Source organism: Pipra filicauda, unplaced genomic scaffold (assembly GCF_003945595.2).
Source record: "Pipra filicauda isolate LSUMZ 115617 unplaced genomic scaffold, ASM394559v2 scaffold121_size3267253_pilon, whole genome shotgun sequence".
Lineage (NCBI taxonomy): Eukaryota > Metazoa > Chordata > Aves > Passeriformes > Pipridae > Pipra > Pipra filicauda.
In genome coordinates, this window is record NW_024103674.1 from 2,564,141 (window position 1) to 2,685,242 (window position 121,102).

At 47.0% G+C, this 121,102-nt stretch overlaps 1 protein-coding gene across 8 annotated transcripts; it reads right to left on the reverse strand.

Moving 5' to 3' along the window:
- Positions 1 to 689: 689 nt before the first annotated feature.
- RAPGEF1 (Rap guanine nucleotide exchange factor 1) lies at positions 690 to 85,825 on the reverse strand. 8 transcript variants are annotated; one of them, XM_027739309.2, is made up of 26 exons: positions 85,652 to 85,825; positions 53,690 to 53,829; positions 49,270 to 49,448; positions 45,963 to 46,119; positions 41,254 to 41,342; positions 40,713 to 40,865; positions 39,178 to 39,301; positions 37,760 to 37,943; positions 36,666 to 37,181; positions 30,052 to 30,254; positions 27,445 to 27,600; positions 17,981 to 18,262; positions 16,551 to 16,643; positions 14,863 to 14,945; positions 13,513 to 13,624; positions 11,837 to 11,912; positions 8,680 to 8,764; positions 7,112 to 7,204; positions 6,521 to 6,706; positions 6,281 to 6,365; positions 5,957 to 6,051; positions 5,427 to 5,505; positions 5,181 to 5,282; positions 4,662 to 4,759; positions 4,028 to 4,156; positions 690 to 3,453 (listed from the first exon to the last, which is right to left on the reverse strand). In XM_027739309.2, exons 1-26 carry the CDS (start codon positions 85,674 to 85,676, stop codon positions 3,303 to 3,305), a joined length of 3,675 nt encoding a protein of 1,224 aa, XP_027595110.1. In that variant the 5' UTR covers positions 85,677 to 85,825; the 3' UTR covers positions 690 to 3,302. The 8 variants fall into 8 exon arrangements, with proteins under 8 accessions (XP_027595110.1, XP_027595109.1, XP_027595112.1 ...); XM_027739308.2 differs by having other exon boundaries at positions 27,445 to 27,603; XM_027739311.2 differs by lacking the exon at positions 16,551 to 16,643.
- Between the last annotated feature and the right edge of the window lie 35,277 nt (positions 85,826 to 121,102).

Here is a 121,102-nt window from a genome sequence, read left to right on the forward strand (position 1 = left end):
CTGGAGAGGTGGGAGGTCTCTGCTCAGCAAACCTCAAGCTGCTCCAGGCAAGGGGACCCTCCTTTAGGGTCCCTCTAGCCCTGCGAGCCTGGAGTTGGGACACTCTGCTCAGCTGGGGATGACAGCAGAGCAAAGGGGAGAAGAGAGGAGGAAAGCTGGGGAAGGAAAGCTGGTGGGGAGGAAAGCTGAGGGGCTCAGCCCCATCACACTGGACGAGGTGCTGTGGCCACTCAGACCGGGTCCCATCCCCACTAGTGTCACTGGTCACGAGAGTGAAATCAGTGTCTGCCCCTCTGCTGCCCCTCATGAGGATGTTGAAGACCACAATGAGGCCTCCCCTCAGTCTCCTCCAGGCTGAACAGACCAAGTGCCCTCAGCTGCTCCTCATAACACTTACCCTCCAGACCCTTCACCATCCTCATAGCCTCCTCTGGACACTCTCTAATAGCTTAATGTCTTTTTTTACATTGTGATGCCCAAAACTGCACACAATATCCAAGGTGAGGTCGCCCCAGGGCAGAGTAGAGTGGGACAATCCCCTCCCTAGCCCAGCTGGCGATGCTGGGCCTGATGCCCCCAGGACACAGCTGGCCCTCCTGGCTGCCAGGGCACTGCTGACTCATATTCAACTTGCCATCGACCAGGACCCCAGGTCCCTTCCCACAGCTGCTTTCCAGCATCTCATTCCCCAGTCTATACACACAGCCAGGGTTGCCCCATCCCAGGTGCAGAACGGGACAGTTGCCCTTTGTTGAACTTCCTATGGTTGGTGGTTGCCCATCTCTCTGATTTGTCGAGGTCTCTCTGCAGGGCCTCCCTGCCCTGGAGGGAGTCGACAGCTCCTGGTGTAAGTTTGTAAGGATTCCTTCCAGTCCTGTGTCCAGCTCATTAATGAAGATGTTGAGGAGAACTGTCACCCCAGTCACTATAACTCTGTGCCCAACCTGTGAGCCAATTGCTCCCCTATCACATAACACAGTTAGTCAGCTGGATGGAGACAAGCTTCACCCTCCTGTCCCTCTGTGGCATCAAGCCCCAGCCATGACCTCTGCACCCCCAGATGGGGTGGTTCCAGTGCTACCAGCACACACAACACTCCCAGAACAGCCCAGACACAGCCCCCACTGAAGGGGTGCTCGCAGTCGCTGGGGCAAAGCCCACACCATCAGCCTTTTCACCACCTCAACATGTTGGGCTTTTAAAAACCCTATTTACAAAGGAAAACACAGGCATTACTTCCTGTTGTGGAAGGCTGGGGAGCCTTTGGAGATTGCAAAGCCTTGGCTGGACACAACATGCCCTTAGTGCCATGAAAATAACCCACTTTTGAAGTGACCAGATACCGTGTTTCAGCACAAAAGATTCCTGCTCTTCCTGCTCTGGGGCTGCACAGCACAAACTGTGTTGGACCCCACACTATCCTCTCCCAGAAGATGTCCTCATGGATGGGGGAGGTCTCTCTGTGCTTCAGCACTTGGTCACTGTGTGAGTCCCGTGCCTGAAATCTTCAGGAAAATAACCAAGTGGGGTAAAACCCTACGAGTGGGGCAGCGTGGCTGTCACTCCCTCCTGGGAGTCAGGCAGAGCTGGCCAAGGCTTTGCAATCTGTTTGGAGAAGGAAGTAAGTGCAGCTCTGATTCAGCCAGAATAAACAGAGGCTTGAGCAGGCACAGAGCTGCTATTGAGAAATCAGTTAAGGATGCTCTGTGAAACTCCATGTCTGTATTCCTGGAGCTGCTGCCCTAAACCTGCAGGATTTTGTTAGAACCCTGTAAAAACCACAGAGAGCTGAGAAGGGTCTCACAAGGCTGCTGAAACCTGCAGGGCACAGTCAAACCCACAATCCAGCTGTAAACCATCGAAGGAGGACAGAGAGGAGGGATGTGAAATGGCCTGGCTGGGGCTGTGCTGGGGAGAACACCCTGGGTGGGACACAGAGAGGGGACAGAGGGGCTGAATAAGGCACACTGAACAGATTGGGGTTAACACTGCATGTGTGGGAAATGACACTGCCCTTTGCTCTTCCACGCTGGGCTGCCACTGCCCTGCTGGCTCTGGCATGGCAGGACTGGGGACGGGGACCTGCTGGGGCTCCTGCCAAAGCACAGGTCACAAAGCACAGCACCGAGGGCCAGCCCGACAGGGACCCCCGGGAACAAACATTTGGCAACAGTGAGAGGAGAGAGGAGCAGAGTGATAGGATGGGGTGGCTCTGCTGGGAATAGGGCTCCTTCCTGGTTCCCATTTCCAACCCAGAAATGGACCCACTGCCTCCTTCACCCAGCTCCTGCACCTGCTCCACAGCCCCGAGCCTCCTTTCTTCCAGCACTTGGAACAACGTTGTCACCGGTTGTGAATTTTATACACACTGGTTTGCACTTTTTCTTTTTTTTTTTTTCCTATAAATTCATCGGTATTCAGACATGCATCAAAAATCCCCAACGGATTCTAAACACTAGTATGTACAGTCCATATACTACAGCATTTCCTGTGCAAAAGCTAAGTACCATCGCTAAGAGACACGGGGCCACGGACAGTGACCCGCAGTACCTGGGTAGTCCGTGTTTCCAGGTTCAGAGGGATTTACCGTTGCTTAAATAACGAGATCTGAGAGGAGGAGGGGGATGTGGTGACTGGAGATGGCGGGTCCCTGCCCACGTTTTCAGTGCCTCTTCCGTATCTACGACCGGTGCCTTCCTCCCACGAAGAAGGCGCCAGAGATCTGGGGCGAACCAAGACCCCTGTAAACACAAGCAGCTCTCTGAAAGCAGAGCTCCTCTGGCAGGCAGCAGGAACACTTCCACCCTCATCTCCTATGGATGAACACGTTTGGAGGTGGCATTGCAGGGGAGACTCAAACCCTTGGCTTCCACGGCTGCTCCTGCCCGACGTCGCTCCAGAGACAAGTCTGTGGGTGCTGAGCTCTTGCTGACCTTCCTTCGTGGATGAAAACAGAAGCCGGGCTATTCCCGGATGGAATGGGCCAGCAAACCAACACGCTGGCGCAGGACTCTCCTTCCACACAGCTCTCTCCCCAGGTTTAAAGCTGGTTCATGGCACAGAGGGACGGGAGGAGAAGGAGGGCGAGTGCAGCGAGCACCGGCCGATCTCTGCCCTCGGTGGCGGCCGCGCTGTCACCTCTGGCCGGCTGCGAGCGCCCGGCATTCCCGCCCCCAGGGATGGCTGCCAGCTGGGAGGGAGGGTGTGTCATCCAGTGACAGGTACAAACATTGAACTCCAGTCTCATAGCTGCCCTCGGCGCCTCTGTGGAGCAATTCTCCTCGCTCGCACCACCCCTCCTCCTAGGTCTTCTCTTCTCGATCTGTTTTCCGCCTCGTGATGTTCCGAGGTTTGATTTTGAGGGACAGTTCCCACAGGGCCTCCTCAGCCAGGTGGTCGCTGAAGTCGTTGAAGAATGACACTATGTCGTCGTTTCTTTTGATGTCGTAATGTCTGGAAAACCACAGAGGAGGGTTAAACAAGGGGCTACCTGAGGACCTCTCTCAATTTTGGCCACCCCTGCCCTGCTCTAACACATCCAGCACTGTGGTCTGTGCCCAGTACTCATGACAAGGTGTGACACCAGAAAGAGGAAAACCCATCATGCCTGTTGCTGAATTGGGAGGGGAAAAAAGGACCCTATCACACAGAAATCAGCAGTTAGGTGTGCTGCCTCTGCTGCAAGACAGCATTGAAGAAAACCCTCCATGTCCTAGAGAACAGAGGAACCAGCAATGGCAAAACCTGGAGGAAAAACTCATCTTAAAGAGAGGAGTGTGAAAACTTTGCACTGGATGTCAAAACTAACATCAGGAAAATGTCTTCACAACTTTTATCTAACCTAGAGAGGGAAGGAGAACTGCAACCAGAGCCCTGTCATTCCCAGCTCTCCTTACATCTCCATCATGATGCTTTGACTTTAGACTCCCTTCCCCTCGCATAGGGGCTCCCAGTCATCATCCCCACACACCCCAATCCCCGCCTGGTGCCCCACAGACAGCTCTGACCCCCCTGTTGCTGCACTTACACTTGCTGGAAGCACCTCATGCTGTCCAGGATGTTGAACTGCTGCCAGCGCTTGGAAAAATTCACTTTGCTGTCAATGTAATCAGGGTTTCCCAGATGAACAAAGGTCAGATCCTGCAGAATCAAGCCTCTGAAAGAGAGAAAGGGACAGCAGGCCAGGGAGTAGGTAAACAGGTACAGAGGTTAGTCACACAGGGGCAGGGTGGCCAGCAAAAAGGCAGCCCAATGCAATCCAACAGCCTCCCACTGCCACCATCATGGCAACCTTATCCAGAGGGAATTGTTTCCCCAGCAGCAGATCCAATGGTGTTCAGGTGCAAGCACCCACCATGCACAGCTGAGGGGCCTCTGAGGGGAGGCACTCATGGCACACTAAGGGTGCTGAGGTTGCTCTTTCACCCTTCATGGAAAAAAGGACCAGGCTGGAAGAAGCTTCTTTACAAACTGGTATTTGCCACCCTGCCTTCCTGTGCTCCCAGACAAATTGCTCCAGAGAGGGCCCATGGGCTGATGTGGCAAAGTGCTGTCTTACCCCAGATGTCTGGCAAAAGGCAAGTGCTGAGCTCAGCAGAAGCTGCTGAGAAATCCTTGAAGGAACCATTTAAATGTGCAGAGGAAAGGAACTGCCCACTCACAGGTAGGGGATGCAGGGGGGCTCCACATCGGCCAGAGCCGCTCGGTAGGCGCGGAAGGACGAGGAGCTGTCGATCAGGGTGCAGTACTCAGCCAGGCCCTGCCAGGACACAAATCCCACGGTGACACGGCTGCTGCAAACCCATTTTCTTTGTCATCTCTCCCCAGAGAGCTATGCAGGCCAGAGAGTTAATGCTGTCCTGGAAACACCTCTAAGTGATTTACTCAGCCTGACCCCGACTGTGCATACGCAGAGCCTCACTGCCTTCAGCCTCAGCAAGCCTTGGTTTGCAGAGAGGAGGAGGCTGTTCTCCCCTGTGACTGTGCTGGCACTTCTGCAGCTGTCAGGATGCCCAGCCATGCTGCAGGCTTCCAGCACTGTGGCATTACACCCACTGGAGAGCAGTTACCCACCATCCCTCCACCCTGGGACATTGCTGAGCTATTGAAACCACCCAGCTGTTTCACACATATCCACAGTTATCCTTCCCCCAAAGATGACAGCCCTGACTGCTCCTCACCTCTGAGGTTTGCTTCTGCCACTCCAGCCTTCTGATGGGGGCAGAATCCAGTGCAGAAAGAATGGCCAGATAGGAATTAAAATTATTCAGCTTTCGTAAGTGCTGTGAAAAGGGAGAATATTCCAGTAACTCAAGAGATCTCAAAAGCCTTCTAAGCATCAAACAGCTCTAATAACCAGAAAGTCCCACCACCCTGCTCCCTTAAGGAGCGGTGTTTGTGATTCACAGGGAAGTTGAAGCTGGTACCTTCATAATCTTTATAAATTTAAGGAGCAGCCTCTCTCGGTCCTGGGCTTTCTCTTGTAGCATAATTATTGACCGGACCCTGGAAGAACAGACAGAAAAAAAAAAAGATAAACCCACTTAAGCAGATCTCAGATTCCTTCTTGTTTCATTAAAAAAAATCTGATCACTGATAAGGATGGGCCAAAAATACTAAAACCCTCCAACTTAAATGGAGCACTCTAATCCACAACAGAGACAGGATAATTTTACACAGTGTATTTATTTTCAAGGGGAATATTTGTTTGAAGGGCTCAGTGATACTGACAATTAATTCCTTCAGGTTACAGGAGGAAACCTCCACAACATTCCTGATTTTCTTTCTCATGTACTCTGAGGTTTTTGATGAGTGTTCTGCATCTATTTCCTGGCCAAAAATATGTGTTATTCCACTTGTAACAAAGGAACTCAAGTCAGCAAGGAATATTTGGAATATTTGCAAGGCATTGGATGTTAAGCACAGTTCAGTGGCATGGTTGTTTTAAGCTCCTTACCAGTAGGACATGTTATTAAAGTGCTCTGTGAACTGTGTCAGGTTGGGGCTCTTCTCTTCATTTTGTTCCTTTGCCCAAAGCAAAACTTCTGGGATCTGCCAAGGAAGAAGAGGAGAGGGGTGGTAAAATACCACACATTAAAATGGGATTTCTGCCTCAACATTCCTAGTCGCAGTGTGTGTTCGCAGCCACTTGCTGACACGAGGTCAGCTGTGTCCTACAACCCAACAGGTGTCCTGGAGAGCTGGCAGGGAACACCAGAGATTGTAGGGGCTGCACTTTCCAATCTCTCCCACCACCCTTTCCCCATCCTCATGTCTGTACCTCGATTTTATAGAAGAGTTCAGCATCCAGGAGGGTCAGCTGCTCGGCTATTTCATGACTGTGGAAATCATGCAGTGTCCCTGGCCTGTGGAAAACAAGGATGAAGTAAAAAGGCTCCGAAAATGTGACCCGTTTTCTTCTCTTTCTTATATTTTGGGCTGAGAAAACTTTTGTGTCCACAGGAAAGGGATTCCCTGGCTCTCAAAGGACCAAGATATGGTTACATGCATCTTCCCTCACCTGGCTGCCACCCCTCGGGCTGCAAGAGGTTTGATGGAATTGGCATAGCTCAGCATTTTCTTCTGATCCACTTTATCAAGGATATTCTTGCGTAACACCCTGGCAAGGCTCAGCTCCCCATTGCAGACCAGCCGGAAGACCAGGTCCATCAGCAGCTTGAGAATTTCCTCTGTCAACTCCACTAAGCTGAGAGAAAGATGGAAAACCCAGGGAAGGCATCAGAGCTACGAGACTGAGCTACAGTTTGTACCTCTACCGAATCTCGTCACTCTTTTCTACAAGCAGAATTGGGTGACTGAAATTCCTCATCTTCCCAGCTCTTCCCTTCCCAGAGATTCCCTTTTAACTGGTTATTTTAAATCACTGACCCAGTTAGGACACACCAAGAACCTGCTCTTCCAACTGGAGGGTTCAGCAGTGCAAGTATCTCACTGCTCAGGTCAGGGATTTCAGCTGTCAGACTTAACAGGGTTTAAAAACCCCACCTTCCAAAAAAACCACATCTTCCTAAAAACCACATCTTTCCACCTACCAGACTTCTGTATGTTACCGACCCCACATCTCCCATCCAAAACAAAGAAAGCAACTCACCACAGCTCATCCACCACTCGCACCAGCACGAAGAAGGTGTTCTTACTGACTCGCTTCTTAAACGTGTCCGGGAAGTGGCAAAACTTCTCATACGTTGGTTGTAAATTAAAGAATCAACTCAGCGTGGTCAGACCAGCATCAGTGCAATCACCAGCTGCCCCAAGGAATCACAGAATCATTGAATGGTTTGGGATGGAAGGGACCTTAAAGATCACCCAGTTCCACCCCCCTGCCACGGGCAGGGACACCTTCCACTCGACCAGGTTGCTCAGAGCTCCATTCAGCTTGGCCTTGAACACTTCCAGGGATGAGGCACCTACATTAGAACAGCACACTATTCTGTCTTGATGGAAACTGGTGTTCCATTTCCAGGAGATGAGGGACACTGATATGGATCTAATTAAGATGGCATTAAGCTGACACCAGCTGCAGGGGCATGAGGAGCCACTTACACCTCATAGAATTGATGCTGGAAGAGCAGGTGTACCTTGAAATTGTTCTCTCTAAGGTGGAATTTAATGAGCAGCACTCCTCTGCAGGGATCTCCCCCACCGGTCTGTGACATCTGGTTTCAACAGATCTCAGATGTCACCTCTACCTTCCTCGTTGGCCAATTTGCTGCGAGGAGAACGGTGACAGGGGAGACAGCACAGGTTGAAAAAGCTTCTGCCAGGTGAAGAAAGGGAAAAGGAAGAAGGTTATCAGTAAGTCAGGGGCCTGCAGCACTGCCCCAGACAGTGCTGTCACTGACTGGGAGCTGTGCTGTGTCCTTGGTGAGCCGATCCCAGCTGGAGCTCAGGGAGCAGTGGCTCTGCTGCAGATGGCAGTGATGAGCCACAAAGCAGGACACAGTGACGTCAGGCTCCCTCTGACGTGGGTGCACAGCACCAAGGCCCACGAGGCTTTCACACTGCCCAGACCCAGACACTGACCCGCTCAGCTGGCAGGGAATAGAGCCATGGGAATGGAGCCAAGGGGAAGGAATGGCAGGCAGGGTGCTCAAGAAGCCTTCTCCATCTTCTGCCAGAAATGCTAATGCTCACCCTGCACATCAGGGCCCTGCTTTGTTATCAGTTACAAGCTCAGTTCAGAACTGGGGGGCCAAGAGCCCAGCATTTCCAATGCTGAGTTTATTGTAGTAAAATAGAGAAAAGGCCTTGATGGTTTAGTCATCTCCAGTATTAAACTACACCTGCCCATAATCCCCACAGCCCCTCTGGAAGGCAGAAGGTGCCCTGATGCCCACTCTAGAAAACAAGATGTCCGAAACAAACGATAATTACCCAGTGATGTACAGAAAACCTCAACTGCTCCTCTCCCCTGACAGGACCCTCAGCTGACAACTCTCTGGTCCGTTATCCACCCTGCCTGGACCTGCCCTGCTGCAATTCCCATTGCAGAATGTGGAGGTGAAGGAATTCCTGCCTGGGACACCTCCAGGGCCAGCACATCACTGATCACACTGTCAGCAGGTTTCTGACCAAACAGCTTGCCATCAGCTCCTTCCATAATGACTGCCCAGCTCTGATTCCTGGTGGGAGTGAACTGCCACTCATGCAAAAGGATATCTGTACTGCAGCTTCTTGATGAGCTCTTCAGGGGTAATAAATGTCCTGTATGTAGTCAGAAAGGCTTCACAGTACAGCACCAGATCTAGGGAGAAAGACATGGACACATTTTGGTATGAATGGACTTTCCAGAACTGCTGTGCTGTTGGTCCTTACCAGCAGATGGACCCTGTAACACAAGAGCAGCAGCGACACTGCCCTGTCCCCACTGCCCCGGCCCTGGCTCCCATTTGCAGCATTTGAGCTCAGGGCTTTGTTTATTCCACCACCAAAGGGGTCAGTGAAAAACACCTGCTTGTGGGACAGGAACTATCAGTAGTGGGTCAAGAAAAACCATGGTTTAGACCTTGGGCATACTTTACAGAGAAGATCTGATGGTGAGAGGTGGCTGCCTGTTGTGTCTCAGCCTCTCTCAGGCAGCACAGAGCCCTGTCACGGTCACTCTGCCCCCTGATGAGGAACACACGTGTTTCAACATGATGCTCTGGTGCTGCAGATCTTCTGTCCTTACTGCATTCCAGGAAATCTGTCCCAGAACAGTGTAAATATAAGATTATTTTCAGCCAAAAGAAGAGTAAATTGCACTGCAAAAACTGACACTACCTTGGCCACGACCCTGCCACAACACAGATGGTGACGTGGGGTGAGTTAGTTTGTGTTAATTCATCAGCAGGATGGGGGTGCTGCAGGGCCCAGAATCACAAAAGGCTTTGGGCTTTGCCATGGGCACAAAGGATGGAACTTGAAAAAGCAGGGATTGCAAATGGGAAAGCAGATTTCAGGTCAGGACTGTAGAACTGTCCTGGGCAATGCCTGGTCACTGTGGACAGCAGTGTCCAATGGGAGCATTAACCCCAGTACAAACCAGCAGCAGGATGTGCAGTGGGATGGCACCCTGCCCCTGCCAGGAGCACCGTGGGTAGATGGGGAGAAAAAGCTCCTGCTGGGCCTGCCCAGGCTCGGCTGTGCATGCAGAGCTTGTTCCAGCCAGGACAGGGATCACCCCACACCCACGTGCTGTAACATCCATCCATTGCCATGGAGGGTGGGAAGGGGCAGGGCACAGTGGGGTAGCTGTGCCTCTCTACCTGCAATGTTTTTCTTGGCAGGAACCCTGTGGCAATGCTGCTTCCTCCTGCTCTTAAATCAGAGACTGCTGCTGCCTTTTGGTTACAGACAATCAGACATAAGCTCTAAAGCCAGAAGCTGGGTGGTCATGTCAGGGGTGAGCCCCAGGCCTCGTCCAGCTGTAATCCTGCACTCACAGCAAGTGTGTGTGGCTGTGAGCACTTAACTGACCACGGCTTTTATTCCTAAAGACCAAAAGTCTCTCGTTATCCCTTATTCCATTTAGCTCTTTTAGAAAACTCAAACGGACAAGAAGCATCATGCAACAGGGCGTGGAGTTACATTTATTCTGGGTTCCCATCTGCCCAAAAGGCAACGTGAGGTAATACAGCTGGTCTGCTCTGGCACTTGAAGCTGCCAAGAAATTCATCTTTAAAGGAAAGCCTCTTAACTCTACCCCTCTGTGCCGTTTGGCTGATTGATTTACAAGCCCTGAATTCTTCTCATTGTAAGCTTAATTCATTAACCCTCTCAGTCACCCAAACAGTGGGTTAGCATAGCACAAATTCCTCTCTGCTCCATTCAGCTCCATGGCTTGGCAGTGCCTGTGAGGCCAAGCACAGGGACTGAGAACCTGAGCTCCCTCCACCCAGCAATCCCCAGCTGCACCACTGGGCAGTAAAAATCCTGCTCCAGTTTTCCCCAGTCCTGAAAGGTTCTCCACAGCTTTCACCCCACTGCTTGCAGCACCCTCAGAGCCCCCTGTTCATGAACTGGAGGTCTAAGCACACATCCCCTTACCAAGCAGCTCTCTTTCAGCAGGAACAGTAGGGAAGTTCTTCCACTGTGATGTTCCAGAGAACAGCAGGAGTAAATCAGAGTTTCTCTATTCCACTTTCAGCATTTTTTATAAGGGATATTTCCACCATCTCATTTAGACTATTTCCTTTAATATACATATCTACCCTTGGCACAATCAATTGCCTCCTCCTCTCTAGCATGTTCCTATCTTTGATCCTTTCTTCCTGGATTTGGTGCCCAATGCAAACTGAGAAACAGCTGTCAGGGAAAGGATTTTCTTGGTAGCTGAATAGTGCTGGTAAGTAATTGCAAACATCTTATGCTACAGTAAAACCCCTGTCATTTAAAAATGTACATGAAAGATATTTCCCCTTTGACTATCAGACCTCTAAAATACAAGTGCTGAGTGATTCAGTGGGTTAGTGTTTTGCTTTGCATCCCAGGAGATAAGGAGATCAATCCTGGTTAAGGCCATCAGCACAAATGTGTTTGGCAGGTTCAAATCACTCTCTGGAAACACTGCAAAGGCTGTCTTTGCCACAGGTCTTGAATAGGAGAGCTTCGTGTGGGTGGTGACTGGGTTTGGAGAGATAAAGTGGGGTTTTAACAAATCCAGAGCCAAGGGTTGATGACATCCCCTTTCCTCCTCTGCATCTCCTTTCCTGTACTGTGGATTCCCTCTCTGAACTGGCCCGGGTGGCTACCACGATGCAAGTAGTAAAAAGTGGGACTAGGAAGTGACAGGGTAAGTTGAAAATGAGGGGTGTCAGCAGACCAGCACCTGAACAGCCTGCCCAATGCCCATGGGTACTGCATCAGACCCAAACCAACATCCCTTTTTTCCTACTTCCATGCAACACTCACTCCAGCAACTCCTGCATCCCCACTGCCCTGACATCCAAAGGTCAAGGAGCACCACTGAACACAGGATCCATGCACAACAGGCTGGTCACTCCTGCATTCCCAGAAGGCAGTGGCCCAGCTCAGCAGGTGCAGGGACACCAACAGAGCACTGTCACTGGCGTGCCTCGCCTTCCAGATCTGGGCAAGGGCTGTGAGGAGTTAATACCATCCCTGCTGCTAAATGGAACCACCAGGGGCTTATCCAGCTTACCTCCATTTACCACAGATAAGCACAACCCCCCAGGCTGTGCAGGGGATCCCTGCAGACCCTCCCCCAGGCCCAGCTGCCTCCACAGCAGAAGGCAGAGGCAGAAGACCAGAAGATCAGCAGCCAAAGGCCGTGCCAGGCTGTGCCCCTCAGCTCTGCCCTGCTGCATCCACGTACCTTTCCTGTCAGTCTCCGTTGCGTGCACTAACAGGATGTCTCCAGATCCACCACGAACATCTGGCCCATCATCCCCCTGCAACGGGAACACAACCACGTCAGGCACGGCCCAAGGTTCCCTTCGCCCTGGTTTAACAGCGCCGGGGTTCAAGCTCAGCAGCAACTGGCAGTGTACACAATGTTCCTGGCACTGCTCACGGCACAAGCTGGGACATGGTCTTCAGTGCTGGGCTAATCCTGGAATTGGAATAAAGCATTTGGTGTCCCAGATGAGGAGCTGGGCTGATCCTTACCCGGGATCTCTGACTCCTTAAGGCCAGGCTGTGAAGCTTAGTGAAAGCTGAACCTTCTGTCCACAGAAGAATGAACACAAATGCCCCAAACGCTCCCAGAAGACCATTAACGGAGCAGCAACACTGTGTGAACTGTCTCAAAGTTCACACAGCCACGTACCACAGTGGCTGTGGGGTGGGAGGTCACGCATTCAACTCGCATGTTGCTGGAACATCAAAACCTAGCAAGTTAATTCCCTAATCTGGAACTATTTGGCCAGAGGTCACCTGAAGCGATCCAATAACCAGGAGCAGAAAACAGCCCTGCTAATTGCTTGACCCCTGCCTTACCACTCTCTAAAACACTCTTCTAGCTACTGCATTTCACAACTCAAAATATGCAAAACTGATCCATCACTCAGCCAGCGGTTCCCACACTGCAGGAAGCAGCTCACAGTGACAGTTCTACACTGTTTCAAAAATGCAGATCATAAAGAAAAGAAAGAAAGAAGACATTAAGACACACATCTACTAGTCCCAAATGCTCAGAAATCACTGATTTTTAAATGTTTTTTAAAGGAAAGAATCCAGCAGAGGAGGAGGATTGTCATTTCAATATGCAAACCAGTGAAAAAAACATGGATTACAGCCATGGACCAGCTATGTCTAAGATGTGAATATTTCAGGTGACCCTCTGGCAAGACTAATACGAAACACTACTTAAAGAATGAGTAATAGCTTTTCACTCTCTCCTGCACATCTCAGCTGACCAAAGAACACTCCTTAAGTGCCAGTAAATGATACATTCTCTCTGTTTTTCAGACCAGCCCCCTGACAGTCTGAAAGCTTCAAAAGCCTGCGTGTTCCCTCAAGCTGCATGTCAAAGACAGCGTGGTTCAAGAGCACAGCGAGCAAAGCTGGCTGGGAGTGCACCCGAGGCCAGACACGAAGCTGTTTCTCAAATACAAAACAGTTCCTTCGGCTGCTTTTCCACCTCAGCAACACAATGTCCTGCTCATTCACCTGCTGAACCTGCCATCAGACCGAAAGGCCAACACCATCAAGCCACACCTGGATTTCTTGTGCTCAGGCTCTCAGGTGATTCATTCCAAGACTGTCGCAGGATGAAGAGGTGGGAAGGGGCAGACTGGGAAAAGGGCACAAGATGTGCTGTTTTTTAGGGAGACATTTCACCTTCTGTTAAAACCTCATTCGTTGCTGATGCTCCCTGCCTGTACCAGCATCTCATACTTTATAACAACAGCCTGCACCCACATCCCAATTCTGCTGCAAGCTACTTTTTAATATCAAATAAGAGGTGATGCCTTGCTTGTGCACACAGAGAATCAGATTTCGACACAGTGTAAACCAAAGAGTACAAAAGCAAACCCTGAATGCACTTACCTCTTGCTTCAGTGTTAATCTAGCCATGATTTCGCTGTGGTCAATAAGGGACAGCTCATCTACCTCTTCCTCCAGCTGTGACGATTCCAAATTATCTGGTGACTGTGGCTGCCTGTGAAAAAAAGAGGGAAATAACCTTCATTAAATGACAGTAAGTACACAGACACTCTGGAGGTAAACCTTCTGCAAACAAACCCAAATGTCTGGCTCTAATTCTGTTGCTTTGTGCATCTCTTGAAACAGAGGAAGATGAACATTTAGGGCCTGAACACTTGTCTGTCTGCATTTCTGGCAGGATTTTACTATGCCCTGCCTAAGTACACACTTCTATGTCTCCTTAATCCACCAAATTTTTAGTGCACACAAATCTAAGCCCTTCCTCAAATGTATAGAGACTGAACCTACTCTACACATACGTATCTTAGTCAGTTCACGACCCATTGTGCTGAGACAAGGGGAGATGACAGGCTCTCATTTTGCAGGAAGGCAGAGCAGAAAGCTCTGACCATTTTTCTGGTGTACATCCCTAACTCTATTCCTACTTTCTTGTGCCTGGACATGTGCTCTCTGTGGCTATGTTCCTAAAAAAAAAAAAAATATACTTATGTTCTTCATAGCTTTCCCTAGGCACAGGCCAAAATCTCACGCACCAGTCAGTACTTTGAGCTGATAGTGAGCTTTGCAGAGCACTCTTGTGTTGTCTCCTTCACTGCAGGGATTAAAACCCTCAAACCAACTGCAGGGAAATGGGGGAGGGAAGTTGACTGTCACACACAAATCATCGCTGTTCTCTATTTTTGCTTTAGAAATGCAATTGCAGAGCAATCTCGAGCAGCAGGGAAGCACTCACTCCACTCCTCCTGAAGCCCATCTGTTACAGCTTGCACCTCTTCATTTACATAGGCAAATGATAGCTAAGAGCATTAGAAGGGATATAAAGCCTCCTGCTTCAGGGCCTCAGCCAGCCTCTAACTAGCAGGGTTAGGAAGAAATTCCCCTCTGGAAGACTATTCCAAACAGCAGTACTGACTCTTTTCACACATTTTCCTGGGAGCAGGAGGGAGCAGCCAGTGTCAGTGACAGCACTGCCGATGAGATGGACTGAGGATGGCTAACATGGGCTGCACTAACCCCCAGGGGCTCCCTGAGTCCAGCAGGGCAATCTTGCCAGGATCCTCCTTGTCCAGCAGGATCCCACCGCTCACTGTCTGTCCAAAAATGTGGGCTTAAAAGTTTAGAGAACACAGAGGAGGTTGAGGGCAGAACAGGCAGGATGGTTTGGCAGAGGGAGTTGGGAGGGCTCTGTACCCTTCAGGCTGGAAGCAGAAGCACCAAGGGAGCCAGGCTCACCTGTCAGCACCATCTTTGCCCTCCTTCCCCATGGCACTGCTGTTCACAGCGGAGTCTTTGGAGTCTTTGACAGAGGGAGATTCCTGCCAAGAGAAAGAAGTTTTTCATTATTACATGGGGTCCTTGAGCCCAGCCAGCCTTGCACTTACAGTCTGCCTGCCTCTAAATGGCCCTTTACTGTAAATTCCTACAGAGCGGTTAAAGACTGATGCAAGTTAATGCCAAATGCCAGGAAAACACAGAAGTTAATCAGACAGGAAATTTGGGACCATCTCTGGAGACTAGTGTAATTAGTACTGTTTGCTTTTAACATTGTGAAATGATGCTGAAAGTTACAACACAAGTCAGCTGTTGTCTTGGATTTTAACCCTCTCGTGACCTTTTATTTTTCCTCCAGCCCTTACTGTCGAAGTACACTTGCCTCCTGCTTTAATCCAAACGGACAGAGCCAGCTCTAAGCTCTCCAGTTTCAGTTCCCCTGCTGATTACAGCCCCCCTGCCTTGGGGGTGGATGCTCACTGGTTCCTACCTCCCTTCTCTCCCATCGGAAGAGGTTTTGTAGTGATGCAACGTTTCCACTCCACAGCTCAGGGCTGTGGAAATGAGGCTAATGCAAAAAAGCAGAACCAGCTGAACCTGTGGCTCGGAACAGCAGGTAGAGAGCTCAGAGCAAAGATAGAGCATTTTAAGTGGGCCGTTTATTAAGGAGACAAATAGCCATGAACGGCAAATGGGAATATTAATGGGAGTTCAGAATTATTTAACATCATGCAGAGCAAACCTTGGAAATTCAACCTGGTGAACAGACAGGACTGAAACCACCTACACACTATTCACTCAGCATGGAAAACCCTCTGGTGAGCTTAGGTTTCGTGGTGTCTGAAGGATTTTTCCAGACTATATCTGTAAAGCCCTTTGCTTCAAAGTTGAGAACCCGCTTGCAGCTGCCCAAGAGGATGGGCCTGGCCAGATGTGTCTCCTGAAGGGAAGTGATGGGAGCACTATCTCTTGGCATATTTGACACCAGCATGGATAAATGTCTCGGAGACATCCTGTGGAGGAGATGTGCCTTCCAAGATGAGGGCAGGCAAAAGGATCACCACGGACCTCTGCTGCTGTTTCCTATGACCCAACAGGAAGACGGGACCTCCCTGGAATGGAAAACGCCCTGGCTCCTTTAGGAAATATCTAAGATATGAGGCTTGAAGAAGGGAAGAAAAAGCATGTGAGTACAATGCTAAATCAACAGCTTACTTTTGTATCCAAACAGCAAAGGAAGAAAAATTTTTAGAGCACAAGGCTTTCTGTATTAAAATAGGGAAGGCAAAGCAGTTCCAAGAAGAGACACGGCCCCAGGATGGCACTGGTGAGGGTGCAGCTTTCTGGAAGGGAACCTCAGGCAAGCAGCTCCAAACAGACAGCGAAGCACAAAGGAAAGAGCGCGGCAAGAAGAGCCATCCCTGCCTCCTGCCAGGGCTCGCTGGAAGCATCGCCTGCTCTCCACCCAAGCCTGCAGCCAGGAGTGGGCAAGCAGAGGGATGGCCAGCGAGGGAGTTGGGGCAGCAGGACGGACACAGGAGCTCCAGGGTGTGCAGAAGAGGCCGGTGCCAAGCGCGTCAGCCCCGGTGTGAACTCAGCATGCACCAGGCAGCCCCTTCCCGGTGTCCGGCCCTCTCCGGGTTACTTACTCCTTCAGAGCGAGGGAGTTCCCCGTTGCTCTGGCCAGAGGAATACAGATTGACGTATTCACCCTCACCAGCCTCCTCACTGGCGTTTTCACTCTGAGGGAGACAGGATGAAAGGAAATACGTGATGGTGTCGCCCACCAGCACTGAATGTTAGTGAGAGAACGTGCCCACGGGCCGGGAGCAGAACTGCCCTCGGCAGCTGCTCTCACATAATGGGGAGCTGTTCTCTGTCTCCAACACTGGCCATTGAGGCTGTACCATCCCAGGGGTCATTATTTTCTGGTTCTGAAGGACTGTCCCAAGGGCCCTGAGCTGCAGGAGGACAGCAGCAGGCACTGCTTTGGAAGAGCTGTGGACTCCGTGTGAGACTGCCAAGGTGCAACGGGCACGTGTGGATTGCAGGGTGCCGGAAGCGGAGCGTTCAGAGCTGGACACACGAGTGCCCGTCCTACCCTCACTGCAGTCCTGTCACTGAATGCAGAACAGCCCTGCAGCCCTGAGGGCATCAAAGGCATCCCCCAAACTACTCTACGAGACCCATCACACCAGGATAAACCAAACCCGAGCGCTTCTGGGGGATAACAAGGACCCAACGCAAGGAAGATGCAAAGCAAGGTCACGTCCAAGGCGTGCAAACCTGCACATTTACTCTGTAATCAGTGACCCTCTTCCAATCCTGGTGAAGAGGCAGCACTAGAAGGCCCTGTGCTGACAGCTCTAATCCCATCAACTCTCTGCTTCACAGGAGAGGAAAGAGGAACTGTCTTGAAAATGAGGTGTTTAAAAAAGTAGCTGTAATGGACAAACCTGCTCAGTGATCTGCAAACTGACCTGGGACCTCAAACTAGCAGTGTGGGAACAGCATTAGCCTAACTTCACCAACATGTGATACCTGCCACCAAGGGCACAGCTGGAGCTGCTGGGAAGTGGGAAAAGCAGGAATCTGGAGAGAACAATGGGTTTATGCACAGGAGAGACAGAGCTGGACTGCACCCATTGCTCCTGGGGCTCACCAGAGACTTAGGAGGGAGCAGGGCAGCAACTGCAGGATGGAAACTGTTGTAAGGAACCTGTGTTTAGAAACTATCAACCTCACAAAACACTTCTTTACCTCCCTCAGCTTTGTATTACAATTGCAGGAAGCTACAGCAACTTCTCCTCTCCCCTTCACCAGCATTTGACATTTTGTGTTTCCTACTCATGTGTTAATGTTTTCTCAAACCTGCTGAGGTTGTTCATTTTTTCTAGCTACCATTTTTATAAGAAATATCTACTCTGCAATTCACACATGCACTTGGAAACCAGACTAGACCACACTTAGCATGTATTAATACAAGAGACATTTTCTTTAAAAAAAAAACACAACAAAACCAAACAAATAAAGGCAGCCTTGTGTTAAGGTGCATCATTATCTCTTTGGATGGTCTCACCGAAGGCGTCTGGAGAGAATCAGTGAAAGAGGTTTCAGAAGGAAGGCAGACAGGAGCATTCCCGTTAAAGCTGCTCTCCTGAGAAGAGGAGTTTGGCACATCCACAGTGCTGGGTGACTGGCTGGCTGCGGCGGGCACCGCCAGGTCGGGGCTCGGAGATGGGTGGACGGGCGGAAAAGGCGGGGTGGAGCAGGAGGAGGAGGTAGAAGACAGGAAAGGAGGTATGGAGACTTGGTTGTGAGGCACAAAGTCCTGGGAGTAGGACCTAAACACGGATTTGTACTGCGGGATGCAGGGACGTACAACACAAAAACAAGGAAGAAGGGGAAAGGAAAGAGAGACAGACAAGAGAAAAAGTAATTAGATCGGCAGCAGCGTAGCAGTGACAGCACAAGGCATTTCTAACACAGGCAGCACTATTTTACCATCCACATGCTAGAGCAGGAATTGCTGCCTGGGATACATCAGCCAGTTTTTTCAGGAGAGGCATGTTCTGGCACAAACAGCAGCTCAGCTGCTCAACTCACAGAGGGAAAGTGGGCAGCGAGGTGTGACCTGCAGGTATCCAGCCTTTGCTATGCAGGGAAAAGCCTGGGTATCTCAGTACTAATGCAGTGACCCTGAAAATCACTCGAGTGGAGGAAAGGATGTAAAAGCATACAGAAACCAGGACTCTGAGCATGCTGGAAGTATCTAGACAGAGAAAAGTACTCCAAGTGCTTCTTGCTTTTCTGGGATTTTCCGCAGGATCCAAATTTAAGATGCTGTTTGCTCCAGCCCTGTAATTTAGCAGCTACTGTGTCAAGTCTGTTCCAGAACACACAGCTCCCAGGGAGGAGCAGCTGGATACTCCCTTCAAAGTTACACTGAAGGATACAGGGAGATTATGCTGCTACTCCTTCCCATTCGAGAAAAACAGGGAGCAAAAATGATAATTGCCCTCAGGAGCGATGAATTCCTTATCAAACTGATCCTTTAATGCAGTGCCTCGAAGACTCAGCTGAAGAGATGAAAAGAGATCATCTGCGTAAAGCTTTATTTCACTATCTCTCCTAATCATCAGATTACTGTTCAGATAATATTAAACAGGGTGCAGTGGGAATATATTGTGCCAAGAAAAACAAGAGCAACCCTCTGTCTTTTAACATCTGGTGCTAGTAAGATTTGCCATCAGGGTAAGTCCAAAACAAAGCTGACAACCATTAAAAAAAAAAAAAAAAGACAGACAATAATGCTAAATCTGCTGGAGAGGAGTTTATTTTAAAACCTGCAGAGCTCAACCACCAGTGAGATCTGTGTCAAAGTCAAGTGGACTGAAGGAAGAGCCACATCATCCAAAAAAACCCACACTGAAACAAAGCTGTGGCGCTGCTCGGTTGAGTGATCTGCTGCAGAAGGATGGTGCAGTACAGAGCTCTCAAGAAGCACAGACACAACTTGCTCAAACCAGGCTGAAAAGTGACACTGCTGTGATGTAAAAAGAAGGGGAAACAAGGCAGGAATCAGAGAATTCAGGCTACATTTTCTCAGGAGAGCTGAGCTGGTTAAGCAAAGCTTAGTCCATCACCTGAGCCACAGCAGCATCCAGCTCAGCAGTGGCGTTTTTGTTTCTACCTAGGAAAGATGTGAGCATAAAAAACTAAACTGAGAACAGCCTCGGGCCAGAAGCCTGGTTGGAAAAAGCTTTTTCACTACAAAGGAAAGGAAATGTAAAGGTCAATGGTTAGACTTTACCTTCAACCACCTTAATCCTTGAGTGGCTGCCCTCCGCTGTGCCTGGAGTCCAGCAGTGCTCTGGGTGTATTCTCAGGGCCCAAAACAAATTGCAGGCCATAATACAGAGGAGGGGAGTGGGATGCTTTGGAAAGAGAGCTTAAAAGACTACTGAAAAATAATTAAAATGCAAATCCCCACCACATGCCTGTGGCTAAAAGGAGACTGGCTTTAGGACAGGCTCCTCTCTCTTCCTGCCCATTTCTTTCCGGATGAGCAGCGCTGGCTCCAGGGACACTGTCAGCTTTTGGAGCTGCCTCAGTAACAATGACAAGTCTAATCTCTGTATTTACTTTCTGCCTGGATAAATGCTCTACATTTATTCATTTTCACTTGCATGGCACAAACCACTAAATCCCTCGTAAGACGCCAGGCTCATGACATCACCTTGGCTCAGCAGATTCATTTATGCCTGCCTGGTATTCCATGATCTCACTGGTGCTGATAGGCCAACTATCACCCCAAGTCCCAGCCTAGACCCCAAACCACCGCTGCCATGGCTCAGGAAGGCACTCAAAAAACTGCAGTCCTGGTAACAAGACCCTCTGCTCCTGTAAAGGAAATAATTAGCTCCAACAGAAGCTGTGTGCCAGCTCCCCTGGAGCTGGGCTTCCTGCACCCACACGGGACGGGCGGCACACGCTGTCCCTCACTTTGTAGTTGATGGACATCTACCACAGAGGAGTTCCAAGAGGTTTTGTCCCTGACCTGCCGAACCCAAAGGAAAAGCCAGGCTTTTTCAAAGCAGCAGTGGAGCTCACGCAGGGCAAGAGTGAAAGGAAATGAGCGTCCTCAGCCAAGTCACTCTGGGACAGGCAGAGCCCTGCGTGAGGTGCTGGCAGGGTTAGCTCAGGGCAGACTCTGGTGCCCTGCAGCCTGGGCCAGCAGCTCAGAGAGATGAGTTATTGCTTAACATTTGCACAGCTTCTGCCTTGAGGAGTTTCAGAGAAATTAATCCCAATTCAAAGGCAATTTAAACCTAAATATAACATAACATTGCATAAATTTTACAAGTTTAAATGCAGATATGTTAGTATCGACAATGACTATATAATTCATCTCTCCTCGGCCTCATCAATACACCTTTCAGAACAACATCTTGGCATGAGATATGTTGAAAATCCCGGTTTAAGGCTCAGGTACCCAGGAAAATGCATTAATCTTCATTATGTGATCCGTGAACAATCATTTAAGGATGCAGACAGGCTCTCAGCATGCTGTTAACAAAGGGAACAGCGCAGAGAAGCCTTTGGAGCACTGGCATTAATTAGTCAGACTGCTCTCCACTTCCAATTTTGTAGTAAAGTTGCATCTTGTAGAAAGGGAACCAGGGAGCCCCCTCCTTCCTCCGGAGCCTGCAAGCAGCTCTGGAATTCCAGTTATGCAGCCGTGCTGGGACAAGAGCCAAGATTGCAGCATACTTTTAAAGAGGGGGAAAAAAAACACCCTGCAGTGAAGATGATGTCCATATGGCACCTATTCCTCTGCTCCCCAGTCTGACCCAGCCCAGCCAGCAGCTGCAGCAGGAATTGCAGCAATGGCTTCCATGGGATTTGGGTGTTGCACATCTCTTGGAAGCCCTGCTATCCTCTGAGAGACATACTCTTTTGGGGAGGGGACAGTCCATTCAGCACAACTGTCACAAGGAAACAAGTAATCCTCTAGTCCTCCCCATAAGAGGCAACAGTTTATCTTGGAAACAAATCAGTGCTTCTTTTAATCTGCTTCTTAGAGGTTTCCTGCAGGGTCAGTCAGGCCTTGGTTATGGCTGTACAGACACAACCTCCTACTCCATGGCTTTGCTTTAAGTGAAGTATTTCAAAATAATCTCTGGGAAAGCTAGAAAAAAGGGTGCAACAGGAATCTTTGGGAAAGGATGCTTTCCTCTATCCAAACTCCAGCCACGCTGCCAGCTCCCATCACAGGACCAGAAGATGATCCCGACCTATGACAGCAAACAGCCAAGACAGGGAGAAGAGAGAGAGATCTCTCTGCTCTCACCAGTAAAGTGGCTTTTAAAAGGACCTATCTGCCACCTGGGAAGTACTTCCACAAAGCGTGCTTTGAGCTGGGAGCACTCTTGTCTCCTGGGAACAGCAGGAAGCAAACGTGCCCGGCCCTGAACATTTACCACACACTGTGACACACAAAGGTCTCCCAGAGACGGCATCTTTCAACCTTTTCAGTTTGCTGCCTTTGATTTTTTTTGCAACAGTGAATATTTTAGGACAGCTTTCCATCATTAGCAGTCGTGTTACAGGATGTCCCAAAGGTCAACGACATTCTGGCTGTTTATTTGGATTAGATGGCAGGAGATAAGCACTCTAATAGGAAACTTATTTCAAGAGTGATGCTTCTCCACGCTCACTAGGCATGGCTGACCACAGCTAACAGGGAGACAGGGATATATATGCAGGGAGTCACTGGCTGCAAGTTACAACAGTCTCAATCCTAAATCCGAAGCTGAATTCAATTATATGGCTGACAGAGCATCTGCAGTATCAGCAGACACAGTCTTTACCTTTTAAGCATAGCCTTCTCAGTTACCCTATGGATTTCTGCCAAATTAATCTGCCATCCTGCCAGACACTCCCAGATCAGGTAGAGCTTCAGACTTCCAAAACATGAAGCTATCAGAGGAAAAGATCAATCTTTTAGATATCCTCTGCTAATGCTATTAAGAGAATGACATGGCAACATGCCAGAACTGGATGCCCAAATTCTAACAGTACAGAACTATGTTCACAAAATACTGGGTGTTGCACAAAGTCGTTACACCCTAAGAATATAATTGCACAGACAACTATTGGAAAAGACTTCCTATCTCATGACACAATGCTGGGCTTCCAGGTACTTTTGCTAATGAGGAAGGAAATGCTCCTGCAATGAATGGCTGGAAACACAAGCTGCCAACAGAATGGTTTCAAGCACTGCCACAGGAAAGGCAGCAACTCCTCGGGTTGGAATGTTTCTCAGCAAAGCCTCTGACCCAGCTGCACAACTGACCTCCCTGGTTTAAAGCAATGGTTTGCCCAGCAGAGGGATGGATGGGGTTTGCTGTGTCTCCCGGCTTCTGCACAAGAAAACACAACATCCAAACTTCTCCTTGAGAGGGAGGGATTCCTGTACATCTTTGCAACAAAATAAATAAGGGGGCAGTGGAGGAAGAAAACATTTGTAAGATTTATTAACCATGCTGTCACGCATCTCTCCTTTGAAACTATCAGAAAAATTCAACCTGATTGCACCAGCAGTGTCAACTCTTCTTTACCTTGTAGACAATACCACCATGTTTAGGAAGCAGACCTTGGAAAGGCAGAGCCTGGAGACAGAGACAAGACTCCTAAAAAGCCAGTCACACAAAAACCATGGTGTGTGTGTGGTCTATGAAGTCAACATGGGACTGTTTAGATAGACCTACACAGAGACCTGTAGTGCTCCAAATACAAGGAAAATGCACAAACCATCAGAGGAAGTGGTTTTCAGAAGCAGGATTCAGTGATGCCAGCAGGCACTATTAATACCAGCACTATTAATACCAGTGTCCAGGCCTGCCGTGGGCAGTGGAAATGAACACAAACACAGAAGGAATGCTAAACAGGAAAGGCAAAACAATACCTAAGACTCAGCAGCTGGTTAAATGGATGCAAATCTTTCCTTTCCCCCTTTCCTCTGCTCCAAGTTAAGGAGCCAAAACCTAAGGACAGAAATGAACAAACACACTACGATTTCCCAGTCCCTGATTTGATTGAGGCTTCCACCATATGAATGAAAACAGCTCAGTCTCTGCTGAGGGCCAGAGCCTGGCGTGTGCTGCAGACTGGAATTGTGCTACAGGAACAGGAGCAAGGCAGGGAAAACATGGGAAGCACATGTCTGCATTGTGCACGCCTTTAACCACTTATCTGACCCCCCCCTTTTCCTGAACATACGTTAGCACACACACAAGAAAGAGAAACAGTTGCTGTGAATTTTCTGTGAGCTTGCTCAATTTGTTCAAGAATGGTGGGAACAAGTGAGAACAGAAGTGCTGAACTGGAGCTTTCATAAGGAAATCACTTGCGCCTTCTGCTGGAATCTGACAGCCCATTGGTTTCTGGAAAATTACTGGAAATGTTTCTTAATTAAAAAGAAAACATAAGAAAAAACATTTTGAGAAAGAAAAGTTATTTCTCCCCAGTGGAGGATGCAGCCAAATTTCCACTAATGGCACGTACACGTCTCTGAGATACAACTGTTCCTTGTTTCAGTGAGGAAAAGCTTCCACAAGACTTTCTGCAGCCTTTGGAGGAAAATGTGTGGATAGGCAGCAATAGAGCTTGTCGCCGGATGATTTCCTCTATCAGTGCAGGGCTCTCCAGCTGCCAGGAAGTATCAAGATTCCAAGGTCTGATTCCTGCCACTCGGATACCTGCCCACCCACTTCCAGTCAAACAGCACAAGGAGTTGCTAAACCAAGGGACAGTAGCTCTGTGTTCACAAGAAGAAGGGAAGGAGGTGATCAGCTAGAAAAAGACTACTGCCCAGAGTCACCAAGGAGGGTGCTTACTGCACTCCTCCCTTCCCACTGTTTAGTGCTTTCAGAAGAGATGGCAATCCCTAGAATGATCCTTGACAGTACCATCCACTTGTCCCCCAGTGTGGGATTTAACAGCTTAGCTGTGCATGGCATGGGGAATAGGATGCTGCAGTTCCTTAAGACATCAGCCCACACTACCAACACAGCCCTTGCTGGCACAGAGGCCAGACACGAATCAGACTCGGTTAAAAAACAGCTCAACTTGCCAAACCTATGAGGTTTGATCCAGTTGCTCAAGATCTGCCTCTATCCAGTAAAAACTATTACCTCTGACACAATTTCCTGCAAAGGAGGCAAAAGCACGATTAGTGGGCTCACAGGGCAGGGGTGGCAGCTGGGCTGCAGCAGCCTCTGCAGTGGTGATGGGAGGGAAAGGAGTTGGGGCTCTAGAAGAGAAATTCATGCATTAAAAATTAAAAGATGCTCTGAACAACTTCACCTCTTTCTTTTTTTTTTGCTTCAAAACAAAACTGTCTGAAAACAGTCTTTTTAAGCCCTGTAAATCAGTAGTAGGGCACTAATCCTTCACCTGAGCACAAAGCTAACAGGATAACATGCAGAACGTGGTGCAGGGTCGGCTTTCCTGTTGCCAGCACAGGAACAGATGGGTTTAGGGCCAGCTCTCCCCTCTGGGATTGACTCCTGCTGTCCATCCCAGGCCAGTCTCCAGGGAAGGAAAAAAGCACAGGGCACTTTGTGAAAATTGGCTACGCTTGGCAAAGCTGCAGGGCATTGCTTGTCCTGGGTCAATGGACAACCATATCGGCTTGAACCTCCTGGTATTGATCCAAGGAGGTTTTTGCTTCCTGTACAGAAAGGATAACGATTCATATGTAGGAGATCTATAATTTTAAAAGATCTGATAGGCACCACTGATATCTGGGCACACAAGAGGCCAACTCCTCAGCTGGCTGTGTCTGGGAGGTGTGCTCTCCCCAGCACTGACTCCCTGGCTGGGGCTGGAGGGAAGGTAATGCTTATTTTTACCAGGTTTGTTGTTCACCCCAGCACTCAACTGAGTGGCTTTTTTCTAGGGAGAGGGGAAAAACAGAGACATGAAAATATGAGGAGCAGCATAACATGTTTAAAGTGCTCATGGCATCCCTTGAGTGAAACCACACAGTCCTTCCAGTCAACGCTGGGAGCAGATTGAAAGAGGGGCCCTGGTCCTTCTCAGTGCTCATGGAGGGTGTCACCCTGGGAAGGATCCAAACCTTCACAGCTGTTTCACATCTCTGTCTCATTAGGGATGGGGGAAATGGGATAAGACATGGTTATGGTATTACATGGGTCAGCTATGATGCATGTAAGGACATTGGTATTTTGCAGCTCAAAGAGACACTGTCATAGTGAAAATCTCATTTTGCCTGTGGAAAAAAATAGACCAGCTAGAGACATGAGCAACTATGAGATTATCCTAATTTAAAGGCACTAATGGAAAAATCACCATTTTAAATTCAGCTTATTTCCTTTGTGCATTTGACAGTGCACTGTCTCATTGTTCTCATTGTTCCTCATGCTCCAGCCATTCATTTTCCCCTCACCAAATCCTTGCAAAAATGAGCAAGGATTTTTTAATGAAGTTTTAACATTTCATAAAATAATACATCCACAATAATGCAGTCCAGAGTAAGGTGAGAATAGGTCAGAACACTTTAGTAGGTAGTAATCATTTAACCCAAAAAGAACACTTTTTTAAAAGTGTCCACATATTTTTAGAACGCTATAGAATCATATTTATAGCCTCTCAATTAAAACAAAAATAGTCAAGTGCTTTTACCCAGTCTTACAGTTCCATGTTTTGCTTGCCAGGACCACTATCAAATAAGAGAGCTGTAAAATTCAGGGCTTTCACTTCAAATTTTAAAACTGTTTATCACAAATGTATGCAAGCACTAACCTTTCCACCCCTCAGCCTTTTCATCTGTGCAGCAAAGCTATGATACTGCTCTCTCTACAAGTGGAAGCCAAAAGCTTTAATTCATGGCTTGTGAAGTAGCACTACTTGTAAAGCACTTGAATACTTTCGTCTTCTTCGGACCAGTGATTATCACTAATTTTTAAAGAATGAGTAAGTGTTGAAATGGGAAGATAACAGTGGCACAGTGGGAGGATACTGTTTTCAAACATCCAGAATTAAACTAATTGAACACCTCTGAATTTTCTCAAGTCATGTCTGATAATTTCTTCTCCAGAAGAAGTCTAATTTACTAAACATCCAGGTCACTGTTAAAAAATAGTCTATTCTCAGTTGTCATCACATGGCAATCAGAGCATAACCACGTAGTTTTACATGCAAATGAGCCCCACACTGATGAGCTGGAGGAATCCCATGGTTTGGTTTAATTTCCTTATATTAATACTTTGTTATTACTACCACTTAATTTAAGCAGTTGATCACAGATTTAAGCAGTGCTCTAATACTATTCTTATTTTTATTTAAATCATTCCTGGTTCTTCTTGCTAATCTTTCTTCTGGCTGCTCACAAGTGCTGTAGGAGAGAAAATCCTGCTCATCCATCACCTAATCATACAAGCAAACTGAGCTTGTTTGGGATCACAGAGACATGAAAGGAAGCAAATAGACAAATATGAGATGAAAAATCTGGCAGAGGCCATTTTCTGGAAAAAAAAAAATAAAAATTAGGAGCTGCAGCCACTGTTCCATATGTTTGACTAAATCCTTGTATTTTGGGGATGGTATCTTGTTATTTCTCCAAAGGCCAGGCTCACATGGCAGCCTTTAATCAACTCATCCACATCACTGGAATTATGCAAAGGAACAAAAAGACTTTGCAGCTCCAACGTGCAGCCTGGGGAGCATGTAGGTCACGGGAGTGTGTCTGGGCACAGGGTCAGCTCTCCTTCCTCAGTCCCCCACCACAAATGTCCACATGGCCACACATATAAAGTAAGGAAAGCCACACCTCCCCTGGGCTTCATTTAGTGAGATTCACACACTGTTTTTCCCTCCTGGTTGGTTATTACTGCACGAGCTCAAAAGCCCCCAAAAGAACCTTCACCTTCACGTGGGAGGGTAAGCCCAGAGTTTGCACACAAGTGTATCAGCAATAAGAAAACACACACGTGTCACAGTGTGGAGGGAACTCACCGAGTGCACAGGAAAGGAGCTGTGCCGGCTGAGAAAGGAGTTAGAGACTGACATAGTGAGGCCCTGAGTGGCACCGGAGTCCTCGGGGGTGAAGGGCACTTTAGTTTGCTGGACACAGTAGGAGACAGAAGAGAGAGAAGAGGCAGCATAGGAGGCCTGCTGAGGAGGGGGGAGAAAAAGCAAGAGACACAAGACACAGAGAAAGAGAGCACAGAAAAGGCGATGAATAAAGGGTAAGAAACTCTAACTGTAAAACAATGCATATAATGGCTGGCTAAACAAACAGCTATTCATACAGTTCATCAGAGCCAGACACGCCAATATGCCTTTCTTGAGCTCAAGGGGCACGGCAGAAATCACAGTTCAAATCTTCTTTGTTTCACAAATCCCTTAAAAATAAACTCCCTCCTCCCCCTTCCAGCTCACCCGTGGACATCTGCTGGGGGGAGAGGTTGTTCCTCACTGCCCTTTTCTCTCCCTGGTATGGGGGGCAGATGCCCAAAGGAGGAACTGGCTCTTGCTTCTGGCTGCTAAACAGCTGATTCTTGCAGACTGCTATTTTTTGTGGCACCCTGCAGACTGGGAACTTGGCCTCCCCAGTGTGAGCTACGGGCCCTCACTGGTACTGCTACGCCCTGACATTTCTCAGTTGAATCCAAAATTGTATATCCTTTGCACAAGAGGCAGATATTACACTGTAAGTAACAAATCCCATTAAGGAATTTCTCCTGAATTCCACTACAGCAAGGAGTCTGAGGGAGGCTATGGTATATCCAGGCTTTCTCAGCTCTGACTTGTTGAATATAAAGTACATTTCACAAACAAGATCTGAAGCTCACAAGAAAGGACTTCCTCATTACCATTTTACAGAGGAGTCCATCCAGCAAAACTTGCTACTGCTGGAGCAGCTGATGCCCACTTGATTTGCTATTTCAGAAACTCTCAGGGCAGCAGGAGCAGAGGAACAAGAGTCTGGTGGATTTTACAGTGGTTGTTGAAAAAGCCATCATCTGCTTGCACCTCTTTCCCAACAGAGAGATGAAGGGTGGGAGGCTGCACTTGAAGAAACCTTTGCTTCAGGGGAACTGCAAGCAACACCTTGATGGTATCAGCTTGCAAAAAGACAAGAATGGCCAACAGGCAAAGCAGTGACATCTTGGCCGCCAGGATAATGATTAAAGGGCAGCAAAGAAATGCTTTGCTTCAGCTGACAAATTCAGAACAGGAGCAGGATTTCCCTTCTGCACAATGGCTGCAGTCAATCTGTGCTTTACACACCCTCACTCATGACTGTGCAACCCAAGTCACCGCTGGAAATGCTCACTAGAGTACAAGTGACAGTGCAAGAGTCACACTGATGGGGACCAGAGGCTCTGGAGAGCTGCCTGATCCTCCAGACAGGAGTCCTGTAGACTCTTTAGCGTCCCTGCAAAGCAGTTAGGACACCAGTGTTTAAGGTCTCGTCCCCACAAAGAATAATACACAATACACAGTTCAGCTTAGCCAGAAATGTCACTTTATCATTTTATGATTCCTACCTGTATCACAGGAATGAAGTTATGCAAATCCCCAAATTAGAGTTCTCAGGTTTCTTTTCCCATTTAATTAAAAAGTAACACCCCAGGACAGCCAAACTTTAGCACAGATAACATGAAGAAATATTGCAACAGTCATCCTCATGATGGTAAAATCATGGCTCTGTTCCCACCTATCCTCCCATTTTGTTAATGCCATGGCCAATTTAAGTGAGCTACATCAGCACAAAAAAATTAATTTTTGTTAAATAGAGCAAATCAGATCATTAATATGAACAAAATAGGTTGGAGTTGTTAAAAAAAAAAAAGAGAGAGAAAAAAGGAAAACCCTTAAAAATAAATGGGACAAAATCCCAGCTCCACTGAGGTCGGAAACAAAACTGCTGCTGCCATCACTGAGGCCAGGATTTCATCCCCCACGTGGAAAATGGCACTTTTGGGGCTGTTAAACCCACCACCCACACACGTGCAGATGTGCCTTTCTGTGCTGGCAGTGTGGGGGGCCAGCAGAACACTGAGAAACAGGTAAAATCCTGAACCACACAAGGGGACTGACACGGAGAAAACACGCACGAGTTGAGTAATGACTACACCAGAGGCCTGTGGCTCTTGTAAAGACGAGCCATAAAAGCAGTTCTTATGTTTAAATACTTATTATTAGTGGCATCTTTGACAACAGTTTCAAAACAGCAGTGGGAACAACAGTGCAGCAATCTCTCGAAAAATCACACTGCTCAGTGTGTCAAAATCTTCAAAGCAGTTGTTGTTACACAAGCCTGCAGCCTGGCACGGATTCAGCCCTGCCATGTGGACGACTAACGTTTCATTTTTAGGGCAATTTAGGACTTTCGAAGCTTACGGGGAGTGGTCTGAACGCGGGGTTAGAAAGGGGCAAAAAGCACACGATGCAAAATGCCTAAAAACACGTTAACAAGCTGACAAGGAGCACGACGCGGCAACACCAGTGAGACGTCCTCCCACCACCGCAGCCTGCTGGAACCAGGAGCAGGGAGAACGGAGCTGTTCCCGGGAATCTGGTGTCCCTGCCCGGGGCACCACGGGTGTCACTCACCAGCTGCCGCTGTTTCGGTGGGAGAGCAGGAGGAGGTGCCAGGTCTTGAGCGGGGTCTAAGTTGATAAAGGAGTCGTTGATCCCGTAGACTTCCCTGAGGTACTTGTTCTTCTTCTGGTAGATGTGCTCGTTCTGAGGGGTCTGGTAGAACATGGACGGCTGTGGCTCTGAGTAGTCCTCCACAAACTGCATGTAGGCCATCACTGCAATGCAAAGGAAGGTCACACTCTCTGCTCCTGGCTTGCCAGCTCCAGCTGCAACCAGCAGGCAGGGTGCTCATTCTCAGAATAAAATCAGAGTAGGGTCGTGCCACTGTCAGCTGGGCTTTGCTGCAGGCTGGGAGCTCACACAGCTGCATCCACCTTACAGGAAACATCCCATCCCATCCCGTGAGCCAGTGCACGACAAACATCATCCCAGGCCACAAACACATCTGGAACAAGTGAGGTCTCCAAACAGCAACTTGAGAAGTCTGATTTACTGCAGCTCAGCCCAAATCCTCATGTAACCCACGGCAACTTTTGAGAACGTTTCTCAGGAGTTAATGTCCAAAGTCACCAAAAAACCCCAGAATAACGTCAGTCTGCTTTTTAGGAAGCACAAATCATCTTGTACTAAGATGCAACCCTGACAATAAATCTAAAATAATTCCTGTGTCTATAATAAGTCTCATATCTGTAGTCAGCAGGATCTCTAGAACAAGGAGGCTACAGTGTCTCTCCATTCCGGAAAGCTGATAAAACTGTTATCAGAGAACACCTACCTGTGAGACTGGGTGTCTCTCTCCTTCAGCTATTTAAATGCCACTGCCAATGCTGGTACAAGACATTTACCTTCCAATAGTGCCACTGGCTGGGCCTTTCTACCCCCTTAGCTCAAATCCAACACACTTTGTTCTCATCCCTTTTTAAAGCAACTCATCATCTCCAGTTCTGAAATCCAACAGATTCAAAAGCTTTTGTGAGAATGTGGTTCAGTAGAAATATTAAATGGGATCAAATCTCACTTAGAGGAACTTTCCACTGGTACAATATCCTTCCAAAATCTATGAAAAAACCCCACACAGGTCAGCCTGTGCAGCTCTGACAGAGGATATATCTGCTGCAATATTTTAGTGTTGGAGAGGGAGAGTAATATCCAGTGTCATATAAAGACTACTAGAACCACCCCCTCCCCAGTTATTAAGGATCTGAAGTGTACTGAGTAAATGTAAAATAAAGAAAGAACTCTCTTCCATATACCTGAGAACAGGAGAAACAGACGTATTTAAGTGTCATGGAAAGGACTAACCGAGGCCTTTCTGTAAACACGCTGTCACGCACAAGACACTGTGATCATTCCTCCCTTCCTCCTGATAAACAAGCAGTTGTCACTTTTTGTAAATCTGGTCATTTTTGGTGGCAATTATTCAGCTTCTGCTGGCATTTCAGTTGTGCAGCTGAAACGAATGGATGACTTCAGTGAAAGCTATAAATACAACGAGCACAATGCAGTATTTGCACATAGTGAAGCTGGTTCCCACACTGGCTGCAAGGCCAAGTCCTCTGTTCACCTGCCAACACAGACCCCCGGGCCAGCCTTTCAGACAGGATGCAGCCCTGCAAATGTGTCAGCAGGAAGGAGTCACTTTGCACCTGTCTGCTGCACCTTTTTTCAGATTTCCTCTAATATTTTAAACTCCATTTAGAACTGGAGCTAACACAGCTGCCCCTTCCCAAAGAGCCATAGCCCTGCTCCGAAAAACAGAAAAAAGAAAATGGGAGCAGAGGAAATGGGAGCTGATGGATTTCAATCCTGGCCAGTAACACCTGCTGTCCCCATCCTGTGACCCCACACAGTCCTGCCTGTGGACAACCTGCTCGTGTCCTGCAGTACAGCCAGCTCTGCCAAGGCTGCTGGAATTCTGACCTTTAACTCCCCCTGCCACCTGAGCCTGGCTCCCCTTCCTCCCCCAGCCACCCTCCTGCCTTCCCCCCACCACTTCACAGATGTGTCACCACCCTTGCTGGTCGAGACCTCTCCTTCTTGCAGAGGTGTGACAGAGGTTTCAAACTGCAGGCACACATGCAGGGGGTGTGTCTGTGCCACCCACCTGCTGGTGTTGGCACTCAGGTTAAAGCCAGGGTCAAATTCGTTCATGAACATGAATTTCATCCTAAATCCTATCAGTGAAATGAAGTGTGTTCTGGCAATATTCTCTTATTTGGAATAATGGTGAAGGAGTCTTGGAGTAGAAAATACAGAATTACTAAAATACTGTTTTCAAATATCAGCGATTCAGTTGACTAAGGTGCTCCTATTAATACCTGTGCCCTGGAAAATTCTTGGTATCATACAGCAGCTTTAGAGGATAAGATCTAAAGAAAGCTTATGAGAGATATTTTCTAGCAGCAAAAGTGAACTAAGGATCAAGACTCCTTGGAGAAGTGTAGAGGACAAGAGCTCGAGGGAAAACACCACATTTTGAGAGCTCATCAACTGAGTAGGACAAAGGCCAAGAAGGCAGGCTAGGCAGTGCTGGCATAATGCAGCAGACACTGCTGAATTCAGATCAACCCTTCATGTGGAGTCACCTACAAAACCAGTGCTGCACTGAACATCCAGATCTGCAGATCAGGATTGCTGGCTGTGAGTTCCTGGGCTCAGACACTGGAATGACACCACAGCTCAGAAGTGTTGGTGAAAAGGGCATCACATTAGACGCTTGTGTGAAATTAAATTACTGTAACTCAAGGCAGTGAGTCTGAATGCTGTCGAGAGCCTTAACTCAATCTGCAAGGGAATAATGAAGAGCTCTTTTATCTCAGCTCTTTATGAGGCTAATGCATCCCATCGTCATGGCAGCTGCCCTGCCTTGCTTGTTACAACTAGTCCAGGGCAGGTGGGCATGTCTCTGCTTTCTACTTTGTCATCTTTGTTTTTAGGTGAAGTGAAAAACAGTTGGGATGGTGAAATACAAACCTGGCTGAGGGGTAGAGACTGCAGAGTGCAAATTAAAATGGGCACCATCAAAATCCTGCCAGTCTTCAGCAGGAGAGTAAAGGAGAAAGACCATTCCCCAAGACTGCTGTTTGCAAAGGGTCTTCTCTCCTTGCTCTCCACCATGGTTTTTAACAAGGCAGAAATTCAAAAAGCAGATGGGAAATTACATCACCAGCTCAGCTCAGGCTGCACGCCCTGCAGCGACTGTGCAGAGGGAGGGATGGGGGCTGCAGCCTCCACAGTGAGCAGCTGGGGTGGAGTGACAGTCTCAAGGCAGCACCCCGGGAGAGAAGGGAGGCGTGAGAGAAAAACCTCTCCCACCACATGCCCAGCTTATGTCAGTTCTTAGCCCAGACAGAAAATATGTGAAATTAAAAAAAAACCAACAAAAACCAACAAAAAAAAAAATCTCAGACTGAGGCTAGGAACACCTTCCCAGCAATCTGCTTGCAGTGTCTTGGTTGTCATTTCAGAAGGAGCTAAAGCTGCTCAGGGACTTCCAGCACACACCAGTTCTGCCCATATGGTAGAAGTCACAGGTACTGCTCAACCACTGACCCTGGAACAGGAGAGGACCAGTGGTTGTGGGGAGTCTGCAAGGAACTGGTAAAAGATTATCAGCACTAAGGCACACCTGCAGCAAGGTAAGGCACAGGTCCCACGAGGGGGGCTCACTGAAGGCCCAGCCCGACACTGGCGCCGTGTCACCAGCCAGGCCCTGCACAAGCCAACAGATCTCTGTGCGTGGGCAAGAGCCAAAATGATGGACATTCTTAAGCTATACCACACATCAACTCACAGGAGAAGTCAAGGTCAAATGAGCCAGTCGTTGCTGTCACCCCTGGGAGGAGAGCTGTTCTTCACAGAGCCCGCATTATCCGCTGGCTAAGCCCAGCCTGCCCCCAGCGTGGTTCCTGCAGTTAAACACCAGCTGCTCACAGGGCACCAGGCTGCATTTTGTTCCCACTGACAGCGAGAGAAACATGAATAAGTGCCTCACCAGTGGTTTCCCTGGCTGTTTGGGGGAAGGATCTTGTTATTTCTGACTCTGGGCTCTTAATGGCAGAAGCTGTTCCGTGTCTGTGTCTTGTTCAGCAGGAGCACAATGCTGGTGCTCAAGCAGAAGTCTGGAGTAATTTGCCCTTAGCACAGTAACATGTACTCTTACAGCACAGTAAAATAACCATAATTCACACCAGACTAAAAGCCCTATCACTCCTCTGTTTAAATTATACAGAAGTCAACTCTTGGAGGTCCCTCTGAGCACAGCTCACAGCAATACACAAGGTTAACTCCAGCAGATTTGCTCTATATTTACCAATAAAAAGACCATCAAAGTCTCTGCTGCAACATTTCCTGCCGGCTACCAAAAGATGACCCACAACAAAGGGACTACAACCAAGTCCCACCTGTGTGAGGTCTAGATCTCTTTAAGAAATTCATGCAACTCCTCCAGATCCCAGGAGTCTGTTGGTGTTGTGGAAGTAGCCCCACCTCACTTACGTGGCAAAAACTATCCTGGATGTCACCATGCAGCCTGGGTAATGTTTTGCTGGCCTTTTAATGCTGAAAATAAAAGTAAAACTAGCAACCGTAGATCTGTGGTGTGATATACTGTGGAGTAAAGACAACCTAAAATGAGTTCTCAGTGCCACATGAATGCAACTAAAAAATTTGCAGCAGCCAGTTATCAGCCCAAAGCTTTGCAACAAGGATGCTTTATCAAACCATCAGAGTTGACAACACATTAGGTAACAGCTCCCTCCTCTCCTAACAATGTAATCTGATCAATAGTCCCAAAACTTCTGATAGTGCCAGATGACAATTCACTCTATTCTAACATCAAAGAAAATTCACATACAAGGCCTTGATATTGTTAAAATTGTGCTTGGGCAATAATGCAGAAGATAGCTTTTAAACTTAAGTAACTCCTTGACATCTCATATGATAACAGAAAACAAAGAAATGGGGCTTAGAGAGAAAAGCAAACAGCCCAGGTCTCTCTCTCAGCTGTTAAACTGCCTCTTTCCCAAGATTCACCCAGGAATCTCCTCTCCACTAAAGCTGCCTATGTGCACAGAAGTGCATTTCCCTGCATCCATCCCAGTCTGAGTGGTGTAACACCCCTCCCTCGTTACTCACATGCAGCCCCACAGTGACCTGACCCTGCAGGAAGGTGCTCTGTATCACAGCTGGTGCTGCAGATGAGTATTTTGAACAGCACAAGCCATAACAACCAGCCCAGGCTATGCCCTGTGCCAGCATTTATTTCCTGTCTGTTGTCTACAGACAAACATCTCACCTCCTTTTTAGCTGCTTTTAATATCTTTAACTTGCTTGATTACCAGAGAGAGACAAAAGTGATTTCCTGCATATGGGGACACTGAACTACCAGATGACCCTCATTTTCAGGTGGGTCAAGCCTTGTGCTCTGAGTAAAATCCCTGAGGGTTACTAATGTGGACTGGTCACTTAGGGATAATGGAAATGCTTTTAGACAAGGCACATTTTTGAAGAAGTGACTAGCAGAGTACACTACATAGGAGTGGACAGAATAGTGACCCTCCTGCACAACACGTCATCTCACTCCCATGTTATTCATGGAATCACAGGATCTTAGACTGGATTGGGTTGGAAGGATCTGCAGGGAATGGGGAGTCCACAACCATTCTGGGCAAAAGTTATTCTCAGTGAAAAGTCTACAAACTGCAGAAAGGAGTCAGAAAGCCAACTCAGCACTTTGAAATCAGCTCTTCTCTTGGGCTGCCAGCCATGCAACACAATGTTCTTCATCCAGATCTTGTATACACTGCCTCCTCATGCAACACACAACTGCAAAGCCAGTCAGCAAACAGCAAACATCTGCTGGATCTCCCTGTGTAGCCCACAGCCCTCCTTGGCAGAGCAGTATGGCCAAGTGTTTGGCAAGAGGTCTCATATTTTTCAGCCATTAAGGATATCAGAAGAAGGTTTATGAGCTTGAGTTGTGGTCAGCACTGGTGTGCCAGGAGTCTGGCTGGGGTCAGGAGCCTTTGCTTTTAGAGGCTGCTCGTTTTAATGATATCGGAAATTCTCAGGCATCCAAAGGAAATGAGATCCCATAGCAAACCAGCAGTATTGGACACTGGGTTAATAGTGTTGTCTTGCACAGCTATGTGGGTGACTGTGCTCCTGTTGCCAAATAACTGCTCTGGCAAGGCTCGGTTTTGGACAGAAAAGCAGTCCTTTCTCCAAGCTCTTGGAGAGGACCCAATTCTTTTCTGCAGGGGGAAACCATAAAATGGGGGAAGGGGAGAAGGAATGGACATAAAAAGGGAGAATAAATCAGGAATATCTGCAAGGCAAAATGCCTCAAAGATTCACATTCAGGTAAACAGAGAAGTAAAATGGCCTCACTATAGTAATGAAGATGCTGTGTGATGCCAGCTCCCCTGGGCCTGGATTGATCCTGGCTCCAAGAGTCACTCCCTGCCCACCAAAGGACTGACATTTCCATTCCATGCCTTTAACACTGACTGATTTTGACACTCAGACACACATAGGCAATGTCACTACCATTACTCGGTGGTCATCAGAAGCATGACAACTGCAAAGAAAGGAAAAGGTACAAGTAAACCCCAAAACTTGCTTACTGTGTTTGTTTTTCTTCTCTGGCAGAGGTGGTGGCTTTTCTGGGTCACTGTTAGAATCTGGAGCAGCAAAGTCAGCAATGAATTCCACTGGTGCTGAAGAGTTTCCTTGCTGGAAAGGTAAAACAGCAGCAAACGGCGGGAAGGGTATTGATGGGACAACCACAGCGTTCTGCAGGTCATCCTCGGAGATGTTGTCGTATTGGGAAGGGTGTCTCTCATAGGACACCCTGCAGCCTGAGTTATCAGAAGTCTGGGAGGCTGCACTTCTCCTCTTCTTTTCTGGTAAAGCTGGAGGAGTCTCTGTTGGCGGTGCTGCTCCCGAGAGGTTGCAGAATTCCAGTGGAGGAGAGCTGCCCTGCGGGAGCTGGAAAGCGTGTCCATGGAAAGGGGAGCCAGACTCACCCAAGGACTCTGGCAATGGGCTGAGGATACCTGGTACCTGCTGAGGTACCTGATCAGCATTGGAGAGGTCCTGCTGCAGGAATTCATAGTCTGGGTCATAGTGATCCGATTGATCTGGTTAAACAGAGGGGACAGGAGAATGATGCATTAGTTTCTCTCTTTTACTGTTTAGTCATTCTCAGTTCTGTCCCTCCCATTCCATCAGTAATTAATCAGTTCATTTTAATCAGGGTGGAACCTCCTTGAAGCTGGGACCATCTTTTACACTTTCTGTGACATCTAGACTTTACAAAACTTGTAATCAATTCTTTACACTAGCAAACAAACAACAAAAATTCACTAGGTAGATGACTGCAGACATAATTTACGTTTCATATTTATATTTTTATTTTCTTTCCTAGTATACAGAAGCAACATTGCTTTAGTCTACCAGCATTGTAATTTCAGACAAGGCTGAAAGTAACAAAACATTCCACTTGAGAGCCGAACTGAGTTTGAACACAATCATCTACAACAACCAGGGAAACACATTCCCCTGGGCTTTTTCCTATCTGACAGAATAATTCTGCACAGAATTGCCTGCAGCAACTGCAACACGGCAGTTGCAGGCACAACCCATTTATTTCTGCATCCCAACTATGACAGCTCCCAAACCAGAGGGAGGGGGACCCCACCAGGCCTGGAGAACTCACCCAAGGTTTCACAGCTTGTGTTCCGGGAGCACTGGCCGCTGTCGCGGTCCAGGGACGAGAGCTGCTCGTCAGACTTGCTGAGCTTGCCGATGCTGCTGCACGGTGAGAGACGAGGAGATTCCCCCCCATAGGAGTGGCTTCCCCCTGACAATCTCCTCTGGGCATAGCAGTCAACATCAAAATCCTTCAGTAAAAAGAACATCAAATCACCATCTTTCCTGGAAGCTCGCTTGTGAGCAAGATGAAGCTCGAGGAACAAACACCTCGCAGGAGGGGAGAGGATCAGTGCTGGTGGCCCTCTCTAGGGTAGACAAGCTCATGGGGAGCACAGAAACCCCCTGGTTTGGTAAATAACCCATGCCAGGGAGCTCTGGGTGTTCTTGTTTCCAGGCTGGGCATGGTGTGACCCACATGGACCTCACAGACGCTGAGAAGATAATAGAGTTCCTGACTGGTGATGACTCCTTGTCATGACACTGATGCCAGGTAATGACTGCAAGATTTCTCTTAAAATACCTAGGCCTTTAGCAAATACTCAGTTGGCTTAGGTGCACGAAGAGGAAAATAAACTACAGTGAGATACAACTTTCTGGGACCATGACTACAGTTCTATTTCAGAAATTATCTCAAGCTTATCAACCTGTGAGTGAACCCCTCAACTATTCCCACTCCATCAGAAAAACCTTAGTGTGACTGTACTAGTAACTGAAGAATGGTCATGGCTTTATCTGGGTCAGCCAAATGACTGCAGAGGCTCCCTAAGCCAGAGCTGAGGCTTTGGGGATGAGGACAAGATTCGATTTTTGGGCAATTTAATAAGATTGAGGTCCTCACTGCTGAGTTAGTAAGTTCCTGAATGTGTAAAGCAAACCCAGCCATTTACAACCTCATAAACCCCAGCCTAGCACAAGAAATGGAATGTGATGAACACACACCAACTTTTCCATTTTTCTAACATAAAATTTGCAAATTTCCCTCAAACTACTGCCTGAGTTAAAAGATGTTTTAAATTGTGACTGGATGAAGACAGAGTTCTGATCTCACCCTGCCACATGCTCCCTTGGGCTGTAAGTAAACCACGGTGAGATCTGTGTGAGCTCAGCCAGCTGCTCTGTCCCCTGATCCATTTGACATGGCAACACACCCAACTGCTCCCATCCTCACACTCTGCTACAGCTCAAGGCAACGAGGTTTGTAGCAATTTGTTAATTAAACACAACAACACTGTAAAAAAATATTAAGCTGTTCACATTATTTATTGTACTGATGTTCCTGCCACTAAAGCTCCCACCCCAGAGCTCTCCCGTGCGGGGCTGCCTGGGATGAGCAGAGCCCTGCAGGTCATGGCACTTCTCTGAGCTTTTGCTACAGTTCTCAGCACGTTTCCCTTGGCTTTCACCAAGGGGTTATGCCATTACCTGTCTGTTGATTCCAACAGGTAAACTGGACCCACTGGTAGCTCGACTCATTGGGGCCACAACTGCCACTCTGGTCGGGGAAGGGGCCGACTGACGTTTTTTAGGGGGCAGTGCTGGTGGAGGGCTGCAAGACACAACAGGCATCAATGCTTCCATCACTCTTCCAGCAAAAAGACTTTCTACAGTCTTCACAAGTTGTTTTCCAGAAAGCCTTTGCCAGCCAGGAGCTATTCAGCAAACTGCATCCACTAACAAACGTTAATTTAAGAATATTCTCACAGGTACCGTCCTGTTCAGTGACTTATTTTTTAAGGCTGGAAAAGAGTTGTATTTCTCAAACAAAAACAACTGCTGTTTTAAAAAGTATTTTTAGTGAAGCTAATTAGCATGGTAATTATTTCTTACTAAAAGCAGCGAAAATCCAAATTAAATGTTTTGGTTGACCCAAATATTGTTTCCATTGTACATTCCCTTCTCAAACCTTCAAGGTTTGAAGAATGCTCAAAGTTTCAAAAATTCAGGAGAGGAAAATTCTTTTTCTCCCCTTTCTACTTTCTTGGTGAACTTCAGGGAACAAGAAGGTCAGTGCTGCTCTCACCACAGACACTTTAAGGGCCTGTGTTTTGGCATGAATCTGTTTCACACATACACATTAGCAGTACCTAGTGAGAATTTAACCCCGGAATTTTTACTTTTTGCTTCTAATGACACATAATTCTGGTAATCATCAAGCCTGGAAGGTTCCCAGAGCACACATGTTCTGTTCTTTGAAGAGAAACTTTTTATATAACCCATGAGAATTCATAAAATATGCAGAAATGCGACTTTTTTTTCCAGTCATAGCCCTTGATGCTGCCTTTTTAAATTAACACAACATATATTTTTCACACCAGCCATTAGCACCAGTCCTAGAGAAGAAAAACATCACACACACACAGACCAAAAACCTGCAAATTGGGGGTTTTCTATTCCTTCTCAAAATAGAACACAGAAACTTTCATGTGGTTACTCGTAGAACTCTTCAGGGTAAGAACAACCAAGCACAAGATTTTTTTCACACACTTTTGGCTCCTTTCACTCTTAAGCTGATAAGCAATGCAGAACCACCTCTGATAAACAATGCAGAACAACCTGGCTGTGCAGGACAGATTGGTAACTGCCAGCTGAGGTTAAAGAAACATTTCCCATCGGATTCAGCAGCACCAAACACTTGTGCAGTGTGGAATTCCCACAGTTTTACATCAGGTTTTTACGGATTTATGTGATGCGTTTCATGCACGGACCTCAGGGCATGGCACTATCCTCACATAAAGAGAAGGAAAGGAAAACACAGAGAGAAAATAATCAGACAGACAGAACACAAATTCATAAGCAGTCCAGGAGCAAGGAATAATTACTCCGGAAGACTGGAAATTCAGAGGCGGCACTAACCCTCCTCATGAATTCTCTTGTGCCCATTTGGCAAGACTGTTTAAAAACCAACAAGCTGGTAAGAGGCACTGGTGTTCTCCAGTCAGCTGACTGGCCAGTATTACCTGTTCTCTGCCACACGAATGCTGGGCAGAGGGGGTTTAGGAGGTGCAACTTCTTCATCCGTGGAGTCAGTCAGTAGCTCGTTGGATTGAGTCATATTGGTTGTCTTGTTGAGGATCTCCATTTCTCGGTCTGTGAGGGGAAGTTCTGATGGGCTGCAACATGCAAAACACAGATTGTAGATCATAAACCACAGCTGGAATGCAGCCTGCTGACAGATTCATTCCTATTTTAAATCATGTGCAATACAACAGACACCTACAGCAGAAGGTAGAATTTGCATCTGCAGGTGGAATTCCATGTATGTGTAGAATAGAATGTGCACGTGTTACAGGGGATGTTTCATTGCCAGATTTTGGTTTTTTTCCTACCACAGGATATTGTCTTTTAATGGTTCCACAGAAACGGATGGGGCTCCATAAAGAACACTACACCACCCTCTGTGAAGAATAAGTGAATGCTTTACCTCAATCAGCAGTAGACAGAAATTATCCCCTCTATATCAGCCCTGCACACAGAAGAAATCCTTGTCAGTGGACCCACCTGTCAGATTTACATGCTGGTAAACTGGGTTTAACTGGGCTTGTGGGAGAGGGATGCTCCTGCTTTTCAATTGTGAGTCTGACCAGCTCCTGATGGATGGAGAGGAGAGAAGAAAAAGAGAATAATCATTACTTGCTGAATGTTGCACTTAAACACCCTAGAACAGAAAGGGATGCTACTGCAGTGAACTTGTTAGCAGACACAGAGAGAGCTGAGTTGGGTGTAGGTCTGGTACAGAGCCACAGAAATGATGCAGAACAGCTGCTAAGGAGCAGTTTGGCCATATTTGAGTTAAGTTCATAAACCCTGGCCCTATGGGGATTCTGCACAAACCCACACATGTCTTTTTGCTGTGCTTCCTCTGTCCTCCATCATCACAAATGTGTTTCAGTCCCCACAACACCCTAGATAATGGCAAATTGGCTTTACATATGTAAATATAAGTGCAGAACAGTCTTACCCAGTGGAGCACTTCACCTAGCCAAAAAAACCCCCATTAAGTAATTGTTTTATATTTTATAAATAAATATGTATTTGTTCAAAAAATCAAGTTTTCTGTAGGATGCCCAACAACATATTAAACAGTGAACCCCTTTATTAAAAAGCCTGCTTCCCCTGAAGCCACATTTTAACACGTTAGCAATGCAAGTCTTAATCATTCAAGGAGCTACTGTAGTGCATCTGTTATAGGCAGATAAGGCTCTGGATAAAGAGATAAGGGCACGATAATCCTGAACTCTAAGTATGCCAGCAGTCAAAGCAACAATCATTCACGCCAGAAAGATGGAGAGAACATTTTATGGATGTCTGAGGCCAACAAACAGATCTACTGCTCACAGATACAGACACATGCCCTGTTAGAGGCAGGCTGGAAAACTGGCAGTGCTTCCTGACAGTATTGGCTTCCCAGCGTATTGCGCAAAGGAAATTATATGGGATCAATTTTAATTTGTTTTTTTTTAAAGCAGCCTGAAGTACAGTGTCATCATTCCAGCATCATCTTCATGTCCTTGCCTGCAGAGCTTGGAAACAACTGGCATTGCTCTCTCAGTGCAGCAACTGCAACTGGAATGTCACCACCATCATCCTTCTGAGGAAGGAAAATATTCTAGTTCTGGTATTTTTGCATGAGGCTCTGCTTAAAGCTGAACTTCCATGGGTTAACACATGCACAACAAGAGGAATAAGGTGCTGCACTGGATATGCAGAGGATGGCGAACACGGTGTCCAAGTGTCCACCTCAGCTCATTTTGGTTTCCATGTTTTACTTAACATTCTTGGTGTGAGCTTGTGCTCCAACAGAATGTACACTGTGTTAACCAAAACCAGGACAAACACTCAGCTTTCCACAAGCTGTCCTGGAAAATCCCACACAGGGGGAAGGAAGAGGGAGCACAAACAGAGCACACACAGATGTCCATGGGGACTAATGCTATGAAGATGTTCCTGTTGGGACAGACAGACGAGAGCCCTGGTGAGGAACAGCGTGTTCTGAGAAGTGCTCTGAGGAGGACAAGCACAGCACCAAGCTGACCACAGGACAGCCTGGCCAGCTCCCACCTCCCAGGGCAGTCATATCCCTCAGGAGGGAAATATTCAGCAACAAGGAGCAACACACCAACAGGGCTTTGGACAATCCATCAGTTACACTGTGGTAATGCAAGTAAAGTCAAATAATTCAGGCCCTCCAATGATAAAACTGCTACAGTGGTAACACGGACACTGAGCTGACCTCAGACCTCTCTGCTGAGTGTCCCTCGTTACTCAATAGAAACTAGTTTAACAAAATGTACTTTCCCCTCTTTTATCTTCTCTTTCAGGATGAACAGCCTTTAATTAAAACCTTGCTATTCCTTTTAGACTTCAGAAATTCCCCTGTAAAGTTTACAGAACATCACCAGGAAAAACAACCGCAGAACCTGGGAGCCTACAAACCCCAGAGAAGGTTTTTCTGTGAATTGGACCATTTGGAAATTACACAGTGACACCATTTGACCTTTATGGCTGCAGCTGGCACTATGCTCCCAGTCACTGTCAGGTCTGAGTGATGACACCAGGGATTGCCACCCTCCTGCCTTCTGCACAAAGTCCCACTGCTGAAGAGGTTTCTGGAGACCCTCAGGCACTTTAACAGACTGGGAGTCAGACCCTGAGGGGCTGTTGGGTCCTGGCCAGCAAGAACTGCAAATGCACAAGAGCACAAGAAGGGAAATAAAACATTCAAACCCCAGAGCCAACATACTCCTTAAATATTCTTTTGAAATGGCTATGGAAGGGAAAATGTAACATTTCCTTTTCCTCACCTTTCTTCACCACTAGTTTGCCAGTCACAATGGACACACAGTTGTCCACTACACAGGAATGTAGGTTAAAATGGGAGAAAATCAATCTGTTTTGGCTCAAAAATATCTTCAGAATGATTCAAAGCATTGGGACTGTGGGGAAAAAAACCCAAAGCACCTCTCACCAGAGGCACCAAGACAACGAAAGATTGTTAATACTTGGGAGGACCACTTTCCCTTCAAACTTTGACAAGTATCACCAGACCCTGACTGTTTCTCCTCTCTACTATTCCCAAGTGAGAACTAGCATTTGAAAATCAAGCCAAGATCTTCAGCATACACACAGAGGTAATCAGCACACAACTGAGCCAGATGCACATTATGCTATTCCTTATCAGCAAGGAAAGAGATTCCTGCAGCAGTGATTAGAGATAATTAAAGCCTCTCTGCAAACTTATGCTACTTCAGCAAGCTGGAAATTCCAAAAGGAGAGGGATTTTTAAGAAGTTATATAATGAAAACAAGGAATTTTTTCCCCCTTTATATATGCCTAGCAAGGCTCTAAAACCTGAGATCAAAACATCAAGTTACAGAGGTGAACAAGCGACTCCTTTATGCTCAGTTCTGAAAATAAAGGGGGAAATAAGCACTGAAATGTGGAAGTGGATCTTGTGTGATCTGCCAGAAAAACAAAGTAGGTTCTGCTGTGGAGAGAAGTGTCCAACTTCTCAGTTCTGCTTCCAGATCTGAAAATTGGCTTGGCTCTACTAAAATAAACCTTGTGCTTTACCATGAAGTAGATGAGAGCACACCACTTCCAAATGCTGCCCTGTTGATGGGCAGAGACATTCACATCTACCCAGACAGCCACACATCTGCTCCAACCATGTTCCAGGCTGACCAGACACAAGTCAGCTCCAACTGGAAGGCCAAAATAAGCTTTAGTCTAACAACAAAGTAGAGACTGATATAACCACGGTGCTCAGCAGGGCTCCAGAGTTCAGGCTTAGCACTGCATGGACATGCCCTTGCTGCTCCCAGCCTGGGCTGGGTCACAGAGCAGATGTCCAAGACTGAGATCTTCTCCCATCCAAGGCTTTCCCCCCAACCCAGACCTTCTCCCCCATCCAGAGAGGATGCTGCTCTGGCTGGAAGCAACAGGTACCAAGGGTTTAAATACTGCTTGAAGTGGACAACGTGTGTCCAAGTCTCCTGCAATGAGACCACACAATTCTGCCCTGGGTCTGGGGATAACACCTCTCTCCACAGGACTGTGCAGATTCAGTCAGTGATAACTCACCATTTGCTGGGGTATTACAGTTCAGATATTACAGATTTTCACATACTGCAAATTGCTGCTGAATTCCCACACTAAGAGCAGCTGAGGCTCTGGGCTAAACTCTTTTTCTCTCTCCTGCTGTGGAAATTTAAGACCAGCTTTACTTTTAAAACGTGGAGCTTAAAGAGCATATTGTGCAAAATAATCCTGGAAAATCCGTCTTCTTTAGGTGATGGAAATGTTTGGTTTCAAAGATATTTATTTAAAAGGCTCATAAAGTAATAGCAGACTTTAGTATCTGTGTTTGAGTAACACTAAAGAGATATCCAGAGGATGCAAACCAAGAGGCCTGAAAATGTGACAGTCAAAGCCAGGGAGATCCACTTTGTTTTTGCATTCAGCAGGAGATGACAGTCTGTCCTAAACCCAGGTCAAGCAAACTTTTACCTGCAGTGTTAAGACAGGTGAATGACAAGCCTGGGACACAGAAATAATGGGTACCAAAAGCTCCCAGGGAGGTAGAAGGAAATCCAACAGCTTTCACAGGGTGGAACAGTGAGGGAATGCCACAAGCAAGTCTCACAATGGATACAAAGATTTCTGTTAAACATTTCCATTAGTTATGCAAAATTAATCTCCAGAAAACTGAGTTTAGCTCATCACCTGTTCCACACCCTAATCCAGCCACTGAGAGTGGTGATGTATCACTGACAAATCCCTTGAATTTTATATCAGAAGATGGAGCTGGAGCCTTTGATTCTCTGTGGGCATTGACAGGGAGCATTTTCATTTTATTCTGCCTAGACAGAAAATATGCAAACTCTGCATAGGAGACTGGGAATGACTTGCCAAAATATTAATACAATGCCAAATAAAGATTTATTGCTTCTTCCAATTCACCCAAATGCCAGGGTAAGCATTTCAAAAGTTCACACTAAGAGCCAAACTGTTTGTGCTAATCTTTAACCAGCACTCCAAGCAGGATCATTTCACTTATGGAGCACTTGATTTAAGGGATAGTTAACTGAAGGCAAGAATAGGACCTTCATATTTAACCCACACCTAAAAACCTCTTTTACACAGATCTTTTCTAAAACACGTTATCACGTACTTTATATAATGTGATTTACAATATCTCTCTGGTGTACCTTGACTCCATCCAGAACAGCTTTTATGACATCCTTCACTGTTGTCACCATCTCCTTGTCCTCTGAGTTCACCCCCTCCAGCATCACCTGGTCAGACCAGCGGATGAGGTTGGCCAGGCTCTGGTACACTCGGCTGTAGCAGGACGAGATGGCAGAACTGGGCAGCAGAGGAGGAAAAAAAAGAACAAAATGAAATTATGGAGACATTATCAAACGTTATGAGAGTGCATTTCACACTGTTAAAAGTGTGTTCTCCTTTTCTCTCTCTGACATTCAGAATTTGTGTGCAGCAGGTGACAAAGCTCAGGCTTCTCTTCAGTTGCTCACTTGCAGTTGCTCTCCCATTCTCTAGCACCCAACAGGGATGACAATATGGAAATACAAACCATCAGCAGTTCATTCCCAGTTATCAGGAGGAATTATCCGGGCTGCAGGTTAACACAGCAATGCTAAAAATAACATTCCTTCCATTTTAATTTACAGTTCCATCCTATGCCTTAACTTTAAACGTAAGTACTTAAGTGCTACATTTAAGTTTAAACTATATTATTTTAGTATTATCTATGGTTTCCTTCTTCCTTATTAACTCTCCCCAAAAATGCCTTGGATCATTGAGAGCTGACTCTATTCATTCCTTTACAAATCATTGCCTCACTGTTTATAATGCCTGAAAACATGTAATTAAAATTACTTCTTTAGAGAAATTGAACTGAATGAATTTCAGGTCTGAAAAAGGAAGGGTGTTGCTTTGTTTTGATTTTAATGAGAAACAGAATGGAAGCTATTGTTCTGAAGGGGGGGGGGGAAGGAATTTTGGAAGGATGACAACTCTAAATAAAAGTTAACTGTAACAACAGTGCTCCCAGGCATTTTCCTGGCCATTCTGAAAACACTGACTTCATTACTAAACAAGGTGTGTTAACAGTACTGCTGATGGCAGCGCCTCAGCAATTCTTTGTCAAGTTAAATCAATTGCAAGCTGCATCAAAACCATAAACAGATAAGAGAAGGTGTAATCTTGCAATCATTACTGGTACAAGTGTTCCAGCTCTTCCCGTTTCTCTTTGCTCTCCATTTTACATTGGCTCAACTCCAGTAATTTCATTATCTGCCAGAAAAGAACCAAGCCCACGAGCTTCAATGAGTTTATTTAGGTGAATGAGGTTTGCAGGACTGGGGAAAGAACTGTTGTCGCCTTACGACCAGGGGATACAAACAATGGCAAGGACTTGAGTCTGGCTGTTGTTTGTTTTGGTTTTTTTTTTTTTTTTTAAAGGATGCTGCTTGCCATTTGTTCTCATTTCAAATGAAATTAGCTTGGTACGAGATTTTTCCTAAACAGGGCCCTCCCCCATCTCTTTCTGTGCCTTTGATTTCTTTGCCATTAATCTTCAGCCTGCTTCCTTCTAAGGAGGCAGTAATTGAAAGCCCATTTTGTGCTAGATTTAATTACTTTTTTCCTTGATGCAAATGCTTCCCCTAAAGCAAAAAAAAAGTCCAACAGTAATTGTAGGGTTTTCTTCTACACTGACACAAGTCTTGCTTACTTTTCTTGAGGGGGATTTGCCATCAAAATCACCCCTTTGTGTCCTGCCACTAAAGTACAATAGGTAGGCAGGAAAGGACATGGTTTTTTTAGAAAGCCAGATTTCCTTTTGGGTTTTTTGGGAGGCTAAAACAGGCAGAGCATACACTTGGGATCTGTGCCTTAATCCACACTGTTTCCAGAAAGAGAGACTTATCACTGTGTAGAAGACTCCACTGAGTACTGACTGAAAATTCTGCTTATATGGACAAATATGGGTATCCAACAGTCAAGTTTGCATGAGTTCACCACTAAGAGAGAACAGATAAAAATTGTGAAGAATAGAAAAGTCTGAAATACTTCATCTGTTGAAGACCACTTATTTGATATTTATTTCCAAATATATTCTTGGAAGGAAAAATCACCCAGCAAACACCCCCTGGATACATAAATCAAATCAAGTGATTATAAAAATGGCATGTTCTATCCTAAACATACTTGCTGACATTTCACATGTTCTCTTGGTGTAAGAGGAAAGTTTGTTCTCTCTTTTATTAAGTGAAAGCAGGTGCTTGTCAGGAATTTAATGGCAAGGGGAAACCTGGTAACAACTGAAGAAACTTCTGTGTCTGTATCCAGAAGCCTGATGAGCATTCCCATTCCAAGAGCTATTGGACTTTGTGGTTCAACAGATCCAACCTAAACTGGATCTTACCTGTCTCAGCCACAGAACTGATACAATCCCATTGGCTCCTTCATTTTTACCTATTTGGCCTGTGCATTGGGGCCAAACACAGCTGAGCATTCTGTTTGCAGAGTCTTTGGCACCCCAGTGCTGTCTCAACCACACTATAAACCCTTCCTGCACCAGAGTTGAAATAAGGATCTTGAAAGAAAAAGATTTGGAGATATTTAATGGGAAAACAAATAGGAACAGTGCAAAACCTGGCAGGATTTCAGGAACCAAACACCTGCATTTCTCTGCTTAGTTTTATCTGCTTTTCTCTGTCTGTGCTAACTTTGCTCTTTCCATACTATTCAACAATGTTTTCTGTAAATCAACAGCTCCAGCATCCATGGGATGAACAGCAGCTGTATCTCTATGGTTTGGCAAGTCTACAAATTCTTATAATCCATGATGAGCTTGGCTTTGGCAAATTTCTACTTCTTTCATGGTTTCAAACCCACTGCCCAACTGCTAAAAACATAATACACATAATCTGTTAAAACATAAAACAATAATCTGTTGAGTGAGCACGGGAATGAACTTGGTTAATCTGCTGAAGTACATCTATTTACTTCTACATCTGATCCAGTAAAATCCAAAAAAGCTGTAAAGAGTGAAGGCTCAGACTTCTGTAATATCAGGGTGGATAAACTGAACACAAAAAAGGATTACTCTGAAGATAAACTCCTTTTTCAGGTAAAGCTATTGGATTTGTTAGCTTTCAGGGTACCATCATGGACTGCAGAAACAGTAATACCATCTGAGGAGAACCTCCCACTAGCAAATGATGAATTTCCAAGTTGATGCTAAGAATCATCCCTTCCTCCTCTCTGAAACCGGTCTGATTTGCTTTATCTTTCCACAGCATGAGCTTCTTCGCAGCAGGGAATCTGCTTTTAAATTACGTTTGAAAACCACCACATAATTAGCAAAAATAGCAGTCGCTTCATCAGCCACCACAGCACTCCCTGTCCCCTGCACGATGTGGGTCTTCAGACACAGGGATAGAAGCTGGGAGCCCGCTGGTCTGTCATGGTCCCAAAATCCAAACTCACCTTTGCTGGATGCGAGGATCAGTTTGCACCAGGGGCAGGATGGCTTCCAGCACTTTACTGGCTGAGCCTGGCAGCATCTCTAATACTTTGTTATCAATTGCCATTTTATCCACAATAGTCTTAAAGTAGCGCAATGCACTGACGACCTCCTTCTCCTTCTCCTCCAGCCACGAGACATTCTAGAGAGGAGGGAAAAAAGGACAGATATGTTAAAACTTCAGGGTTTTTAAGGGCAAGGTTCCTTGAACACACCTGGACCATGGTGACACTGAGGTATATTCCATGAGAAGTGGAGAAAACCCCTTCTACCACAAACACTTTTAAACTGAGTTACTGCTCTTTCGAAAGAACAGTCAGTGCAAAATTACACCCATGCTTTAACTTTCTGCATTACCTGCATTCCAAATTGAAGGCTAATCTTGATCAGTTTTAGGCCAAGATTAACACTGCTGATGACATCAAGGGCACTGCTTTGAAACTCCCATGCCAAACTGGGGAGGGTGAAAGAAAAAAACATATCACAGAATCACAGAATGGTTTGGGTTGGAGGGACCTTAAAGACCAGCTAGTTCCACTCCCTGCCATGGCAGGGACACCTTCCACTATCCCAGGCTGCTCCAAGCCCCGTCCAACCTGGCCTTGGGCACTTCCAGGGATGGGGCAGCCACAGCTTCTCTGGGCAACCTGTGACAGGGCCTCACCACCCTCACAGGGAAGGATTTCTTCCTGATATCTAATCTAAACCTGCCCTCTGTCAGTGTAAAGACATCACCCTTATCCTATCACTACATGCCCTTGTAAAATACAAGAAAACCTGCAAACAAAAAACCCCACTCTGATGAACCTCCAAGCTAAGTAATTTTGTGATGCTGCTGGAACGAGGGAACTCGCACACTTTCCACTGTGACAAGGTGTGAAAGCTAAATTTTGGCACTGGGGAATGAATGTTACAAAAGGGAACAATTCATTGAAATGAGGCTGAGTTGTGGTCACCAACTTTCATGCTACCACCAACACTAGAAGAGGAAATTCAGAAGTGATACATGATACCTTAATGGCACTCTGGACAGGGAAAGTTTACCAGAGTATGCCTGGAGGACTTTTAATGCCACAAGTAATTCCTAAGTGAGATTTAAATTAACTCCTGCACACTGCTAGAAAAGGAGCAGAGAGCTTAACAGAGTCAGATTTCATCCATTATCTCCTCAGTAAATTCTCCTTCAAGAATTAATGACCTATGGGCATTGTGTGCTCCCCATACTCTCGTCAGCTGTTAAACTGCTGCTTTTCTGCAAAATCAGGCCAGCAGCCCAAAAGGTTTTAGGAGGAACAATTTATAGGCAGCACTGGTTAGTAATTTGGGGCCAGTTGCATAAAAGAATTAGAATCCCAAGTTCCATCTAGCTCCAACTTTAGAAGTCTAAGTTCCAATCCAAGATCTGCAAACCACTCTGTCATTTTCTATCTCATCTGGGAAGGGCCCAAAATCCGCTGCTGCTTCCACTTTTTTGACAATACTGCTTGCCAGGCACCTCAAGTTCTGATCTTCAACCCACAGTGCCCTGAACTCTCTTGCTTAGAAGCATCCTGGCAACTCACTGATATGAAAAAGGACATTTTCCATTTTGCAGGCATGTGCCCTCACCACCGCACAGCTTAATCCGGGATACAGAATCATAAAAACATTTAGGTTGGAAACAAACCTCTAAGATCATTGAGTCCATCTATGGAGAGGTTCAGTCTCTCCCTGAAGGTTTTGCATTTCGTATGGAATGATCACACATTTCAGGGATCAGAGAGTCCGTGTATTCCCCGAGCGAGTATGACCATGGCCCAGCACTCAGAGCTCTCAAACAGAAGTGAAAAAATGTGGGCTGCAGTTCCTGCTCCAGTGGCTGTTTATGGATTTCATTCAACAACTACTTCCTGTGGAAAGGTTTGAGACTTAATAGCTTAAACACTCTGCTGGTGCATGGGAGGGATGGGCCTGACTGAGAGTTCAGAATGACAAGTGGAGACACAAATCCTTCCGTCGAGGGCACCAAGGCATGTGAGTCCAGCCACTATCTGGGACACAGCCCTTTTTCCTTTTTTTCCAACTTCCCTACTAGCTCTTTGGGTGATATTCCCCAAGAACACTTTTTAATGAATCCTCTTCCAAGGTCCAGAGATTTCATACGTAGGTGTGCATGTGTGTGCATAGAAGCATAAAATCCCAGGATGGTTTGGGTTGGAGGGACCTTAAAGCCCATCTCATTCCACCCCCTGCCATGGGCAGGGACACCTTCCACTAGATCAGGTTGCTCCAAGCCCCATCCAACCTGGCTTTGACCATTTCCTGGGATGGGGCATCCAGCCATTTCCCTTTGGGGCATTAAATGAGAAAAACTTAACATTCAGGCAAAACAGCATCTCCATTCCCCTGCCTGGCACATGTAGATATTTTTGGATGATTTTTGAAGTTTTCCCTTAAATGATCATTGCAAATGCATCATGTATGAGACACAGATGACCAGCAAGGGTCACACCCAACCACAAAAGCTGGAACCATCCCTTTTTCCCCTAGATTTTGGCAGTGCAAAACATGTCATAAATCTGCATATAGTGTTAAAGGACACCGTGGTACCTACACTATGCCCTATGATAAGAATCAAAGACAGGGTCCAAGGGACAAAAGGAGGCTCTGAAAAAAACTCCTCCAGTGTTGCCCCCATCAAGGTATAAAGGGGAAGAGGAGAAGATGTTTGCATGGGCTGAGCATAACCTTCAGCATACACACAGTGATTTTACATTAATTTTTAGTATTGCTATTTCTGCTCTACAGTGATTATCTACTTCAAGAGCACGAAAATAGCATCTTAAATACTTAAGAGGGAGAAAAGGATGATATTTGGTTTATCAAGTGTGCCTTCTGACAGAAAATCTCCTGTTTGTCAACTGATGTCTATATTCCAGTGAGAAAACCTGGCAGCTATCCAGGCATATCCTCTTCCCCACTCCCTCCACACAAAGCTAATGAGCTGCCTGCATCCAACTAATTGATTAGTTGGCCAGTAGCTATTAAAACAGATAAGGAATGAGCCAGAAACCAACTAAATATCGCAGTATAAAAATGAATACAGCTTAAATAATCATGTACAGAAATAAAAATTATTGCAAGTGTTTTGTTTTCCAATAAAAAAATCCCAATCTGTACATAAAAAAAGGGTTTGATGACCAGCATGGCTTATTAGTAAATCCTCTTGCATCATTTTTAGGGGAAGGAAAGAAAAGCAAAAACTTCATCCATTATTAACATACTATGTATTTGCTATAGAACAGCATTTTGAAAAGGGCTCTTCATTTTCTAATGCATTTAATGTGGTCACATATCAGTTTAAAGGAAGGCCTCTAAATTATCTCAAGATACCATCCTGAAACATCGTTGGAATTAAAAGCCTTCAAGGAGTACTCTCAGATTTAATTTTTATTTTATTTTTTAAATAGCAGTGAGCAATGCAAGGTGCTCAGCTCTTTAGGAAGCATATTCACAGCCTCCTGGGGAAAAAAAAATACAGCCTGGGGAAAAAAAAAACCCTCATCATCTTCCACTTGATGGTGCAGAACAGGGTGAGGAAACCCTGCAGCAACTTCTCTGGGTGTTAAGCAAATCATACAGCATAAGATAACTGTATCTTGCTGGTTGCTCTCAATAACACTACAACAACCTTCAGCAGAGATAATCTAAAAAAGTTTGCATGTCTGGCACCGCACACTGGATGAGACCTTTAACAACTGGGAAATGTTATGAATTATCATAAATAACCTCGATTGTTCTTAACTTTTGGCTTCGACTTATACTTGAAAACTGACTGCAACAGCATTGCTACAGAGAGAGTCTCCAGCCTCCATAATCAGGTCACAACAGGAGAGGAGATAACACTGACAGGTTTGTGACCTCAGCTCTTGGAGGACCTGAAGGAACATCGTGCTGGGATCAGCAGCTGCTGGAACACATCTGCTCGACTCTCCCTGCTGATGTCACCAGAGATTGAGCACAGCTTTGGATCATCTTCAAGGACTTGCTTGCCTGGGTTTGGGGTTTTCAAACGGATCACACCCCAAAATCAGGCAGTTGTTTGGAAGCTGTAAGCTTAACCCACAGGGTGTGCTCGTGGGGAGGATGTGTCAAGCCATACACCACGTTCCATAATGAGACAGTTAAACACTTATGGAAGGAGGTCTCATCATACCCTCCAAAGGGAAGTACATGCCTTGATTTAATACTACACAGTGCAGTTTATAAATAACCATAAAGTAACCCTGAGGATCCCCGAGCTGTAGAATTCTGCAGAGGACAAAGTCATGCCCAGGAATATCATAAAACGAGTACCAGGAAGCAAGAAACCATCAGGACTGACAGAACACAGCCCTGACTTACTTTGTTCACTGACTTCTCTGGTGTTTTCACCGTCAGGTCAGCTTGTTTTCCCTTCTTTGAAGGTGTTCTCTTAATTTTTGGTGAATGAAACTTGCCCTTCAACTTCATGGTGAACGAGGAGAGATGAGAACGCTCAGAATCTAGAAAGACACAGAAATATGTTACAGGATTAGGATAAATTTCTTGAAAACAGAGGCGCTGTGTTACAGCATTATCTGGAAGATACTTGCACCATGTAAATTTATTGAGTGGAACAGGATAAAAAAATAATAATAAATTGTGGCTCTCTATTACGTTTCCAACCACAGTATCCCCACCATTTCCTGATTCATCTTGGAGGAAGCAATGCTGCAGAGCAGAGGCAGGAACAGTGGGATTGCTGCTGCCCTGTGCCTTGGAGAGAAGAGGAAAAACACCTCTCTTCAAAGCACTTATCTCCAGCAGATTCCAAAGCACTTTACAAAGGAGGTAATCATCATCCCTCTTTTGCAGATGAGCAACTGAGTCAAGGGGATGAAGTGACTTGTTCACAGACCTCTGGCACATGGGTGTGCAGGCAGGGCTCTGCCTGGTACCCAGGACTCGTGGCTGGAAGGGAGAACACAATCCAAGATAATGCCCTTCCCAGGATGCTGATCTCTACCCACTTGGTAGCATCAATTTTGAACGTGGCTCCATGAGTAATCTAAACAAAAATGTCATTTGCAATGGATTTCACTTCCAATATCCCAAACTGGGGAACAGAGGAACTGCTTTGATATCAGGGCATCCTTCAAGGAGCTTAACTGCAGAACTGCTCAGCCCTTTTAAAAATTGTATTTTCATGGGTTTTTGGATATTTCAAAGCAGAAGTCTCAAAGGTTTGCAATCATGCCATATGCAGACTTACCGTTGAAATATATTTTTATCTGTAGCCACGAAGCTAAAATAAAACCAAGCTGCCTTGTAGAGAGCAATTTAGAATGTATTTTGTGCAAAGAGCACTTTAATAAATGAAGGTCTGAATTGCTCTCTAGTGACCCAGATAATTCAACAGAAGTTACCCAACTTGTCTTTAACTACATTATCAAGAAAAGTAAGCAGTTTTGCTGCATGTTTCATTTTCCTCTTAGATTATCTGGGAATTCACTGCACTGGCTGCAGCGAGTTAAAAGGACAGCCCCGTGCATGCAGCACTGCACCACCTCGTTAGCATGCAGACTGCAAACAGCAAGGGCTGCTGAGTCAAATCTAGCACCCAGGAGCCCAATACCACACAGCAGTGCAAACACTGCTCCTGTACTCAGAAAGCACCTAACCACAGCCAAGGGAAGGAACCTGCGCTTGCCTCCCTCCCCGTAAGGGTTGTCTCCCTTTAAACTTGGTTTCCTGGTAGTGTATTAAGACCCTGCTATGAGCATGTTCACCAGGGCCAACACTCTGGTTAGGTATGTCCTCTAGACCAAAATTCTGCAGGATCCTATGAGTAGAAGCTGCGTGAGCACTGATCCTAATCTAGCCTGGCTGCAGACCTGTTCTCTGCTTACAGAACTAAATGTTTTTCAAAGTTTTCTTCGTATCATCAAGTCCTTTTTAGTTCACTGAGGAGGGAGGCACTAAAAACCTTGGTCACTGCAGATAAATCCAGGCATATCAGTTGGCCTCTGAAGAATCACTTACAGCAGCTGGCACCCCAACTTAGCAACAATTTACGTCAGTGCTTTACATCCACGAGGGGATCTCCAAACCTTTAAAACCTCTCTGGCTCCACAGGGTGCTGAAGGTCACCACTGAAAACAGTTCCTGGCTGCTGTGATAACGCTCTTGCACTCCTCCCCAAAAAATCAATTGTATTTTTTGCATACACCATATGAAAATTTCCACACATGCACGCATACACACGCTTGCCAAGAGGAGTCATGGCTCTGAATTAATTTTTTGAGAACTGGCAAACAATTACAATAATTAATCTACGGGGAAATAATGGTAGCAGCAACAAATTGTGTCTGGCTCCTTCATGGGCTGCAGTGAGATCCAAACTGCTGGTCTCATTAAGAAAACATTCAATGCCTACAAAACCCTTGGTTGCCCATAGCAATAACTTTGTCTTGTAGGGACAATATTTGAAAGGGAGAAAGATTTCAGAGGACTACCATTTCCTTTTTTCCTTGCCACCAGACATCTCTACCCATCTCTATGGGGCAAGCACTCAAATGGCTGAACCAATGTGTGTGCATGGTCAGGAACTTCCAAAAGATGTCTTGTCAGCAGAGAAAGTTTCTTTTCTGCTGACAGCAGATCCCCTTCACCACCACCAGCTCAACCACTGCCCTTTACTTTCTTTGCCCTTTGGTCACACCAAACACCAAATCATTTGTGCACCACACTCTGATGGAAGACAGACCCACAGAGCAAGGACAGAAGCAGAATAGGAACTTCTTAAAATAGTACTAATGAACTAAACCAGCTGACATTTGCAAAAATAATAAACATTACTGTTTGAACAACCCTGCTAAGTCCTGCTTTGAAGATCACAAATTAATGCAGCTTTTTACTGCCATGGGTTTCCATCTACACCAAGCACTTTCCAGCTCTCATCTGCTCACAAGTTTCTGATGCATTTGCAGTTAAACAAATGAGTCACAAAACAATATTCTCTCACACTCAATTACACTTAGCACTTAAAATAGCGCTTTTCTTGTTCCAAGCACATTACAAACATATCGTTCTCATCCTTAAACAGTCAGGTCTTAACCTTACCCTGCAGAGGGGAAGCAGACACAGAGGTGAAGCAACTTGTCTAAACAGAGCAGAGGGTGAGTCAGTGACTCCAACAGAGCATCTCCATCACACTGCAGCCCCTCTCCCCCTGTGCACGGATCAAGCTGTGGAGCTCCCGTGGCTGCACTCAGTGAATGCCAACAGACATTATCCAGCACAATGGGCTTTGCAGTTTGCAAGCTGATACATCATTCGAGCATTATAAACAGAATCTGCTCTGTAATGAATCTGAAGTGGTATAAAAGAGAAGTGACACCGAAGTAGGAAAGTATTCTAGCTCAATGGTCTAAGGTACCTCAGTTTTCATATGGGAAGCCTGAAAGCCTCCTGCAAACAGCACAGCTGAGTGAGACTTCCCAGACTGGTTACCATAGCACTGGTCTGCTTTGAAAAAGTAATTTTCTTTACAAATTTACAAATCTAATGTCCTGTGTCTATCCAGTTAAAAAGCTCAAACAGCCCAGCATGCCTTTACAGATCAAATAATTTGATAACATACAGAAAGAGGCAGAAAACAGAGCCATGGCAGTGCTCAAACCACTTCTCCTGTCCCTCTGCTCCTTCCTGCCTATCTGCAGTAACCAAACCCCTTAATGCAGCATTGAGGTTGTTCTGAGCTTGGGAGTCTGCCCGCTGGAAATTATTCTATCGTGTTACCCTCGCCTCTTATTGATGAATAGCCAGCAGTGTTTAGCTGGAGTCTCAGCACCAGCTTTCTCAGCTGCTCTTACTCCTCTCTGATGCACAGGAGGAAGGTACTCTGTACTTCCTTCTATGTAGTGCCCAAATATTTTTCAGATAAATGGCAAAAGTCAGGGTAATAAACTTGATGGAATGATTTCAACTGGAAGGGGGAAAAAAAAATAAAGCGTTGTATCAAAGCGTTTCTGTCTCAAAGGAACCACTGACTTTCCATCTCTCCGTATTTCATCTGCCTGGATGCTCCGGGGCTGCAGCACACAACTGGAAAAAAAAAAAATCCCTTCCAAATTACTTTATTACGGATTTGGGTTTCTCGATTTCTGACCGGGAGCTTTGCTACGTCACCCGTTTCACGGCTAATTCCATCCCCTATTAGTGAGGCTCCCGCTCCGCCGTGCTTGAACACGCTCCAGCTGTTGAGTCACGGCCCTGCTCGGCTCTCAGGCTCATCCCCCCCTGGCCAGCACGTGTCTGGGGTCTGACCACACACACACCACCACAGAGCTCACGTTACACGCCTGCTCCAACCAGCCCTGCTCTCAGGTGTGGCCAGAGGGGTTTTTTCAGCACCCCTCAAGCCCCACCGGGCCTGGGAAATCATGGTCAGACAGGAGCTGCCTCGTCCCCCAGCTCAGCACTGGGTGCTGCCTGCCAGTTTGCCAACAGAAAGCTAAATCTGGGGAGGGAAGAACCGCAGACTTTAAACAACAGCAGATAAAGAGGCACAAGGGAAGGCAGATAAATCATCTTATGTGTTTGTGGATGAAGAAACTAGGCTGCTTAGGAGAAAGATGGCAAGTCAAAGCCCAACACCATCCATGCCCGCCATGGTCAAATGGTCACTTTCCACTCGGGTTCAAATGAACGCCAGGAAATGAGTCGAAACATGTGCAAGCTGGTGGATTCCATCAACCTAACCCAGCAGCAAATTATTTAAAGTCAAACTGAAAGTTCAAGCCTTTTACTGAGCTCAGTCACAGCAGAATTTCCAGCTGCTGGGTCCCGCTCACCAGCCACATGTAACCAGCACATGGGAGGCCTCAGAGATGGGAAATAACCCCCTGCCTGCCTCTGGACCTCCTGGTCATGTTTTTGTCACTACGACACAGCTCAGTGGAAGGCTCCAGCAGCTGGGATGGGCAAGTTAACTGTTCAACTTGTCCAGTGCTTGGATCATATATAACTAATTGAAAAGAGACTTACTTTTAATTAAAAAAACCACCAACTTAGAATACAGTACCTTTCCTTTCCTTCACCTGAAAAACTAACCCTCGAGCTCCTCTCACTCTCTCTGTGTTCCCACACCAAAACCTGCAGCTTTAGAGGAGACAGAACCTTAAAAAAGGTTCATTTTCCAGCTTATCCTGACTCTTGCGGCTCGTTGGAAAGAACGAAGTGGAGTCTAAAAATCTTACTCCACGAACGGTTCCTTTTTCAAAGGCCATTTGGGTCTCTGCTGGATGCACATATTTAAAAGCTATCAGATTAAAAATAACAGCAGACATCTCTCCCCATGCCATAATGAAGCTATTGTGCACATTTTTAATCAACCGCTCCTGCCACTTTTGCCACGAGTCCTTTGAAGGCAGCGGTGACTTATGTAATGAGTTACACAACGATGCCCATTAAAATGGCATTTGTTCCCTTGGGCTCAGCTCCATCATTTGGGGAAGACAAAAGGCAAGTTGCAAGGCTTCAGCTAAACCCTAGCTGACAGGGACTTTAAGAGTTCAGAAGCAAAAGGCAAAAATAACGAGCTAGAGTTCAAAACGACCTTTCTGCTGAGGACTGTCTGCGCTGTGGTGCAGCACCCAGTGAGAGCCTCCAGGGCTGGGCCTCTGGCTCCTCCAGACCCAATTCTGCCCTCAGAAACACAGCAGAACAGGTGATTCAGGACAGACAGACGAGCACGTGAGAGCTTACCATGAGACTGACGAAGCCCAGGTCTTTCAAGATTTTATATGAACATTGCTACAATTCCCAACATCTTCTTTCCACCTCTATCTACTCCATACCTACAAGTACACAGATCTGGGGGTCTGTGCCCTGGCTGAAGCTTTTGGGCTCTCCTGTAAAGTAAACATTTAAATCATAGTGACTGACAGAAATCCAAGCCTTTGAGCTTTCAGGAAACTCAAACAGCCTCTTCCAACAGCCAAGTTTCTCCACAGAAGAGGTGGTAGAGCTGGCACAGGAGGCACGATGTGACGCTCCTAACTGGGTTGTGGGCAACAGAAACCTACTGCAAGGGTACTTGCAAAACTAATTTTTAATAATTTTGTGCTGGAGGGCAGCTCTGTCTGTCTTGCAACAAAATGTTCAAGTGTGGAGCTATGAGGACCGAGAGAAAGCACCAGGTTTTAAGGAGAGTTGAAGGAAACAGATGAGGAGAACCCCAGACACTTCTCCACCCTTTCACACCTGCACTGTCACTCAGCTCTCACAGTACACAGCAAACAGCCTTCAGCTACATTTCACGCCCTCTTTCTCCAGAAGTCCTGAGGATGTTTAGAAGCCTAAAAATGCTGATAGGCAGCATTTGTGCAATGCTGCATGTTCCCAAAAGGATGAACTGGGATCCCGAGTACAGAAGAGACAGAATGTGACAGAACAGAACTAAAATATCCCTTTTAAACACATCAGCTGCTGCATCACGGGTGCTACAAAAGCCTTAGACCCACCACTTCCAGCTCCTTGAGTTTACTTTTCTCAACTTTGCCATTACCCCCAGAGACTGAAGCAAAGAGAAATCATTCAGAAACAAAAAAAAGACGTGGTGTGGTACCCGGAAAGGGAAAAAAAAAAAGGGAGTGTCCAGTGTCAATCAGGAAGTTTGCCCACCCTAACCTTTGTACCTTAGGTGGAGTTGTTTGTAAGCTGCTCCAAGTCCCACTCCAGGGAATCCAATTGCTAGGAGAGCCGCCAGGTTTGAGAGGAAAACGATGGAGGAAGGGCAGCTCGAGAATCAAACAATCGTTCTTGAGTGCTAAAGAAACTTTTCCTCCACCATCACGTCACCTTGGAAGCAGCCAACTTTTGGGAGCGGAAAGACCGACTGCCCTTTTTCTTTTTTGGCAACATTACAGTGAATGAGCATAAACCAGTGAGCATTAATGATGTGCAGTGACAGCACACAAACTTCTCTGGAAAAGGGAGGCTCAGTTCCCTCTCAGCTGGCCAGGCAATGCTCACTGACTCACAGGCTTCATTATTTTTATGCCGCCCTCTGGGGCCTCCAGAGGAAGCAAAACATTTTTATTTGTCAGAGAGCACATTTTTATTTTGATTTTTTTTTTTCTTTCTAAGCAACCATGAATGAACCATCTCCAGCTGCAGCAACCTCATGTGGAAAGAGCTCACAGTGTTTGCAAGGGAATTGGAAAGCACAGAGGGCAACTTATCAATTCAGCCACGTCTCCTGACTGCAGTGAAAAGGATTGGGTCAGTCAACAACTTTAATTTTATGGTGCATTAGTACTACAGCTCTTCTTCCTTCCAGTGTCATATTTGGAAGCAAATCTTCAGATTGCAAGGAAGAGAAGATGCACAAGATCAAGTAGCAAGTTCAGAGCAGCTGACCAGGTTCCCTCCTAGTTCTTTTCACCTGAAGTATTTCAGAAGCATCTCCTTTGCATGCAGACACATAAACCAGGAATCCTTTAGCTGCTGGATATCGCAGCTAAACTATAATCCCTATAACTGATTTATAGGGAAAAAGAAACAAAAAAAGGCAAAAAGGTACAATTATTCAAACAAGGAGGGATTTAAGGGAGTAAAACTCTGCTAGCCAAGTTCAGTTTCCTCCAGCATACCAAAGCTGGCTTTCAGATTTCTGTTTGAAAAAGATACTGTAATTTATTGATAAGCAGCAGCAGCAGACAGGACTTTTGCTCTGTTTTATCAGAAGGAAAGGCACCCCAGCAGACTGGGGCCATACCAACTTGCAAGCAGAAACGTTCACCAAATCACCCACAAACCTTCGTGCAGCATCTGGTGAGTCTCCGGTAATTTCCCATTTAAGTACTGATTTTGCACAGCCCTGCAAGCCCCAGAGAACTAATGGGATTACAAAACTGGTAACATGACTTGTAACTCCCACCTCCTGTGCCAGCAGCACTAGAACAAAAAGAGACTCAAGTAGCCTCCAGCACCGACATGAACACCGTGGTCCATTCTCGCCTGCTCTGCACATGGAAGCCACCAACAAAGTTAATAAACATTGAATTTTAAATGGGGGAAAAAAAAATCCAGCTACGAGGCACAACATCTGCATTACTTCAGCAAACAGCCCCGAACAGAGAAATGCAATGGTGGTGAGGGAATCTGTTGAATTTCTCTGTTCACCAAACATGACTTAATATGGGGTCCGTGGGCATCCCCACTCGTCTGGCGGCTCTTGGAGGAGATGGGCATGACAGTGATTCAGACACCTAAAAATAAAGCCCTGCAGGCACAAGTATGTGTGTGCTCTACCTGAGTCACCCCAGGCTGTGAGGAGCATGTGAGCCAAGGCTCATCTGTTTCACTGACAGTCCTGCCATGGCCAAGCAAAAGCCCTCATCACTGAGCTCCGCTTAAAACTCTTTCTCCCATCCTCTCATTTTCTCAAGCACATTTGGACTCTTTCCACACTGAAAAACCTCTGCTAGGCCCGGGTTTCAGTCCTATGGCTGCCAGCTTTGAAACTCAGACCTGAAAGATTATAACCCAATGTTGCTGAAGCTGTTTATCCATCTCCAAGGTGACAGGATGTCGTCACTGCCACTCGGCAGGACACCAAGCAGAAACGCATTATTTCAGAGGCTTTAGGGAAAACCCTAATTGCTCACAACCTGCCTACAGGTTCACCAGCTGAGAAACAAGGTTGCAAATGGAGCCTTGACTTTTTGTCTGCCCCACAGCACTAGCTCTGAATGGGAAAAACGACAAACCCAACCCTCTTTCATCCTTGGAGAGTAACCTCAGCTCTCATTCATTAGGCGATGGAAAAAAAAGAGAAGCTGGCTCAGATCTGCCTGACACAATTTCCAGTTGCTTTGGACATTACTAATTATAGCCATCTTTATTTTTGACCTCTGATTACAGACTCTTTGCACGTTCAGTCTGAATGGCAAAGCTAACCCCTCTTTTCTAGTAGGCTTGGGAGGAACCTTATACCCTGCCCAAGAGCCACCGCCCACACTCATCTGAGCACAAGAAATGAGATCAAAACATGGAAAGCATTTGCTTAAACATGCTCAATTTTATTTTCTTCTTTAGCAAGTGCCACAGATGAAGGGCAACAGTCCAGGTGAGAGTGTGATGTAAGCTCTTTTCCATGCACGTTCCGAGATGAGCAACTGCTCGGCGCGGGAGCCTCGTTGCTCCCTGTTCTGACTAGCACTGTATCCTCGGGGCCCAGATGCTGAAAAGCAGATATTCAGTTCAGTAAGATTAAACATGTCTGCACAACTCCAGTGCACCATGCTGGGGGCTCACATCTCTCTGCAAGAGAGAGAACAATGAATTTCAGGAACCAGGCCAGCACTATCTCCTAGAGGCACTGCAATACCAGTGTAAACTTCCCTAATATTGCTTACTCAATAAAACAAGGCATCACAGGAGGGCTATGCAAATCCCTCAGCTTTGAAGTACTGCTCTCCTGTTGCCCCAGAGGACCAGCTCTCTGTCTCCACGCACACAGACAAGTGTGTGTGCAAGGTGATACAGCAGCACTGCAGGTGTGAAATTTCTGATGTAATCAGGCCAGAAGCTGCTTTTACACTATTGTTGTGCTGCTCGTGTGAAGGGTTAAGGAGCTGCAGGCCATATCCTCGACTCCCTGCCCTGTTCTATACCTGATAGGATCTGCAACGAAACCACCAGTTTTACTGCCTGCCCACGGGCAGTAGGAAATTTTAGTCTTCTATAAGCACAATTTGAAACATCAGTGCCTCCAGCAAGGGGAAACCGAGATGTTAATTGAACTGAACAGCCCAGGAGGGAGCTCCCCCTTCCTCAGCTGTAGGATTAGCACATCCCTAGACCATCATGGCAGGAAACAGGAGGTAGCTTAGGGAGTCTAAGTGGGACATCTACCTTTACTGCACACAAACATTAAAAGTTACTTTAGCGGTAAACAATTATTTGTGACAACTTTCTGTTTTATCCTGTCTCCTCATGCCTGAACTAAAACCTCCTGGTTATACTGCTCCTATGGAAAACAGGTTTAAAGGCAAACTGCCACAAACACCTGCAGTCCTCTTCAGTCTTTTTGGCAAATCCTGACTTTAAAACAAACAAGAAGACTGAAGCAAACCCTAGCAGAGCTGTACAGGCGTCAGCAGCAACAGGAAGGGAGTCTGAAGGAATCCATCCCATGTCTAACTCAACTGAGCCCACTGAAGATTTAAAGTTTCAGTAATATGGAAACAGCCACCAGAATTTTACTTGTTAACTTAATGCTGAAGAAAAAGCAGCTATTCCTCAGCTACTTCAGAATATTACATAGCCTAATGCAGCAACAAGTTTGAAAACCCACTTAACAAGGGGATACCTGAGCCTGATTTCTCTGGTGTTTCATTCTTTGCTGGCATGCAACATTTTTCATGTATCACCCTGGCTTTCTACATTTAACAGTTACTGTTATCTTTAATGGAAATGACCAAAAGTGGGCCCTACTAAGAATAGTTTCAATTTTTCAATGAGCTTCCACTTTGCTCATACAGGAAGCTGGCCTGAGGGTCAAGAAGAAACACCTTCAGTGCTAATATACAACAACCTGACAGCTAAAGGGAACTAAGCTGAGGTTGGATTTTACCAAAACCAAAGCCGAACCTCAGGCCAGCACCTCTATAATCCTGCTGAAACTATTCTTTTCTCACAGAATAAATCTTGGTGAATTAACAGTGATGATTTCACCAACAGCCCATTCCCTGATCATATCCCATCCCATGCAGAGCATAACATCAAGTTCCACAAGTGAGATCTTGCCCACGAGCCAGCCCTACCCGCCAGGGAGACACACGAATGTGTTCGAAGACCATGATCTACTCCAAATAAAAACAAGCATGTTCAAAAAGCCAGATCCCGTGGCAAAGAGGCCTTAGGATTCTATAAATAAGAAATGATTTTGTGCAGTATTTCTATTTAATTTGGTGTTGACAAAGCAGCAGAACCACAACCGCCAAAGCCGGTTTAAGTCCCTGCAGCACAGTGTGCGGCCGTGCGGCGATCCCGCCATCAGCCCCGAGAGGTGAATCAATACCAATTTCAGCTCGTGGTCCGTTGAGCAATAATACTTTGGAGCTTAGGACGGCCTGTTTGGAAAACAGCAGCCAGCCTGACACTTCAGCTCCATGAGGCCCCCGAGCCGTGTGGTGCCGGGTCAGGCCAGGCCCTGCTCCATCACCTCCGGAGAGCACGGCCCTTCGCCCAGGCTGAGCCTGGTGCCTCGTCAAAGCTTCACTGTCATCAGCTTTATGCTCCTCCACTGTGAAAAACATGCCAGAACCCACTGATTTGTGCAGTGCGTTTAGGATGTCACAGCAGTCGGGTTCAGAAAGACACAAAGGGATGTTACTCTGCTGTTACTAGAAGGGTAAATACCTCCTAAACCTCCTGGGTTTAATATTATCAACTAGTAACACACGACCTGCCTGCACAAGCTTCACCCCGGCTGTATTTTGAGTTTTCAGCTGGATCCAGCCAATAAGTAAAAAAAAAAATTACGCTGCAGTAAAGCAACAAGAAACACTATAAACCATCTTTCAACTAATAAACCACTGCCTATAATGCTGAAAAAACAAAACTGACCTTGTACATATGATCCATGTTCATTATTATCATTTTGCAGTATAAGAAGCATCTAGTACTAAGCTTTGTGGCAGCACAGTTAGAAAGCATCACTTTTTAATGGCTATCTAAGATCACAGGAGCTAAAAAATACTTATGCCTAAGAGATTATGGTGGTGTTGCTCAGCAGAAATAACTGTGTGTTTTGGAGGGGGCTGAGGGGAGTTGAACACTGCAGCCATTGACTGCTGGACCTCAGCAAACATCTGCTCCCCGCAAGGGCAACTCTCCCACAACGCCCTGCACGACTTCACAAGATTTCCAGTCTGTGCTTGGACTTCATTTATTTTAGCACATGTTTTCGGGAAACTTCCCTTTCCTTTCTACCCTGTTTACAAATTTACACAGCAAACTCACTTTGCCTCCCTCCCCAAACAAACACGTTAAGTTTTGCCTTTTTTCTCCTCTGTGTACTCGTGAGCTCTGAAGCTCAGCAAATAAACTCTCAGCTACATCTACTTCTAAACTGCTGATTTCTGTAGAAGAATGACAGATGGAAGGCACCTCTCCTGCTTCATTTTTGGCAACTCTGCAGTCAGAAGTCTGAATACACTGAATGTGCCCTTACTCCTCATTAACCTGAGAGCCTGTTATGTATCTATTGCAAAGAGTGCAAAACTGGAAGATGTCTCAAACAAATCTTGGAAAAGACATTTGATTTGGGAAAAGCTGCTTCATTAAAATGTGTTGAAACTCCTGAATCCTTCTGCAAAAGGCTCCTACAGGCTATATGACTTTAACCAGTACTATTTCCACGTCTATCTTGATATTACACACAAGTCATAGGTACAAAACACCCACAACGGCCTGATTGCTGCTATTTGATTAAAAAACAACACTATATATAGCAGTCACATAATTACGAAACTGAACCCACTCATATGGGAACTCTGAAAGATGCCCCTCACAGAAGACATTTTCAACAGGCATTCAAATCACTTCTAAAAGAGGATTAAAAAAAATACAGAAAATACTTCAATACGGCCAAGTTAATTTATGATTCGTTGGCAGAGAACAGAGTGGGTGAAGAGCTGAGCTGGTTTTCTGGCAGATGCACAAATCTATACTTTTAGAGAGATTGCTTGAAAATGTAACACACCAGAATTTATCAGGATAAAACGGGCAACATTCAAAGCCACAAGAATCTTATAGCTCAGGCTTTATAATGAGAGGACTTTTCCACCAAGGGAAGCTAATTCAAATCAAGATGAAGGCTGGAAACTCACATTATTACTCCCTACGCAGTTTTACTCTGGAATATGACTGTCCACTTGCAAAGATTTAGCCAATTAGAAGGCGAAAGGGTAATATTTAGGGATAATTCTCATGTATATGGAAAGTTGTTTCTCAAAGATAAAAAGTTAAAGTCTAGCTTTATTGAACCAAAGTAGACAACAAACCTCAAAGGAAGAGATTTTTCTTGTAGGAATTGTCAATTCTTTATTTAAAGGATGCTCCTGTGGTACTATAAGGAATCAGGACAACATAACCCAAACATTTTCCACTGTAAAGCAGAAATCCCTGTTTTGTCCTCTCCCCGTTAAGAACTGGGTCTGCATTTGCAAAACAACCTGACAAAGAGGTGCCACCTCCACTAAAATACTTTGTCATTCAGGAACCCAGTGGAAGGGAAGTCAGCTCCAGGCCTAACAGCAAAGCTCCAGGCTTACATTTAAACAATAGTCCAAACAAAGCCTGACCTAGCACCAAACAGGCAGCTGTTTTTTTCACAGGGATTTGCGGAATGGGGTTTTTTTGCCCCCTTAATGTCAAAACTGCCATCTCTGTGCCTCCAAAATGACTGTGTGATGGCTTTTCATTTTACACAGCCAGAAATTCATGGCACAAATGGGAAAGAGGTGGGGATTCAAAGGACACTTCAGTCACACGAAAATGCAGAGCAGATGCAAAAACATGTCAGTATTGGCAGAGGAGCTACCTGGATGACAGCAGCTCAACCCAATGTCTCTATGAGTGTCTTTATAGGACAAATGGACTGTGATCCTGAAGCCACATAATATTCCCATAATGGGCCTGAAACAGGCTGCCAGTCACAGGCAGCACATAATAAACAGTTTGGGCAAAGCTGTCCAAGCAATAAGCAGGTTACTGTGAAAGAAATGACCAATCTTCCCAGCAAATGACCCAGCATAACCAATCTCACCATCCCCAACAAGCTCCCAGACTTAACAGTACAAATACTTACAGTCACTTTCAACATTTCAAAGCAAGAAACCGCTCCCTCATATTCTTAATTACCTCCCACAGCAAGACAGACAGGGATTTGGAGCCTCCATAAATCCTCAGTAGTAGAGAAATCAACCCACTATTTTTCTAACATTAAGTCTACTAGGTTTATTTTATAAAATTACTAGCCAAACCAGAGTCCAATAATGAGATGATCTATTTGGAAGTAATATTTTACTTGGAGGAAAAAAAGAGAAACCCTGTTTTCATCTATAATATCCATAAATCACTGTGTTTACAAACTACAGCTTGGGGATTCAGGGTCAATCCAGTGATAGGATTTCTCTTCTATTTGCACCGTTTCAGCATCTGCTCTCTTCATGTGAAAACAAAAAGCTGCCCAAGGAGATTATAGCACTTTCACACCCTGAACCACCCAGGTCCCAAAGAGTCTGCCTGGTTCAGCTCATCAGGAGCACACCATGCTTTGCATTTCCTACCATTTTAATATTATAAGTGTTTAAATGTATATATGATAACACTGGAAAAGCAGCTCTTGTTCAACTTCAAACAAACATAGAACACTTCTTCATTACAAAAGCTGAAGTCAAATGCTCCAAGGCTTCTTTTAGAAAGATGAACACCAATAAACACTGTCAAAAGTATGCCCTCCTCTCCTCAGACATGTTCTTACTGTTCAATTACACTTGGTTGTAATGGTAGACATGGTTTGTTAAAGGATTTTCACACACCTAAGGAGCCAAGTCTGGCAGTGATTTTTTTATTTAATTTAATAAACATTTTACTCCTATATATACACATAGTGCTTTTAATGAGAAGTTCTGAAAAACACCAAAAACCAATCACCTCCAGGGTAAAAGGTAATAGCCAAACAGGAGAAAAATCACAACAGGAAGAAATTATATTCCAGAAATAACAGCAAATAACATGGATTTCAAAGCACATGAGGGACTATAGAGCGCCCACTTATTGAAGATAAGAATTCAGATTGAATTTTGGAGATCTAATCTGAAATACAGAGAGTCATAATATTCCTGGGGGTAAAGAGCTCCAGAAAGCATCAGTGTTACAGGAGGAGGCTTCTCCTGCCAAATTACCACCACTCTTACTTGAATTCACACCTTCTGGTTGTGTATTAACACAACAATCTTGTATTATATTAACCTCAGTCTATCATTTTACCTCCACAGAAGCACAGGCCAGAAAGGGAATTTCAGAGTTGAAGCCCATTCTCTTGCTGGATCATAAAAATGACAGCGTTACCGAATCACACAGAAGGTCACCCACTGATGCAAAACAAGGAAAACCAAAACAAGGAAACGAAGCAAACAAAGAAAAATACTTAAAGAAGGAAAACCTTTGAAACCATCAGTCCATCCACTTAAGCGCTGTTAATTCATAACGACCCTGATTCTTACAGCTAGTTCTAAATTTTCAACACAGCATGTGTCGCTTTATTTAAAAAAATACGACCTGCTTTTGAATTTTTCTGGGTAAGAGCACAGATGTACACAACGCTTTGCATGCTAAAAGAAGCGGTTTTATAGAGGGGCTCAAATTTCACACGTGCCCATCTTTTCAACAGGCAAATCCGTTCTGACACTGGTTATTGTTACAGGATCTAAAAAATACAGAGGCACAGCACCTAACATGGGAGTTCTGAGGGCAAACAGGCTACTGCAGAGAGGCTCCAGACAGGAGGAAAAAAGAGGCCATGGGTCGTCAGTCAGACTCTTTTTAATCAGGTTGAAACGCTTTGCTGCAGAGGGGGGTTCAGTCTCTCCAATCCACATTCCCATCGCTCATGCTGCTTTCTTAATTAGCAGCAAGTGGACAACAGCTGTCAGTAGCCTGGAGGCCAGAAAGTTATCAGCAAAAAGGGGGATGTGTTAAGGACAGAGACAGGGGGGCAGCCAAGAGATCCATCCACAGCCAACGTGGGCACAGAACCATGGAATGGTTTGGGTTGGAAGGGACCTTAAAGATCATCTCAGTCCAACCCCCTGCTACAGGCAGGACACTGACACTGAGAGGATGCTCTTCCTGCTGGCTTTAGTCTGGTTGTTTTAACATGTGACTAATTGCAATTCAATTTTTTTAAAAAAATTTTTATATTTTTTTTAGTATTCCCGTAACAGGAAAATTTAAATGGAGAATAGAAGGAAATGGGATGGCCATCCTAATGATGAAAATACATGAGGATCAACTCAAAGGCACAGAAGAATACAGTCTCCAAATACTGTTGCTGAAGTTTTAAGCATAAACATGAGAGAGTAGGGAAAAAAGATGTTTTCCTTGAACAGCAGAGAGAAACTTCAGCAGAAGATACAAACTTAACCAGAAACAACTAGAAGCTCTAACCTCAAACAGTACAAAAATAAAAAAAAACTCTACTCAGTCATTATTATTTGTGTATTAAATCCTAGGAGACCAAGCTATTGGTCATGACCTTATTGCACCACATATTACACTAATGTGGGTCAAAAAGAAATCTCTGTCCCAAAGCAGTGATGCCCTTTGGTCAAACCATTTGCTTATCTCACAAGACAACTCCCTGACTGTCTGGATGATCAAGAAATAAAGTAATTGCTTCCCTGTTGGATGCCCTGATTACTGTCATTTGTGGCAATGGGGAACTCAATGCAATTGGAAGCAATAAAATGTATTATTAAAATTCCCCACTGCCCATTTGTTGGTGACGAATTGTCATCACCCTAACTTCAACTTCTTCAGAAAAGCCACACTTCTTTTGAATTTGGCTTCAACTTATTCAGAAAGCAGAGATTTGGAGCAATTTTCTGAGGCCTGGCTGGCAGTTCTGCCAGTTCTAAATATATCCCAGCTTTCTGAGCTTGAACCTAAGCAAGGGAAGCTGGGCTGAAGATGGAAGCATTTCCCCAAGCTGCCAGTAGACTAGCAAGACATCTAAAAACCCTCATCAAATTAAGTGCTTAATTACAATTCAGACTTCGAGACTCTGGAAATTAGGATAATCTTCTGGGAAATTTAATAGTCTCCCACAAAAGAAATTGCAACATACAAGCCAAAAAAAGCACAGAGTCTGGAGAGCGTTATCCCATCAAATCATACCTTGTACTAGATTCCTCACCCTAATTTCCAGAGAATATGAGGTGAGATCCACAACTTAATTTCAGGTTTGTTGAGCCTCTGGGAAAGATTAGGATCAACATAACCAGGAGGCTAAATCATGAACAGCAGTCTCATGTCAAAGGTTGAGAAATGTTTGTTGAGATGAGTTGGTGGAGAGCTACCTGTGAATGGACCTTCTCAAGCTGGACTTGGTGAACGACCCGGAGGCAAGGCCACAAAGGGCACTGCTGGGAGAAGGTCTCAACACTGCCATTTTTGCACAGACACTGAAATTTTGCCAGCAAACCATGGCTGCAGCCTTGCCAGCCCACTCTGCTCCTCTAGGTGGCATGGTCTGTGCACACAACATTACCTGCATCTTCCCACACGGAGAGATGTCACGGCTACACAGCATTACTTCCACTCTCACTACCTAATGACATCCTTAAAAACATGAACTAGCAACCCACTCACAGGGTTCACGGCTCCAGCAATCACTGAAAAGCCCACAGAAGCTTAGGGAGAAGCAGAGATCATCTGACCAAAGTACCAAGTTAAACCATACCAGGGAATGAAAGGAGGGCAGAAGTCGTACTCGCTGTTCTCACCTCACTACAAGCAGCACCTTCCACCACCACCCATCATGAAGTCAGAAGTACAGAAGAAATGTTTGCACAATGCTCCAAAAATGTAAAGCTCTAGATGACCACTAAGCATTACACATTCTCCTTTTTTTGATTCATGAAATTATTGCCTCAAGGGAAATGGAATCTTGTTCTCAAAATAAGCCAGAATATCCCATATTTCCTATTGCCACCACCCTCATGAGCCACGACCCCAGGACCACACTGAGCAGCAAGAGAAGCTCTCCTGCTTATGCAAGATGTGTGGATATGCAAGATGTGCTTATGTGGATGTTCCTTTGCTCTGACATACATTCCACTACTTGCTGGCACATCCCTTTCATCTCCAGGACAACTCTGCTGAATCAAAACCTTGTGACACAGGCAGGATGCTCTACAAGCAACATGAGTGTACACATCCAAAAAACCTGCAAACTAAGAGAAACAAAGGGCAGTGGGAGGTGACAAAGAAGAAATCATATCCTGGTATCAGAGACAACAAGGAACAACACAAAACAAAAAGCAGTTCAAGCCCAGAGCTGAAATGCAGAACTCGGGAAGTAACTGAACTTGGGCTGGAAGTGCCTCAGAAGCTGAGCTATGACACTGGGTTCACTCGTATAATACAGCAGTCATAGGGGAACGAGTTTTCCCCATCAGCAGCTTATCTCTGCATCCTGCTTCCAGACAGGTTCACATCTGGAGCACAGTACTCCTTGCTCATTGTTTTTTCCGTGAGCCAAAGGTCAGCAGTGCTGCTACAGCCTCCCATACATACCCTGGATGAGCCCACCGGAGCCCAGGGCCTCCCCTGCTGCTCAGCTGGCACTGATCAGAGGGGTTTGGGCCAAAATAATAATTTAGTTTTCCAGAAAGTGTCAACTACAGAAATTCACTGAAATGTCCATTAAATTCAAAGCAAACTTTTTGGTGGAAAGCGATGGAATTCTACATATAATCTCCTCAGAATTCAGCTCTGTGATTAAAACCAGAGATAGATAGAAAAAAAAAAGCCCCAACTTGCTCATTAGGCAGCTCAGAACAGGGAGTTGACGGCATTTCCAGTGTGTGCCCTGCCTAACACAGGTCCTGGTAAGTCTGAGTGACTTAACCTAACCAAGTCTGAGTGACAGGGGTGCTATAATGCCTGGGAATGTTCAAACCCATGGATCCAGAGGAGATGCCTACTCACAGAAGCAGAAACTGCTTCATGAACTCAACACGGAATAAATCAATTAAATTTGTACCCTGGAGCAAGGGTTTGGGGAGTGTCCAGACAAGACTTTACAAATATTAGCTAGCCTGAAGTTAAATACCTCTCTGTAAACTATCCTACAGACTTTGATGCCCTAAGAACCAGGAATTTTTTTCCCCAATATAAAATTCTGACCAAGTGAAAATATGAAAGCAGTTCTTGATACAGCTTAACTAGACTTTGGTACTGATCATTTGAGCCCGCGCTGCTTCCTATTGATATCGAGGCTTTCACAAGATTTTTCCTATGGCTTACTCATAATGAACAGCTGCTCTGGCAACTGCCGGAGTCAGCAGGTATTTCCTGCCCTGAAAAAAAAGTCATCAATATATCTCAGTACAGAAAATCATACTCTCTTTAAAACAATTCATGATAGGGTTTAGATATCAACTGGCTCCATGCCACAGACACTCCCTTAAACAATGGTTACACCCTCTATACAGCTAAAAATGAAAAAGCTGAAAAGGAAGACATTTTACACAAGTTCCCAGGGTAGAACACATCTGAGAAGCACTGGTCTGGGACTGACATTGTTCTACTAAAAGAATAAATATCTGAGCTCAAATCGTTTTTCCTTCACCACCTTCCCAGACTTGCATGAGAAGAAAATCCCTCTGAGCTCTCCTTTTATACTTCTGGTGCTCTCTAGCAGAGTGAAATTTTATAAAACTGTAAATAAATTGGAAGTGCTGCAGATTATGATTTGCCCTTTTGTTAACATCACTTGTAGTGCCAGTGAGCCTGTTTGCCAGCCAAGGAGAGGTCTGAAACTCTTTCAGTGTTGACTTTAAGCCGAATACAAATATTGAGTGATTTGCCTGCACACTGAGTCCTCAACCACAGCGAAGCACAGCAATGCTGCTTACAATGCTGCCAGTGAGACAGGGTGTCAAAACAAACATCATTGTATTAATTGCATCTGTTGATGAACCAGCCCGAGAACAGCCTTGTTTCAATCACAGGCTTTATAAGACAGCACTGAAATGTTACTGTGAGCGTTGAGATGGATGAGTCAACAGATAAAACACAAAAGCATTTGTAAGGAGAGTCTCGCTGGAGTGATTTGAAAAGCTGCACAGCAACACAAAATGATGGTCTTTATTGACATAGCTTGCTAATATAGTCCTTAACCTCGTTTTAGCTTTCAGTTTTGTTTTCCGCAGGATTTCCAGTCAAAGACAGGCAAACACACATGTAGTGTTACCTGTGCGAAGGTGAAAGATCAGCAGAGGCATAACCAATGGGAAAATACTTCAAGTCGTGACAGATACTAATCCTTCTCACTGGGGGAGTTTACTACGGCTCTCCTTGGTATTTGGGAAGCTTTCCTTGACCTTGGGGAGTGGAAGACCTTTCAAACCACTACATAAATATGACACTGGGGGCTCGGGGTCAGACCAAGGCAGGAAGCACTGGCTGCACACCACAGGTGAGTCTCTCCTTTCGTTCTTATTTGGCTGAAACGATCTCTGCAGTGTCACCTAAGGTCAGTAGATTCAGGTTACTGAAAGAATGACATTTTAAACCTGACCCCTCTCTCATCCAAAACCATCTGCAACTCATCTTTTAAGGCTGAGATTATTCATTCCAGGGGAATTATCCACTAATCAGTTTTTATCTCCAAACCAGGTCCTCACGCTTGCAGCTGGTCGAGAGCTCAGTCTGACAGAGGTTTTGGTTCCTTCCACTTTCAGAACATCTCCCAAAGGGCAGAATTCAAAATACATTTGATGGCTCCACATGCTAAGGAAACTGGCACCAGTTTACCAGCCAACACATCGTGTGCCAAAGTAGAGAGGCACAAAACAAGGCTTCATGTTATGACTCACTTTGACTTGGAATGGGCCTTAGTTCTTTACAACTTCATACAGGGAACTGCTGCCTGAGGTTTTGTACCACCAGGATCTTCTGAAGTAGGATAAAAAGTAAGCAAAACCAGAGTGTACAACAGGAAAAGGAGGCAAGGACTCCAGTGTTTCCCCCAGAATAACAGAGGTCAGCACAGACCTTTGGCTCCCCAGCACACTTGCTCACTAGCCCGGCTGCTATTCTGTATTTGTCACAGTCAAGTGTGAAACTCAAGAGAACCATGTGGTCAAGTGAGTCAGATCCCTGCATTCTGCAAATGCTTCTCCCTGACTTATTATAGTTCATCCTTTTGCTGCAGCTCTGCTCTGTGACAGCAAAGCATTTCAGACCCAGTGCTCAACCCCTGTGACAGCAGTTCCTCCAGTTCCTTCCATTCACTCGCCCATGCCATGTACCAGCACGAAATTTATGTGCATCTCCATCTCCCAGAGCAGACATCCCTGTTCTGTAGGGCCTTCAGAATTAAGATGTGCCCTTCATTTGCAATTATCATGCAAAAAAGCCCCCCAAAAAATCCAGGCAGATAAGCTGCCTCCTGCATTTCACCCAGAGGCCAAGGCAAATACTGCAAAACCTGCAGTTTGCATCAGTAAACACAGCAACATAATAGTTTGGTTTATCTAATTTTCAGATTTGAGGTCTATGTTAAAACAAAACCAAACTCAACTCACCTGGATTTCTCCTGGCAAACGAATTGTTGAAATGGCCAAAAATCATATTTTACCAACTGCAAAAGAGAAATTCTGGAGATTCTTCAGCTGGTATGAATCAGGACAAAGGGCATTTTACAGCTGTACAAATGAGAATATTTTGGGAAAGAGAGATGTTTTTAATTCCCTCTAGTTCATTTAATATTATCTAAACATCATAGCTTAAAATAATCCCGACAGACAAAAGAGGCCAGACCTTTCTATCCAATACAGTACAACATGCACTGTATCAAAAGTATTCCCTACTCTCTCCTTGGGTAAAATGGCAGGGATGGAGGAAAAGAAATCCTTTACACTGAAGAGCAGAAATCCCTACCCAGACCCATTTGTTTTACTCTGTAAGTATTGACAGATGAGTAATGAAAACTTTGCTGCAGACACAGCCTGTTCTTCAAGGCAGCATCAGTTAATAAACCACAACCACAGCTGCAAAAATATTAAGGAATTTAACTAAGTGACTCCTTCAAGGGCACAGGATTGCAGGAGGAGCCAGATTTTGTGCTTTGTTATCATCCCAAAAGTTAAGATCATAGTGTGCAACATCAACACAAACCACTGTTACTGTTTTGGATATAAAAGCTTTGAATAACAATTTCATTAAATGTATACAACTGAGTACTAATATTTCTAGCATGATCTTTTTCCATTATGATAATATTTGAAACTTAGTATACTGTGTTGCCAAAGCTTTTAGATGTGAATTATCTCATGTGAGAAGAATTAAATGATAAAACCAGTATAACAGTAAAAACAAAACTCACAGCCTGTCAGCTCTCAGAATGACAGAATCATCAAGGCTGGAAGAGACCTTCAAGATCATCTGGTCCAACAGTCAACCCAACATAATCACCCCTAAACCATGTCCCCAAGAGCCACATGCAGACTCCTCTTGAACACTTTCAGAGACAGTGACTCCACCACCTCCCTGGGCAGATTATTCTAATGCCTGACCACTCTTTCAGCCAAAAATCTGAACTTTCTCATAGGACAAGCCACAGCACTGGTCTGGTAAAATGGCTGAGAGTGGTGTTTTGCAGGACTTATCAACCTTGGATGCCAGACTTGGATCAAGAATCAACATTAACAGCCAAGTCAACAGCTCATGCAGGTTGGTAATGATTTCAACATCAGACTTGGTAGGGGAATTTTTTGTATGGGTTACACCAATATCAAAACAAGGGTTTGAATCCCTTGGACCTTGGCACTTGCCAGGCTTCCAGCCAAATGGAAGCTCAGGGAAGTTCTCCTGTGTATCACTTGTGCTACACCTGATGTCTCCAGGGAGCCCCAGAAGTGCTACAGTGAAAGGTACACCTCACATTTGAGGCCTAATGAACCAGGATAATGAATTCAGGATAAAATCTAAGAGTAAGAGCTGCCAATGCGTATTTAAGGAATTTATACAAGTGCTCTCACCTGAGACAGACAGGAACAAAACCATCTTTGTTTAAAGGCTACCTGGAAATAGGCGCAGGCAGTAACAAGAACCAAAATCTCTCCTGGCCTGGTTTTTAAGTGTTTGTTTGCCCTGCCATTTTTATCAGGCTTTTAACAGAAACCCACCCTTCACTGTCCCTGATTGGCTCCTCTGAACTGTCCCCAGAAGATACACATAGTTGCTTTTTACCAAAGGATTCAAGTCATCTTTCCCAAACAGAGTATGGGATAGCTACATTTTCCCTTTAGCACAAATGAAGGCACTGTTTGCAACCCCTCTGATTTCCTCAGTCTTCTTCAGAAAATGTGCAGAAATTTAAATATATTTTAATATCCATTCCTCTGCAAAGTTTGACTGAAATGGGTAAACAAGTCCAAGAGTTATAACAGATGGATGAGCTATCACTACTGCCTTACCAAAGGATGCTACTGATTAAATAAGACAAATACAGACAAGGAACAAGCTCACCTCTGAGATGCACCAAGTTACACACCAAGAACTCAGTGGTTCTTCTTTAAAGGGATATTGTATACCTGAATCTCACAAAATTGGCCATAGTTGAGAGCACCAGCTCATGGCAAACAATGTACTTTACATACCATTCCTTAAATTCACTAGATCATTTTAACAGGGTGGTTCTACAGTGTTCTGAAGTGTCTCTCCTGTAAACTACAACAGGGCAGATGGACAGAGCAGGGGACAAAAGTGCCACTGTTCCCAGTGACAAAGAGCAAACAGCCATGCACAGAAAAGAACCACAAAAACTAAGCTTAAAACAGAGAAACTCCCCACCTCAGTTTCTGTCAGTTATGCTCCAGATATTGCTCATAAAGATACAAGACTAAGGGTTTTTTAAAGTCGTGTGACTGTCAGATGCACAATGTTTCTGGGTACTGAAAATTTCTCCCACATAATAGCCCTGAAGAACTAATTCCAAGCAGTAAAAGTTAAACTCAATCCCTGCACTGCTCCTACCATGCTCTGTCAAAAATCTGGCATCAGCCTTAACATCTGATTTCGTGTGACCTTTGCAAAGCTATTTATACAGACAAACCACCTCCTGCATAAACCCATGCTCCATGCTTTCTGTAAATCCCTGTAAATTCAGAGACGAGCTCTAACTTAACCTGCTGGCAGACCTCCCCAGTTCCTCAAACTTACTATTCTTGTATATAATTCAGTTTAAAGCTTCTTCTAACAAGAAAAGCAGAATAGGTGCACTTAAAAAAAAAAAAAAAAAGATTAAATGGATAAAATATAACCAAACAGAGATACTTAATTTTCTTGCGTATGAAAGTTGCAGCACACAATCACTCCCCACAGTGACATGCAAGGCTACATTGTAAAGCAAAAAGGAGATGGGAACCACCCACACTTTAACTCTCCATACTCAAATTGACAAAGTTAAGTTGTTATAGTTAGAGCACAACTGAAAGGATAAATGTAACACCCAAGGAAAGCTGTGTTTCAAACAGTATTGTCCTGTTAACTAAAGCCCACCATCAGATGGATTCATGGAGTGCTGCTCTCCAGAATTGATTGGAATGCACTACACAACCAAAACTAAACTATTGATTACCCTGGGTGAAAACTGAACCATTGATTACCCTTGATTATGTGACTCTTGGTTTGCAAAGGAAAACTTTCTAAATATGGAATTAATTCCTGAGGCTGTTTTACTACCTCATGGGCAGCACAGACACGAGCCCATCAAAAGGGAAGAGATAAAACAATGCCTGCTGTACACTGGGAACACATTCCCATTTTAATTATTAAAGACTCCCTGCAAACTACAGTTGAACAGATACAGAACTACATGTTCAGTCTCTTAGTAAAATTCTATCAAAGTTTAATCAACCAACCAACTGCAGTATCTGTTTAGTCCAATTTTACCAGCCATGAGTAACTATTCTTTAATTTTAACCTCTACTGATTTTTTTCCTTTCTCTTCAGAAAGCCTAAAAAAGAAAATTCTCTCTTCCCCCCCACCCCTCAAAACCCAAGACTTTTTTTACACGTCAGGGATGAAATTAAAGATCTTGCTCAGAATATAAATGGGACTGGTTGAGTGAATGTGTTAAGTACTCAACAAAGGGCATCCCCCCATGAAGCCTTCAGAGAGAAAGAACGAGAGCATGGGAGTGCAAGCAAGCTTTAACCTTTCTCCCTCAGCAGAATAATGAATTAGGGTTTCCTTGGAGGCACTGATGGCCACACCAAGATGCTAAGTTACACCCCAAAATGCACAGTATTTTCATGGCACCAAAATGCTCTACCTGAAGCAGCAGAGACCATCACCCAGTAAAGTAAAATAATGCAAAACATGCATTTGCTTAATTCAAAGACCCTCAGCCCCATAATTAAGAAATCTCTTCTTCAGTGTCACCCCTGCTCAATTGACCTTCAAAGTGGGAGAAAATGGGAACAAAAAAAAAAAAAAAAAAAAAAAAAAAAAAAAAAAAAAAAAAAAAAAAAAAAAAAAGGAACCTGAAATCAAAATGCTAGTCAGGGCTTAGAATACAGCTCTTGTCAATTCTCAAATATTTTAGATTACTTTCCTAAATATGATCAAATAGAAAGCAAGTGCAGGGGGACCAATTCTCCCAAACACCAAGTGAACATTCTGATACAGACCCTCTTTTCCTTGTACTTGTTTCTATTCCCTTCTCCCTTGCTCTCCACAGGAAAACATTATCCTACAAACTCCAGACAAGGTGAGCTACAGTAGCAACTAAAACAGCAAACAGATTTAACATGAAGAGACTATCTGAAAGCTGAAGAGCTTTCACTGAAATCTGCAACCCAAATAAAAGTAGATCAATAATCTGATCCATCAGCTTTCTCAGGCTGCTTCACAGAGCACGAGGGGACATCATTTCCCTCTCGGAGATGAAATTGTTTGCACTGTCAGTGCCATTGTCACACACCGTAAGAAGAGATCAGAGATGTATTTTTAAGAGTGGATGCTGCGGGTCAGGGAATAGAGTTGTAATTTGTCAGGCTGCAGTAACGTGAACAGCAGAGGTGCAGAGCATTCCTCTGGCAGCACGTCCCAACCTGCAGGATTCCTGTAGCTTTTCCGGATTGCTGAAATTCATCTTCTGTCTCTTCGCCTTGGAACGGACTCCCGTGAAAGCCGCCGGGAACGTCGTCCTTGCCCGATTTTCCCCCTTGTCATCCGTCTTGTCTTTTCCTCCCCGCTCTCCTCGCACGCAACTCACCCACCGCTCCCTCCTCTTCTCTCCCCAGTGGGCTGGGCAGCCTCTCTCTTCTTTTCTGCTCTTTCCAGCCATTCCATCAACATCTCCATTCGTGATGTCCCTTTTTCCTTCTCTGGTACCCTTTTTATACGTTGAGGAGTTTGTACATCTTGAAGTTCTGGGGCCGCAAATTCAAACTCTCAAAGGTGAATAAATCTAGTGTTCCTTCAACCTGCTCTCCCTTTTCCTCTAATCTCTCCTAAAGCCCCGAGAACAACACACCATTCCCCATTACCATCCTCTCATCCCATTGTGTTTGATAACACCTCTCAGCTGTAGATTATGCAAGCCAAACTTTGGTTATTTAGGCAAAACTGACAAACAACAAAGCCAATATCCTTGCAAGAGCTATGTTATTTTAATACTCCTTCCATACTGCTTCCGTGACACTGGCTGAATCCCATAGTTTGCTAATGGTGATAAGGAAAAAGGATGTAACACCAAAGCAGAATTTCCCAAATATTCAGGCACTTGCAGCACAATAAGTTTTCCATTGTTTTCAGAGAGAAAAGCTTATTCTGTCACAAATCTGAGAAGCTGGAGGACCCCTCGCCATGCACAGGATTTTTCTCCAGATGACATAAAGTCTCCGCAGGCTGGAAGGATTTCTTTCATGATAAGCAACATTACACAGAGGTCAACAGCTTTGCGAACTAGCAAAGGACCCCAAATCTCTAGTTTCAGCAGAAAAATGTTGGGATGACATGCCTTGGAAAATGGAACAAGTTATATCTACTACATGTATCCAAACTATGCAAAAGATGGGTGTGGTGAGGAGGGGGAGAGAGGAAGGAGGCTATTAAATCACCTTACCTGTAGTTCTGACATGTAATTTGTTATTTTTAATATATGACATAGTTTCTGGAGTTTTATCTGGCACAAAGACAGGAGATGCTCTCTATCATTTTACCTCTGCTGGGGCACAAGGACCTTCCAAATTCGGTGCTGCAGTAACAAACAACGGCAGCTTTCACCTCCCACCAGCCCAAATGAGAAGTACCTGTAATACACATAATGACTGAGTGATTGAATTAACTCTGATTAGCCATAAATGCCTCTGCCAAGACAGGCATAACATCTCTCTAGCTTCTCTAAAATGAAGTCTAGAAAATTAACTCTTCGTGTTCCTCCATTTGCAGTTCAGATGCTGTAAGATTCTGAACTAAATGCTCTCCTTCCAAAGGATTTGAAAGTCAACAGCAAAGCTCATTTTGCCAATTCTACCCACAGGCTTTTGACTTTGGAAGAAAGAAGGTCTTAAAGTGTATTTTTTATATATATCATCATTTTATGTACAGTATCAGAGTCTATCTGCTCCTACAGTAGAGTTACCAAAATCAGCTGAAGTATCAACTGCAATTCAAAACTTCCAGAAATATGAACAAAACCCCAAGGAAACCTGGAAAAGGGGTTACAGATTGACTCCTTTCCCTAGAAACAAACCACCTGGTTTCTTCCACTCAGGCAAGACATTGCAGCAAGCAAAGCCATGCTGGCAGCCTATGGATCCCTTACAAGTAGGAAATGTTTGCTGTAAGTGAATCAACAGATCTACATGAGAGATGTTTGTGTTACAGTCTTGACTGATAGTGAACTTCCACTCCTCTCTGCTCACCAGGAGGTTAGCAAGAGCCAGTAAGAGTTACCACCACATAAAATCACACCAAGAGATATATTTAGTCACTGCGGTTCAAGGAAAACGATTGCTTGCACTGAAAATAAATTTTGCAATTGTTTCCAGTTTCTGCTTTTTCACTGACTAAGGCACATCCCAGCTGCTTCACATTCCAGTAGCCGTCAGCTGTCTTTTTTTTTTTTTCTCCAGTCCTTGCCCACTTCCCTCTTACAACTGCTCTGACCATCCCAATCCTGCAGCAGTTATCCCGCAGGCTGCATTTCGGAACACGCCAGTCCCGAAGCAACACAACACCTGTCAAGCCTATGATGGCTTACAAAAGATGGCAAATTCTCTTTGTGCCATTTTGTAGAAAAACACACTAAGCAGTGATGGTCTTGCACCTGTATTTTGCCCCTCCACAAAACCAGACTGAATTGTTGATGCTGTTTAAACAAGTTACAATAAAACACATGTGGGATGTCACTTTGGGAGTCACGTATAGTAGGAAAGAGCAGGTGCTGAAAGCCCAAGTAAGGAAGATTTGGAAATGAATTATCTTTAAGGTTGTGAGGTGAGTCTTTAGAGGGGTTTAATTCTCAGACTATAAGACAAGAAATTCAATATTTTTTAACTTGGTTTGAAAGCCACCAGTAGAGCAGCACTTAAACCAGTTAACTGCAAAACTTTTCACCTGAAAGCCCTCACACTGAGGAACACAGTACAGTGGTGAATGCACAACAGAGTTCTGCCTAGTAACTCACCTAAGCATGACAGACAAAGAGAAACTGCAGAAAACTGTACAGGTGTAAAAACTATGCAGGCTAATTTCCATAGAATGATCCAAGAGGCGATGACAGTTCAAAATATATCCTCCACAAAAACAAGATCCCCAAGAAACTTCACGTTAATACAAAAACATTTGCAGATGCACAATTCAGAATCACATAAACTGGCCTAGAGGACTCTGGATAAGCATTAAGTTCCTATAGAGATGGGAATAATCTGACCTCCTGAATTGTGTTTGCTATTTTTGCCATTTTCCTTAAGAACAGAGTTCTCCTGGGATTAGCCCTAGATGTTTATCCCACCAATACTAAAGGATGAGAATTTGAGGTGAATTTGCTTATCAGGCAAATGCTTATAAGTAAAAGGTGAAGCCAACAGCATTTTTGGTCTACTGGGAATAAATACATCCAGTTGAATCCTGAGCAGAATAGAGATGACTGCCTGCACTCCAGGTAGCTAAGACTCAAAACAGTTATTTTAAACAACCTTTAGCAGACAGCTGTTGGAAAAACAAGTTCACAAGGGATATGAAAACCCTGCAAGAAATTACAAGATTAAGCCTGAAACCCCCAAGTAGAGTAAACCTTCAAAGTATGGCACCCATATGTTCTTTGGTTTTAATAAAGGGCATTCTTGAAGGGACGTGCTTCACCAAGAGCTTTAGGTTCAGACCTGATGTTGTCTAACTGCTCCCTTATTCTCCCTGAACGATGCAGAATAGTTCAATTCCCTGGAGCACGTAATCCATCAGGTAAATAAATACAGGAATTCATGCATTGCCATGGTAACAGGAAACCCAAGCAGAATCTGTGACCTTCTCCGCTCTTTCTTGGCATCCCTATTTTGGATTTCACATCAAAAGGGTGAGAGCAAATATTTCCTGAAAGTGAAGGCAAAAAGTCACAGTTCTAGAGTGCAGAAAAGCCAACAGCCATTCCTTCTCTTCAAGTCAATGAGGGTTCTGCTTTGGAAAAGTATTTGGAAGTCTCCTGGCTGGAACCTAACAAAACAGGGGCTCTAACACTTGTTAAACCAAAATATACCATCTTATTCTACGTTACCAGATGGCTGCCCTTCACTCCAAAGCAGAGCTCTGAATTGCTCTACAGTGACCCTTCTGTTGATTAAACAGCAGCACTGAGAGGCTCCAGAGGGAGCCTTGTCTGCTCTTTCTTCATGGACAGGATGGTAGCTGCTATCTCTAATCATTTATTATTGTCTTTTATTGAGTGCCAACAAGGTGTTTCAGTTAAGGACCCAGGGAGCAGATGGATGCAAGATTTCTGGGGGTCTAACCCTGTAAAGGATAATATATTTTTCCCAGCAGCCTTTCTAGATGGACACATGAGTCAAACCAAAGCCAAGCCCATTCCAAAGTTTGTCACAATGGCTTGTGACCAGGCAGAAGCCTATTTTGTTTGCAACATAAGGCATTATGCATGAATTTCTGCTCCTATAAGAAAAACAAATTCAAATGTACACAAACACACAGACCTTAGACCTCCCAGCATTTGTTCCATGACTCCCTATCCTTTGTTCTGCTACTGTACACATTTTGACAAACAGTATCCCAGAATTACTGTGGTATTCCAGCCTGTGTTTATTCGGTGACGCTGTTAACAAACTGTTTGTGTCAATCAGGAGTTCAAACACTCAGAAACGGGGATGGGGACGCTCCTGCACTGGAACAGCTGGCTCCCAGCCCTCCCTCCCCGCCTCTTCTCCTCCCGTTTATATTTGGACTGGATTTTTTTTTTTTTTTAATATCCCTTTTTAAAGAAATGAAAGTACAAGCAGTCGAAAGAGGACAGACTCCCAGATTTACAGTTTCTCTTGTTCAGCAAATCATCACTACGACAGACACCCACTAGAACAAATGCCTCCACATCGAGGTTGCACCCACTGCATCTCCCAGCTGTACGCTCACAGCATCGACCTGGGGACGGATCCTGCACGATCCTGGAGTTTTTCAGTGGGAGCTCAGCGTGTCTGGTCTCTAAGTTGAGCAGTGGATGATTTTTATATGGTATTTTACTGATATTACATGGCATTTTATAGGGTATTTATATTTATACTGTGTTTTTTGGCCTTTCTGTTCTACTGTTTATGGAACCACTCTGCGTCTGTGTGTGTCTACAGAGTCATCCTCCCGCGCTTGAACTCTCCACGCTGCCTCACCAGTGTGCAGTTGTATTTACTATTCTCACAGGGTTATTTACTGCGCACGAGTAAACAAAACGTGATCACTTATTTATACGTCTGTAATTACTGTCTACAGTTACTAAATCCCAAGCCAAATTCACCTCCAGCATAAACAAGTGGCAATTACTCCTGGGCTGCCCCCAGGTCTGTGTACTCTGCTAACACCTTCCTTACTCAGTGGAGTAAGGGATGAGAGGAGGCAGGGAAGCATGGAAAAGCATGGGAAGGAACAGCCAGAAATCCAGAGCAAAAATCCGCAGCCAGAGCAAAGCGCTACATCGTGATACAATGTAAAGGATCGTGCATCAGATTAACCTGAGATATTTCTGGAGTAACATTTGTCCCGTGACGCGATGCACACTTGTTAGACAGTAACTCAGCGCGAAGAGCTGGAAACATGCCTATGTTCTCCAGGGAGAAGGCGGCTGCCAGGGAGCCAGCCTGCTCATCCCCCGAGGCTGCTCCAGAACCCGCATCACTGGAGAACACACTCACACACGGTGCAGCGCAGGAGCCAGAGCAAACCCGGGTGGAACGATCAAAACCAGAACGCGCTGCTACCGACTCCACTCCTCGGAAACAGGAATCTTTCCTACGTCCGTGGCTGCTGTCCGGGAAAGCCTGAACACTGAGCTCCCCGCATCCCGACTCGGGCTGCTGCCCTGCCTTCCCCAGAAGGAAGCTGCCTAGCTATTCCTTACAATAAAAATACAAAACAGCATTGATTTTTCTCTGCTAATTAAATGCAACATAATTAAACTACGTAACTTCGCTGCTTGATTTGCACAACACTAATTGAATCTTCTTAAACGTACTACTCCCACTACGGAGAAAAACATGGGCATTCAACCATCTAAAGTGACAACTGAGAACCAGGCACGACTCCAGAAGCACAGAGAGACAATATGATCCGTGCTTGAGCGTTTCCTTGTGAGAGCAGGAGGAATCTCAGCAGCCTCCCCTGGCTCTCATGAGCACCCCAAGCAGAGGGGAGAGCTTAGCAAGGAAGAGGGAAAAAATGAGCAAGTCCCCGCTGACATTTGCCTACAGACTCGTCTTTTCTCATCCTGCACAAACACCAAAGGAGGAAAGTTGGAAGAAGTTGAAATTAATCATTGCGTGTAGGCCCCAAAAGCGCTGCAGCGCCCGGCTGCACTGATGCTCGGCTGCACGGGGAGGACGGAAGGGGTGCAGGAACGTAAAAATTAAAATAAAAGAATTAGGAAAAAAAGGGAAACAAATAGGAAAGATGGGGGGGGGGAGGAATACGCGGAGAAGACACAAAGCCTGACCCGGGCAGCGCAGGACCAGCCCCGCGGGGGGACGGGCTGAGCATCCCCCGCGGCTCCCCGGGCCCGGCCGCGTTCCGGGCCGCGCTCCCCGCCCGCGCTGACAGAGCCCCCGGGGGGAGCCCCGCCGGGGATGGGGGGCCCTGCCCGGCTCCCCCAGCCCCGCCGGGCCGCGCCAGGCCCGCGGCAGCTCCGGCAGCTCCAAACCTCCGGCAGCTCCGGCAGCTCCGGCAGCTCCGGCGGGGCGAGCGCGGCCGCCCCCCGGCCGGTCCCCCCCCGGCTCCGCTCCGTCCCCGCGGGGGCCTCCCCGGCCGCTCACCTGCTTTCTCGATCTTGCCAGACATGTCGGAGCCGGCGCTCGGCGCTGGGGCCCGGCGGCGCTCGGGGGGCCGGGCCGAGCAGGGGCTTTGCCGGGCTCCCGCGGCTGCCGGGCGCGGTGCGGGAGCGGCTCCGGCCGCGGTGCAGCAGCGCCCGCCCCCCGCCCGCTCCGCGGGGCCGCGACGGGAAGGGGCGGCCCGGGGCTCCCGCCGCGCACGCACCGCCCCGGCACCGCCCGGCACCGCCGCCCCGCGGACACCGCGCACACTGCAGGGGCGGGGCCGCGCCGGGCCGGGCGCGCATCCCGGAGTCCCGGAATCCCGGGATGGGTGAGCAGGGAAGGCACCGAACCGCAATCCTAATTCCCTGCTCGGGCAGGGGCTCGCGCGGGGAACGTGGGGCAGGGTGGCGTCCAGGCGGGTCTGGGGTATCTCCAGCGAGGAGGCGCCGCATGGTCTCTTAGCAACCTGTTCCTGTGCGCGATGAAGAAGTTTTTCCATATGTTCGGGCGGAACTTCCTGAGCATCACAGAATGACTGAATCAGCTAGGCTGGAAAGGCTTCTGAGATCATCGGACCCAACCTTTGACCTAACACAGAATCACAGGATCAACTATGATGGAAAAGACCTCTGAAATCATCGAGTCGAACCTTTGACCCGACACCACCTTGTCTACTAGACCATGGCACTGAGTGCCACATCCAGTCTCTTCTTAAATACCTCCAGGGACGGTGATGCCACCACCTCCCTGGACAGCCCATTCCAGTGTTAAATCACTCTCTCTGTGAAGAACTTCTTCCCAATGTCCAGTTTAAACCTCCCTGGCACAGTTTAAGACCATGCCCTCTTGTCCTATTGCTGGTTGCCTGGGAGAACAGATCAACCCCCACCTGGCTACAACCTCCATCCAGGGAGTTGCAGAGAGTGATGAGGTCTCCTCTGAGCCTCTTCATCTCCAGGCTAAACAACCCCAGCTCCCTCAGCCACTCCTCACAGGACTTGTGCTCCAGTCCCTTGACCAGCCTTGTTGCCCTTCTTTGGACCTGCTCCAGCCCCTCAATATCCTTCCTAAATCAGTTTCTGCCCATTGCTTCATGTCCTAGTGGTTGGCATCACGAAGCAGAGCCTGGCTCCATCTCCTTGGCACCCCTCTTTAGATATTTATACACATTAATGAGGTCATCTCTCAATTGCCTCTTCTTGAAGCTGAATGGCCCCAGCTCTCTCAGCCTTTCCTCATATGAGATGCTCCAGTCCCCCAGTCATCCCCACTGCCTTCCACTGGACCTGCTCCAGGAGCTCGTGTCCCTCCTGTCCTGAGGAGCCCAGAACTGGACACGTTGCAGGGTCCAGGCAGGAGCAGGGCTTTGGAGCCCCCAGCACTGTGGGGGACACTCAGCACCATAGGGCTGCTGTGACCTCAGCTCTGCACCCCGAGGCAACACCCAGGAGATGGGGGACACCCCTGGGCATCTGGATCAGTTCTCCCCCCAAAACACAACCCTCTGGGTATGGGATTGGGAGGAGCAGGGCCCCCCATTCTGTTCTACCCGGGGATGTCCTGCCAATGCTCCTGGCCCCTCAGAACCTCCTAAGGCCTCACAGGAATTGTCTCTGAATTTGCTGCCATTGCAGAATCTTTCTCTTGGAGCAATCAGCAGCAAAATTACAATTAATCAACTACAATTAACTCTCTACAACTGTCTGAAAGGAGGTTGTGACAAGGTAGGGGTCAGCCTCTTCTCCCAGGCAACAGGACAAGGGAAAACGGCCTCAAGTTATGCCAGAGGAGGTTCAGGTTGGATATTAGGAAAAATTTCTTTGTGGAAAGAGTGGATAAGCATTGGAACAGGGCTTCCCAGGAGAGTGGAGTCACCATCCCTGGAAGTGTTCAAAAAATGAGTAGATGCAGCATGTGGCCACTATGGTTTTAGTGGGCACAGTGGTACTTGGTCAAAGTTTGGACTCGATAATCTTGGAGGTCTTTTCCAACCTTAATCATTCTGTGAAAAGGGAGCAAAGGTGGGATTGGCCAAATCTGACACGTTTTTTGAGTCCAGCTGGACACTGGTGCTGATGATACAGAGCATTCTCACACTATCTCAAGACAGCCCAAATCCACACTCAGGGCAACTGTGGTCAATGTGAACCTGGGTTGCCCAAGCACAGACAAACACTGTGCTCGCACTCCCATTCCTGGCTCCTGACACCCTCAGCTCTGTGTTTGCCACCCTGACTAACACAGTTGCTATAATTTGAGCCCAGGGAGCAGTGGCAGCTCCCTGGGGACAAGCAAGTTCACTCCAGAGGAAAGCAACAGCAGAGCCAGTCGGGATGGCCCTAGGCAACAATAAAAGAATTATGGTCCTATTTGAAAATCAACTCATTCCTACAACTTAATTAGGGACAAATTTCACAGCAGTGCCGTGACTTGCAGGTAGCACCCTGTGCTACAGCCCAATAAATCCCTGAAGCCTGGTGAGCTGTCAGAGGCTGTTTACTTCCCTTATGAAATAAATCATTCACGAGGTTGTTATTTTTGTCAGCTTTATACACAACTTTTAAAGTGACTTCATCAGGCTGTTTAAACCTCTCACACACCCGGGGCTGGGCACAAGCTAGAGGGAGAAATGTCTAAGAGGCAGACTATGCATTTTTCTCTCATTAATTTTTTTGTTGTTGTTGTTGAGAGGCTCATGGAGAATTCCTGAGAACATTTTCTTAATAAATCTAACAGAAAAGATTTAGATGCAGGCTCTTCCCTCGCTCACACAGATGTAAATGGTGGCTGTCGTAGCCACGCTGAGCTGTGCTGACTCACCCGTATTAGTGAGCGATAGTAAGGAGGAGCTGCCGAGGGTGATGCTAATGAGAGCAGATCCGACCGCCAGTACACACAGGAAGCAGACAGATGAAGTAAGAAGCTGCCATTCTTACACTCTCCGTTTTTCAGACTTGGGCAAGGAAGAGGGAGTGTGCAATAATGTGAGATATGAACAGAACAGCTACTAAATTGGAAGGTCTTTTCACAGTCTCTGATATAAAAAGCCCCGTTGTGCCCGTGGTGTGTTGCCTTCCGGGGGATGCTGGAGTTTCTCTGGTGCTTTCTGCATTAAGATGTAACTCACAACGCCGGGAAAACCTGATGCTTCTAAATATTCCATGGAGTCAGCTGGGGGAAAATGTGTTGTTATGGACAGAGCCATGGCCAGGAGAGCAGAAGGAGAGCTGTGAAGAGAGATGTGACTTCTTGGGCTGTTACAGAGCAGTTTGAGATCCCGTGGGGATGGTTCTTGCTGCAAGCTGGGGATAGAGGAAAGGGGACGACGGCAGCTGGTTACCTTCAAGAGGTACAAGAAACATCCCACAAAGAGCCAGTTTTTCAGGTGCAAATGCTACATCAGGAAGGAGAGAAGAATATGTTGGGTACCTGCTTTGCTGTCAGATGAAATCACAGTGCTAAACTTCACCTTGCAGCAAGAGGCATGCCAGGTGTGTGTGGGGGCAACAGCTGGAGCCTCCTTCCCCAAATGTTTCTTCGCTGGGAGAAACTCCCTGGCAGGAAAGCTGCCAGCAGCACTCCAGGTGGTTGGTCTCTACATGCAAACCCCTCCAGTGGATTCTGCCTCAGCCTTGCCCACCGGTGCTGGGCAGACATAAACCGCAGCCCCACAGGGTCATTTCCCGCAGTGAGTCACTGAACTTTACAACTGACCCACTGAACAGGGGAAATTGTGCAAGGAATACTAACACGACTATTGAGATGCGCAGCTAGAGAAGAGCTCTCCTGCCCTCTAGTGCCCTTCCCAAATCCCGAGCTGCTCCCGCCCCAGCACTGCTCTCCTGCTCTCCTCCAGTTTGTGGGATCAGGGCTAGGGTCATGCTGGGTCTATCTCCGCAGAATTGCCGGGAGATGATGGCCGTTCACCCCCAAACACAGTTGTCCGAGTGGGTTTCAGAAGCAGAGAGTAACCAGGATTATGTACAGTTTAGCCAACTACCTTCTGGACGCCTTCTGGACGTGATAACATCACTGGTCAGGGTGGTGGCAATTTGGTTAACAACGAGCTCCCTGAAAGACCTTATTCAACGTGCAGAAGATCCCCAAGTGACAAACACGCCACAGCGACCCGATGTGCCCCTGCCATCACCTGAGTTCAGCTTGTGGGGTGGAAAGTTTTGCCCCTGGGAAGAGTTAAAAAAAATAAATTGGTGGAAACTGCTGAAGCAAAAGGACAAGGTTCTCACCTCCTCTTAATGGCTTTAAACCCTCTGATGTCTTCGGGGGTGGAAAGAATAGGAGTGAGATGGGGAGTATATGGAGGAGGAGAGGAGCTGTTCAGGGAGGAGAATAGAACAGCATGATCATGGGGGACACACTCTGGGTCAGAGGCTCAGAGGAGCGATGGAGAAAGGGACAGAGCTTCTGTGTCAGTCATCTGGAAAAATATACAGTGCTGTGGGCACCAAAGTTCATATGAGCGAAAAAGGGCAGATGGGAGACACCGATTTGGGCTCACCTTCACTTTCTCCTCCTTGAGGAAGGGTCGGTGTTCAGGGATTTTTGGAGCAGCAGTTGATGGTACCTGGCTGGTCCCAGCTGTGTGACAGACCCTGGAGCTCTGTGTGCTGGAGTGAGAGACAAGTTGTTATTTGGAGAGCTGGTGGTCTGGGCAGACAGGGCAGATGTGGGTTCCCCCTGTGCATCTCCCGTGGCCGTAGGGCTGGTCCCCTCGGGGGGGTCTCACGGCCGAGCCCCGGGGGAAATTTTCACTGATTCTCCTGTTCTGACACATGATGGACAGGACTTGCTTTCTACCAGCTTTTTCTTTCAAAAAAGCAGAATTTGGGTGCTGACTCTAGAGGGCAGCATATGCCGGCACATGGGGCTGGGGGGGCCGTCGCTGACCCCCCCATGCCCGTCGCAAGCCTGAGCCAAGCGAAGCCTCCGGTGCGAGGAGAAAATCCCGGCGGTGGTTATCCCGAGGGAGCAGCCACGAGGATGCTCCCCAAAGGCACACACTGACCTCTGAGCATCCGAGCACCAAAAAGGGGGAGCAGGAGCAGAGAGATCCCGGCCGGGCAGCAAGTGGGTCCACTCTGTCTGAGGTGGGACAAGGAGTGATAGATTCATAGAATGGTTTGGGTTGGAAGGGACCTTTAAAGGTCATCTCGTTCCAACCCCCCTGAAACGAGCAGGGACACTTTCCACTAGACCAGGTTGCCCAGAGCCCCGTCCAACCTGGTTTTGAACACTTCCAGGAATGGGGCATCCACAACTTTTTTTTTTCCTGGACAACCTGTGCCAGAGCCCCACCACCCTCATTGTAAACAATTCCTTCTTTATACGCAATCTAAATTGACCCACTTTCAGTTTGAAACCATTACTCTTTGTCCTATTGCAACATCCCAACCTTAAAACACCCTGGTCTCTTCCCTGCTTGGTCACAGACCTTTGATTTGTTTTGGTTTTTTTTTTGTTCCCCAGACAAATATCTGGAAGGGATGAGAGACCAACATCAAACAAGGGAAATCTCAGCCCAAATCCTCAGCCACTGCCTGGCCACACGAGCACACGCCCCTGCCAGGACAGTGGGACTAGCAGGGGTTAACCAATAAATAAATAAATTGCACTTTCATATCTGTTAAAGTGGCAGCTTAAAGTGAAGCTTTTCAATGTCCTTCTCTTAGTCTTTCATGAAAAGAAGTAAATAGGAAAAAAATCTGTTGGCCTCACACTGCCACAGAAGTATAAGGTGGATCTGAGAAGGAAGGCTGAGAAGAATTCCAGGCCCCGGGATTATTAAAAAGAAAAACTGAGAGAGAGATTAAACAACTTTTGACAAACCCTCTGTACGTTTAAAGTAATTAGGAAGGTGAGGGTGGAGGGAGAAAAGGCTATAAAGGTTCTGTCTCTGGTTTAATCTTTTCCCTCTTCTGGGAACTACATTTCACTGTGGAAACATAAACATGTGAATCACCAGAACAATATATACAAGCTAACAAGCTGTCTGGTACTCCAGGGTGTTTCTGTCAGCACTTCCCTAGTGGTCAGATGTCTGGCTGTCCTTTCACCTCACCACATGAGGAGGTTCATATCAATAGCTCATCCTGGGGTTTACTGGGATAATGGCAGGTAATTCAATAAAGACCTTTGCTGTGCATGGCTGAAGCTCTGCTGCTGACTTTGCTCACCACATCATGGCCCATCTTTGCTGTCCCTGAGGAGTAAAAGGAGCTCTGAGAAGGGATTCTGGAGCCTGTCCTGACCCTGCTACCTTCTGGCTCTGAAGTCTTTGTGCTAAGGACAGGGATGGTGGGAAGGTCCACTTGCAAATTCTGAGGGCATCTTCTCAGAGACACAGCTGCTCCCAAGTCCATCCCCATAGAATAGGCTGAACATCAACTAGTGCCACTCTGCATCACAGACCTGGGCCAGCCTCTGTGCACTGAGGAGGAGCTCCACACCCAGACCTGTTCCCATCCACCTCTTTGAAGGATCTCCTGGAAAGGGAGACAAGTTACCATATAGCCAGGGGATATTCAGGAAGGACAGGATGAAAGGGCCCAATTCAGAGCATCAGAAACAAACCCAGCCCGTACACAGATGCTCTTTAAAACCTTGCTTTTCTTCCAGGTCATTTTCCATGGACAAGTGACCCTTCCTGCCTCACACTACAGAGCAAGCAGATGCTGAAGGTGAACAAAGTCACTCCCTGCAGGAAAGAGTGAAACGAAAAGGAATCAAAATAGGAAATGAAAATCAATATTCCAAAGTCAAATAATAAAAATTGTGTTATGGAAACAAAGGTCACCCAGGGAAAAATGTAATTGGACGTGACAGCCTAGATTTCCTCTCTCTGCCAATCCCTGGTGAGGAGACCTTGTGACCAAGCCAAAGTGTCACCTGCCCACGTGGCTGAAGCACCACACAGTCTGTACAGCTGACAGCAGATGCAGGAAGGATGGGGGAGAGAAACCTGGGGGAGCAGGGGGGGACGCAGGCGGTCATGGTTTGAAATAGCAGAGGTCTTGCAGGGCAGGAATGAGCTGTGTTGGCAAATCCACCTGGGGAGCCCAGCACTGAATAAACGAGCCCGTGGCAGGTCAGGATTGAGATGTGCTGAATCCTGAAGATCCAGGTGTGGGAAAGGCAGCACTCCCTCTGAACAGTGAGTGGCACCGGCACAAAGGACGTGCACAGGAGAGAGGGAACGCTTTTTGGTTGTGGAGGGGAATCACTTCCAGTGCAGAAAGCTGACTTGGGGCAGGCTGGCCTCTCTGTGCCTCAGTTCCCCCTTTTGTAAGATGGCCCTTTCACCTTTGCAATTAGACAGGAAAGGCACAGACACCCCTGGATCTCGTTAATGAGCACAGCAACCAGCCTGGCAGCCAGTACGGAGATGAACCAGCCATTCTCACCCAGCCCCTCTGAGGTCCCTCTCGGAAGTGCGCAGGGTGATGAGCTGCAATGTCTCGTGCAAGGCTTCATCTTGGCCCTTCTGGCCCTGAAAGAGGGTCTGTCCCACCCCCATGTCTCTCCCGTTACGCCGCACAAGCCCAGATACGTTTCAGAGAGCATTGTAAATGTGGGGCATGTCCCTCTGATAATGATGCAAACTTCAAACCATTATTTCTCAGCCCAGAGCACTTCTCTTCATCGTCAAGCTCGTGCTGATGGGTTGTTTGGTGTAGTTTGTTCTTCCTTCCTTTATTTTAGTTTTTTTTAAACTTGACCTCCTGATTCCTCCTGGGAATTTGTGTTGGATTCTTTTTATTATTGCTTTCTTTCTTTTTCTTTTTTTCTTTTCTTTTCTTTTTTTTTTTTTTTGCACAAAGTCAGCAGCAGGGAGATAAACTTCCCATGAAGTCCATTTGCCAACAAAGCTTTCTTCAGCACAGCAGACAATGGAAAAGCAAAACTAATGCTCTGGCTGGACATGACATTTCCAGCACCATGGTGACCGTGGTGGCTGCTCTCTGTCCCCCCACAGCTGGCCCAAGGGTGACCTTCAGCTCCATGAAAGCTGATTTCTTGTCTGCTGAGTGTTTGCCTACCTGGGCTGGGGGGGTCCCACTGCAGGAGCTGGAGCTTCTGAATTCTTTGGATTTCTTTGGCAGCCCCGTCTCAGCAATCACGTCTCTAATTGCTGTTGCCAGCTTTGTTACCTTGTCTTGCTCCTTTGGGGCTTCAGTGCTTCCCTGCAGGCTGTGGTATTTGGGGGATGCCTCCTGTGTGCTTAGGGGTGGCTGGCTCTGACTGAGAAATATGGAGAGAAAGGAAAAACTGTGGTGAGATGGAGGGGTTGGAATCTCAGAGCCCTGTCTCCATTAACCATGGAAGCTCCAGGGTGCTCTGGAGAAGGCACAAAGCTCACAAACCTGCCCCAAAGCAGCCAGATTGCCCGGGGAGCTGTGACCAGGCAGCTCTCCAGGCTGGCCTGTGTCCCCTGGCTGGAGCCCTGGGATGACAGCACAGTCCATTGGTGAGGTGGTGGGTGGGCACAGCCAGCCCCAGTGCTCCTGCATCTCCTGCCTGGAAGAAGAGGCACAGATGAGCTCTCAGCAAGAGCAGCCCCTGCACTCCTGCAGGTCACTCAGCCTTCAGTACAACTACCATGGGACCAAATCCTGTTTTCTCCCGAGCTTAAAGGTGGACAGGGTTTAGCTCTGTTTCTGATAAAACTGATACAGCTGCAGTCTGCATGGCAGAAAACCCAGCATGCAGCACATTTCAGATGGACACCAAGACTCATCTCCCTGTGGCTGAGACAGGAATAAAATAACCCCCTAGCAACATGGAAAAGCAGTAAAAGCCAAACTCCATCTTGAAGGAGATCCAAGGGATAAAATCAGGGATTCATAGACCAGTCACCTTCCAATAACAAAAAAATGAACTGATTTAACTAATAAGTATCCAGGTGAGATGGATGAGCGGGGAGAATCCCTTGGCAGAGGGACTTGCTCCCCCCAGGACCCCCCAATAGCAGGACATACAGCGCCTGCCACCCCCTGGGTTTATAAGATCTCCCAAGGACCCCAATAATTTTGTATAAATTGGGCCACCTCCTCAGTTAAACAGGAGCCTGTGCACTGCCTGCATCCCCCTGTGGGTTTGGATTTGCAAACACAAGGAGCTGTTGAGGCTGGGGATGTGCTGGGAGAGAGTTGGAGGGAGCGAGCCAAGGAAGGGGAACACGATTGCTCCCCATTACACAGGGATGCTGTCAAAGAATCACGTGGAGCAGTGGCATCACTTCTGTGCCTGGAGGGTCCAGAGAGGCTCTGGACTGTGCAGCAACAAGACCTGGGGGGATTCAAAACAGCTCTGTGAGTCCCAGAGGTGGCTGAGCAATCAAGGAGAACTCAATAAAGAGCAGGGGCTGAGAAACATGACTGCAGATCTCAACTGCTGTGACAACTCCAATGCAAACACACAGAGAAAACCACAGATCCTTCTGCTGGTGGATGGGGTCTTCCTGAGAGGTAAGCCCACAGGGAAGCAGCCTGGGTACTGCTGCAGGCATGTCCAGGAGCATGGAATGTGATGGGAAGAAGTTGCCCTTTCCCAAAGCCAGAGGGTTTGGACAATGCAGGGAGAGGCAGCAAACCTGCAAATACTGCTGTGACTTTATAAACTTCACCTTCAGCAGAGTCTGCTCATCACCCCATCATCTCAGCCAGGATAGAGCAGGAATGGAAAAGATCCAAAGAAGGGCAACAAATAGTATCAATAATCCATGAGAAGAGATTAAAAAGATTTAGGATATTTAGTTTTAGAAGAAGAGAGGATGGGGTAGAGGTGAAGATAAGGAGGGCATGGCAGAGGCATATAAAGCAACGGCTGGTGTAGAGGAGGTGCCTGGAAGCACAAATTTGCCTCTTCAACACCAGAACAGGAGATACTCAATGTGGTTAGAGGGTGGAAACCTTCAAACCAAGAACAGGCAAAGCTGCAGGATGTCCTTCCATGAGGACTTGTGGGAATGTGGAGGTCAGCAGGATCCACAGTGCCAGTGGGTATAAACCGGAACAACAGTTTTGTTTGCCAGGATCAAATTTAATAAGATACAAACTCTCTTGCCCAGGATTTTATACATTTGAGGTCTCTGGCATGGACTCTGCTGAAGACAGGACAGTGGGGTGGGGAAATAAACTCCTGGGGGTAATTCCTGCACCTCCAACAGCCTCATGTTAAATAGCCTGAGGACAGGCCTAGAGCTACTGATGAGGAAACAGGAGCTGGATTTCAGCAGCTGCCTGGAACAGATCCCATAAGCATCCTTGAGGGACTTGGCCGTGAGATGAGAGAAATACATTTGAGGACCTATAAAAAAAGCAACAGTGAATGATAATACCTGGCACCCACGGCACGTTCTTCATCCTGGACCTCAAAGTGAGAGTCTGTGCCTCGAGAAACTGAGGCACAAGGAAACCTGGGCACGGGTATGGTGGATCATCCGAGAACCCACAGCTCCTGCACACTGCCACGCTCCCTCCCTTCCAGCTGCACATCCAAGGTGAGTCAGCAGGAGCACGGCAGAGACAGGGAAGCAGGTTAGAAGCTCAGGGCCGGGGGGGATACTCAGGGAGGGCTCAGGAGGGAAGGATTCTGCCATGCCAGGGGGCTCCTGTAGCATCAGCTGCATGGGCTTGTCCCACCAGCCTGCAGCTGACAGCATCCCCAGGGATGGTGGGACAGTGGGGTCTGCAGCCAGCACTGCTCAGCTGCCTCCTGTGTGGCAGGGGGACAGTGGTACTGGAGGGAGGGGGGACAAGTCATACCTGGCTCAGGGTGATGGGACAACAGGACCACCTGCTCCACCTGGTTTATTTAGAGGGTTTTGCTGGTTTGCTGTAAGAGGCCAGAGAGGAGGATTACACAGGAACTGTCAGGAGGCCAGTGACATTTATTAAGTATTAATCCCTGCAGTGTGTCACTCGCCAGCGTGTCTGATAGTGGCTCTGTGCTGGCAACTGTGGTCTCGCCTCTCTGCTGCTCAGGAGTGGTTTTGATATGCTCCAGGGACTTGCTGGATATTCTTCCCCCCAGCCACTTTTTCTACCAGGAATTCCTCCTCCTCCTGTCCCACAGCCAGTCTCTCCTCCTAGATTTACCCTGTGGATTGCTTTGATCATCTGCTCCCTCCCTCTTACCCCAAGTCCCCAACTTCTCCCCAGACACAATCCCCAGTGTTGTCTCTGCCAGCTCAGCCCTATTTCATCTTTAAATGAGGCTTAAAAGACTCTTTACAGGAGAAGAAACAAATATTCCTCCTCCATATGCACACTGGCACCCCGTGGATTCCCTGCCAGCCCAGCCCAGCCTGGAGGCCGCTGGGGCTCAGGGAGCATCACACCAGGTGACACCACAGTGACAACTTCTGTTGCTCGGCCGCCCTCGGGGAAGAGAAAAATGAGCATCTGTAGCTTTAAAACAGAGATTAGATGCAATTCCCCCCCCCCCCCCCTCTTTCTCTCTCCTTTTTTAAAGGGAACTTGTCAAGGTTTCCATCAATAATAGATAATGGTGCATCACTCTGGCAGGTTACACCCTCCGGCTGTTTTGATATTTTCCAGAGAATTTGTCAGCAATCTTACAGCAAAGGAGGGCTGGGGGAGGGGTGTGTGTGGGGGGGAGAGGCCTCATTAATTTTTTGTCATTTGCATTCCCGCTGTTAAATAATGTATTGATTGCTCTTTCTCTCTCCCTCTTTTAATTCTCTCTCTTCTGCGGCGTCTCGCAGCCCATGGCCCTCACTCCGTGACAGATGAGTTTGTCAGAGGCACCAGACAGCCCACGCTCCCCAGGACTGGGCTGGGAGAGCTCAATGTGACCCTGGCACCAGCCCCAGCCACACAAGTCACAGGTCTGGTGACACCAGCTCCTCGCAGGGGGACACCGAGGTCTCCCCCAAACCAGTTGCTGAGATGTCCCAGTCTGTGACTCGGTGATTCACCTCCACACCCAGCTCCTGCATTCCAGGAGGTCAAGGACAGCAGTGCACGCTTGGATGTCACCAAAGGAGGAATTGCCAAAAAGCTGGAGGAATGGCAATGATGCCCAGCCAGGGAAACCATCACCCTGCCCTTGCCTGTGGCCCTGCTGCTGGCTGAGCTCCCCGGGCAGCTGTGGGGCTCTGCAGGAAGGAGCCACTGGAAAAGCCAACATGGGCAGCTCTTACCTTGGCAGGGCAGGAAAATGGAAATGCTGAGGGGATTTTGGTCCTTCTAACTTCATCAGGAATCTGCTTCCCCATCCCTTTGACATCCCTTAGTCCAAGGCCCTGGGAACCAGAATTAAGGCCCATTGAATTGGCAGCTGAGCTAAACAAGAATTTGCACATGATTTGGGCTTTGCTCAGCTTCCTTTTTAATTAATAAATACTTAATTACATAGTTAATATTTTAATATATCCTTTTAAAAACGTCTGATTTAATGGAATTACTGCCAGCTATTTGTTTTGTATGACTTTCATGTTTATCTTCCTCTTTCATTTCTCATCTCCCCCTCCAACCCACTGGTCTAATCCCTGAAACTCCCAGTTAATCTTTGCTACTGGAAATTAGGAGCCAGGCTCTCAGCTGAAATGTAACCTGGCCCTTGGCACTGAAATCCACCAGCCAAAGGTGCTAATGTGGATTATTAGCACTTGGATACTTCACTGCCACTGAAGAGGAGAGGGGAAGTGAGATGGGGAGAGTTGTCCAGGGAGGGGAGGAGGGAGAGGAGCCAGGATGGTGGACAGGTATGGAAATGAGTCTACCCCCAAGGTCATCCCCAAAGATGGGGAGAACCCCAAGCCTGTGTTTACCTTCCAAGGGAACCTTACCTGCATGCACAGCCTGTCTCAGGAGCAGCACACCTGTACCCAGCAGTGGGGATGAAAAGAGATGGATGTGATCTGCAGTAGTGACAGCTCCTCACCTCCTCTCAGAAGCCCTTGGCTCCTTGCTCCAGCTCCTCTTGCTCCAGGGTAGTGCCCACACAAGCCCTGCACAAGGGTGAATGGATGCACTGAGAGAAACACTGAATTAAAGCAACTAAGGCTTCCTACATCCCCTCCCTCCCTCCCCAGGCAGCTCCTACCCTCACAACCAGCACACCCAGCCTGCAATGCCCAGATTCAAAGCAACATTCCCACAGCATGGGCAAGCTGAGCCATGGGCCTGTGCCTCGCCTGGGGTGGGATTTCTCCTCCAGCCTCCCCAGGGGAGAAGTTGATGGAGGAGGTGGGTGTTTTCACAGTAATCTCCCTGAGCAGCCTGTTGGGATAATAAAACAAATACACAGAAGAGTTATAGCCAAGGCACTCGGGGCACCATAAAACAGGCTAAAAGCAAACACAGCGTCGTTAATCCATCATAAAATAACAGGCTCTTACGATCCCGAATGCATCAAAAATGAACGGGAGACCGGCAGGGTCGCAATTCAGCCGGGGATGTGTGGAATGTGAAGTAGGGCTGTAAGTGGCAGGTTAGAAACAAACTCCAACCCGCTGGGTACCGGCTAAGCCAGGACTCCGGGAACTCAGAGCTTCCCACGCCGCTGGGGTGAAAACCAGTAACACCAGTTCAGGCCAGGAAGTGAGGAGTGCTGATGAGAGACGCCGGTGAAAACGGAGGTGATGGGGCACCGTGTCAGGAAAGGAAGAGATGAAACAAGTCTGGATGGAAACTTAACAGGTCTCTTTAGTGCTCCATCTTCGCCACTAATGAGGGTTCTGCACACGCCAGGGTGAGGGAAGAAAACCCACCAGACGCTAATAAAGCCCCGTGACTTTGCTGACTGGAGGCATTGGCACTAATGAAGCCACCAGAGAGATGGGATTCCTTTGGCAGCTCTGGCACTGCTCTGTAGAACCGCTGTTCTAATTCAGTCTGAGGAAACAACAACAGAAAAAGCTACGGACTGGTGTGGCACGCCCAGGCAGCAGCTGATCCCTCCGGTTTGCCCAGCGGCTCTAAAGCCCAGGTGGGAAATGGGTTTGGGAACAGGGATATTATGGGCTCCTCGAGGGATGGGATGCTCAGGTCACCCATGGAGTTGAGGTCTCCTCAAAGCTCTGAGCACCTGCTGGATGAAGGATCACGTCCCAGAGCAAGGAGCTGACCCAAGGCTGTGCCAGGAGCCCTGGGGGCACAGGGGTAGCAGGATATCAAATGCTTGAAGAGGAGGGCAGGACAGACAGACAGACACTTACAGATTTGATTTCAAAGCATTCCATAGATGCCATGTGCACACAGCTGCCAGAGCAAATGCCCAGCAGGGGCCAGTCGATAGCCCTGCAGGTCCAAGATTGTTTCCTGAAAGCAATGGAATATATAAATATATACCCTAAACATATTAATATATTAGCATATATTTATAGCTAACATATCAATATATACAATAATATCCTTAAATATTCCCCCCCACATACATGTGTTTGTATATATATATAAAAGCTCAAGGCCTTAGTCTGGCCCTGACAGCAGTGATTTTGGCAGAGGCTATTTTTGGAAGCCTCACAATGTCCACTGGGCCCCCCATTTCTCACTGCCAGCAGCTTTTATTTGAGCAGAGAAGTTAAGGAGGAGCTGCTTTGCCATCCAGGAGCCACCAGTGCCCACTGGCCTCATTGTCACCTCAGTGGGCAGGGAGGAGCAGACAGATGCCCCTCGGGGTCCTTCTATGCCTCTTTTTAATTAGAAACCTTGTCTCTGATTCTTACATGCCCTTCTGCAGGGTTAGTCACTCTCACCTGCTTAATCCTGGGAGATTATTTTCTGGTCTCTTTCAAAAAATAACCCAACCACCCCAAACTCTTCAGTCTCTTTCAATTCTTTTCATTTCACCTCATTTAATTCCTGGGCAGCTTAATGACTTGGTAGTAATGAATAAGATGAAAATTAGGGCTTAATAAGTGTTAAGAAAAGACAGTTTCCTTGCTGATGAAGGGAACGCAATGGTGGGAAAGTGGAGCCTGGGGAGAGCACAGAGATAACCCCAAAGCTCCTCCTGACCTTGAGAGGGGAGATGCCAACTCTGGGCTGCAATTGGTGACAGTGACAAGCTGCAGCCAGAACAGGGACATGCCAGTCCCAGGAGAAGGATGCTGGAGGAAAGCAGGAGGGGGTGGACACAAGGAAGGGCTGGCACAGGGGTGCTGAAGGGGAGGTGACTGTGCCCAGCTCAGCACCCCAAACACCCCATTGCTTTCTGGCCAGGGCAGGGGCTGAGCTGAGGGTGCAGCTCTGTGCAGGGGAGCCAGGAGAGCTCAAAGGCTGCAGTGACCCCCATGTTTGGGGAACCCCATTCTTCACCTGGGGAGGGTGCTTTGGCCTGCAAAGCCCTACAGCTTCTGCTGGGGTGACACCCACTGGGTCTGTGATCAGAGCCCGGGACGGCAGCAGTAAATCCAGCCCCAGGGGTGCTTATGGGACCAAAACTGCTGTAACATCACCTGCCATCAAGTGCCTGCGGGGCCAAATTCTTGCCTGGTGCCCTCCTGCTGGTGTTACTCTGGGATCACCGTGTGGCTGTAGATGGCATTAAACTGGTAGAAACATCTTATTACACCTCCTGCCAGAGCTGATTTGTGGGAATTCACCCTCTGATGTAGCACCTGCCTCACCCCAGGCACAGCCCGGCACCGGTGGGTGGGGGGATGGTGCTTTTGCTGACTCATCTGGGGTGAGGAATCTGCTGACTCAGCGCTGGCAGGAGCTGCTGAGCAACACCTGCAGGGCCGGGAGCAGCCGATGGGTACCGGCACCTGAGCACTGCAGGCACGAGCCTGCCCCGTGCCACCGGGAATGCTGGTGAAGACGCCGGGATGCGAACCTGGATCAGCGCAGGAGCACCGGTAACGACCGGCCACTCACGCTGCATTAGCTGGCTGGGGATTAGTGATAATATTGGGACTGACAGGTTGATCAGGGGAAAAAGGTGCAGAACTAATTGACCTGCCAGAAAACGTGTCCAACAAGGTTCACCTCCCCCTAACACAAACACCCCCCTGGTGTCCTCCCCCAGACTTGGAGCAAGCATCACCAGGGAGCCTGAGCACTGGGCGCTGCCACGGCCACTCTGTGGGGAATCCTGATGTGCCCTGAGAGCTGCCTCCATCTCTGACACCCACCAGGTTCTTTGGGCGAGCAGCTCCTCCATCACCTCCTTTGCAGGACCCTCGGCCATCCCCTGCTCCCAGTCTTGGTGCTGACAGCGCTTCTGCCTCCCGGGGATTGCTGTGCTCCTTCTGCTCCCAGGTGATGTCACTTCAGAAACACTGGCCGGCTTTGAAGCGCATTTCTTGCAGTTTTGATCCTTTTTTTACTTCTCTGAGAGCAACAGGGCATGACTGAGTGGGAACACCAGATCCCAGCCCTGGTTAACACATCTGTGTGGATCCATGGAGGCGTCTGGGCTGCCCGGGGTAATTCAGGGCAGGGCTGTTTTGGAGAGAGGGTTTTGCCCAAAGCAACGCCTCTAATTATCCCAACGAGCCTGTGGATGGCAATGCCAGCAGTTCCTGCTCAGGCTGAGGATATCTTTTCCCTGTCAGCTGAGCTGCTGAAATCCTTATCCAAGGGCAATGCAGGTGGAAAAAAACTGAAGAGAAGAGTGAATGAGGAGCTCAGTGAGATGGGGGCAAACAACATCAGCATCAGGAAATTCCCTGAGCTAAAAATAGTTGACACTAAAATCTATTAGAGGGCTCAAACATATTATAGGGGATCAAACACCCTGTTCCTGCTCACTCTTGTGCATCCGCTTGTGGCTACTACGAGAGACAGGAGACCTAAAACCAACTAAAAATCCACTGTTTTATAGCAGGCACCTCCAGCAAAACAGCACTTGGATTCAAAAGGATACTCCAATCCCCAAACCCTCTTTTAAAATTATTCTTTAATTCTTTTTTATTATAAGCCTTATAAGTCTCCTCCAAGTCTGGCTCTCCTGTGACAAGCAGCTTCAAAGAGCCCCTCCACAATAAAATCAGATGCTGCTCCCACACAGCCCAAGATCAGAAACACCTGCAGTGGGGATCGATTGCCTGATTAGGGGGAATTGATTGCCCCAGCCTCATTAGCATATCGTTAGTGCTGACCCCATGGCTGGCCCCACTCAAGCAGGCCGTGACCTGGATGGATTAAAAAGCGCAGTGCATGGGGAGGGATGGGAAATCAGTAAAGAGGAGAGAGGGAGGCGAAGGCCCCGGTCAATAACAGCCACATCGTTACCCCGCCGAGGCTCCCATTGCCCCGGGAGCATCTCAGGGGGAGCAGCTCCCAGGGCACAGTTCCCTGCCCACAGCAGTCCCCAGTGGAGCATCCCTGTGGGGACTATGGAGAGTCTCTTCGGGAGCTCCAGCCCTTTTGAACGTTGACTAACAGGTTTTTTTTAGTGCCGTTGAGTCAGTAGCCCCAGATAGGATTTCCATCTGTGCCGTGCGGGGCCTCGCCAGACTGCGTTTTGGGCCTCCATCCAAATAAAGCTGAAGAACTAGTTGGGTTTGATTTGGTTTCTTTTCTTCTTCTTTTTTTCCCCCCCCTTTATAATTTTGCACACAAAAGAAGGGAGGAGGACCTTGGCTGTTCCCAAGGCTCCGTCCAGCCTGAATCTCCCCAGGACCCACTTTGTGAATGACTTACCTGAGCTCAGGAGACAACCTGCAGGAGGAGCCTGATTCAGCCTGATCTCCCATGGGCAGGGAGTGGCACTGAGGGGATGGAGAGCCCCAGTACCTGGCTTTACAGAGTGACCTGGGTTTATCCTGAAGACCTGGGCTATGGCACATCACAGCTCTCCTGTCAGCATCTGAGGGCACACAGAAAGTATTTCAGTTTGATTAAAAGAGCAAGGATGAGCCTCTGGGAGTGGGTGGAAGGAGGAGATTCTCCCAGAGACCTGGGATAGCTGCAGCCTAATGCCCCAGGGTGACAAACTCCAGCCCCATCCCTGGAAGCTCCTTGGTCCCTTCTCCATACTGATTCACACAGCAGCCCTTCTGAATCCTCTGCTTTCGGGTGGAGAAGAAATTCCCAGCCCCAGGGAGGGCAGGAGCACTAGAAATGCTATCAGACATGCAGCACCAGCCCTAACATTTGACTGTGAGCTAATGAGATCCTGGCTCCAGGCAGGAGCTGACCAGGCTCCTGTCCAAGGCCCTGTGAAGTGGCCGGGGCCGTTCAGGAGGAGTCAGTGCCAGCAGCAGCCTGGAGTCCCAGCCAGGACAGGAGCCCAGAGAGGTCATGGCCACGTGTGCGAGAGCAGGATTGTCGGGAAAGTCTGTTCCCAGACATCTTTTGAGCATCCAGGATCAATTCTCTCTTAATTTTCTTGTTGCTTTAAAAACCTGGTGTGCAGTGAGAGCTACAAGGAGCCGGGATGCTCCAGGACCCACATGTGCAACACAAGTGACCTTGCACAGGGCAGTTGTCCCCAGGCAGCTGTCCATACCTGACATTCAGGAATGGACACCCTGTGCCCATCTTGGGTGACCACACCAGCAACCAGCATGGCCTGGACAACATCAGAAGGACACAAGGTCACCCAAGGCCCCCTGTCCTTGCTGTGCTGGGGGGATCCCACTGCCACCACTGCTTCTTACCGCCTGCAGGATAGAGGTGTCCGTGTCTGACTGACAGCACTTCTTCAGGTTTATGATGCATTTCCAAAGTAGAAGGTGCTAAAAGCAACTAAATTGTGATTTCCCAAATAATTAGCACAGATTTGGCTAAAAAAAAAAAGGGGGGTTCCTTGCTTCCATACCGCCTTTCAGGACACTGCTGCAGTGAAAGCTTCAGGAGGAGCTCGGGAGGCAGCGATATTCCCCCATGGGATGAAGTGCTCCCCGCTGATGCTGTCCATCAGCTCTCATTACAGTTCATTTCCTCTGTTGGGTGAATTATTGCAGGAGACTCCGTGCTGGCAGCCCTTTGCCAGACACCGTAACACAGCAAATTAATTAGCAGCGATGTGATAACTACCCGCGAATCTCAGAACTGTAATTGCGCTGCACTGCTCCGGCCAGGAGCATTTGATCTCCTATTGATTAACCAAACCGGCTGCCCCCTTTCACAACATGCCTCTCTTCCCACTGGCTTTTTTGTGCCCCCGTTTTTGAAGAGGAACAACTTGGCCAAGGAGGAGCTGGAGCGCAGGAATCGCAGCTGCTGAGGGATGGAGGCAGCAGCCCGTGGTTGTCACCCTGGTGCTCACAGCACTAGTGGGGGAGAGGAGCACCCAGGGACCATGTGCATCCCACAGCATCCCTCAGCTCCTACAGGTAGCCCTGGAATATGGGGCAGAGCCCTGCTCCCTCCCAATTTTTGGCTATTGTGCCCTGAGGAGGCCCCTCCGAGGCGATGTCGCTCAGCCCTCACAGACACCTCTCCCAGAGAAAGTGCTCACTTTGCCCCTCTACACTGGGACAGAGCAGGCAGCTGCTCTTCTCTTCAACAGGGACCATGTTTGAAGCAGCCTTTAAAAAAAAACAACCCTTCCTGAGTTTTCCCTGTGTTTTTCCAACCGCAAGGAAGGCGAGTGCCCCACTCCCCTCATCCCGCTCGGTGCTGGGCTCCACCATCCCAACATGGGAACACGTGAGCTGGATCCATCTGAATTACAGTGACCCTTCCCACCCCAGAGCTTTACAGGAATGATTACACATTATGCTATGAATAAGTAATGTCTCGACGCAGACTTCCACCTGTTCCGAGCATCTCCCTGTGATCTCTGTGGCTTTCAGAGAGGAAGCTGGAAACAGGAATCTATTTTGCAGGCAGCAGAGATGTTTGAAGCCTCCTTCACCCCACGTTTCAAGTGTTTATCTCTTCTGCTTGGCACAGTTGTGCCTCCTCCGTGGCAGCCAGGTGGGACTGGGTAGATCAAGCTCTTGACATCAAGTTTTCACTGCTGCAGGTCCACCTCCCAGCCCACAGGAAAAGTTGTTTGTGAGCATCATTAAGCCACCAAAGAGAAACAAAACCCGGTTAAATTGGGTTGGCAGCTGGATCCCAGAGACTGATTAGTTAATTGGCTGATTAACCATCCGTGTGTCCAACCTGAGTGACTTCTCTGTCGCTTTTCTCAGCAGCGAGGTGAACCCAGGGCCTGCAGGAAGGTGCTGGGATGGCAGAGAGTGAGGTAGAAAAGCCCTTGTGTGCTTGGCATGTTGTCTAAGTACTTCTTAAACAACATGCCAAGCACACAACTTAACTTACTGTTGTTTAAGTATCTTCCTTCTCCTCTATCTAACAGCCCAAGAATTAAATAGCAAATATCGCTTTACTGTCCCCGGGCACCTCCACCCACCCAGCAAAAGGTAGGGATGGAAAAACTGCTGTGGCCTTCAGGAAAAAAAATTAAAAAAAAAAAAAAAGAAAGACAAATCCCCCCAAGCTCCCTCTTTCCTTCCCTTGTCAAAATAAGCAAATGACAAAAAAAATACTGAAAATGTTTTGCCACCAAACCTAATGCCTCACGCTGTGTAGGTGTTCTCCTTCTTTATGAAATTAGTGTTGGCCAAATTTAGTTATTTTCACATCATTTCAAAACAAAGAGTCAAGATACTCCATCTTTTAAGGATTATGAAGAAACATTTTGACACAGAACTCAACCCCCCCATTCATCAACTCCTCATCTAATTCAGCACAAGTTCATGAATAATTTTCATCAGCCTGAAACTGCTTATGCCTGATGAGACTCAGCCTGAAGTGCCCATATCAGCGTGGAATCCTCTCCCCTCTTGGGAGCTGCAGCAGCGAGATGTCCATCAGTCCCTGGGAGCTGAGGACCCACAGGACTTGCTGGGAACAGTGACCCCAAAGTCCCTGAGGATCTTCTCCCAGGTCCAACATGGAGCAGCTTCATCCTGTCTTCTTGCTCTACAGCAAACAAATGAAAACCTGGATGAGTCGGGTGAAGTGGGGCGGAAGCTCCAACACACCTTCCTCCCCTTCCAACACACCTTCCTCCCCTTCCAACACACCTTCCTCCCCTTCCAACACACCTTCCTCCCCATGATGTGGCCATATCCTGATTCATGGCTTCCACCAGTTTTGCTGTTCTGGCAAACAAGAGCTGTTTGGAGTGACAAGGAAAAGCTCACCCTGGAGTGAAAGCCGTGAAACAGGATTTTGTGGAGCCACCAAGGGTCCTGCCCCACCCCAGCCCCTTCCTCTTTTCCCTTCCTGGGATCTGGAGTCAGCCCGTGGGTGTTCAGTGTGGTTTTCACACAGCCTTGCAGTGAGTGTGGATCGGGGGGTTAGGCCAAAATCTCTTCTTGTTCCCATGTTCACATCTTTGCACAGTTGATTTTAAGCTGGTGGTAAAGATCTAGGCAGGGGTGCCAGCTAACAAATACCACCAGATAACCTGGAAAACTTTAAATGCCATGTAAACCACCCATCTGTTGTCACAGAGGTTTAACCCAGGGCTGGGGGCAGTTTTGGCAGCCCAGGCTGCCCTTGGAGCAGCTGTGCAGATGCTCCCATGGTTCTGCCCGCCAGCCTTTCTAGCCCTGTGCCCACACACACCCGGGGAAAGGTTCTCAGCCCCTCTCCTCTCCATGCTGCCATGCACAGAGCTGCTCCCACCCTCATTTTCCCCAGAGATCCCTGTGCTGCCTGTTGGGAGCAGAGTCCAGCAGAGAAGCTGTGCTGCAGCCACAGTTCCATGGATGCTGAGGTAGGAATTGAGGCGTTATCCAACCCCCCTGAACTTCAGGGCTTGAAGCAGCACAGACTCTGTAGAGGACAGAGGTGGATCTGAGGTGGATACCCTCGAGAAGCATCTCCCTCCAGGCAGAGGTTGTGGATCCAGAGCTGAGGTGTCAGTCAGACAGTGCCCCGGCACAGCTCAGCTGGTGGAGCCACATCCCCTCACGGTGGGATGCTGCCTCTGCCACAGCCGCCTGCTGAGAGCCTGAGGAACAAAACAGGCCTGTGCGGGGGAAAACAATGCACAAAAATATAAAGAAGGAGAAAAAGAAAAAGGAGATTAAAAATTATAAACAGCAACAGACAACAGCAACAAAAATATGCAGCTTTCTCCTCAAACTGCTCTTTTAGTCCCAACAGCATCTGCTGTGCAGAGCTCGCATCTCAGAATTCACAGCTGCTCAAAAAAGCCCCCAAAAAGCTCATGAATTATTTATCCCCGCTCAGATCAATCCTTCAGCATGCTGTCAGTGAGGAATCAAAGCCCCAACAAGGCAGGCAGGGGAGGAAGCAGCTTCCAAACTCCCCAAGCGACCAGCAGGTCCCTCAGCTTGAGTGCTGCACCTCACCTGCCTCCCTCCCCATCCTCATCCCTGCCTGCATCCCCATCCCCTTCCCTGTCCCTGTCCCCATGAGCCTGTGGTGCCCATCACACACAGGCCCCCTTTCTGAGCTCCTTCTAAGATCCTGCATATTAATAATTGATGGCAAAGGCTTATTTTAAGGCATGTGAGTTACCTTGTTCCCAGGGAGGCTTCTCCCCCTCACCCCCAAATCACAGCACTATTGTGGGTGCTTTATCCCCAGCTCTGCCTTGCCCAGGGGGACTCCCTCTCCTGCCCACAGCCTCTGACACTCTTAAAATCCTGTGCCTCTCCCCCACTGTCTTTTTCCCCCTCTAAATTGGCAAGGAAGTTAAAAAAGAGCAATTGGGAGCAGCTGAGGGAAGGAGCCTTCCCCATCCCTGTCCCCATCCTCTGTCCCATCTCTCCAGAGCTCTGCAGATGTTGGTCACGGAGCTGCAGATGTGGAGGAGAGCAGAGGATAGGGAACTGTGAGGCCTGGAAAAACATTGCTTGTCCCCCTTGTCTGGTATGGAACTGTGGTGAGGGTGGGATGGAGAGAGAGGAAACATTTCAACTTCTTTTCCTCTTTGCTTTTCAGCAAAGAAAGATGGGCAATGTCCCTGCACTCAGGGATGCCCCAGGCTTTGAATGGAGACTGGGAGGGCTTCCAGGCTCTCCCTTTGTCACACCAATGAGAGCAGATCCCACAGGAGGGGTGGCCCAGGGTCAGATCCTACAGGAGGGGTTGCAGGGGGAGCGGTGCAGGGGGATGCTGGTGCCAGGCCATGGGGCCAGGATGGCAGAGCCACTCACAAACCCACAGCAAAGCACCACCATGTGTTAACTCAGTGCCTGCCCAGTTACTTTGGAGACAGGTGAAAGGAAAGCACCCCTCTCCACCATAATTTCTGAATTTCAGAACGTTTTACTTCGTTACTGACAACGGCAAAGCATCTGCTTCCAGAACTGCTCCCTTTCCCACAAGCTCCCCCAACCAGCCCTAATTCACTTGAGGCTCTGAAACGCTGCCCCATTCCCAGGGTGAAGACCTCTCCTCCTGAAAGCACTGGTTTTGGTCTCTCTGTTTTCCCCACCTCGAGTTTTGTGCTGTCAGAGCTCTGGTTTCAACCTCCTTCCCATCTCATCTCTCCTTCTCGAGCATCTCCTTTTCCCCAGGGCTGATGCAATGCTGCTTAATTAGTCCCTGCCAAGCGCTGGCTCCATCATTAACCTCCCTCCTGCTCTCAGTCCAGAGTGTGTTTTGTTGCAGCTCTGATTCTTCAAAGCCCAAGCACAGCTCAGCTGTCAGAGGGAAAGGCAGGAGCACCCACAGGACACCCAGCCCCTCTCCCCTGCCATGCCCGGGGGCCTGTCTGGGTTTGCCTTTGCACAAACCTGCAGGTGGGCAACTTTCTGCCAAAAAAACAGAAAACCTGTGTTCCCCTCTGCCTTAATCTGCCTGCAAGGTGTGGTGGGCACACAGGGCTCTGCTCTTCTGCTGATGTTGCTCTGCCCCCCCCACACCCCTCGCTGTCCCCATCCAACCCTCCGTGATGCTCCGGGAGAGCCTCCAGCGCAGCCCTGAATTCCTGCAGCACCTTCCCTGGTGCAAAGCCATTCATCACCACACCAGCAGCTCCCTGCTAAAGGCCACGCCGTGACAAAATGCCAATAGCTGTATTTACATTCAATATGTCCCGCTAATCTGGCCTTCAGGAAGCGTCTGCTGAACCTGCCCGTTCCTTCCTGGGCATCACCTCTTTAATCAGTCTCTTGTTACTGATCACAGATTGATTTCAGTTCCAGTAGCCAATAGGTTTTCCTTTTAATTTTCAGCATCATGTTTAATTAAAGCAGGGTGGATCTGACCCCATCAAATCATATCAAAGTCTGTCTAAACCCCAGGTGAGTGAAAACACCGGCATAAATTATTGATCAATCTTTGTTCAGATTAATCTATCACTGCCTCTCCCTGGGCAGTGCGAGGACGGAGCTCACGAGGTGTTTGTCTCGTGGCAGGTGTTCTGTGGCAGCTCAGGACACGGTGGTGTCCCAGCCAGGGAGATGAAAACCTGCTCCCCAAAAGCATCACATCCCTCACTCCTTCCTCCCAGCAAATCCCAGAGCAGGGACACAGCAGGTGCTGGGAGATGCTGCGAAACTTCCAGACCTTGTTACCCACTGGGAGGAGGATGCAAATCACAGTGAGAAGTGGGATTAAAAAAAATAATCCCCATTTCTGCACAAATCCCAGACTAAAGGCCCTTGGGCTGGAAGAACAAGTGTTTTCCCCCAGCCTTAGTGGTCCTGGAGCTGCAGGGTTGGTGGGAGCGATGCTCAGGGCAGGGAAACCCTTCTCCCCTGCCCTGCTGCAGATTTCCAAGTGATCAATGGAAACCACCACAAAGTTCATACCCGGAGGCAGTTTTATGTCAGTGCACAGAGGAGATGAGGAGCAACAAGAAGTGGGTGTGATGGGGAGACAAAACCAAGCAGACACGACGGGAGGTGCTGCTGCTGCTCAGCCCAAGCCTTTACCCCCCACGAGCTTCGCCAGCACCAGAGCTGGGAGGGTTTTCTGCCCCTCCTGGGCTGGGCAAGAGCCTGAGCTCAGAAAGGATCCAGAAATGCTGAAAACCAACAGAGCCTTGGAGCACCTCAGAGGTCCTGTGGGGTTCAGCCAGGGCCGACTCCTCTGGCACTGCAGCAACCCAAACCCGGAGAGCAAACACGCCTTTGGGTTATGAATAAAGATGGGGCCGAGGCGTTCCTGCCTCTCCCGAGGCAGCGGCTCTCCTGCCTGAATACTAATCACTGCTTTGAGCTGAGCCCACTAAAAACCATGTTTGGGGCCAGGGTCTGGAAAAGACAGTGGTGTATTTGCACCATTTGTGTGTGGCTTTGAGGGATGTAGAAAACTTCTGTTCTTGGAATAAACTTTGGATGCTGCCAAAACCTGAGAGGGGTGAAGGGCTGGATGGAAATAGCTGGAGAGTGGGGAAGGATTGCCAAGAGCATCGGCTCAGCTTGTGAGTCAGCAGCATTAGCTCTCACCTCAACAAGCAATCTGCAAATTGTGCAAATCTGCTTTTCACAGTTCACCTAACCTGCGAAATGGCCTCAGATTTACTGCCCGGGTGTTCACGCTCAAAACCAACTGCGTTAATGAAGGAGCAGAGGGGAGGGGGGAATTACACAGACACAGGAGTTTGGGTTTCACTTGGAGCAATGGCTGGTGCCATCCCACGTGAGGGTTTCTGCCACATGATGCTGGGTGTGCAGTTACATCCCCAGAAACACCTGAGGCTGGTTCCTGAGCAGGGCATCCCTTTGGCTTCCCTGTTTTTCTACCTGCTCGCTGCAGCCGCAGCCCCCAACTGAAGCCTTCACCGTGCAGGGGGATTCTTTGATAAGTTAAAGATTTCCAATCCTTCTGGATTAAAACCCTCCCATCATCAGATGCAAAACGGACAAGGGGGTCAGTCTCTGCAAGGAGAAGATGAAAGGGGTCGTGTTTTCCCTCCCTTTGTAAAGTGGCAAGATCAATACCACGTTTCCACTGGGATAAAAGAGCCAGCTCGGCTGTGGGGAAATTGCTTGGGAAGGAGGAGGCAGGAGCAGAATGAATTGGTGGAATGAGCCACCCCAGGGTTTACCTTTAAAGTATTTTTAGCACCGAGCTTGGAAGAAAAGGCTGCAACCCAATAGTTCAGAGCAGGACAAGTAGAGGACATCGGCACGTGGAGGAGTTACCTTTGTGCACAGGTCCTCCAGCAGAGCTGGGAATGGAGAGGGAGCTGTGGAGAGGAGAGAAGGTTGTGACAAGTTCATCTGCTTCTCGTGCTGAGCTTCTGGAAAGCGTGTGAAAGGAGGATGGTGGCTTGGGAGCGTCTCTTGGGATCTCACCCCTTGGCTTTCAGATCTTTAAAGGAAAATCCATCAGCTCTTCACGCAGGGCTCTGTGGGAGAAGGTACCTGTTAGTCCCATGTCTGTGAAATCCAAGTGTTCAAAACATCTCGGGTGATGTGCTGGATAATCTCCAGCATTTCATGGAGCTGTGCCCCTTCATCCCCATCCCAGCCCCAAGGCTGAGCCACCTGAGCAAGACACAGGTGCCCACACTTTGCTACCAATCTGTGCACCAGGGGCTTTTCCAGGGGAACAAGCAGTCACTCACCTTTTCCTGCAGAAACTGGGACTGTCAATCCCATTCCAATCCCAACTTCAAACGGTGTTTGCTCTCTTTCCAGATAATGTCATCTTAATGTTCTCCAACGGGCTGTTATTAATCTTGTGCCGCAGATGGACGGATCATTATGGATGGGGGGACTGGGGGGATCTCTAGCACAGATTGATCAAGCCCATGACAAAAAAGTGGTGTGATTTATGTCCATATTACACCACATATCTGGATATTTCCATAGGCCTTGTATTGCCTGAGCAAACACAAGTCCGTGCCCCCCCCAGTGGTGTTGCTCCTTTAAGGAGCTGTGTAATACAACATGGAGATATTTCATGGGGTGCCACCAAATCCTGGTGGGAGAAACACCTTCCTACAAACCCTGCTTGGAGAAGAGGACAGGCCAGTGCTCCTCCAGCCTGTACTGGGGACCTGACACCTCCCCATCCCAGTGCTGCCCATGGGGCAATGCGAGGGATGTCAGGTCTCCCCATGGATCACCCCGACTGTTCTTGAGGTCTGGACCCCTTCTCTCTTTTTCTCCCCTGGAAAAAAGGCTCCATTTCCCCTTCCCATGCAATGCAACTGAGAGATGAGCATCAAACAGTACATCCCTTCTCATCCAGCATCCCTGATCCCAGACCCCATGGACACCCCTTGGAGCACACCACCCCTCCCATGTCCCAGTGTTGCAGGTTCCAGACCCCCCTTGTCTGTGAGCCCCAGTGTCCAGCACATCCCATGCTCAGATTGAGGCCGTAGGGACACCTTTGGAGGGGGTTATTAAATCAACAGTGGGATCCAGGCAGTTTGCCCAGACCCATCTTCAACCTCTTACTACTTCAGGGGTTCACCCTGTGAGCTACCTGTATTTTATGCACCCAGGGATCCAACCTGTGAGCTACCTGTATTTTATTCATCCTGATAAAGCACCTCCTCTTGTCCTCGAGCATCACCTCGTGAGGTTTAACAGCTGCTGCATCCCCTCCAGAGATCTCTGCATTGCTGCACCCTGGGACCAGTCCAAGATCTGTCGAAGCCAGAGGAAAACTCCCATCGACGTCAATCAATCCGAGATTAAAAAGGGGTTGTAAAGCCTGTGATACCTCAGGGATGAAAGATATGAAAACTATTTTTTCAAAATTTACATTTTAAAGAAAGTCAGTTTTCCATGACCAATAAAAAACTGGCATTGCCTCTTGTAATGAGAATCAAGAGATCGTTCTCCTGATTTCAGGAGACACTGAGCACAGGGGGAAAGCTGCTGAAGTCTGAGCACAAACTTGGAGGACAGAGAGGAGCACACGTGCCAAAACCCACCTCAGAACTCAGGCTGAAGGATGCTACAAGTCAGGAGACTCCTCAGCCCCAATGGCCTTTGAGTGCAGTAAAGAGAAGCCAAGAAAATCTATTTTTTGCAGCTTCCTCGAAATAACAGAAGAGGACAATATCCCAAAGTTATTTCTTTGAACTAGGAGCCTAAAAAGGAGTAGCTTTATCTAAAGGTGGTAAAACAATAGAACTCAAATGGCATTCAAGCAGACCAAAAGCATGTTACTCTGTGCTAAGAGCCTTAGAGGAGAAAGTTCTGGCTGGCAGCACCAATTTAAAGTGCAGCTTAAAAACCAGTGACTTCAAGGTGGTTGGGGTTTTTTTCTGGTTTGGTTTTTTTAAAAAATTAATTACTTTGCCTTTTGAATGCCCTTCAAAAGCCTTACTTTCTCTATCCAGCAATTCTCACACAGTGCTCTTGCAGAGCCCTGTCGGCACTAGACTTGGGAAAAAATAAAGTAAATCCACTTTTAATCTCAAGGGCTGAAGGTGTTAGGTTTTGTTTATATCACCACTATTTAATGTTGAATATTTTCAGCGCTTCTGATAACCCGGGTGAGGGTGTATCGATTTCTCCACCTCGTGCTATAAGGTGGCTTGTATTAAAAAAGAGATAACTCAGCTCTTTTCTAGCTCTGAGCCTGCCCATGTTTGACTGCTTTTTAAGTAGTGGTGAACCACCCCTCTTTCCCAAGAAAACCCTTTAAAAATGTTCATAGATGAAAATTAAATACTAACCTTTGGAAACTGAGATGTCAAATGTGGGACTTTACCCAGGGATTAGAGTTAAATTTGTGAGGACAATGTACAGCTTTAAAGTCTCTTGAGCAAGTTTGGGAATTTCTGTCTTGCAGGGGGCACCAGCCACAGACAACCTTCAAACTCTTCATTTATCAGCTGTGATGATATCAGAGCTCACCTGATTTTCCCAGCACAATTAACACAGTGGACAGGTGAGTCTGGCAGGACTTCTCTTCCTTACTGATCCCACACTGCTGCTTTAAGGATGGCAGAATGTCCTGTCACAGCAATTTAAATGTCTCCAAGCCCGGCCTTTCCACTGTCTTACATCAGCAATTTGCAACTTTAATTTCATGGATGTCTGTAATTACAGCGAGGGGCACAGTGAAAACAAAAAGCAAATCTGAAGAGCTTATCAGCTTTGCTTCTTGGAGTGTTTTGCTGAATACTTTGGGTTTAATTTCCTCATGTTTTCCAGTAGGAGAAAAATATTTAATGCACAGACTCTGATTTGACTGTAACCTTCCCTGGGTGTTGCCTCAGCCCCAGGTGCAGTGGTGGAACCTGAACTGAGCAGGGGGGGGAGAGCAGGAGCACATTGTGCAGCAGCATCAGTCACTTCATCCCCAGGAACAGGGGGCACAGCCACCCAAAGCTCAGGGAATTCACCCAGAGCCTGAGCAGAGCAGACCTTGACATGAAGGACCAGTACATTTTCTCTCCCTCCCCTTATGTGGGGGCACATCTCAGCTTTCTGTCAAAAAAACAAGGCTTGGAAAATTTAGGAAGAAGCATTTTGGAAGCATGTGAGCATTCCATCAGAGTCACCTCCTGGCTCAGGAGGAATTTATCACAAGAGCAGGATTTATAGAAGAGCTGGGTAAAACCTCCGAGAAAGAAAACAAAATGTAATTAAGTCTCCTGTTAAGGTCCTATTTTAGAATTTTTGCTCAAATCCAGCATTTTGGGACATCACCTGCCCTTGCCTCACCCTGCCCCAGGGGCTGGGCTGCTCTGCCCTCCCCACCTTTGTTCCCTCCCGTGGGATGCAGCACCATCCGGCGCCTCGGCAGCATTGCCATTCTCATCTGACATTTCCCTTCCCTTCAGGTCCCCCAGCAGGTTCCAGCTTCTTCAGCTCCAGGATCTGACGTCTGGCAGACTTTTTCATCCAGCAGAAAATGAGCAGTGGCCACAGGTCACCTCTGCCCGTGGCTGCTCTCCGGATTGTTCCGAACCGAGGGGAACCCACAGCCCATTGTCACCCCGGAGCCCCGGCTGGTGACACTTCAGTGCCTTTAAAAAGACACTCCTGCTTTCTTCTCAGCATTTTAAAGAGGGATTGTCAACAGCAGTGAGGCTGTGAGGAAAGACAAAGGGCTAAAAATACCTTAATAAACCCAAAATGCGCGGAGGAAGTTCAGGTGGCGAGGGACAAGGGCACGGCAGCGCCGCACAAGCACAGGTTGCTTCTCCCCTCTCTCAGCTTTATTTTTGTACCAAGGCTACACTGAAATTTCCTGCTCATAATTCTTCACCTGAGGATGCTGAACGAGCAGCTTGTTGTGAAAACTCAATAGCTGGAATGTTGCTACCAGGGGTTAATTGTAATTGGGTACGTAAATCCCAGCCCGCGAGCGCAACTCTTATAATCACGTCCTCGGCGCAAATATTTGTTCTCATGAATTCGAAATGATCTCACTGTTAATATTTTCCACGTATTTGTTGTCTTCTGGCAATATTCCTTGGGCTGATCTGCAGGAACTGTTGGAGATGTTGAAGACCAGAGCGTGGGGCACCAAGGCATCTTTCAACCGGTCTCAGCACCTGAGTAACAAAACTTCTCTGTCCTTGATCCCGGCCCTCTGGTTTTCAGAGCAACTTTTTGATCAGCACAACCCCCTCTGTTACCAACTACAAGGACTCTCATTTTAAATTAGCCTCCTTATTAACATAAAAAAGTAAATAAAATGAGAAATGCTCTGCTGTCCCCGGGTTCTCCCAACTCAACGGACAATAAAAGCCAATTTACATTCCTATGCCAAACTTCATTTTTTTTTAATCCTCCTTTCATTTTTATGACACAAACCCAGTAATCAGGTATTAGTGCTGCTGTTGAACTTTACAGAGGATAAAATGCCAGATGATAAAAAACCTCAGTTGCTGCAGAGACACACCCCTGCCCTCCCAGAGGGTCACTGCTCTCCTCGTGTTAACAAGGGCACTTCTGGAGATGTCTCTTATTTTGATCATTTGCTTTTAAAAGGGAAGGAAAAAGACAACCTCAAAAATTCTAAGGAGTTCATGACACACAAATGTCTTTATAGGAACTAATTATCTGATATTGAAATCACTGTCCCTCAAAGGAAGAGAGGCAACACAAACCCCAGTGACTCAGAGCCAGCTTTGTTTTGGGGCTGCTGCTTAAAAAACAGCCAACTCCATCCATCCCCCAGCTGCTTCCAGCCAGGGAATGGTCATGGGAAAAACAGCTGATATCTAATGTGAAGAAATCCAGCCAAATTGACAGTTCCCATGTTTACTTGCAGCAAATCTCCTCAGCTGAAGGACACCAAGCGAGTTTAGAGCAGAAGCCCTGCCTGGCAGTGGTGCATTTGTGATAAACCAGGGGAATTGGAGACCTTGGCACAGGCTGTGGGATTCAGCCTTGATGAGGAGACAGTTCCCCTCTGGAGGGAGCCCAGGACATGGATTAAGGCCCTATTGCCTGTGTGTGAACTAAATCCACCCATGGATCTGTGCTGGGCTCACACCTCTGGAGGTGTGGGCAGCAGGAAGGACATTTGAGGTTTCCCCAGTGTTGGGTAAGAGCTGGAATGGGACCTGGAGCTTCCTGCCTCACCCCTTCACTGCCAGCACCTGGACCCTCATCTCCAACCTCCAGGGGCTCAGCTCTGCGTGTCTTGTACAGAGCAAGGAGTGACTAATTCCCAGATAAATATTAGTACAAAGACCAGTCACAGGGGTGTGAAGGTGCCTGGTCCTGTCACTGCTCATATGCAAACTCTCCATGGACAACACCTGGTTCCTTTGGAAGGCTTTTGCACATCTTCGTAATTCACACATCTGGAGACACCAGAAAAGCTCGAAATGGGGATCCTGCCACACCTGCCACCCAGTATTCATGCTCTGCCTAAAGGACCAGCACCTGAGGCACGACTGCAGCACCACTGCACAGCACAGAGCTCAAGGGCTGCCAGTGAGAGACAAATATCCTCATGTTTAAGCTGCATTTTTACCTTGAAAAGCAATTTGCAAACGCACGGAGCGATTCTGACAAGCCTCACTGAAACCACACGCACTGAGCTTGCAAGAAAGATGCTTTTACCCACCTGCCAGCCCTGGGCTTCGGGTTGGATGAATCTCCTTTCACTTTATCATCATCAGGGCTTAAAAGTGCTCTACAAGGCAAACTGGGTCTCAGGTTTGCAGAACTCCAGTGGGTTTCAGAGCGTGCAGGCAGCAGGGGGGTGTGTGAAACCTGTGAGCCTTCCATGGCTTTAGCCAAGGACGTCGATTTGTGATGGAAAAACCTGCAGGAGCCCAGCCAGGCACCCAGAGCCCAGCTGCTGGATGGGCTTCCACTCTGCTCTGTGACATTTAAGGCAGTTGGGAAAGGCCAAAGAGAAAAGGCAGCACCCTATGAATTCCTCAAGCCCTTCTCCAAAGGCTTGTGCAGGAATGAATTTGGTTTTGGAATGGGACAGCACCTGGGCTTCCTGCTCTCCCTTACTGCATTTTTGGGTTAATATTTTCCTGTGGATTGTTCTCTGGGGTGCACAGCACTAATTAACCCAGGGACTAATTCAAAAAATGCATTTGTTTCCAAGCAGACATTAAAAACTTTGGAAGAAGGCAACAAATATACAAGAAAGGAAAGGAACTAAAAGGCTTTGGTTAGAAAATTAAAGTTGTTTGCCATGGCTTGATGGCTTAATCAGTCGATCAATATTGTTCACAGGGCAGGCAGGGAGGGAGCCATGAGCTGTGATGAAAAATGCATGAGGGGACAAGGGAGACCTGGGAGTAGAAAATTAAAAAGTCAGCCTGTTACATTTGTCCAATATTGGCAGAGAAATTAAAGTGGTTTGGGGAGGGGTGCGGGGAGGGAAAGGGGAGCGGCTGCAATGTGCTCTGCGAATCTGCTGCGGGTTCCCTTCACCAGAGAAACTTTCACATTAATTAAGTTGCTTTCTTAGCAAAAAGATGGATTTTGTAACCTTTAGCACTCGCAAGCACCACGAGCACAGCAGGAGGGGTTTGCACAGGGGAAAATAAAACGGGATTTCTTCCCATCAGGGAGGTGATAGAGGAGCACGCTGGGCTCGGGGCAGGTGGCACCAAGGGACAGTGCCCAGGGTGAGGGGCTGCACCTCTCCTGCAGCATGAGGGGAGCTGGATGTATTCCTGCATGGAAAACAGCCACGCTGGGATGATGCAGCTCCACCACACACAGCCTGAGCCACTAAAGCAGCTCTTGTTTCTGCATCTGGATTAGTTTCCTCTCCTGTTAAATTTGGCCACTCCCGATTCCGCAGCAGCGCTCACCTTGCAGGAGGAATGCGGGTCTGGAAGATGCTCTGGAAGAGGTGAGAGCCAACCATTCCTTATGGATTACAGCTGTTTGCCTTGGAGATCAGAGCTGCTTTAAAAGCTGCAACAAACTCCAATGGTAAAAAAGAGCCAGGTCACCCATCCCGCAATTTAAATCACTTTTGGACACCCACCCCTTCTAACTAAGGGTGAAAAATAACAATGCCCAGTATCCAGGTGCCAAAGCTGAGGAAGAAGACTGGAATGCTGTACTGTGAGAATGGCTCTGCAAACAGAAGTAACCTCCCAGCTTCTATCCTTCACATTCCAATAGTGTAGAAGTGACCTCCTAATTTCTCTCTCTCACATTCAGAACTCAAAGCAGCTTCTGCTTGCCCTGGAAATCCACATCTCAGGAATAATCAGGTACTGCCAACTGAGCTCACGGACTGCCAGGACAACAGGCTCAGACTGCACCCAAACTGCTGGAATTCCTAAGCTTTGCAAGAATTTAGACAGTTGAATTCCACTCCCCAAAAAGAAAATATTCCAACCTGTTGCCCTTAAAGGCCTACAGGGACAGAAATCCCTGCTCCTCCCAGGGCCTCAGAGAAGATTCCCCTCTGCTGCAGTTTCTGGGGGAATGAACGTGATGAACAGGTTTGTGTTGCACTTCAGTAAGACAATTATTTTTGTACTGAGGTACCTACAGTGAATTGTGTGACTTTCCATCAGACTCCTCAATTACAGGTTTAAAATTTCAGGCTCAATTAACACACAGACTTGGACGATCCTGTTTTCTGCAACTAATTATCTCCAAGTACCAAGACACGATTCCACGTAAAATACTTCTGTGAACTTCAGGATTTGCTTTCTACACCATTATTTAAGCATAAACAGAACAGAGCAGCCAGCAGTGCCTAAGGCAGGCTGGATACAGTATTATGACCTTTATATTAACAAAAAAAATTGCTTACACTATCAGAAACCCAGGCCTTCTAATTAGCACAGTAACAGGATGGAGAGAAGGGCTGTTTATTGCCAAGGCTCGGGCTCATCGAAGATGCAGAAGTCGTTCTGTCTTGGGTGATCTTTGCACTGAGGGGGCTACTTGGGTCAAGTAACAGCACAAAAAGTTTCCATTAAGTAATTCAACTGCGGCTGGATTTGAAATGGCCATTATCCCACTGCTATGGCAATTTGTGTTTGGTGATTGGGAGTATTATTATTCATAATAAGAATATGGAAAAAAAAAGAATTAGATCTCGTTACTAATGTCCTCAAACACACACACACTCAGTCTCCACACACAGTGTTGTACCTCTGAAGTCATAAACAGGTGTTTTCTTTCAATTCCTCTTCCTCTTTTGTATGAGCCAGTCCTGCACAGATTTCTGTGCCTAGAAAGCTGAAATTCCCACACCACACTCTGTCTCCACGGGAAGGAGCTGCTGGCTTTGGGAGCTCCACCTTTTATGTTACCAGCAAATACTAAATTAACTATTTAGTACCACACAACTACACCGTGCTACCCCCCCAGATTCTACACTTTTCAGTTTCCACAGCTCTGAAATGGGCTGTTTCAAAATGCTGTGCATTCAAATTCAATTAAACAAGTGTTTTAAAATATCTTTCAATTGACTGCAACAAAAGAATCCCTCCCGTCTCTGCCCTGGTTTTGTGTTCCCCTCATCCCCTTCTTGTTGTTAAACCTGATTCACTTCATTCAACACTCCTCACTGAAAACCAAACTCTGCCCTACCAAAGCCTGCAGGAGGGGCAGCTTTTCTTTCTGCAACAGAAGCTGGTCCACAGGCAGAAGGAAAATTAGTCTGCAGCACTGTACCTTAATGCCAATTAATTTAAAAATAAACACAGTGACAAAGGTTGTCCAGAGCTCCCCTTCCCAGCTCCAAAATCCAGATGATTAGTGAAGACTTTGTGGCTTGTAGAGGAAACAAGGGTGTGTTGGTGGGGATGACTGGAATTAATCAAACCTGCCTTCAGGAGAGGACAGAGGAAATGTGGAGTCCTCAAACAATACCAGAGAAGGCACTTCATGTGATACAACCCCAGGGCTGGGACAGGACCAGGGACCTTCCCTGTCTTTGGGGGGAAGGAAAAACATCCAAGGCTTGTAAGAGCAGAACTCTCACATCCATTCCAAGCAGAGCAATTGCTGGGAGGGATCCTACTCTTCTCCAGTGTGTTCCATGTACATTTTAAATCATTTAGGAAACACGCTGTATGCCTGCTCTGCAGAAACTGTGCTTTAGGGCTGAATTATTTCACTACTTTCAGTTCTAAAACACGACTGTCACTGCTCATCACACATTTTCTAACCACTTAATACATGCAGATTCTGTTAAC

What these genes read in the sequence shown, in the direction of transcription:
- RAPGEF1 (XM_027739308.2), bottom strand. Translation starts at nt 85,676, where the DNA reads ATGTCTGGCAAGATCGAGAAAGCAG. An exon ending in CAGAGAAGTCAGTGAACAAA is followed by an intron (nt 49,449 to 53,689) that starts GTAAGTCAGGGC and finishes CCTCCTCTCTAG; the next exon opens with AATGTCTCGTGGCTGGAGGA. An exon ending in GCTCCTTTCCTGTGCACTCG is followed by an intron (nt 18,263 to 27,444) that starts GTGAGTTCCCTC and finishes TGCATCCCGCAG; the next exon opens with TACAAATCCGTGTTTAGGTC.